Here is a 113,847-nt window from a genome sequence, read left to right as displayed (position 1 = left end):
AACATTTGTAAGGCGGAGATCTAGATTAACCAGCACTGTAAAGTGAAACATTGCAGCGACGCTCTTCGACTGCGGCGACAATGTAGTGTAGTGAGGCGGTATCTGCTGAAGAGAAGATACAGTATTTTCTCGTGTCTTATCATAATAATAGGTTACTTTCTACAATGAACACTTTGATTCCTTCAGAATCCTCTCAAAATTAGGTCGACGTGTAGGGGTTACATTTCGACAGGTTTTCATGTTTTTCATTAACTGACTACGTCATTAACATTTTCTCAACTTTGACAAAAAAGCAACATCCACAAGAGGGCGATGTCGACTCAATTATGGGCTAATAAATCTTCTACTGATCAGTTGAATAGAGTTAGCCTATAGGCCTATATTTGGCACCCCAAGTTTTCTGTAGAATTTTCATTGTTGGACATAAAAAACTGTAAAAACACCAGGAAATCAACTCCAAGGGATTTTAATTTAGGAAATCTCGGCGGCAGGTAGCCTAGTGGTTAAGAGTGCTGGACCAGTAACCACTGGTTCGAATCCCTGAGCCGATTAGGTGAAAAATCAGTGTGCCCTTGAGCAAGGCACTTAACCCTAATTGTTCATGTAAGTTGCTCTGGATAAAATGTCTGCTGAGTGACTAAAATGTAGATTTCACTCATAATAGAGAGACACGTGATCATATGCAAATGTGGGAAAGGTCAATTTGCAGTCTACAAATTATTTGAAATTATGTTCTGGCCCCCGACCATCCGCTCAAGAAGAAATCGTTGATGATCCTAGTTGATGATCCCTGCTATAGGCTCTTATCCTTGTGGATAGAACATGTTATCCTCGTTTGTTAAGTGAAACGACACCGCTGGTCTTGCTCACATTGCCCTACCCTATGCTTTGACCTCTTTCTCCCCTCTCTCTCCAGATGAAATCTTGCGACTTGTGACGGCCGGCCGCCCAACAACCTGCCCGCTTGACCCTATCCCCTCCTCTCTTCTCCAGACCATTTCCGGAGACCTTCTCCCTTACCTCACCTCGCTCATCAACTCATCCTTGACCGCTGGCTACATCCCTTCTGTCTTCAAGAGAGCGAGAGTTGCACCCCTTCTCAAAAAACCTACACTCCGATGTCAACAACTACAGACCAGTATCCCTTCTTTCTTTTCTCTCAAACTCTTGAGCGTACTGGAATACCTGGGATAGGATAAAGTAATCCTTCTAACCCCCCCCCCCCCCCCCCCCCCGATGTCCTATTGTAAAGTGGTTGTTCCACTGGATATCATAAGGTGAATGTACCAATTTGTAAGTCGCTCTGGATAAGAGCGTCTGCTAAATGACGTAAATGTAAATCAAATACATTTTTATTTGTCACATGCTCCAAATACAACAGGTGTAGTAAACCTTACCATGAAATGCTTACTTACAAGCCCTTAAGCCCTTAACCAACAATGCTGTTTTAAGAAAATAGAATTAAGAAAATATTTACTAAATAAACAAAAGTACTAACTAAAGTAACACAATAAAATAACAATAATGAGGCTATATACAGGGGGTACCGATACCGAGTCAATGTGCGGGGGTACAGCTTAGTTGAGGTAATTTGTACATGTAGATAGGGGTAAAGTTACTATCCATAGATAATCAAACAGCTGGAGGCAGGGCTTTCTCCTATAGAGCTCCATTTTTATGGAATGGTCTGCCTATCCATGTGAGAGACGCAGACTCTCTCTCGACCTTTAAGGCTTTATTGAAGACTCATCTCTTCAGTAGTTCCTATGATTGAGTGTAGTCTGGCCCAGGGGTGTGAAGGTGAACGGAAAGGCACTGGAGCAACTAACCACCCTTGCTGTCTCTGCCTGGCCGGCTCCCCTCGCTCCACCGGGATTCTTTGCCTCTAACCCTATTACAGGGGCTGAGTCACTGGCTTACTGGTGCTCTTCCATCCCGTCCCTAGGAGGGGTGCGTCGGTTGAGTCAATGACGTGATCTTTCTGTCCGGGTTTGGCGCCCCCTCGGGTGCGTGCCGTGGGGGAGATCTTTGTGGGCTATACTTGTCTCAGGGTAGTAAGTTGGTGGTTGAAGATATCCATCTGGTGGTGTGGGGGTTGTGCTTTGGCAAAGTGGGTGGGGTTATATCCTGCCTGGTTGACCCTGTCTGGGGGTCAACTTTTTTAGAAATAAAAGCTGAAATAAATCATTCTCTCTACTATTATTCTGACATTTCACATTCTTAAAATAAAGTGGTGATCCTAACTGACCTAAAACAGGGAATTTTTACTTGGATTAAATGTCAGGAATTGTGAAAAACTGAGTTTAAATGTATTTGGCTAAGGTGTTTGTAAACTTCCGACTTCAACTGTATTTAATCATCAGCCCCAATGGTGCATTACTTCATTCCACAATGAAGTAATGCAACCTGCACCCAATTTTTTTAAAGTTAACTGAATTTTGAGGGGAAACGGTCTCAGGATCAACAGGTTACAAATGACAGTGAGAGATAAAAAATAAACATTCACACCACATGGCATGTATGCAGCCTGATACTGTAGATGACTTATGACCTATAGTAATATTTTTATCCTGTCAACTGTTCATCAATTTCTTAATCAGTGCTATTGAGAGCAGAGACATACACACTCTGTGATTCATAGGCAAAATTGCCATGGGGGATGGGGGGACATGTCCACCCTAATATTCAGAACATTCACACCCCTTGACCTTTTCCACATTTTGTTTTGTTACAGCCTGAATTTAAAATGTATTAAATTGAGATTTTGTGTCACTGGCCTACACACAATACCCCATCATGTAAAGTGAAAATATGTTTTTTGCAATTTTTACATATTATTAATTAAAAACGAAAAGCTGAAATGTCTTGAGTCAATAAGTAGTCAATGCCTTTGTTATGGCAAGCCTAAATACGTTCAGGAGTAAATCTTTGCTTAACAAGTCACATAATGAGTTGCATGGACTCACCGTGTGTGCAATAACATTGTTTAACATGATTTTATAATGACTACCTCATCTCTGTGCCCACACAACAGTTATCTGTAAGGTCCCATAGCTGAGCAGTGAATTTCAAACACAGATTCCACCACAAAGACCAGGGAGGTTTTCCAATGCCTCGCAAAGAAAAAATGGGCACCTATTGGTAGATGGGTGAAAATAAAAAAGCAGACATTGAATATCCCTTTGAGCATGGTGAAGTTCAAATCAAATCAAATATAATTTGTCAAATGCGCCGAATACAACAGGTGTAGCCCTTACAGTGAAACACTTATTTACAAGCCCTTAACCAACAATGCTTTAAGAAGTTAAGAAGAAAAAAGTGTTAAGTAAAAAATAGAAAATAAAAGTAACAAATAATTAAACATCTGCAGTAAAATAACAATAGCGAGGCTATATACATGGGGTACCGGTACAGCGTCAATGTGCGGGGGCACCTGTTAGTCAAGGTAGTTGAGGTAATATGTACAGTGCGCCTCTACGGTCCGGTGTTTCCCGTTACACGCACTAGCCTTGAGGTGCGTGTCTCCGGGCTGGCACGTCCAGTACCAGCTCCACGCACAAGGCTTCGAGTGCGTCAGTCCAGCCCCGCCAGTCAAGAGTCGCCAGAGCTGTCCGTCAGTCAAGAGTCGCCAGAGCTGTCCGTCAGTCAAGAGTCGCCAGAGCTGTCCGTCAGTCAAGAGTCGCCAGAGCTGCCCGTCAGTCAAGAGTCGCCAGAGCTGCCCGTCAGTCAAGAGTCGCCAGAGCTGCCCGTCAGTCAAGAGTCGCCAGAGCTGCCCGTCAGTCAAGAGTCGCCAGAGCTGCCCGTCAGTCAGGAGTCGCCAGAGCTGCCCGTCAGTCAGGAGTCGCCAGAGCTGCCCGTCAGTCAGGAGTCGCCAGAGCTGCCCGTCAGTCAGGAGTCGCCAGAGCTGCCCGTCAGTCAAGAGTCGCCAGAGCTGCCCGTCAGTCAGGAGTCGCCAGAGCTGCCCGTCAGTCAGGAGTCGCCAGAGCTGCCCGTCAGTCAGGAGTCGCCAGAGCTGCCCGTCAGTCAGGAGTCGCCAGAGCTGCCCGTCAGTCAGGAGCTGCCAGAGCCGCCCACTAGTCAGGAGCTGCCAGAGCCCGTCAGTCAGGAGTCGCCAGAGCTGCCCGTCAGTCAGGAGTCGCCAGAGCTGCCCGTCAGTCAGGAGTCGCCAGAGCTGCCCGTCAGTCAGGAGTCGCCAGAGCTGCCCGTCAGTCAGGAGCTGCCAGAGCCGCCCACTAGTCAGGAGCTGCCAGAGCCGGCCAGTCTGCCCGGAGATGACAGAGCCGGTCCGACTGCCCGGAGATGCCAGAGTGGTCCGACTGCCCGGAGATGCCAGAGTCGTCCGACTGCCCGGAGATGCCAGAGTCGTCCGACTGCCCGGAGCTGCCAGAGGGGCCCGACTTCCCGGAGCTGCCAGAGGGGCCCGACTGCCCGGAGCTGCCAGAGGGGCCCGACTGCCCGGAGCTGCCAGAGGGGCCGACTGCCCGGAGCTGCCAGAGGGGCCGACTGCCCGGAGCTGCCAGAGGGGCCGACTGCCCGGAGCTGCCAGAGGGGCCGACTGCCCGGAGCTGCCAGAGGGGCCGACTGCCCGGAGCTGCCAGAGGGGCCGACTGCCCGGAGCTGCCAGAGGGGCCCGCCGGCCCGGAGCTGCCAGAGTGGCCCGCCGGCCCGGATCAGCCAGAGTGGCCCGCCGGCCCGGATCAGCCAGAGTGGCCCGCCGGCCCGGATCAGCCAGAGTGGCCCGCCGGCCAGGATCAGCCAGAGTGGCCCGCCGGCCAGGATCAGCCAGAGTGGCCCGCCAGCTGGCCACAGTCAGAGACACCTGCCAGCCGGTCACGGCAAGAGTCGCCCGCCAGTCGGGCAAAGTCAGGTGCGCCTACTAGTCTTCCGGAGCAGCCAGGGGCGCTACCGAAGTGGGCAACGACGAGGGTGGAGTCCCGCACCTGAACCGCCTCCAACATAGCTGGGTTGGGGGGGGGGGGGGGTGTAGCACAGTGCCGTCATTGACGGCAGCCACCCTCCCTTCCCTCCCTGTAGTTAGGGGGATTTTTTCGGTTTGTTTTGGGTGTTCTGTGTTTTCTTTTGAAGGTGCATTCGGGGTCTGCACCTTTAGGGGGGGGGGTAATGTCACGTCCTGACCAGCAGGTGGAGTAGGTGTATAAGTTTTGGTCAGGGCGTGGCAGAAGGAGTTGTGTTTTGTATGTTCTGTCTAGGTTGGGTTGTTCTATGTATAGTTAATTGGGGTGGACTTCCAATTGAAGGCAGGTGTGTGGTGTTGCCTTTGATTGGGAGTCCTATATTAGTTGGGTGTGTTTGTCTGTGTGTTTGTGGGGAATTGTTTGTGAGCACTGCGTTTATTGAGCCTGCTACACTGTCTAGTCGTGAGTACTGTTTATTGTTTTGTTTTTGTTCTGTGGATGCTTTACGTATTTTCATTAAAAGAATGAGTATCTACATTCCCGCTGCATGTTGGTCCTCACTTCAACACCACGACGAAATCCGTGACAACTGCAAAAAATGTGGCAAAGAAATGAACTTCATGTCCTGAATCCAAAGCCGTACGTTTGGGGAAAATCCAACACAACACATCGCTGAGTACCACTCTTCATATTTTCAAGCGTGGTGGTGGCTGCATCATGTTATGGGTATGCTTGTCATCTGCAAGGACACGGGAGTTTTTTTGATAAAAAGAAACAGAATAGAGCTAAGCACAGAAAAAGTCCTAGAGGAAAACCAGATTCAGTCTGCTTTCCAACAGACACTGGGAGACAAATTACCTTTCAGCAGGACAATAACCTAAAACACAAGGGCAAATATACACTGGAGTTGCTTACCAAGACGACATTGAACGTTCCTGATGAGTGGCCTAGTTACAGTTTTGATTTAAATCGGCTTGAAAATCTTAGAAATAAAAATATTAATGTGCAAATATTGTACAATCCAGGTGTGCAAAGCTCTTAGAGACTTACCCAGAAAATACTTACCCTTCACCTTGGTGTTGTCACGACTTCCGCCGAAGTCGGTCCCTCTCCTTGTTCGGCCGGTGTTCGGCGGTCGACGTCACCGACCTTCTAGCCATCACTGATCCATTTTTCATTTTCCATTGGTTTTGTCTTGTCTTCCTTCACACCTGGTTCCAATCCCATCAATTACATGTTGGGTATTTAAACCTCTGTTTCCCCTCATGTCCTTGTTGGAGATTGTTTATTGTATGTCTGTACTGGTGTGCATCAGGTTATGTTACCCATTGATTTTTATTATTATGTTTTCCGGTGTTTTTTTGTTGTAATAAACTGTGCCGTTGGAAACACAGTTATTTCTCTCCTACGTCTGACTTCTCTGCCGCCAGTTAAACGCCCTTACAGAATCTCCGACCGTACTATGGAGTCAGCAGAAAACAGTACCCCGCCCATAGGAGTGGAGGAGCGTGTCCAGGAGCATGCAGCAATACTACACCATCATGTCACCACCATGAACCGCGCTGTCCAGACAATGGACCGCTGGGAGAGACAGGGAGTTCTTCCAGCGCCTCCACCAGCAAAGCCGGGGTCTCCTCTGAGCGCCCCTTTCCCGCCTGAACCCAGTGGGATTCATCTCTCCTTGCTCCAGGAGTACGACGGGAGGGCTGCGAACTGCCAGGGGTTCCTGTTACAATTAGACCTCTACCTGTCCACCGTCCACCCAGCTCCATCGGGTCGTGAGAGGGTGTCCGCCCTTGTCTCGTGCCTCACCGGGAAAGCCCTGAAGTGGGCCAACGCCGTGTGGAGAGAGGAAGATGCGGTGTTGGACCAGTTTGAGGAGTTCACCCGCCATTTCCGGGCAGTCTTCGACCACCCGCCTGAGGGTAGAGCGGTGGGTGAACGCCTCTACCATCTGAGGCAGGAGACGAGGAGCGTCCATGAGTTCGCCCTGGAGTTTAGGACTCTGGCTGCCGGCGCGGGATGGAACAACAGGGCCCTGATCGACCATTACCGCTGCAGTCTGCGCGAGGACGTCCGTCGGGAGCTGGCCTGCAGATACACCACCCTCACGTTCAACCAGCTGGTGGACCTGTCCATCCAACCTGCTGGCTACTCGCGGACGTCCAGATCAGGGTGTGGTGGTTCCATCCTCCCGCACCCCCTCTCCAATACTCATGGAGCTGGGAGGGGCGGTGCGCAGGGAGACCAGAGGGGGTTCCCGCTCGTGCACCATCTGTGGCTGCAGAGGTCACACTGCCGGTCGGTGCCGGGTTGGTTCCTCTGGGAATCGAGGCAGCAGGCAGGGCGCTCTGGCATCACCTCAGGTGAGCCGGCACCATTCTCACCCAGGGCCCTCTGTTGCACATATGTTTGTGTCTGTCACTTTTCCTGAGTTTTCCCCGCATTCCCAGCATAAGGCGCTCGTAGATTCAGGCGCGGCTGGGAATTTCATTGATAGAGCGTTAGCTCATAGTTTAGGGACCCCCATTGTTCCCGTGGATGTGCCCTTCCCTGTTCACGCCTTAGATAGTCGACCATTAGGGTCAGGGTTAATTAGGGAGGTCACCGTGCCTTTGGACATGGTGACGCAGGGGGGTCATATGGAGAGAATTAGTCTCTTCCTCATTGACTCTCCTGCGTTTCCCGTGGTGCTGGACCTACCCTGGTTAGCTTGTCATAACCCCACTGTTTCTTTGCCACAGAGGGCTCTCACGGGGTGGTCGCGAGAGTGCTCAGGTAGGTGTTTAGGGGTTTCCGTTGGTGCTACAACGGTGGAGAGTCCAGACCAGGTCTCCACCGTGCGCATTCCCCCTGAATATGCCGATTTGGCTCTAGCCTTCTCCAAAAAGAAGGTGACTCAATTACCACCTCATCGACGGGGCGATTGTGCGATAGACCTCCTGGTAGACGCTGCACTTCCCAGGAGTCACGTGTATCCCCTCTCACAGACGGAGATGGAGGCTATGGAAACATATGTCTCCGAATCCCTGCGTCAGAGGTACATTCGTTCCTCCACTTCACCCGCCTCCTCGAGTTTCTTTTTTGTGAAGAAGAAGGAGGGGGGTCTGCGCCCCATGTATTGACTATCGGGGTCTGAATCATCACTGTGAGGTATAGTTACCCGCTACCGCTCATAGCCACAGCGATAGTCAATGGACGGGGCGCGCTTCTTCACTAAACTAGATCTCAGGAGCGCTTACAATCTGGTGCGTATCCGAGAGGGAGATGAGTTGAAGACGGTTTTCAGTACCACCTCTGGGCACTATGAGTACCTCGTCATGCCGTACGGGTTGATGAATGCGCCATCAGTCTTCCAAGCCTTTGTAGACGAGATTTTCAGGGACCTGCACGGGCATGGTGTAGTGGTGTATATTGATGACATTTTGATATACTCCGCTACACGCGCTGAGTATGTGTCCCTGGTGCGCAGAGTGCTTGGTCGCCTGTTGGAGCATGACCTGTAAGTCAAGGCTGAGAAATGCCTGTTCTTCCAACAATCCGTCTCCTTCCTAGGGTATCGCATTTCCACTTCAGGGGTGGAGATGGAGAGTGACCGCATTGCAGCCGTGCGTAATTGGCCGACTCCCATCACGGTAAAGGAGGTGCAGCGGTTCTTAGGGTTTGCCAACTACTACCGGAGGTTTATCCAAGGTTTTGGTCAGGTGGCGGCTCCCATTACCTCACTGCTGAAGGGGGGCCCGGTGCGCTTGCAGTGGTCAGCTGAGGCAGACCAGGGCTTTTAGTCACCTGAGGGCTCTGTTTATCTCGGCTCCCATGTTGGCCCATCCGGATCCCTCTTTGGCGTTCATAGTGGAGGTGGACGCGTCTGAGGCTGGGATAGGAGCGGTGCTCTCTCAGCGCTCGGGTACGCCACCGAAGCTCCGCCCCTGTGCCTTCTTCTCGAAGAAGCTCAGCCCGGCGGAGTGAAACTATGATGTGGGGGGCCGGGAGCTGTTGGCTGTCGTCAAGGTCTTGAAGGCGTGGAGACATTGGCTTGAGGGGGCTAAACACCCTTTTCTCATCTGGACTGACCACCGCAATCTGGAGTACATCTGGGCGGCGAGGAGACTGAACCCTCGCCAGGCAAGGTGGGCCATGTTTTTCACCGTTTTGTATTTACCCTTTCCTACAGACCAGGCTCTCAGAACGTTAAGGCAGACGCATTGTCCCGGCTGTATGACACAGAGGAGCGGCCCATGGATCCCACTTCCATACTCCCAGCCTCTTGCCTGGTGGCACAGGTGGTGTGGGACCTGGACGCGGACATTGAGCAGGCGTTGCATACAGAGCCCGCTCCCCTTCAGTGTCCAGCTGGGCATCTGTACGTACCGTCTGCTGTCCGTGATTGGCTAATCTATTGGGCCCATACGTCACCCTCCTCTGGTCATCCTGGTATCGGTCAGATGGTGCGCTGTCTTAGTGGAAAGTACTGGTGGCCCACTTTAGCTAAGGACGTGAGGGTTTATGTTACCTCCTGCTCGGTGTGCGCCCAGTGCAAAGCTTCCTAGACACCTGCCCAAAGGTAAGTTACAACCCTTACCCGTTCCACAACGGCCATGGTCGCACCTGTTGGTGGATTTCCTGACTGATCTTCCTCCTTCACAGGGTAACACCACGATCCTGGTCGTTGTGGATCGTTTTTCTAAGTCCTGTCGTCTCCTCCCTTTGCCCGGTCTCCCTACGGCCCTACAGACTGCGGAGGCTCTATTTACACACGTCTTCCGGCACTACGGGGTGCCTGAGGATATAGTGTCTGATCAGGGTCCCCAGTTCATGTCGAGGTCCTGGAGGCCGTTCATGGAACGTCTGGGGTCTCGGTCAGCCTTACCTCAGGTTTTCACCCCGAGAGTAACGGGCAGGTGCAGAGAGTTAACCAGGATGTGGGTAGGTTTCTGAGGTCTTATTGCCAGGACCGGCCGGGGGAGTGGGCAGCGTTCGTGCCCTGGGCAGAGATGGCCCAGAACTCGCTCCGCCACTCCTCCACTAACCTTTCTCCCTTCCAGTGTCTATTGGAGTATCAGCCGGTTCTGGCTCCTTGGCATCAGAGTCAGACCGAGGCTCCTGCGGTGGACGACTGGTTCCGGCGCGCGGAGGAGACCTGGGACGCCGCCCATGTCCATCTTTAGCGTGCCGTACTGCGCCAGAAAGTTGGCGCAGACCGTCGCCGCAGTGAGGCCTCGGTGTTTGCACTGGGGGACCGGGTCTGGCTCTCGACCCGAAACCTGCCCCTCCGCCTGCCCTGCCAGAAGCTGGGCCCGCGGTTTGTGGGGCCATTCAAAGTCCTGAGGAGAGTGAACGAGGTATGTTACAGGTTACAGCTTCCCCCCGATTACCACATTATCTCTCCTCAGGCCGGTGGTGGCTGGCCCGCTCCAGGAGTCTGAGGTGCGGGAAGTTCCTCCGCCCCCTCTGGACATCGAGGGGGCCCCGGCGTACTCCGTTCGTTCCATACTGGATTTGAGACGTCGGGCGAGGGGCCTTCAGATTTGGACTGGGAGGGGTATGGTCCGGAGGAGAGATGCTGGGTTCCGGTGGAGGACGTGTTGGATCCTTCTATGCTGCGAGATTTCCACCGTCTCCATCCGGATCATCCTGCGCCTCGCCCTCCGGGTCGTCCCCGAGGTCGGTGCCGTCAGTGGGAGGATACTGCCACGACTTCCGCCGAAGTCGGTCCCTCTCCTTGTTCGGGCGGTGTTCAGCGGGCGACGTCACCGACCTTCTAGCCATCACTGATCCATTTTTCATTTTCCATTGGTTTTGTCTTGTCTTCCTTCACACCTGGTTCCAATCCCATCAATTACATGTTGTGTATTTAACCCTCTGTTTCCCCTCATGTCCTTGTCGGATATTGTTTATTGTAAGTGTTTGTGTACGTCTGTACTGGTGTGCATCGGGTTATGTTACCCATTGATTTTTCCAGTGGTTGTTTTTGTAATAAACTGCACCGTTGGAAAAACTGTTATTTCTCTCCAGCGTCTGACTTCTCTGCCGCCAGTTAAACACCCCTTACAGGTGTCCACATTACCAACAAACTATCATGGTCCAAACACATCAAGACAGTTGTGAAGAGGGCACGACAATGCCTATTTCCCCTCAGGAGACTGAAAATATTTGCCATTGGTCCTCAGATCTTCAAACGTTCTACAGCTGCACTATCGAGAGCATCCTGCCTGGTGCTTGTAAGTAAGCATTTCACAGTAAGGCGCATGTGACAAATTTGATTTGAAAGACTCACAGCTGTAATCGCTGCCAAAGGTGATTCTAACATGTATTGACACATGTAAATGAGATTTCTGTATTTCATTTTCAATACATTTGCAAAAATGTCTACATTTTCACTTTGTCATTATGGGGTATTGTGTGTAGATTGCTAAAATGTTTTTATATTTAATCTATTTTAAATTCAGGCTGTATAACAACAAAATGTTGAATAAGTGAAGGGGTATGAATACTTACTTAAGGCACTGTAGAAATATATATATGTATATTTAGTTTGGGGTCCCCATGGAGGTTGGGGTGTCACGCCCTGATCTCTTTCACCTGTCCTTGTGATTGTCTCCACCCCCTCCAGGTGTCGCTCATTTTCCCCGGTGTATTTATCCCTGTGTTTCCTGTCTCTCTGTGCCAGTTCGTCTTGTATGTTCAAGCCAACCAGCATGTTTTTACTGTGTTCCTGTTTTTTATATTCTCTTTTTGTTTGTCATCCCGGATTTGACCCTTGTCTGTTTCTGGACTCTGTACCCGCCTGCCTGACCATTCTGCCTGCCTTGACCTCGAGCCTGCCTACCAGTCTGTACCTCCTGGACCTTTTGCCTGTCCACGACCATTCTCTTGCCATTTTCGACCATTCTCTTGGATTATAATAAATATCAAAGACTCAAACCATCTGCCTCCCGTGTCCACATCTGGGTCTCGCCTTGTGCCCTTATACGGGAGCCCCCAGATAGTATATGAACATGTCATAAGCAATGTCAAAATGCAGGAAATTAGCTTCAATGGTTGACATTGGGCACGAAAAACAGTCCAACACCTCCTCTTTCTCAATTTTCAAATAGAAATGGGGTGTGCCTTTGGTGATTCATTGATGTGTCATTCCGGTCATGGTGTAGCTAGTTTGTTAGCTAAGCTAGCCAATTGTAGCTAGCCAGTAACTCCTCCAGTATGTGTTGACGCATATCATATTCATCCATTTGTTTTGTTTTAAGCATTAAAGGACTTGGTATGATCGTGCATTGATCAGTTATAGAGTTTAAGCCGTTATCTTTGCGTTTTTGCGCAAAGTCAACCTTTAAAGTAACTGTGCAGTGTTTCCAGATATCTAAGAAATATTGCCTATAATTAATTACGATACATATGAAATAGTTTTCCTTCCAAATGTGTTTATTAAGCATGTTAAAAAGCAGCTTTTCTGTGTTGGAAGGGTGTGGGTGGACCCCAACAACAGAATGGTGTGGCCTTATACCAGTCATTAAAACTATTAATGTGAGTAGACCACTGATTAGCTAGCTCATCCTCCTCAGGAGGATTACATCATCCTCTATTAGGAAATAGCAAGGATTTTTGTTTAGGATGGATCAACAACATTATTTGTGTATAAGTTAGCAGAATATTAACTTTTAAAAGTGAGATTTTCACTGGACAGTTACTTTAAAACTCTCAGCCTCATGTCGAAATGTGAAGGGTAGCAGGAAAATGAATTTAAAACTGTAACATTTTCTCTCATCCTCATGGAAAAATTTGAAAATAGTATGAGATGAGCTATAAAACAGAAACAAAAAAATCTGTGACCCATGGCAAAATGTGTAGAAAATAGAAATGCATGTAATTAGCTTTAAAACAGCGACATTTCCTCTGACTCATGACAAAATGTGTGGAATAGCATTACAAAACTGCATTTTTTCTCTCTGCCCTAAGGCAAAATGTCTTGAAATGCAGGAAGTTCACTGTTTTCCCCAAAATAAATCTGTTTTGAGGGTGGCCTTCCACTTATTCTTCCACTTATACTGTTTTCAAAATACCCATTCAGATACTCCTCAAAATACCCATCCATATACCCCTCAAAATACTCCTCAAGAGAGGCATAATAAGTAATGTCAAACTGAGTAGAATTGCAGGAAATACATTATTAAACATTTTAAAAATTCAGGTGGAGGACTCCTAAACCACAAAGTCGCATTGTGATTTATCAGCTCTTGTTCTAAATTTTGCACACACCGTCATCCTGGATACTTATAGGGCAGCCGGGTGTGGGGAAGCAGGGGGGCGTCATGCTGGCCACACACACACATACTTACAGTTAAACAGACACACAATCACACACATTTGGGTGGAGGAGTCTAGAATGAGTCGACCGCACACGCACACACAAACACACACTGGTAATGACCAGCGGTACCACAAGTTGTGTCTCCATAGCTCTGTGATAATTAAGGTAATCAGTGCTGCCTATCTAGTCTCTGCCCCTGTTGACAGACTCCCGGGCGGGCCTAGCAGGGCCACATTCAGCCCCGTCAGTTGAGATCTATCAGCACGGCTCTACGTTAGGTTATTTGTAGTGGCCCCGAAATAGAAATAATTAAGACATGGACGGGAAAAGAGGAAAAGTGAAAACGTGTCAGACCACGCATACACTCCATGCAAGGCCCTTACACCCCCTCCTCCATCTCCCTCTGTCCTTCCCTCCCTCATTCACTGTCTTCCCTTTGTTTCATACTCCTCTGTGTGTATGGACAGAGTGTGTGGGTGGTTGGAGGTCGCAATCCAATGCTGAAATTAGGCGAGACGAGGTAGTCAGGTTTTCCAGTTGGCCACACACACAGCATAGACATCCATCTGATCTGATGCTATCACTCACTGTGCCTGTCTGTCTGTCCGTCTGTCTTCTCAAAGTACTGACCAGGTGATGGCTTATGTGTAAGTCTAAGATGGAGAACTCTACAAGTGATTGATAGAGCTCAATGATTCATGTCCCTCAGAACACTATTATCATATAGTAAGTATCCTATAGTAAAGATAACACAGGAAAACCCAATAGCCTACAATTGTTCAGAGTACTGTATTATGTCAAGATGAAGATGTCCTTTCTAATGTCTTCCCTCTGTGAAATATAAGATATGTAGATAAGGTTGTCTTTTTTATATAAAGAAAACATGACATCTTTACCAATCTTATCTCGATAAGCACAAACAGATGAAAGCCAGTCTGAACCAGTTGGAACTAGTGTAAACAATGAACTGTAGCATCCCATCCCCAATGATGGCCTAATCATTACCTCATCTTTCTTCCTTAGTCCAGAGGAAGGTGGAGGGTGAGGGGTGATGGTGGTGGAGTGGTGTGTGTGCGTGTGTGTGTATGAGTGTGTACATACGCGTGCATGTTGGTGCGTGTATGTGCAATTATCAAAAGTCCTGAACCGCCTAAAAGCTTTGACCCCAAGTTCAGCCATGCCGAGGCCGGGCATGAGATATATGAGATATAATTGTCACGTCTGAAGTCCCATAGTCTCCCACACACCCCCCTTCATCCTACTCCAATATAAACCCACCCCAACCGCATGCCTACAAATACCCTTAACACCAGCAGTCTGCAGAGAAGTCAGAAGCCAACAACCCAGAGGAACTAATTCATTTGCACCAACTATCGTCACAGAACAGATAAGTCTTAAGGTGAGTACATCTTTGGTTGCACTCTTTCGTTGACACTGTGGAAAATCTTTACATGCGTTTTTTTCACGAGAACGTTTTTGTGTGGTATCAGAATTTGAGCTACTTCAGTATATTTTGATTGCGTTATTTATTTCGCATCTCATCAAGTCAACAAAAGAACGACGCTCATCATCTAATGAACTGATGAATGTCTAAAATAGAATATTTTCTGTCTACCATACAGATGCTTTACTCAAGGTGTGTGTTTGCTGTCCTGGGACTTTACCTGATGTTTGGAGACTTGTCTGCCTTCCTGCTGCCTGATAGGCTGAGACAGAAACGGGTAAGAAAATTACACATGCTCAGTGGATTTTCTTAAACAGTTTAAACATGGATAGTGGCAGAAAATATCCTTCATCTTGGAAATACCTTGATGCCATTCTTGTATTGCTTTCATAGATAGTTGCCCTTTGTGTGGGACTGGTGTATCTACTTCAATGAAAATAAGTTTTCAAATAAATAGATTGGTCATTTTATACGAACTGCATTGTCATATGCTGCTTGTCTGAAACTAACCTCCCCCTCCATGTCCACAGGACGTCAATTGGCTGGACCAAGATTTCTTCCCACACCTGTCTGAGCTCTCTGACCTCGCCAACCTTTCGCCACCCGAAGACGCCGGGGAGATGACCCGGGATTGGGAAGAACGTCGTTTCCAGTCTGCCTCCTTCCTCGCCCCTCTGGAACGCATATCCACCCCCGTGGAACACATCCCCACCCCCGTGGAACGCATCTCTGCCCATCATCACAACCACCACCGTCGCAAACCCAAGGACAAGAGGTGAGAGAATGGGGCAGTGGGCGATGATGTAACAACGTTGAGACAAGGAGTAGCCGCTGATGTAATAGTGTAACGTTGTAGTAACATTGTTGCGCTATATTACAGTGCTGTGTACTTGCATCACCTCAGGTACCAAACAAACAAGTCCAGTCTCAGTTATTTAAGATCTTTCTCTTCCCGTCACTCCAGGAGGAAGGCAACAGTTCCTCTGGATTCTATTGGAAGTGGCCTTATGTCCAACCAGCGTAGCAGAAAGGTGAGAACACAGAACAAGGAGGGATAGACTGACCATCTGTTTATTGGGATGTTTGTCCAGAATGTGAACCAGCTAATGTGTATCTGTTTGTCTTGCAGGATGAACCAGAAGGCTGAATGGAGGAGCAACAAACAGCTTCCAACCCCTTCAGTCTCATCCAATGCTCGCTTTACTGTCTTACATTCAATCCAAATAGTTGGTTGTTTTGTAACGATGCACTCCCACAAATATGTTATAACTATTTATTTCTATTTAAGACGCTGTACTTGTGTACTAACCTGCTTAGATGTTTGGGTCTCATCCCCCTCTAGTGGTTCTGTAAGTATGTACAATGACAAACACATCAAGTGTGCCTAACTTCAATAAAATGCATTCCTTACAATATATTAATCTACTTTACATATATTGGAAAGATAAGATACAACACAGGTGCTCCCCCAAAAAAAGAAACATTTTTATTTTTCAAGCTACAGTTAAAGAAAAACAATATCAGATGCCGAAAATATAGCATTTGCTTGGCTCTTTTCCCCTCTCTTTTCACTTTCACATATGTACAGTCATCGAAGAACAGGGTATATACAGAGAATCGAAGGGAAAGGTGGTGGCGAGAGTACATTTGCTTTTTGGGGACTAAACATGACTCTCCCACCAACAAAAACAGGTAAAACCTACCAACATAAAATAAACTGCCACGAGTCCACGACTCCGATATCAACTGATTTTTCTGTACACTACAAACAGTCAACTTTGTTTTTCGAATGAGAAGATCATGAGGGGAAGGGATTTGTATGCTATTCTGATTAGGGAGCAATGTCAACCAGCATTTTCTGAAAAGTTAACCAAAAAACAATAACATGGGAAAAAAAAAAAAAACGTTTTACAACCATTCATGCAAAAAAGATGTTAGAGCCACTTCGACAAGGTAAAGCGACAATTCTCCAACTTTTCCCACCGCGACAGTTCACAACAATGACATTCCCAAACCAGAAGTATCTTGATGAAAAACAATATACACACAAAATGTAAATAAAAACAAAACAAGCATTGTAGATTGAATTTGAAGGCTGTAGCCATGTCAAACCGTAACCAAAAGGGCAGTCATAGGACACCACTGTCATGCTGAGGGAACTCAAAGTAATCAAGCTGTGCTGTAGCAGATGTCTGTTGACAAAAAACAGAAAGGGTGAATAAAGTAACAAATACTTCTGGATATGGGCTGCATCAAAAAAACTCTATGGCACAGCCCTCAGTTTATGAGTTACAGGCTCTTAGTTGCTGAAACTATGAAACTAAAGAAATGAACTTTCCAATGAAAAATAACACCTCAAAGGGGTGTTTGGTTTGGGCTCGCCTTTTAAAACGTGCACTCTTGTAGCACCAACTGACTTTGCATATGTCAATGGGATAGATTCAACATTTCAGATTTGATCTGGTATTTGTTAGAATCTGAAAACATCCAATGAGAGACATCTCATAGGGGCTTAACACTCTGATAAGCAGGTACTGAGTGTTACATTAGACAAAGAAATTCATAAACAATCGCAAATCGAAAGCTTACATGAGAAAAAAGTAGCTACAAAAGGAATCAAATAAAACGAGAGCTGCCCTTCTAACACTAAAAAGAGAAACTTAAGGACAAAAATAAACAGGAGTATCCGTTTTCTTTTCAGAGAAAGAAGGGGGTTGTGCCTGTGTCATGGTGTAGCAGTCGCATTGCATTGATTACCGGTTGCAGAGGGTCTCACAATAGTTCATGTACCATTATAAAATACTAGCTTTTTTTCCTTGAACGTTGACAGACAGAAAAGTTGTCCATCAATGTCCTAAATAAATAATTCTCTATAACTTGTCATGCACCTTATGCTATGACCTTAACATGAAAACCAGGAGATGGATATCTGTTTTGGAGTCTAACATTTCAATGAAAAAAAATCTCAATTTAGTAAGAATACTGAGCAAGAAAAGCGTATCTATTTGTATGTTACAGATAATAAAGAGATCTCCCCCCCAATGTCTTCCTGTTTTAGCCCAATTTTCACAGAGGCAGAACGTGACAAAAAACCTACATGAATAAGTGAGGATAGTGATTGTCAAAAAAGAACACCTAAAAAACTAACGATACAGTTGCTGTCCAGGTGAGGGTTAACAATCAGCTGCAGGCATCGCAGAAAAGAACTTGGATGTTGTAGTGGAACACAGAAAATAGGGTAGATTGAAAAGGGATATAGGAGGGATATAGTCCCTCCCACCCCCTCTCTCTTTAGGGATCTTTCTTTTGCCCCGACCGTCGAGTGTCCCTGCACTTGTGGCAGTAAAAGATGTCAGGGACGTTGGACTTCTTGATCTTGGCGCACGACAGATGGACCCACACGCCGCACTGGTTGCACTCGATCATGGGTCGCCCCGCAAACGGCTTGCCACAGTAACAGGTGATTAAGTCCCAAGAGTCGTCACCTGTGTGAGGAAGGAGGGAGAGGGAAAAGAGGTAAGAGGGGGCATATCATAGCGGGACAAATAGCGTTGGGTTCAGTGGGCACCTAACGGGGGCAAACGTTTTCAAAGAGCAGAGGCGCTTCATCAACTGTTTTGTTTGTTGAGGTTTTATTTTATGGGCCCTTAATTACTTAGAAACTACATGAAAACAGAGTAATTACATCGTTATTATCCATTAAATATTTATTGGTTACATGGTGACTCAAGTTCCAGAAAGTACCAATTGTTACAAAGTAGTTTCTCATTAAATACAAAGTTTCCCCTGACGTGATTTCTTATTCTACATGTCAGAGAGGCATGCTTGTCCTACATAACATATTTTTATCTGAAGCACACAAAACATTGTGTCCTGCTCAACACACCCCAGGTATGAGCCTCTGGTTTAGAACTCCGCGCCAGGCAGAGACACGCAGCTTATTACCAGCCAACACTGCAGCCATAGACTGACACTGAAGTGATGCATCTTGAGTGAGATTACTGCACTCACGTTTACAACTTGAAAGATATTTGCGCTTCCTTGTCCACGGCGTGGTCAGTATGAAATCACTTACCCGACTCCACCATGATGTCCTCATCAGCGATCCAGGTCTCGCCTTCGCTCGAGCTCATTTCTGCCTCCCGGTTGGACTCCTCCACTTGAATCTTAGCCAGCCCCTGCATTCCTGATGAGGAGACCCCGTGCCCTGTCAGGTCATCTCGGACCAGGCGCTCCCCAGGATGGGCATGGCCCGTCTCTGAGTCTGTCTCACTTTGGGTGGCCGAGCTCTTAAGCTTTTTGAGGGCTTTGGCCTGCTTGGGGTTTTTGCTGCGCTTGATACGGGCCCTCTTCTCCCCGCCGCTACTCCCGCTTTCGCCGCCAATGGCAGAACCCATCGACAACTTTTTTAGCTTTTTGTCCTTCTTGCGCTCTGCCTTGCTGCCTGCCTGGCTGTCGTACAGGGAGTCTTTCAGGCGCATCTTGTCCAGCAGGGAGCTGTCGGAGTGCATGCGGCGCATACTCTTGCCCTTGTTGGCGCGGGCCTTGCGGACAAACGTGTGGATGGTGTGCAGGTCGTTGCCGCCGTCTCCCCAGCTGGCCCCCAAGGAGCTGCCGCCGCCTCCTTCACCACCACCCCCGCTTTCCCCTGACGCCCCTGAGCTGTGCGGAGAGCTGGAGGACGCTGGCGACCATGGACCTTCCTACACAGCCACAGGTGTAGCAGAAGAACAATAAAGAAAACAGTACAGGACAAACAATACTTCATGCATAGGGTCATAAATGTTATTTAAAATGTGGTAAGTTCTCAAACCCTATTAAAGACACACAAACACACACCATCAATAATGGGGTAACTTGGTGACCTGGTGTGCCTAGTTATCCTACCTCTTTAGGATTGGGGATATAGCCTGCATATGCCAAGACAAAGTTGCAGAACTTGTTAAAGTCTTCTACGGTCCTCTTTCTCCTCTCTGGAGGCTAAAGAGATAAAAACAATGGCATTCACACAAATTAACCAAGCTAATAAGTCATGCATACAACACCAAAAAAATTGTGAACAGGATCAGAAGGGGGGATTAAAGTAAACGTCACATCAGAAGTCTATTTACCAGAGTATCCGTTTTGCACTTCAATAACGAATCTGTGTGGAAGAAAATAATATTACTATACTATAATCTGTTCAGATTTGTAAACAAAGTCATTACGTAAAAAAACAAAAGCTTCATTATCTCCACTAATCCATCGGCAGTTAAGTATTGTTAGCTGCTAGCTTGCAGTTGGTCTGTTTTTGTTCGGCCTTGGGATGTATCTATTCTAGAGAATATAGCGATAACTAGCTAACATTAGCAATGAAACAACTGAACCAGGCAATGGTTCAAAACGCAAAGTATGCAACCTAACGTAGCTGGGGGCATTTATTTTCTAAAAGTAGCAAACTAGCTAAATTGATGTCTAGCCTCGTGCTGCAACGTCAGTCAGCAAGGATAACGTATTGCCTTTTTAGCTAGCTAGCGTTTAGTTGTCTAAAAATGAGTGAATACCTGCGCTGCTCAAAAACTAGCCAGCTACCGCCAACAACATTGTCGTGATAGTTTCTACTAACGGGTGACGCAAAGTGAAGACCGTTTAAGTTATCCATGGTCGGCTATGTTGGCTAACAGTAGTTAGTTAACAAACGTGAAACATGCATTGTGAGCCTACATTAGCTCACGGCTGCGATGGCGTGGGGAGCCTCCCGAATTTTGAACATGGCTAGGTAGCTAACAGCATCTGGCTAACTAGTTACAGTAGCTTGTTAACCAACGAGCACTGTTTGTTAGCTAACTAATGTTAGCTATTCAAGACATGTTAACGTTAGCTTGCTGGCAAAGCAACAGACATTATGGCTCCATTTGGTTAGCACAAACTTCTAGTTAGCTAGCCAGCGGTTATAACATACCATTAGCTACCAATGACATGGTTAGTTAGCAAACATGAGCTAACTAGGTACAGTAGCCTATATATAGTTATCGTTACTGCATAAAAAATATAACTATGTGTATAGAACTATGCAAGCTAATTGACGTTCTCGACTGTTAGTAGAGATGTAACACACTTCGCTAACTAGTAAACTGCCAGGTAATGTTAACGTTGGATAGCGTTAGTTTGCTAGCCAACTAGCATGGCGATTGAACAACCAACAGTTGCTTCACTGAAGGAGGATTTCTAACAAAACCGAGAATGTCTGCCAACTAGCAATGAACTCAATATACATTTACTATGTGAACTGACACTTTTAAACGTACCTTGGTGTTCAGACATTATTTCAAGCATTGTCGCCTCAGCAACAAGGCCCGTGATGGTAGCTACCAGGTAGCTAATAGCGTCTGTGCTTTTCTCCTGACTTGACTACTGACTGTGCGGGAGAAGCCCTAGCCAAGAACGGAGTAGTCAACACCACTCTTCGAAGACAAGCGAATTTATTTGAGTTTTTTGGCTTGTGTTCTGGATAGTTTAGCCGACAAGGTACCGGGCTAACCAACAGAAAATGCAACAATAATTCCGATTAGCCCGTTTAACAAGATAACTAGCTAGCTAGCTAATTGCTAATTTCTTCGTCACAGCAGCTATTGCATACATAATCCTGGCAATCAAACTACTTTAGTAAACTAACGAGCTAAGTCACCGGAGAAAAACTGCAGCAGGTGCATCCATTGTATAGGACAAAAGCATTCAGGTAACATATTTTTTAGATGAAGTTGACGTTGTTCCATAACACGAGCAACAATCGACAAGAGTTTAACAAAATATACGTCTACTCCGTGTAGCCCCTTGCGCGCCTCCTCGAGCCATCAGCGATGTCAACTGATTGCAGAAGCCCCTTGTGGTTGCCACAACGCAGTGACAGCTCTGCGCTTTGCTGGGTAGTGTAGTTTAATGTGTGTGTATTCTTCTTAATGAGAACGGACGATAAATCTTTAAAACTACACTACCCATGTGCCATTGCACCTACCTGAGGTTTATTTGTATCTAACTCAGTGGTCTGTTAGGCAAACATGTAAAAATGGTTTATTGCACCAAACACAACCACCACACTATCCAATTTCAGAAAGACCACCGTGTCGTTTAACTCAGATTGTAATGCCTGTTCTCCGAGCATTATCTGCAAGAAAATGTGGTCAAATAGAATTCTAAACTTTTGACAGTTAACAATGACCCTTACTGAATCAATTTCAATGTCAGAAAACATGCGCAAAGAAAAACAAATTGTCTGCATCTACCATAAGAACCTTCATTAGGCCCCTGCAGTGACCATCCGAGGGGTATATATAAAGTAGTATCAACGAGTTAACTTAGATACGTATTTTTGGTTGTTGAGTCAGTTAGATTATGCGCATTTCAAGGTTATCTTTCAGGCAGGCTTGTATAAATCATGTAAGAATCTAGTTTAATTTACTACATTAATGATGTCATGACCAAAATATAGACACGAACGGCATCATGCTCAGGCGCAAGCGCAAAAGGTGATACAAACCGGATGCTTATGGAGCATTGAGTTTGCCCTGGCACGAGCTGCGTGATTCGTAAATGGAATACAATCGTACAACTTCATTATTCTCCTAAACGCAAACTTCGGTGTTCCATCTATGTCCAGCTGACAAACGCTTGTCATGAGAATTGTCGTCAGATTTGTAGGGCAGCATCAATATTTGAAGGCGGATGAAGAGGAATCACACGTAATAACCGACACTCTTGCTACAACGTTAGCTAACTATCTGGGCAGCTAGGAAGCTGTTTAGCCTATAACGTTAATATGTTGTTGGAAGTTTTGCAAGGAACAGAAGCGGGAGGATTCATTTTGATACAAGGTAAATATACTTGCTGGTGGTAAACTCGTCATTGTTTTCAGAACCACAGACATTAGCTAATTAACTTGATTTTCTTCTCTTTTTTTGCCTTTGCGTTACTTTGATAGATTCTGTGAATTACTGTGGTCGACACCTCCTGAAAAGCTGCATCAATACAGCACTTAAACGGTAAATAACTTACCCATGACATGAACATTTTCGCAGTTATCTAGTTAGTATTCATATAGTTTGTTGTGCGCTAATGTCATACCAATATATTGTGTTCAGGGAAGAAGTGGTCCATGTATTGGGGTTTGAAGTTAGTCAAGAGGAACTCAATGATGGACTGGACAGAACATCTGCACAGAGGTGACTATAAACAAATAAGAAACTCCCTTTTAGATGGGAGTCAAAACTACTAGCAGATTTCTTGAGATCAAGCGTTAACTTGCTCATGTTTTCCCCGATTTTGAATATAGGCTGCACTTTCACAATGCCTACTCTGACCCTCTCGGCTGGACCGGTAACTCACCGTTTACGGTCCACCAGTTTACCCTAGAGGACATCGGCACGCTTCTCAAACAAACACCTCAGGCCAAAGCAGTGACACTTGTCATTGACTCTCTGTCATGGATTTTGAGGCATCACGACCCTGCTGCTATCTGCCAGAAACTTCAGGCTCTCAAAAAAGGTTTGTCATGGTATTTATAAACACTGTCTTTCTGACTTGACCAGCTCCATTTTATTTCAACGCTGCAGAAAGAGGATAGCTAAGTTTCTCCAATTGCATCAATATTGATGCCATGTTGTACATTGAAGTCAGTGAAATTGTTAGGCTCCAGTTCAGGCTCCAGTTCAGGCTCCACTTTATTCACTCGTCTTTAGGTGGAGTTGTGAGAGCAGTAATTGGTCTGCTGCACTCAGACCTGCATCAGCGAGGCACTGTTGGAAGCATATGCCACTTGGCTACCTCAGTCATCACTGTGGCCCCAGGGACCAGAGGACTAGGAGCTGTCGCCAAAATAACAAGACGCACCAAGTCGGGCAAGCTCATGCAAGATGTAAGAACAGTGGAGCATGGAGTGCTGCTGGTTTGAATTGAAGAATTTAACTGTCTTAGCCATTTTCTGCTGATTGAAGTGTTGTGTGTCTGTTAACAGGAGGAGATCTTCAGCATCAATGAGGACCTGACAGTTACAATACAGAGCAAACGCAGTCATCCTGGAAGCACACCGATGAATACAGACGAATCTGAGGTAGCACACCTGTATTGATTCCTGACATGCACAATGTGAGAATGATAAGGAAAAAGCCAATGGTATTGTATGATTCTCTTGTTTTCCCCAGGTGGATCCAACAGCCCACCTGACCTTTAACCTGCGCCTGTCTGATACACAGAGAGAGGCCAAAGAAAAACTGCCGCTTCCCTTCGTCTTCAGTAAAGAGAAGTGAGATTTTGTTTTCTGCCATGCCTTTTCTACCCATGCTGTCTTGCTACTGTCTGAGGTGTTTATCGAACTCTCCCTATTTGTCTTCTTCCAGGAAGTCAGCACTTCTGCACCCGGGCACCGGTTCAGGACGGATCCTATATGAGCCTGATGCCAATGATGATTATGACCAGGAGGATCCTGATGATGACCTTGATGTCTAGAGGACAGGCTACTAGCCATGTAGAGCACAGTGTCCTGCTCCTTGCAGTTAATGCCACTTTTGGACATTTACATGCCAGAAACCACAATAATAGCCTGGGTTCCTGCCTGAGATATTTATTTTACTTTCCCAGAGGAGATTTAAATAAAAGTTTAAAAAAATAACAGGCTTACCGAATGGCAGTTTTTGCATTGGAGGAAGTTTATTAGGGTGGAGTCTGTAAGTATAGGAGATATATTGCTTGTTACAACAATCAATTCAGGAAGACTGAATGACGCTGAGATCAGATGCCTACAGCCTACGACAGGTCTCTGTTTAAATAAAGGCTACTGTTTGCAGTTTGTCTGTATATTTTCTAACAATTTAGTTATTCTTTTGTAATGAAAATTCCTATTCTATCACATTTGTAATGCCTGAAATTGACACCTTTTTGTATAGAATGCTTGCAGTTTCTACTGCAAACCACTGGTGTGTGAGCTTGAGTCTGTGGCCCTATTGTTCGGTTCTACGCATGTCTAGTCAGACCCAACACATTAGCCACATGAAATCACATAGACTTATGAATAATAATAATAAAATTGTTCTTATAGTTTGTTGCTAATTGTAGGCCTTTAAAGGAGCAACTGAGTTCTTGTGATGGCCCTCAAGGACGCAATTGTATACCAACTTAATAATGGTCAATAAAAGCTTGGCACTGGTCTACTCTCTTAAAACAATCAACATCACTGGCATGGAATAGTCAGCAATGAATATACATGAATACAACTTAAATAGCTTGGCTTGACTTCTACGTCATCATCAGTGATGATAATATAAAACAACACAATGCTTATTGGGGTGGCAGGTAGCCTAGTGGTTAGAGCGTTGGGCCAGTAACAGAAAGGTTGTTGGATTGAGTCCCCGAGCTGCCAAAGTGAACATTTATCGTTCTGCCCCTGAACAAGGCAGTTAACCCAGTAGGGTGTCATTGTAAATAAGAATTTGTTCTTAACTGACTTGCCTAGTTAAATAAAGGTAAATTAAAAATCATTATCTGTGTATTTCACCATGTTTATTCAGGGTAATAATTGCAGGTGAATAGTGGGGAACTGCCACTGAGGATAAGGCAGGAAAAACTTGCATTAGTTTACTGGGTGAGGTTGAAAGGGAGTTCAGAAGGACATCCAGCAGTCACTGCAACTGAGGAATGCTGGGAGCAAGGAATGGGTAAGCAGAGGGTGTACAGGTGGACAATTGCCCAGAAGGTGGTAGAATATGGACTCGGGGAGAGAGAGATAGTGTGATAATTGCATTGGGAAGCGTTCCTCTGTGGCTGCTTCCAAAACCAATTGTAGATGTGGTTATGAATGGGGTGAGGATGTGAGACGGTGTGTGGAGAGATATATAGATAATCGGTATAATACATTTTTAAGGATATTTATTGCTTCAAATGATCCAGTCAGTGGTAGGGTGGGGGGCAGGGGTGTATATCCCAGATTTCAATGTTAGTGTATGTAAGCGGTTAACTGATTATGTGTCGGTGTATGCGGCCGAGTTTATGGCCATGATTATAGGTTTGAGATGGGTGGAGGAGGTGAAACCACGGAAGACAGGCAGGTTGGATATGGGAGACTTGTTTGCTTAGCATTTGATTTTGATTTGTTAGTGGAGATGATGTTGCTGTTAATGGGACTGGAGAGGATGGGAGTGGTGGTAAGCTTTTGCTGGGTTCCCGCCCATGTGGGTGTGGAGGGTAATGAGATGACCGATTAAAAAAAAGATGTATTTCACCTTTATTTAACCAGGTAGGCAAGTTGAGAACAAGTTCTCATTTACAATTGCGACCTGGCCAAGATAAAGCAAAGCAGGTCGAAAGTATACAACAACACAGAGTTACAAATGGAGTAAAACAAACATACAGTCAATAATACAGTAGAAAAATAAGTCTATATACAATGTGAGCAAATGAGGTGAGATAAGGGAGGTAAAGGCAAAAAGGCCATGGTGGCAAAGTAAATACAATATAGCAAGTAAAGCACTGGAATGGTAGATTTGTAGTAGAAGAAAGTGCAAAGTAGAAATATAAATAATGGGGTGCAAAGGAGCAAAATAAATAAGTAAATAAATACAGTAGGGGAAGAAGTAGTTGTTTGGGCTAAATTATAGATGGGCTATGTACAGGTGCAGTGATCTGTGAGCTGCTCTGACAGCTGGTGCTTAAAGCTAGTGAGGGAGATAAGTGTTTCCAGTTTCAGAGATTTTTGTAGTTCGTTCCAGTCATTGGCAGCAGAGAACTGGAAGGAGAGACGGCCAAAGGAGGAATTGGCTTTGGGGGTGACCAGAGAGATATACCTGCTGGAGCGCGTGCTACAGGTGGGTGCTGCTATGGTGACCAGTGAGCGGAGATAAGGGGGGATTGTTTTTTTTTCACCACTGATGTGGTGGCTAAGAATGCTGCGAGGAGAGGGGGTAGATATTCAGAACCCACTGGGCCGCAGAGAAGTCCTTAATCCAGGCAAAAGGGCTTGATCTATGGCTAAGGGAGTGGGATATTAGTAGTAAGGGGAGGCAATTTTTTTCACATATACTGGTCAGTAAAGGAAGAAGTGGAGAGTATAGGATACAGGAAGTTGTGTAGAGTAGACTACGGTTTGGGCACACAGGTTTGAATGCCACGTTGTTGATAATAGGGAGACATGAAACCGATCTGTGATGACTGTTTAGTGGAGGAAACGGTGGCACATGTGTCGATATTTTGTGAACTGTATGATGTAGATAGGGAGAGATTGTGTGAAAGGGTTAGAGAGGCTGGACGGGGTTGGGGTTTGCATGGTGTAGTGGGGGGAATAAAGGGGAGGGAAGGGGTGTCTAAGGTTCTATTTCACTTTCCTAAGTGGAACAGGACTAATGAAGAGAATTTAATGTAGGTAGGCCGCAACACGCCGCATACTCCAGTACAGTAGGTGGCGGTGTTTGCACCTTAAAAGTTGTGATCCACCAACCCAACCCAATACTTTTTTTGTTTTTTTGTTATTGCATTATACAAACATTATACAAAACAACAGAGATATCACACATAACCAAAACAAATTTTTAGAGACACAAATAAAGTATATTACCCTATAGACAAGTTACATTTTGACAAATACTGTACACACTTCTTTGATAATTTGGTATTTATATATTTTAGGGATGTTATATAATAGTGTAAATCAATTAGAAAAATATTGGAACTTTTTTTTTTATCCCATGAACTTTTTTTATGAATGACATTTTTTCCCAATAAAATCAAGAAATTCAAAATCCAATCAAATTGTATTGATCACATACCAATATTTAGCAGATGTCATTGCAGGTGTAGCGAAATGCTTGTGTTCCTAGCTCCAACAGTGCAGTAGTATCTAACAATTCACAGCAATACACACAAATCTAAAAGTAAAATAATGTATTTAAGAAAGAAAGAAAGAAATATTAGATTGAGCAATGTTGGGGTGGCATTGACTAAAATCCAGTAAAATAGAATACAGTATATACAGTTGAAGTCAGAAGTTTACATACACTTATGTTGGAGTCATTTAAAACTCGTTTTTCAATCACTCCACAAATTTATTGTTAACAAACTATAGTTTTGGCAAGTCGGTTAGGACATCTACTTTGTGCATGACACAAGTAATTTTTCCAACAATTGTTTACAGACGGATTATTTCACTTATAATTCACTGTATCACAATTCCAGTGGGTCAGAAGTTTACATACACTAAGCTGACAGTGACTTTAAACAGCTTGGAAAATTCCAGAAAATGATGTCATGGCTTTAGAAGCTTCTGATAGGCTAATTGACATAATTTGAGTCAATTGGAGGTGTACCTGTGGATGTATTTCAAGGCCTACTTTCAAACTCCGTGCCTCTTTGCTTGACATCAGGGGAAAATCAAAAAATTGTAGACCTCCACACGTCTAGTTCATCCTTGGGAGCAATTTCCAAATGCCTGAAAGTACCACGTTCATCTGTACAAACAATAGTACGCAAGTATAAACACCATGGACCACACAGCTGTCATACCGCTCAGGAAGGAGATGCGTTCTGTCTCCTAGAGATGAACGTACTTTGGTGCGAAAAGTGCAAATCAATCCCAGAACAACAGCAATGGACCTTGTGAAGATGCTGGAGGAAACAGGTACAAAAGTATCTATTTCCACAGTAAAACGAGTCCTATATCGACATAACCTGAAAGGCTGCTCAGCAAGGAAGAAGCCACTGCTCCAAAACCACCATAAAAAAGCCAGACTATGGTTTAGAACTGCACATGAGGACAAAGATTGTACTTTTTGGAGAAATGTCCTCTGGTCTGATGAAACAAAAATAGAACTGTTTAGCTATAATGACCATTGTTATGTTTGGAGGAAAAAGGGGGAGGCTTGCAAGCCCAAGAACACCATCCCAACCGTGAAGCACGGGAGTGGCAGCATCATGTTGTGGAGGTGCTTTGTTGCAGGAGGGACTGGTGCACTTCACAAAATAGACAGCATCATGAAGAAGGAAAATGATGTGGATATATTGAAGTAATATCTCAAGACATCAGTCAGGAAGTTAAACCTTGGTCGCAAATGGGTCTTCCAAATGGACAATGACCCCAAGCATACTTCCAAAATTGTAACAAAATGGCTTAAGGACAACAAAATCAAGGTATTGGAGAGGCCATCACAAAGCCCTGACCTCAATCCCATAGAAAACTTGTGGGCAGAACTGAAAAAGCGTGTGCGAGCAAGGAGGCCTACAAACCTGACTCAGTTACACCAGCTCTGTCAGGAGGAATAGGCCAAAATTCACCTGACTTATTGTGGGAAGCTTGTGGAAGGCTACCCAAAATGTTTGACCCGAGTTAAACAATTTAAAGGCAATGCTACCAAATACTAATTGAGTGTATGTAAACTTCTGACCCCCTGGGAATGTGATGAAAGACATAAAAGCTGAAATAAATAATTCTCTCTACCATGATTCTGACATTTCACATTCTTAAAATCAATCAAATGTATTTATAAAGCCCTTCTTACATCAGCTGATGTCACAAAGTGCTGTACAGAAACCCAGCCTAAAACTCCAAACAGCAAGCAATGCAGGTGTAGAAGCACGGTGGCCAGGAAAAACTCCCTAGAACGGCCAGAACCTAGGAAGAAACCTAGGGAGGAACCAGGCTATGAGGGGTGGCCAGTCCTCTTCTGGCTGTGCCGGGTGGAGATTATAACAGAACAAGGCCAAGATGTTCAAATGTTCATAGATGACCAGCAGGGTCAAATAATAATAATCACAGTGGTTGTCGAGGGTGCAACAGGTCAGCACCTCAGGAGTAAATGTCAGTTGGCTTTTCTTAGCTCATCTCTACCGCTCCTGCTGTCTCTAGAGAGTTGACAACAGCAGGTCTGGGACAGGTAGCACGTCCGGTGAACAGGTCAGGGTTCCATAGCCGCAGGCAGAACAGTTGAAACTGGAGCGGCAGCACGGCCAGGTGGACTGGGGACAGCAAGGAGTCATCAGGCCAGGTAGTCCTGAGGCACGGTCCTAGGGCTCAGGTCCTCCTCCTCCTCCTCCTCCTCCTCCTCCTCCTCCTCCTCCTCCGAAAGAAAGAAAGAAAGAAAGAAAGGAAGGAAGAAAGAAAGAAAGAAAGAAAGAAAGAAAGAGAGAAAGAAATACAGAAAAAGAGAGAGAGAGAATTAGAGAGAGAATACTTAAATTCACACAGGACACCGGATAAGACAGGAGAAATACTCCAGATATAACAGACTGACCCTAGCCCCCCCCCCCAACACATAAACTACTGGAGGCTTAGACAGGAGGGGTCGGGAGACACGGTGGCCCTATCCGACGATACTCCCGGACAGGGCCAAACAGGCAGGATATAACCCCACCCACTTTGCCAAAGCACAGCCCCCACACCACTAGAGGGATTTCTTCAACCACCAACTTACCATCCTGAGACAAGGCCGTGTATAGCCCACAAAGATCTCCACCACGGCACAACCCAAGGAGGGGGTGATCCTAACTGACCTAAAACAGGGGATTAAATGTCAGGAATTGTGAAAAACTGAGTTTAAATGTATTTGGCTAAGGTGTATGTAAACTTCTGACTTCAATTGTATATACAGTGAGGGAAAAAAGTATTTCATCCCCTGCTGATTTTGTACATTTGCCCACTGACAAAGAAATGATCAGTCTATAATTTTAATTGTAGGTTTATTTGAACAGTGAGAGACAGAATAACAACAACAAAAATCCAGAAAAACGCATGTCAAAAAATGTTATAAAATGATTTGCATTTTAATGAGGGAAATAAGTATTTGACCCCCTCTCAATCAGAAAGATTTCTGGCTCCCAGGTGTCTTTTATACATGTAACGAGCTGAGATTAGGAGCACACTCTTAAAGGGAGTGCTCCTAATCTCAGTTTGTTACCTGTATAAAAGACACCTGTCCACAGAAGCAATCAATCAATCAGATTCCAAACTCTCCACCATGGCCAAGACCAAAGAGCTCTCCAAGGATGTCAGGGACAAGATTGTAGACCTACACAAGGCTGGAATGGGCTACAAGACCATCGCCAAGCAGCTTGGTGAGAAGGTGACAACATTTGGTGCGATTATTCGCAAATGGAAGAAACACAAAATAACTGTCAATCTCCCTCGGCCTGGGGCTCCATGCAAGATCTCACCTCGTGGAGTTGCAATGATCATGAGAACGGTGAGGAATCAGCCCAGAACTACACGGAGGATCTTGTCAATGATCTCAAGGCAGCTGGGACCATAGTCACCAAGAAAACAATTGGTAACACACTATGCCATGAAGGACTGAAATCCCGCAGCGCCCGCAAGGTCCCCTGCTCAAGAAAGCACATATACATGCCCGTCTGAAGTTTGCCAATGAACATCTGAATGATTCAGAGGACAACTGGGCGAAAGTGTTGTGGTCAGATGAGACCAAAATGGAGCTCTTTGGCATCAACTCAACTCGCCGTGTTTGGAGGAGGAGGAATGCTGCCTATGACCCCAAGAACACCATCCCCACCATCAAACATGGAGGTGGAAATATTATGCTTTGGGGGTGTTTTTCTGCTAAGGGGACAGGACAACTTCACCGCATCAAAGGTACGATGGACGGGCCATGTGCCGTCAAATCTTGGGTGAGAACCTCCTTCCCTCAGCCAGGGCATTGAAAATGGGTTGTGGATGGGTATTCCAGCATGACAATGACCCAAAACACACGGCCAAGGCAACAAAGGAGTGGCTCAAGAAGAAGCACATTAAGGTCCTGGAGTGGCCTAGCCAGTCTCCAGACCTTAATCCCATAGAAAATCTGTGGAGGGAGCTGAAGGTTCGAGTTGCCAAACGTCAGCCTCGAAACCTTAATGATTTGGAGAAGATCTGCAAAGAGGAGTGGGACAAAATCCCTCCTGAGATGTGTGCAAACCTGGTGGCCAACTGCAAGAAACGTCTGACCTCTGTGATTGCCAACAAGGGTTTTGCCACCAAGTACTAAGTCATGTTTTGCAGAGGAGTCTACTTATTTCCCTCATTAAAATCATTTCATAACATTTTTGACATGCGTTTTTCTGGATTTTTTTGTTGTTATTCTGTCTCTGACTGTTCAAATAAACCTACCATAAAAATTATAGACTGATCATTTCTTTGTCAGTGGGCAAACGTACAAAATCAGCAGGGGATCAAATACTTTTTTCCCTCACTGTACAGTACCAGTCAAACGTTTGGACACACCTAATCATTCAAGGGTTTTTCTTTATTTGCACTATTTTCTACATTGTAGAATAATAGTGAAGACATCAAAATTATGAAATAACACATATGGAATCATGTAGTAACCAAAAAAGTGTTAAACAAATCAAAATATAGTTTAGATTTTAGATTCTTCATAGTAGCCACCCTTTGCCTTGATGACAGCTTTGCACACTCTTGGCATTCTCACAACCAGCTTCGCCTGCAATGCTTTTCCAACAGCCTTGAAGGAGTTCTCACATATGCTGAGCACTTGTTGGCTGCTTTTCCTTCACTCTGCGGTCCAACTCATCCCAAACCATCTCAATTGGGTTGAGGTCGGGTAATTGTGTAGGCCAGATCATCTGATGCAGCACCATCACTCTCCTTCTTGGTCAAATAGCCCTTACACAGCCTGTAAGGGCTCTATATTTCCATACTTGTACAAAACATTTCACTATGCAAACAATCACAATATAAATGCTCTAGAATCAAATTTTCCAATTCACAAAAGCTACATTAATTACATATTTAGAAATAAGACTATTACAAGGATAACATCTGTGAAGGATCATGTAAGAGACTTCTCTGATTAGTCCACCCACACTGCCATTTCATATCAAATGAAGATGCCCACTGAAAATTTGCAGCAGCGGTAAACTTGCTGTTAATAATTTCTCTGACTAAATCGTTGTTACATTTCTTATTTAATATATTGATGGCATTAATTTATACACTATCACTGTAACTTAGTGCATGTAATGAAAAGCTTGATCGATCTTTCAGTAAAGTAAGGATTCCATTGGGAATAGCTTTCATTCAAATGTCATATTCCTTACACAACATAACAAAGTTAGATTTGGCTAATAATTCATTGTAAGTATAAAGATTACCATTGTAATTTATAAGCTGATTAACCACGAAGACGTTATTGGCAAACCAATTGTGAAAAAAAGGTTTTATTTCTATATTTAATATCACTGTTATTGTAAATAAAATATTTGTGTGGAGAGAAGTTGTGCTTGTATAACAAGGACCAGCACATTATAGGTTGTTTATGAAATTTGGCTAACTTAACAGGAAGTTTACCCACAGCATTAGGGCAGTGGAGTAAAAAATGAAGCCCCACAATACTCTGGAAAATAAAATGTGGTATTATATTCAAAAGACTAAGGTTTTTGAGATACCTTTTAACCCAGTTCCCTTTTGTAGTCTGGTTAAACAGCATAAAATCTAAAACATTAAGACCACCATCACACATGTTGTTGGTAATGACATCCTTCCTGATCTTGTCTGGCTTATTTTTCCCAATTTTATTGAATAATAATTGGTCGAGAGTGGTACACAGATTTACGAATCTCTAAAGATGTAAAAATATAAGAAGCTCGAGATAAACCCTCTGACTTTGACAGGAGAACTCTAACCTGAAGAGAAAAATCTCTTGCCAACTATGATCATTTGTATATATATATATATATATATACAAAGCAGATTTCACATTTTGCAATATTCAATACCAAATGTTACACTTGAGATTATTGCTCTACTGTATGTATAGCTACTGGAACCTGATTTTAATTTCTTAAAACGGACTGCTCGTTCACTTTTTGTTTGTCTGCTTTCCACGGGGACGTGCTGCGCGCAGCCGTCAGTTTCAAATCGGTTTGAGAATACTTTTCTCCACGCGGAAGTGACGGCAAGGCGGCTCGCAGTTCGATTCCGGATTTGCTGTAGACTGCAAGCGGTCTTCATGCTGACGTTTGTTTGTTTTCAATCATTATTTTTCGTCAGATACCACGGAACAAATACGCGCACGAATTACTGCTTTGAAATTGCAATGGCCGGAAGTTTTTAGTTATTTTTGTCAAGGGTTCAATCAAGGTGGTGGTCAGCCTACCGAGCTAGCTAGCTACTAGCTTGTCAGCGAGACGAGCTGCGTGGTATATTCTGACCGTAGCTAGCCAGATTGGCATCGGATAGCAGTCATCGTGCTAGAGTAACTAGCTACTTCTGTTTTAGCTATTGTTTTTGTAACAATTATTCTGCTACACAATGCCAATTCATTCCATTCGATGAGAGTTGTGCAGCAAGCGTGCAGAGGCTCTCACACGTTTGCTTGGTCTAGTTTGGTTGATTTGGACGCATTTGGTTCGTTTTGGAGAGGTTGTAGCGAAAGTATTCCGATTCGACTCTTCGAAGCCTAGGCCGAACCAAATTGGTCAACTTTGTTGAGAGGGCTGGCTTGTAGTCCCTTCAATCTCCTGTTCCTGTGTGGGTCCCCGTGTGGTCGCCGACATGCTGAAGACCAGACAGTGTCTACTTGGCATCCGCACTTTCCTAGGTGTAACGTCCAGAATATGGGGCTTCTTCTTGTACATTCTCAGGAAGCACCTACGCACGGTAAGCATTACCACAGATAGAACAAGGGTTAGTTATGAAACATCTTTGACATTTATTGAGAAGTAGTTAAACCAACTCACTCCTCGATTCTCACGTTTTTTTTGCTATGTCTGGAGAGTGGGTCCACTGATTTATACACTGAACAAAAATAAACCCAGCATGTAACAATTTCAAAGATTTTACTGAGTTACAGTTCATGTGAGGAAATCAGTCAATTTAAATAAATGCATTAGGCCATAATCTATGGATTTCACGGCTGGGAATACATATGAGTCTGTTGGTCACAGATGCCTTTTAAAAAAGGTAGGGGAGTGGATCAGAAAACCAGTCAGTATCTGGTGTGACCACCATTTGCCTCATGCATCATGACATCTCCTTTGCATAGAGTTCATCAGGCTGTTGATTGTGGAATGTTGTCCCACTCCTCTTCAATGGTTGTGCGAAGTTTCTGGATATTGGCCGGTGCTGGAACACTGTCATACACCTAGATCCAGAGCATCCCAAATATGCTCTATGAGTGACATGTTGGTGAGTATGCAGGCTATGGAAGAACTGGGACATTTTCAACTTCCAGGAATTATGTACATATCCTTGCAGCATGGGGCTGGGTGTTATCATGCTGAAACATGAGGTGATGGCAAAGGATGAATGGCATGACAATGGGCCTCAGAATCTGGTCACGGTATCTCTGTGCATTGAAATTGCAATGAATTGATAAAATGCAGTTCGTTGTACATAGCTGATGCCTGCCCATAACATAACCCCACTGCCACCATGGGGCACTCTGTTCACAACGTTGATGGCAGCAAATCGCTCGCCCACACAGCACCACACACACTGTCTGCCATCTGACCGGTACAGTTGAAACTGGGATTAGTCCGTGAAGTGCTCACTTCTCCAGCGTGCTAGTGGCCATCCAAGGTGAGCATTTGCCCACTGAAGTCGATTACAAGCCCAAACTGCAGTCAGATCAAGACCCTGGTGAGGATGACGAGCACACAGATGAGCTTCCCTGAGATGGTTTCTGACAGTTTGTGCAAATATTCTTAGGCTTTACAAACCCACAGTTTCATCAGCTGTTCGGGTGGTTGCTCTCAGATGATCCCGCAGGTGAAGAAGCCATATATGGAGGTCCTGGGTTGGCGTGGTTACACATTGTCTGCGGTTATGAGGCCAAATTCTCTAAAACAATGTTGGAGGCTGCTTATGGTAAGAAATAAACCATATATTCTCTGGCAACTGCTCTGGTGGACATTCCTGCAGTCAGCATGCCAATTGCACGCTCCCTTAAAACTTGAGACATCTGTGGCATTGTGTTGTGTGACAAAACTGCACATTTTAGTGGCCTTTTATTGTCCTCAGCACAAGGTGCACCTGTGTAATGCTCATGCTGTTTAATCAGCTTCTTGATATGCCATACCTGTCAGGTGGATGGATTGTCTTGGCAAAGGAGAAATGTACACTAACAGGGATATAAACAAATTTGTGCACAACATTTTAGAGAAATAAGCTTTTTGTGCATATGAAACATTTCTGGGATATTTTATTTCAGCTCATGAAACATGGGACCAACACATTACATGTTGCGTTTTATATTTATATCATGCGTCATTGGATGTGTGAGTCTGAGACAGACACGCAACTCGCATATTCAAATGTCTTGGTTACAGCTGTCATAACCCTGTCACAAACCCTGTCACAAACCCAAAACACAATCAACCTAAAATCAGAACCAATCATCTCACCAAGAGCACAAGCTTTATCAGAGCCATAGTCAGAATAGAATTAGGTGGAAATGTGCTTCAGGTGGGACTGTAGGAACCATTGATATTAACACAGACAGAACCTATGCTATGGACCCACACTAACCCTTCTGATTCTGACATTTGTTAATTGAATGCCGCTGCTCATATGTTTCTGGGTTAACTTCTGTAGCCCACTACTGTAGTGTGATGTGAGTGTTAGGATGACAAAGGATCTTGTTGGACAGAAGTCTTTGATATATGGACTTGACCCAGAAGACTCTGGTCACCTACTGGTTCACTGATGCTCCTAATATAAACTTGACATTTTGAGGTGTTCAAGGCTCCACCTGTCCACCAAGTAATGCACAGTCGGGTCTGGTGACGCATATTGTTTGTTTATTATATACTGTCTCTAGGCTGTAAACTCAATGTATCAAATTATTTCGTTTCTGACTTAGTTTTGCAGCGGGGGGGGGTTAAGTCTAAGTATGGTGTAATATTACTTCCAGTTTATTTTGCTTCTGGGTTAACAGAGGGTAGTCCACATTAGGGCCAAAGGGTGAGGGATTACTTAGCCACAAAGACTACCCTGCTACTGTTCACTCTCTCACTCACACGGTTTAGTGAAGCTCCAGTGTTAACAGCTTGTACTGTATTACCTAACAGTGATACATTGTCACTGACCAGAGAGCCTCGGGGCCTAGTCAGTGGGATGCAGACGCAGTGTTTGGATAGAGATGCATCATAGAGTAGCACATCATTCTACATGGCGGGAAATCATTTATTCCACAATGTAGCAACCTGTTACTCCCCTGAACCAGCAGTTTAATGTTCATTCTCTGGAGTATGATATTACAGGTGCGACGGTGGTTTGCCCACTCCCAATGACCAAGGTGACGACGGGCCTAGGTGTCTGGCTGAAGCAGGTTGCACATTCATACAAGAGAGCGCCTGGTATGCTGTAGCCATATAGGCCTAGACCAGGGCTCTCCGACCCTGTTCCTGGAGAGCTACCCTTCCGTAGGTTTTTGCCCCAGATTTAACTAATCTGATTAATCTTATCAACTAGCTAATTACTAGAATCGGGTGCAAACGGGTTATTGTCGTACGGTACATTTGATGTAGTCTGAACAAACCATGTGCCGCATTACAACAAAATGATTCGCGCTACACATCAGCTACTTTTGTTGGTTTACTACTGGGACCGCACGGCAAAGCAACGCCCAAGTTGAAAAAATCCAACACACTCACGCAGTGCCACACACCACAACCTAGTTCGGCAGATGACTCGCAGCGGTGCGGATTGCCTCCCAATGAAATTGATGGACTTCTGTCAGAACTCATACAGTTCGACGCAACCGGTGTGCACAATGCGTTAGTGAACCTGCAGGACGGTAGCTCCCCAGGAACAAGGTTGCAGAGCCCTGGCCTAGACTATGTATAGACACACATTCCCAAAAATGACTTTTTGTTTCATGCACCCATCACTATTGGATTATGGAGCATAAACACACATGCTCCTTAATCTGTGTGCTAGACACATCATGAGCCAGTTGCATCATAATCTTCAAGACCGACAACAATACGACATAAATGCATGGTCTTCAGAATGGAGGGCTGGAGAGTGTTTCCTGGGTTAAGGGGGTAGCATACAGACAACACCCCAGGGGGTACAGAAAGTGGGGCTTTGGGTTCCCCCCATGGCTTCCACCGGCTGCTCATGAACAGGCTATCCCTAGGCCTGGTCAGCCGTGCCAAGCTCCACAGGGCATGAAACTGGCCTGGCAGCGCGGCGCTGTCTAATGGTTTCGGACAAAACACGGTTTTCTTCGGCCCCAGTCAGTCACCCTGCAGGTCTCCCTTTTCCACTTGGTCCCCTATTCCAGTGACAGCCGCGGACAGCTGGGGGAGCTAAATATAGCCCTTCTGGAAAACAGGGGCCTGGGGCCACTGAGTCCGAAAACTGTCAAAGAAGCAAGGAGGGAACGAACCAAGAATGAATGAATGGAGTGAAGAAATGGGTGTGAATAATCTGATATTGCTCCCTCTCGTCAAATCCTTTCCAACAGGTGTCTCATCTGCACTGACGGGTGTAAGCAAATTCCCAGTAGGCATCCACAATACTACATAGTGCTGACAAGTAAATGAAGCAGGTGTAACCACAACTTTTGAAATGCACACAAGGATAGCAGCATAGGTAGCAGACAATGGAATGACGAGGGCTTTTACTGTAAAGTGGGGTTTGATGCATTACATCGTCTTGTAATAGTTATCCATAGCTTGGATTGTTTTGTGTGACATTTTTAGTCCTGTAACACGGCTAAGACCACAGTAACCAAACGTTGTCTAATGTTCTCTTTTCAATTCTTGAATTTTATGCTCACAGATGGACTCTGTCGTTGGCTGAGTTGACTGTTTCATCTCATTCAGTCTGTCTTTCTTTCAGGTTATCCAGTACCAGACAGTGCGGTATGACACTTTACCCCTGTCCCCCATCTCCAGAAACAGACTCAGTGAGTATACAGTCCACTTGTCTAAATTTAGACAAGTCATTGTTCAGTAATGCCTGTAAACCGATCTGCAAAGAAAGAGCTGTAACTTTTTCAGTTTTTGTAAAAAAATAAATAAAATAAAAACCAAGCAAAGTGAGAAAATAGTATCACAAATACAGAACACACATATAGACAACAAAAAAAAGCAACAGGTACAATCTGTACGAGGAAGCTAGTACAGCAAAGTGATGGACATCTAATTGTATACATCTTCAAATGACAACCTACTGTATGTGCATGAAACACAGGTGCTCGCTGGGCACTAGGAGTTCCAAATACTACTGTTTAAGAGCTTGTCTCAAAGGAAAACAGGGGACCGTGCTTTCACAAATGTGGATTCGTGGTCCTGTAAATCCATTGTTAATGTCAGTTCTTCTTAGGCTGAGGAGTATGAACGCACCCAAGTCTTTTCAAATGGCTTTTCCATAGGACAGCCCTGCTCTGCTGTCTTATCCAGTGGTGTAGTGGTGCCTGGAGAAGTGGGTATACTCAAATTGTTCTGGAAAAAAAGCCATTGACAAGCTCTGTTTTCCCATAGTTTATACAACTGGATGTTCTAAGTTCACAACAATGCTTAACTCACATCCGGAGACCATTTTTTTAGGTCTGGGGAAAAACATTTAAAATATACTTTTGGGAGGGTGTAGTTTCCCTTTCATTTAATTGCTCACCTAGCAAGAGACCGTTTTGCTAGCGGTGTTTCTGTACAATGTAGCTAGCCCTACAATTTAGGCTACAGGTGACGGCAGAGTTTGCAAAACAAATGCCCTCCCGATTGATACAAAGACCTACTTTGCAGTCAACATTTAATTGGGAAGGTTTTTTGGGAAAACCTTTTGAATTAAAATGTTAACTGCCATGATGACCGAATTACGCATCGCAAAGATTCAAGCAAGATTTAGGACCAAACTTTTTCAATAACTGGTTTGCATACCCATTGTTGCCTAAATTAGCATTTACTGTAAGATATCATAAATTGAAACGTCTTTCCCAGACTTCCGGCTACCGATATCGTTCAATTCTGTGAGCTGCTCAATGAGAACCAGTTGAGAGCTGCATGCTTTTTCTGCCTGATATTCTGCTGAAACCAGATGTGTGCTGCAGGCATGTGGATATATTTCACGTGCTTTGTGATTGTGTAGGATACTTTGTGCATGATTTCTCTTTTGCGCTATATAATTGATACGGCGTATATACTTGCACTATACTATTGTGATACACATCAGTGGGGATTAAGTTGTGTGTGTGTATATGCAATGCCCACTGGAATTTTTTTTTATATATATGGCATATAAGTATACCTGCGTATAGCCTCCCAATACACCACTGAACTTATCACATATATCGGATACCTTCTGTTGAAGCGTGTGTTCGCAAAACAAATATGTGAGCGCATTGGCGCAAACAAACCATTTTGTCACTTGTGTAAGATGGTAAAATCATCGCTATTACTGTTGTTATTTTATGGTCTTATAGATTAGACCTAGCAAGGTGTGTGTGTGTGTGTATTAAGTAAGCCAGAGCGACCCATAGTGCACAAGCCTCTCCTGTTTCTGTAGCGCCAGGCAGCTTGATGTACAGTACGCCCCCTGGACAGGACACTAGTCTGTCACAGGGACTTGCCCCCCCCCCATCTTCTTTATGCTGAGTGCCAAGCAGAGCGGCATCGGGTCCCATATTTCTTGTCTTTAGTATGACTCGACCGGGGAGCGAACCCCCAATCTCGGGGAGGACAATCTAACCACAAGGCTACTAAGTTGGTGAAGTATGTATTATTGAACAAGTAATAAGTAGGTGTGTGTTTGGCATTCAGATGCAGTAAAGAGGAAGATTCTGGTACTGGATCTAGATGAGACGCTGATCCACTCTCACCACGACGGGGTCCTCAGACCCACAGTGAGACCCGGCACACCACCAGACTTCATCCTCAAGGTAAACCCATGCGTGTAGAGGGGGGGGGGGGGGGGGGTAGCCAAACCTGGACCCTCTGGTCCAGAGGCAAGCATGCTGCGCGTACACACATCTGACCCAAGATGATATTACTCCTAGTCTGTCTCTCTCTCTTGCAGGTAGTCATTGACAAGCACCCTGTCAGATTCTTTGTACATAAAAGGCCGCACGTCGACTTCTTTTTAGAAGTGGTGAGTAAAAGTTAGCCGTTTTTGTCCTTCATCAACTATGAGTTCTATTTTGTACGTCAGTAGCTAGGTTTCCATCCAATTGGCAACTGATTTTCATGTGAATACTCTAAAATCCACATAAAGTAAATATGCACGTTTTCCCACCAGTGGTGTTTCCACCAAATTTACTTGTAGATGATAACAAACAAAAAAAAATTGGTACCTGATAACTTAATGTTCAATGTGTTTACATCACATTTTCAACTCTAGTGATAGTTTTGTCACAAACTGTTGCGTTAAATAGCAAATGTGCCTACTCTGGTGTTGACATATGGCTCTAGCCAACAGCTGGCAGATACAGTGCGGGTAGACTAGTTTACATTATGAAATGATTATGGCTAAATCAGTCATGCATCGATCACCATGTCACCAGAATCAGACCCTAGATATATATTGAAAAGGAGCATCAAGATTACCATGCACTTTCAACACCCTGTAAAGTTCATAATTTATTTAATCTGTAGCCTAATAAACTGCATGGTTTCCAGAGTCGTAGTGGGAGGATATGATCGTTTTATAGTAATAATTATTTGTGTGTTCCTTACTGGAAATGTCTCAACAAACAGCACAGCATCACCAATAGGTGCATAAATGTGGCTACGACAACACATGTGGATACAGTTCGTAATTCAGTTTGTAAATTCTCGGGGGGAGGGGCATCGAGCAGTTGATTTATACTGGTGGGAATGAATTCTTTCTGGGCTCTGTTGGTTTTGTAAAGATGGACTCCGTGTCGGTGGCCTGATGGTAGGAGCTGGTACTCCTGGTTGAGTGGGTGTGTCAGGTTGGTGGCAATTCGCGGTCTTGCCCTCACCACTCCAAGAACAGCGCTTCCATGTTCTTGAGATTCGTTTAATTTACCGCTTTATTACTATTTTGTGTATTGGGTTTTTATTTGCTATGGATAGCTGATTGTACCAGGCTTTGAAACCGAGAGTGATGTCTGAACAAAGGATGTGTAGAATATGGTTGTTATTCTTTTGACCTAATTTATTTAGGGTGCGTTTGTAAATTCACCTTGGCTATCTACTCCGATTTCAGAACACTCTCATTTGAATATGCCAGAGCGCAGAATAACTGATGAATTTACGAACACGTAATATGAATATGACCGATGTCAGTGAACGTCGGCAAAAAACCCCATCATTTTGTTGTCATCGGCACAGTTAGTCGCCAATGCTCTAGATAACATGAAAACAGCCTAACCAGCTCTGCTAGGGCGAGTAAAATGATCAGTGAGGGGTTCTATTAATTGTCTGGAAGTAGCTAGCTAAATTTAGCCAGTTAGCTTGGGTGCTTGACTGCCGTTGTGAGGTCAGAACGCTCGGATCAACCCTACTCCTCGGCCAGAGCGTCCAGTATGCACTCTGAATGGTCCGAGAGCGAAACGCTCTGAATTTACGAACGGCCTGAGCGCACTCTGGCACTCCAAAGTACATTTACAAACACCCTTAATCTCCTCATGAAATAGTCATTTTCCATTTTTGTATATCTGTGTTTGCAGTCCAGGAGAGTTTTGAGTCGATTATAGTTCAGATATTTGTATTGCTCAACTGACACCATTTGTTCTGAGTCAATGTGGATGGGCCCGGAGTCATCTTTTATAGTTCTGAAGTCATTTCCTTGGGGGTGTTTTCACATTAATAACGTTTTCCATTCTTCACCATTGGGTGAAGTGTGCTATTTCTGTCCTGTAGTCATCCTCGAACCACTTAATTAGACCAACGATTGCTGTATCTTCTGCATACTTTACTGTTGCACATTCTGATGTTATTTCGATACAATCATTGGTGTAGAGCAGGTGTGGGGAACTTGGGTGTTGGGGGGCCACTTTGCTGTGTGTGTGTGTGGGGGGGGGGGGGGGGGGGGGGGGGGGGGCACAGTGGCTCGTGGGTCTGAGAATTGAACAAAAAAACCATTGTCTGCGTCCCTACACCATCGCTGGTGTAGAGGGTGAACAGAACCGGTGCCCTGGGGTACCCATATATTGGTGGTTAGTGAGTCCGATGTATTCGCATTGAAGCTCACTGTAATGACCCAACTGGTGAGAATACCGGATCCAATTGATTAGAGGCGCAGGTTTGTTTTCTTCTTCTCACCAGTATATCAAGATGTAATAAGTCGAAGGCAGATGAAAAATCGACAGTTCTGGCATTTATCTAGGTGCATGTAGATTTTATAGAGAAGGAAGAGCAGTGTATCTTTCTCTGTGGCCTGGTTTACATGCAAACTGGAATAGGTCCAGTAGGCTCTCCGTGTGCCAGAGAAGGTATCCCAGGACAATGCTCTCCAAGCATTTGATTATCACCGAGGTCAAGGAGATGAGACGATAGTCATTCAGGGATTTGGGATTATTCACTTTAGGAATGTGCACAATAGTTGCAGTTTTCCAGGAAAAAGGATTCTGTATATGTCACTGTTGCCATTTACACTCCCTGATAATTCGCCTGCTTAGACCATCAAAGCCTGTTTTCCGAGGTTTGAGTTTAGAGAAGACATGGAGGACATTTTCAGCGACGATTATGGGACTGTCATTCGGGAGGGGTAAGTCATTTACAGGAAGCCTGTCCGTTGTTTAAAATCTAGCAAAAAGGTGTTTAAGTTCATTGGCTAGGTTGTTGCCAGTAAGTGGCACTGCTGTCATTTGTTTAAGATATTTCCATGCCTCCCTTGCTTTGTTATTTTCAAGTGTGTTTTCCATTTTGAGTTTGTAATCCAATTGATTTTTTTATCTGTTTTAATGTCTCTCTGTATGGATTTCATCAGTTGTCCTTCGCACACATTACTTTTCACTTTTGGTCAAGTAACTGTTTTAGTTACTTAGTTATCCAGGGTTTTGCTTTCTGGAAAAACGTTTAGTGGTCTTTACTGGAATTATAGTTAATTCAAACCATGTAGCTATGTAGTCAGTAATAGTTCAGTCCCTTAATGTTTGTTCGTGTGTCAGAATTTCTTCCAAATGGTAGTCAAAGCAGCCTTTCAACATGCCCATATTTTTTTGGGACCAATCCTTCACATACCTTTTATACAAGGTTCCTCAGATTACATGTTCTGTTTGTAGCTAGGTGAGAGCAAGAGGAATTGCGATCCGAGTCCCCAAGTGGTGTTGTATGCTTTTATAGCCATGCTTTGTACTTCTATAACAGAGATCTAGTGTTTTTCGATTGCAAGTGTGGCAGGTTACATATTGTTAATAATTTGGGAGGATTTTCTTTAAGGTACAGCCGTTTTAAAATCACTGCAGATTAGTTGTTTGGGTGCCTCTGGTACTACGTTCTCCAATCTCCTGATGAGATCATGGATTATGTCAGCAGCCTTGTCGTAGTTGGCTTTGGTGTGTGTGTATATACATTTGAGTATTACGGTGTTTCCAGCGCCATTTCTCATATAATTAATTTTACCAACACAAAGATCCCACCATGTAGAATGAACAAATGAGCTGTCGGGCATTTAAAAATTGTACCAAGACTTCCTGTTTCCATCACAGCTGTTGTGATTAAAAAAATAATAATAATAAAAAAGTTATACGATATGACTTTACTCGCATAACTGTGGATGGAAACGTGGTTATTCTCAACGATATTTACCTCTGTTCTGGTTGACCAGTTCTTTGACTGTAAATGATGGCGTGAGCCTTACATGTATCCCTGGATGTATGTCATCCCTGTCTCCAGGTCAGCCAGTGGTATGAGCTGGTAGTGTTCACGGCCAGTATGGAGATATACGGCTCGGCAGTGGCAGACAAGCTAGACAACAACAGGAACATCCTGAAACGCAGATACTACAGACAGGTATCACTCTCCCCTTTTCATATGAACACAATTGATTTATGTCCATCCATAGTGACCTAATGTACTCTCTATGGAGACTGATCGATTCTATCATGTATTTGCGATCTGCTTACATCCTGTATGCATTTTCCCTGTCTGCAGCATTGTACGTTGGATCTAGGTAGCTATATTAAAGACCTTTCAGTAGTACACGATGACCTGTCTAGTATCGTCATCCTGGACAACTCGCCTGGAGCTTACCGGAGCCATCCAGGTGAGACACACACACAAACGCACTCATATGGTGGTCATGTATGGCTCAGTTGGTAGAGCATGGCGCTTGCAACGCCAGGATGGTGGGTTTGATTGTCATGTATGGGCGCATGACCTAAGTCTCTTTGGATAAAAAGAGCCTGCTAAATGGCATATACTGTATTCTATGCATATGTATGCTACCGTTCAAAAGTTTGGGGTCACTTAAAAATGTCCTTTTGAAAGAAAAGCCCTTTTTTTTTGTCCATTAATATAACATCAAATTGATCATAAATTCAGTGTAGACATTATTAATGTTGTAAATGGCTATTGTAGCTGGAAAAAGCAGATTTTTAATGGACTATCTACATAGGCGTACAGAGGCCCATTATCAGCAACCATCACTCCTGTGTTCCAATGGCACGTTGTGTTAGCTAATCCAGGTTTATCATTTTAAAAGGCTAATTGATCATTAAAAAAACTTTTGCAATTATGATAGCACAGCTGAAAACCGTTGTGTTGAGTATCTGGAGCATCAGCATTTGTGGGTTTGATTACAGGCTCAAAATGGCCAGAAACAAAGAACTTTCTTCTGAAGCTCGTCAGTCTATTCTTGTTCTGAGAAATAAAGGCTATTCCATGCGAGAAATTGCCAAGAAACTCAAGATCTCGTACAACGCCGTGTACCACTCCCTTCACAGAATAGCTGTCTCTAACCAGAATAGAAAGGAGTGGGAGACTTCGGTGCACAACTGAGCAAGAGGACAAGTACATTCGTGTCTAGTTTGAGAAAGAGATGCCTCGGAAGTCCTCAACTGGCAGCTTCATTAAATAGTACCCTCAAAACACCAGTCTCAACGTGAAGAGGCGACTCCGGGATGTTGGCCTTCATTCAGAGTTGCAAAGAAAAAGCCATCAGACTGGCCAATAAAAATAAAATATTAAGATGGGCAAAAGAGCACAGACACTGGACAGAGGAAGATTGGAAAAAAGTGTTATGGACAGACGAATCTAAGTTTGAGGTGTTCGGATCACAAAGAAGAACAATTGTGAGACGCAGAAAAAATTAGAAGGTACTGGAGGAGTGCTTGACGCCATCTCTCAAGCATGGTGGAGGCAATGTGATGGTCTGGGGGTGCTTTGGTGGTGGTAAAGTGGGAGATTTGAACAGGGTATCTTGAAGAAGGAAGGCTATCACTCCATTTTGCAACGCCATACCCTGTGGACGGTGCTTAATTGCAGCCAATTTCCTCCTACAACAGGACAGTGACCCAAAGCACAGCTCCAAACTATGCAATATTATTTAGGGAAGAAGCAGTCAGCTGGTATTCTGTCTAGAGGTCGACCGATTAAATCGGAATGGCCGATTTTTCTTCTTTTTATTAGGGCCGATTTCAAGTTTTCATAACAATTGGAAATCGGTATTTTTGGATGCTGATTTGGCCGATTTTGTATTTTATTTATTTTTTAGACCTTTTATTTAACTAGGCAAGTCAGTTAAGAACACATTCTTATTTTCAATGACGGCCTAGGAACGGTGGGTTAACTGCCTTGTTCAGGGACAGAACGACAGATTTTTACCTTGTCAGCTCGGGGATTCAATCTTGCAACCTTACGGTTAACTAGTGCAATGCTCTAACCACCTGCTTTACATTGCACTCCATGAGGAGTGACTACCTGTTACGCGAATGCAGTAAGAAGCCAAGGTAAGTTGCTAGCTAGCATTAAACTTATCTTATAAAAAACAATCAATCAATCATAATCACTCGTTAACTACACATGGTGGTTGATATTACTAGTTTATCTAGCCTATCCTGCGTTGCATATAATCGCTTAGGTACATGTTGCTCCAACCATAAACATCAATGCCTTTCTTAAAATCAATACACAAGTATATATTTTTAAACCTGCATATTTAGTTAATATTGCCTGCTAACATGAATTTCTTTTAACTAGGGAAAATGAGTCACTTCTCTTGCAAACAGAGTCAGGGTATATGCAGCAGTTTGGGCCGCCTGGCTCGTTGCGAACTAATTTGCCAGAATTTTACGTAATTGTGACATAACATTGAAGGTTGTGCAATGTAACAGGAATATTTAGACTTAGGGATGCCACCCGTTAGATAAAATACGGAACTGTTCCGTATTTCACTGAAAAAATAAACGTTTTGTTTGAGATGATAGTTTCCGGATTCGACCATATTAATGACCAAAGGCTCGTATTTCTGTGTGTTATGTTATAATTAAGTCTATGATTTAATAGAGCAGTCTGAGCGATGGTAGGCACCAGCACGCTCGTAAGCATTCATTCAAACAGCACTTTCGTGCGTTTTGCCAGCAGCTCATTGCGCTGTTTATGACTTCAAGCCTGTCAACTCCCAAGAATAGGCTGGTGTAACCGATGTGAAATGGCTAGCTAGTTAGCTGGGTGCGCGCTAATAGCATTTCAAACGTCACTCGCTCTGAGACTTGGAGTAGTTGTTCCCCTTGCTCTGCATGGGTAATGCTGCTTCGAGGGTGGCTGTTGTCGATGTGTTCCTGGTTCGAGCCCAGGTAGGAGCGAGGAGAGGACGGAAGCTATACTGTTACACTGGCAATACTAAAGTGCCTATAAGAACATCCAAAAGTCAAAGGTATATGAAATACAAATCGTATAGAGAGAAATAGTCCTATAATAACTACAACCTAAAACTTCTTACCTGGGAATATTGAAGACTCATGTTAAAAGGAACCACCAGCTTTCATATGTTCTGAGCAAGGAACTTAAACGTTAGCTTTCTTACATGGCACATATTGCACTTTTACTTTCCTTTCCAACACTTTGTTTTTGCATTATTTAAACGAAATTGAACGTTTCATTATTTATTTGAGGCTAAATAGATTTTATTGATGTATTCTATTAAGTTAAAATAAGTGTTAATTCAGTATTTGTCATTATTACAAATAAACAAATAAAATCGGCCGACTAATCGGTATCGGCCCTTTGGGCCTCCAATAATCGGTATTGGCGTTGAAAAAGAAAAAAAAACATAATCGGTCGACCTCTAATTCTGTCTATAATGGAGTGGCCAGCACAGTCACCGGATCTCAACCCTATTGAGCTGTTGTGGGAGCAGCTTGACTCTATGGTATGTAAGAAGTGCCCATCAAGCCAATCCAACTTGGAGGTTCTTCAGGAGGCATGGGGTGAAATCTCTTCAGATTTACCTCAAGAAATTGACAACTAGAATGCCAAAGGTCTGCAAGGCTGTAATTGCTGCAAATGGAGGATTCTTTGACGAAAGCAATTATTATTTCAATAAAAATAATTTAGAACCTTGTCAACATATTGACTATTTTCTATTCATTTTGTAACTCATTTCATGTATGTTTTCATGGAAAACAAGGAAATTTCAAGTGACTCAACTTTTGAACGGTAGTGCATTTTGTATATCATTCTAGGTCATATCCTTGTTGGTGAGCTTAGATAATTGTTTTAAACTAAAAAGGTTGTGAAATCAGTTGCTTTCAGCTTGCTGGGTGTGGGTGGAAGGTTGCCAAGCAGCTCTTGCACGTTTTACGCAAACAAATCACGCACACCAATTCAAATGTTTCCTATAGAAAGCGTGATTAGCCTTGTGACAGGCTTGTGAGAATCAGGGTAAGTTGGCATCTACGAAGGGACAACACCCCGCACCTTAGTAATACAAGGAATGTTTTGTTGATTTTCTAACTGCAGATAATTTTGTCCTACTCACCTGATTTTTACCTACCAAATATTGTTTCATAACTCTCCTACTTTTGTCACTCGGTACTCTCCTTTGTTTCCGAATCTCTGTATTTGCCTTTCAGACAATGCAATACCTATCAAGTCCTGGTTCAGTGACCCTAGTGACACAGCACTCCTTAACCTGCTGCCTATGCTAGATGCACTTAGGTGAGTATTTCAGGTATTCAGACTGATGGATGAGCAGCCTGCGCTATAGCAGTTTTTTTCCATTTACCTGGTAGCATGAGAAATGTATTACCCTGACAACTGTCTTCTCTCTTAGGTTCACCGCTGACGTCCGGTCCGTCCTCAGTCGAAACCTACACCAGCACCGGCTCTGGTGATTGGCTTATTCTGCAGGGAGGGTTTGGCTGATTGGCCCTCTTTTTAAACCCCTTCCCGGCACGCAGTGGACCTCTCCCCTCACCCCTTTAAGAAGGGGACAGAGGAGAGGAGGGTCACAGCATAACATGAAACAAGGGATGAACAGAGCGAGATCTGGAAGGCCAGGAAACGACTGGGGGGAAGCCAGCTTTTCTTTTTCTTGTTTTCACTTCTTTATTTGTATGTTTTATTTTTTATTTTTAAACAAAATGGAGTCTCAGCCTTACAGTACCTGATATTGACTCTATGTACGCATGGGGCTGCTTTTGTGTACGTTGAGTTGGGCGACTGCTCACATTTGTACGTCTTGCTAAACTTTTGACGTTACAAAAAGAGAAGGAACAGCAAGGCAACGAACGAGACAAGTTTCCATCTTTTGCTTCTTACCCTGGACTCTGCACAACAAAAACAGCAGGCAATGGCCTGTCATTTTACACTCTACTTGGTACTGGACTTTACTTCACTTAAGACGGCCAAGAGCAACCAGACAGGAGAAAATGGAGGATGATTAGTTTTGAATGGGGGTTTTGGGGGAATATAGGCCCTATCAATCAAGGTAATTCGTGTGCCAGGTGTTACCGATGATTGAGTTAAGACTGATAATTTTACACAATTAAGACTTTCTACATACTTAACAGACATCTCTGGATGAATTATAAAGCGACCGACATGATCATGTCTATCTTGAAAGTGTTCCCCCAAAAATGCTTGTAGGATACATCAAGATGGAAGGATGGACTAAAGAAGTTATGAAAGAAAAGAATGGTTCAAAAAAAGACTTATTTGGATGGTGGAACCTCACTCTTTAAATTTCTCATCTTTCAGTTACTGTGATGTGTATAGTATGACCTGGGCATCTCCATTATTGAAAATCTTATGCCTGATACCATTTCAATTTGAGATTTGCACTTCATTTCTGGATTTTTCATTTTTCTGCTGCTGTTTTGTATTTGAAGCAGAATGAGCAGCCACCTGAAAATGTTTTACCTGCTCCCTTGACCGTCACCTCTGTCTTTTCAATGCCATTTGAACAATTTCAATCTTGTCAAGGCTCCAGTCATGACGGCTTCTTTTTGGTTCAGTCCCCAGGTCTGTGTTACTAATAAAAACACTTGTCAGTATCGACCACTTACCTGGCTCTCCTTTTAAAATTCACTCTCCCTGGAAAACTTTTGTTTGCTTGTATCTTGACAACAGTATGCCTTTTGTGTGAATATACAGAACTACCTGCACTGGAAAGAGGAACACATGTTATAAATTACTCATATTGCAGTTTTATTCAAGATCAGTAATAGTGAAATTCTGCTCAATAAGTTCCACAAATATTACAAGTCTTCTAACACTTGACTGCTCTCATGTGGTAAGATGATTAACTGCATCGCTTGCTCTCGTTCCCCTTAGTCGTGGCCTCCGCTTGACTTGAGGGCAACCACACTGCTGGTTTCTATGCTTTCCTTCTAGTCAGGGACTGACCTAAGAAACCAGTGAGTGAACTCTAGCTGATCCATGACATTAGCTAATCAACTGCTAGCAGAAAAGAGAACCAGCAGTGCCGTGGCACCCAGGGCCTGTAATTTGTAGAGTAGGCCGTATTAAGTACCAATGACTATAAAAACAAGTACAAGATATAAGAAATGGCTCAAATTGGAGTATGAAACTGGTATACCCCCCCCTGGATATACCTTGCTTTTCAATCTTATGATCAGTCTACTTGTACGGATATTGTGACCATTACCATTTTATAGCAGCAGCTACATCAGCTGACATGACTCGAGCATATGATCACTTCCACTCTTGTGTAACTGCCCACGCAAACTGCTACATGACACCCACCTTGAAGCTTAAGTGTGAATAGACACTATGGGAACATTGCGAGGAATTATTACAGCCACACTAACTTCTTTCCAGCTCTGTCAAAATTAATAATTGATTTCAGACATTAATTTGGCGGTCTTGAATTCGCTTGCTGCCAATGACTGTTCGCCACGGAACCTGCAGTGGATGGGTCATATGACTAGGGCAACTGCCTCATCACAGCCGGTGAGACAAAATAAAGTAGTACTGTTGAAAAACTGCTAATTTTTTTAAGAATCGTTACATTTCTATTAATTGATGAATACGACTAAATATCAACCCAACCACAAACAGTGTGGTTCTTTGCGGTCAACGTTCATGCTTCCACAATCCATTTTAGCCGTGCGGCGTACAGACCTCCCTTTCGCGTCGTATGTTATGGTATCCCTCCGCCGCAGTCGCACTAGGAAAGAACCCGAACAAAACAGTAGCCCAACTAGCTAGCGTTGTCGACGAATTACTATTTGAGGAATCCCAGTCGGTAATCGCAGATATACCTACCGACAGCCTGTCATTCGTTTGACAATGAAGTTTCAATACAAAGAGGAGCACCCATTTGAGAAGAGACGGTCTGAGGGCGAGAAAATAAGGAAGAAGTATCCGGATAGGGTGCCCGTAAGTAGATGCCTTCTTTGCTAGCCTACTAGCAACAGTACCCTGGCTGGTTTGGCTTCTCAATATGGGTTACTTTGTAGAAAAAAGTGTTGATGTTAGTGAGCCCAGTTACGACATAACTAACGTTCTATAATATCCCCAAGCCATGTCATGTTTGGTTAGGCGCATGTTCACAACGACGCCAAAGAACTAGCTAACTAACGTTGGCTAGTTAGGCAACAACAAACTGCTTCTAAAATGGGCCTAGCAAGCCACCCTACTTGACGGTCAAGTTGACGCAGTTTTGTTGAAAGATTTAAGTCATAATTTCTACATTGAATGGGAATTTTACACTGAATGGGAATTTGTTTTACTAGCTATAGCAAGCTGTCAAATTGTTATTTCTATTGAGAATGATACAGATGTGATTGCATTACACACAGCTAACTATAACAATTTAATTGTAGTTATGTTTGTTTAAAGGTCCAATGCAGCCTTTTTTTTTCTAACCCTATCAAATAATTTCTGGGTAACAATTGAGTACCTAATGTGACTGTTTTCAATTAAAATGGTCAAATAACTTCTTAGCAAAGAACAATTTTGCTAGGACTGTCTGGTAGGGGAATGTGTATCTGTTATCAACAATAATAGTGACGTGTGATTGCGGCCTGCAATTAGGGGCGTTCCAGCATGTGGACATTTCTGTATCTTCAGTTAGCGTCACATTCCAACTCAGGCATCATCCGTACTACGACGGTGGATATTGCTGGTGGTTATGGCTTGTAAACGCTTCGATCACACCGACAGCGTCATTGTGAAAAATAGTATGCAGCTGCATCTGGATATGTATGCAACAAAAAAAAACATTCATCTTCTGCCACCATTTCTGTCAAGCCAGTTTGACGCATACGTTCGATAAATCCCACTGCAACACTGCAAGGTAAACAGCAGAGTTTTATTGGAAATTTAATGTAATTCTGGTGTACCAAAATGCAATAACTCTGTCGGTATGATCAAAGCATAACGCTTGGAACAGACCGACAGCATCATTAACCTCCCTGGGCAAGCGTCCCACCTAGTCAACAGCCAGTGGAATCGCGTGGCACGAAATACAAATACCTCATAAATGCTATAACTTCAATTTCTCAAACATATGACTATTTTACACCATTTTAAAGACAAGACTCTCGTTAATCTAACCACACTGTCCGATTTTAAAAAGGCTTTACAGCGAAAGCAAAACATTAGATTATGTCAGGAGAGTACCCTGCCAAAAATAATCACACAGCCATTTTCAAAGCGTGCATATGTCACAAAAACCAAAACCACAGCTAAATGCAGCACTGACCTTTGATGATCTTCATCAGATGACACTCCTAGGACATTATGTTATACAATACATGCATGTTTTGTTCAATCAAGTTCATATTTATATCAAAAAACAGCTTTTTACATTAGCATGTGATGTTCAGAACTAGCATACCCACCGAAAACTTCCGGTGAATTTACTTAATTACTGACGATTAACGTTCACAAAATACATAACAATTATTTTAAGAATTATAGATACAGAACTCCTTTATGCAATGTCACGTTACAGCAGAGATGCTGTATTTTTGATAGAGATGCCACAGAAGGAGAACAAATTGTCAGACAGGGCACTTCCTGTATGGAATCTTCTCAGGTTTTGGCCTGCCATATGAGTTCTGTTATACTCACAGACACCATTCAAACAGTTTTAGAAACTTTAGGGTGTTTTCTATCCAAATCTACTAATTGTATGCATATTCTCGTTTCTGGGCAAGAGTAGTAAACAGTTTAAATCGGGTACGTTTTTTATCCGGCCGTGCAAATACTGCCCCCTAGCCCCAACAGGTTAAGCAAAATAGTATGCGCCGTCATCTGGATATGTATGCAACCGAAGTTAAACATTCATGTTCTGTTACCATTTCTGTCAAGCTGTCTACGCATACAGTTTGAGGTGTACTTTCGATAAATGCAACTGCCTCCTCAACGTAATGCTGCAAGGCAAACGCAGAGTTTCTTTGGAAATTAATGTAATTCTGGTGTACCAAAATGCAATGACCCTGTCTGTGTGTTTGAAGTGTAACACCTGCCGTCGTGAACAGAACTGTGGGAAAACGGTGCCAGATAGGCGGGGGCAAACGACACTGTCTACCGGTGTCCTAGCTGTCATTAGCTAGCTAGGTAGCTAGCTAGTGTTAGGGTTTGACCAACTATTTGTTTGCATAACCTATATAATATAACAAAGAAGCTATGCTATAATATTAAGTTTATACTCTATATGATAAGAGCATACTGCTGTGTGAGAGGAAGGGGCTCATGGGATGGTGAGTCATATGGAAAGAATGCAGATGCTGTAAATCAGGGATGTGGAAGAGCTTGTTAAAAGATAACGGCAGGATATGGGTGAAATGTATATGCAGAGGGGTGTCGGGGTTTTAGAGAACTGTGCATTGTGCAGTCACAAGATAAATAGACTGCCAAAGATAATAACTACGCCCGGCAACAGGAGGCGTCTCGAGGTTGGGACCAACCGGCACGCCAACGATAGGATGAGTAAGTTTAAACCACGCTCATCCTCCCTCTGACAGTTCCCACTCAATGCTGGCCTATCTCTGTCAGAGTATTTAATGAAAAGCAAAGGATGTGTAACTCAGTTCTCTGTCTGCCCTGCGTGGTGACAGTGAGCCCGTATATACGAACATCATATTTACCATAAATGTGTTTGCATTAATTAAAGTACAAAGAAATCAGAAGTTACTCTGTGTTAACTGTTTTATTCCAATACCAGATTGAATTGACGCGATCCAACACTAGCAAGCTACCTATCCTGCCTGCTGTGTACTGGAGTCCTACCTAGCTAGAATCCAGTGTCTTTGCCTGCCAAACACCTGCCCTCACTGTCGTTAACAGAACTGAGGGAAAACCGTTCTCGGCAGGCAAGGGTAAAGTACACTGTCTACCACTGCTAGCTAGCTACAGGTGTTGTTGCCCAGCCTCTTCTGTGGGGTTCAGGGCATAAAATTCATACCTGCCAAATTTGGCGGGTGATCAATTTGCAGGGCTCTACAGTGTGAGCATTACATTCGTGAATAAAAAGTCAAGTATGAGTACGTTAGTCTGGCACTGTTTTCAAAGTATTTCTGTTTTGTTTCATAGCTGCTAATTGCTCAAATAAATACAAATCCTATATCCCACCTTGCACGGGAGCTGTGTTCGATGACTGAAGTGCTGATTCATTTTTGGAGACGCTGCGAACAGGCATAAAAGTTGATCTAATTTACAAAGTGAGACTTTGTCCTTGTTTTTCTTGGCAATATACATTGTTTTGTTCACAAGCTCTGTTTTTCCATAGGTAGTCTGCTGCTTCAACTGATAGTGAATTGACGCCCTGTCACACAGATGTGTGACAGGGCTCAAGTGGCCCCGTTACCACGGTAACCTCTCCCGCCCTTAAAGGGGCAGCTGAACATTTTCTATATTTTGATTAAAAGACTCGGGTCACTTTTTTTTTTTTTTTTTGCAGTATATTACATTACTTCTTCCTAATACATGTATTGTATTACAAACATTACAAAGTATGCTTGTTTTTTTGTGTGTAATTATGGCAACAACAAAAAAAATTGGCTAGTAAAAAATCTGAGTGGCTGGTAGATATTTTATTATCTACCTGCCACAGTGGCTGGTGGACCAAAACAGACACATTTCAGGTGGTCTTTTAAAACAGCTCTTACACAAAAAGGACATGATCATTATTTTCACAATTTCAGTATTATTCCAACCTCATAGTGTGGAAATGTACATAAAACAGGAAAATCACGTTTTTCACTGCACAGTGCCTTTAAAACAATAACTAGCTACCAAGCTTGGGACTGTTTTCAAAAAGCAAGACCTCATGACTTACAAATAGTAATTTACTTCCAATGCAATACTTTGACAGGTTAATAGATAGCTGTAAGAGTTAAGGTGTGTGTTTAAAGATGTTTTATTTAACTAGGCAAGTCGGTTAAGAACAAATTCGTATTTACAATGTCTGCCGAGGAACAGTGGGTTAACTGCCTTGTTCAGGGGCAGAAGGACAGATTTTTACCTTGTCAGCTCGGGGATTCGATCTAGCAACCTTTCGGTTACTGGCCCAACACTAACCGCTAGGCTACCTGCCGCCCCGATGTGTAATGTTAGCTGCCCCAAATAGTAAGCAGTTCACTTGTTTATTTCACATTTAGCCCCTCTATAGAGGTATTGTTTTCAGTCTACACTGTGTCCCTTTAGTTTTAAAGCCTCACCCTTTTGTAAGAATGTCTTAGGCAGAAATGACAATAGGTTCCTAACCTTCATTTTCAGGGTTTGCTTAAAGCTGTAATAGCCTACTTTTTGGTCGACCTGACCAAATCTACACAGAAATGTGAGTTATAGATCTGTAATTCTCATTGAAAGCAAGTTAAGAAGCAGTAGATATGTTATATGTCCACTGTTTCTATGCTTCCCGTTTAAAGTTTCATATTTGCGTCTTTTGGTTTTGTACACGAGCTGATAATCCTAGCCAGGTCAAAATGTCTATTCCTCATTTGTGATGTAAGGCCTAACTATCCAAATCACAGGAGGTTGGTGGCACCTTAAATTGGGGAGGACAGGCTCGTGGAAATGGCTGGAGCGGATCAATAGAATGTTATCAAACGCATGGTTTCCATGTGTTAATGCCGTTCCATTAGCGCTGTTGCGGCCATTAATATGAGCCGTCCTCCCCTCAGCAGCCTCCACTGATCTCTGGGCTCTCCAAACCTGTGTCTGGAGAGTGACAGTCCTGTGTGTTTTCACTCCAACCCTAATCTAGCACACCTGATTCTAATAATTAACTGTGGTTGGAGTGAACCTAGAGGGGGTAGCTCTCCAGGAACAGGGTTAGAAAGCCCTGGTGTAAACAATCTGCAGAAAGTCTCGGTGTAGGTTTTATGCACTGAATACAGGCCTTCATTCAATCCGCATCGCTGAACTTCATTTTTACAGCATGATTGAAATGTGAAGGCAATGTTCCTGCTTTAGCAGAGACTGCGTTCACGGTAAACACTGCATGTGTCGGCTCAATCTGAAATTACTTTTACATTTCTATCGGGGACTCTGTAACGCTTCAGTTTTGCAGATTGAATAGACCCCGTGGTTGTATTTCAGCCCCCCCCCCCCCCCCCCCAACTAAATCATCCTGTCTTGTGGGTACTTGCTACTAGGGCTGTGTGGAAAACCAACTTGTCCACTAGACATCAGCAAAATAGACATCTGCACTGTGCGTGACGCAACCACAGGTTAAGATGGCATAACTGGCCTTTTTGACCACATCTTTTTGTTTATCAAGCTTGACCAGAGGAAGCAGGGACGCGTGCGGTTTCCCTCTGCCCAAAATCTGTCCAATGCGTTCCGATTGGCTTATTTTGGACCTCAGCTTGTCGCCTGCCTTAACACCTTTGGTACAACAACTCCCGTTGTTAGTGCGGCAACATGCATATCTCGTCATTATATGCAGATCTCTGGCTTGACACAGCAGTAGAATCCAAAATGGAGAAGCATTTAATAATCCCATGTCATTGTGCCATAATGGTTTCTGAAAATCACCTCGCACGATGGAGTTTCAGTGGGTCTGACTATTTTATCAGATCCCCTTTCCTTGAAATGTGAAGCAAACAAGCTTGAATAGCGCAATCGTATGTGACCAAGTTAATGTACCAGGGAGTGGAAATGTAAGAGATATGAATGTAACAAAGTATCTTTTTTTTTAAATGTATTTGATCTTTACATTTTTGGACACACAGCGACACAATATTAAGGCCTTTTCTAAAAGCTTTTTTCCCCTTCTAATTGTAGGTAATTGTGGAAAAAGCCCCCAAAGCAAGGATAGGAGATCTGGACAAGAAGAAATACCTCGTGCCCTCTGACCTCACGGGTAGGTAACCAGTTATTATGGTTATGTGCCATCCATGTACCACATCTATATCACTCTCTTCAGAACTTTAATAGTTCAATTCATTTCTCTCTACTACAGTGGGCCAGTTCTACTTCCTCATCCGAAAACGAATCCACCTGCGGGCCGAGGACGCCCTGTTCTTCTTTGTAAACAACGTCATTCCTCCCACCTCAGCCACCATGGGCCTTCTATACCAGGTATGACTCCTCCCCGCTCCCTTCGAACGCTTTTCTGCTGCTTCCCCCCGCACCTGTACCCCCTGTATATAGCCTCGTTATTGTTCTTTTTTAGTTTATTTAGTAAATATTTTCTTAACTCTTCTTGAACTGCACTGTTGGTTAAGTAAGCACTTCACGGTAAGGTCTACACTTGTTGTATTTGGCGCATGTGACAGTTTGATTTGGATTGGGGATGCCTTTCAGGGAAGCCTCCCCCTCCTGTTTTGTCAACTCATACCAACACCTCTTTATTGTTCTCTCTTTCAGGAGCACCATGAAGAGGACTTTTTCCTCTACATTGCCTACAGTGATGAGAGTGTCTATGGAGACAGCCAAACGGAAGTCTAAACCCCTCCCCCCTTCGTCACCCAAGTCTTCTCCCCCAAACCTCCCTTAACTCCATTGAAATGCTATATCCAGCTCAGCAGCCTAGTTCCCCGAGCAAAGACGTCAGATGCACTTTCACTCCCCCTCCTTCCCTCATCCATCCATTTTTACCTCTTTAATACTCTTCGCACAGTCTGAATTTTATTTGCCTCCGGGTCGCCGAGATGGGGATTTCGGTTGAATGGTCCCGTGGCCAGTTTTCATAGTGCTTTAATCATGCTGAAATGGATAGAGGAGAGATGCCATTTTGAAATTAGTGTTAGAATTAGACCATATTACCAGTCATTATAAAGATGCGTGGAAAATAAAATGTAAACTTTGGATGTAGCGTTGATAGGTTAAATTCTGCTCCATTTGGCAATGATAAAATGTAATGTTTTACTAATGTATTAGTGCTGGTAAGATACTCTGACGACGTAGTGTATTTGACGTCTGACTGGAGTAGAATAGAATTCCGACTGAACAATCATCTTCCGCTTGTCTCCGCTTTCAGTGGTTAAAAAAAAATCTATATTTGGATTGATTACTATTATGATTCTTTATTGTACTTGTAATTTTTAGATGGCTTAATTTCTGAGAAGTATTGTAAAGCTCAGTGCAATTTTACTTTAAAAGTTTTGTTCTACTTTAAAAAAGTTAGAACTCGGTATAGCTGTTACTGGCACTCTCCACTCATGATAAAATGTGATGAAAAGCCAACTTTGTTTCCTGTCTTGTTACTATCTTTTTTCCCCTGACTTTTCCTGCATATCTCTACTGTATATGAACATATGGAAACAGTTTCCGCAACCATAGTCTTGAAAGTGGAGAACACACATTTCCCTCTTTATTTAGGCTATTCTCCTGTTCACACCTGAGCATTCAAAATGGAATCCGTTCGATCACTACACCAGACTGCACTCACTGTGGAGACATCCAATCCCATCATCACATAGAGACAGAAATTAGTATTAATCTTGCTATTGACCCAAGATTGAGTAGTGCTGAGGTAGTTTCCTCACCTTCACTGTCAGATTGGTTTAGTTTGGTATCAGTCTAGGTTGAAGATGGGGAAGAAGGTTAAGACAACGGAATTCTTATACCCCATAATGCTTTGCAACAATGGGACCAGCTATGCTAGTTAGCAGCAGCCAATTAATTTGTTTATTATGTAACGCTGCCGCATTGAAATATTACGTTGTCCTAACCTGCATATTTTCGACCTACATTACAGTTCCAGTCAAGTTTGGACACCTACTCATTCAAAGGTTTTTCTTTATTTGTACTATTTTCTACATTGTAGAATAATAGGGAAGACATCAACTATGAAATAACACATGGAATCATGTAGTAACCAAAAAAGTGTGAAACAAATCAAAATATATTTTAGATTCTTCAAAGTAGCCACCCTTTGCCTTGATGACAGCTTTGCACACTCTTGCCATTCTCTCAACCAGGTTCACCTGGAATGCTTTTCCAACAGTCTTGAGGGAGTTCCCACATATGCTGAGCACTTGTTGGCTGCTTTTCTTTCACTCTGGGGTCCAACTATTCCAAACCATCTCCATTGGGTTGAGGTTTGCTGATTGTGTAGGCCAGGTCATCTGATGCAGCACTCCATCACTCTCCTTCTTGGTCAAATAGCCCTTACACAGCCTGGAGGTGTGTTGGGTCATTGTCCTGTTGAAAAACAAATGATAGTCCCACTAAGCTCAAACCAGATGGGATGGCGTATCGCTGCAGAATGTTGTGGTAGCCATGCTGGTTAAGTGTGCCTTGAATTCTAAATAAATCACCTATAGTGTCACCAGCAAAGTACCCCAACATCATTACACCATCTCCCCAATGCTTCACGGTGGGAACCACACATGCAGAGAACATTCGTTCACCTAGTCTGCATTTCACAAAGACAGTAGTTGAAATCAAATTTTGACTCGTCAGACCAAAGGACAGATTTCCACCAGTCTAATGTCCATTGTTTGTGTTTCTCGGCCCAAGCAAGTCTTCTTATTGGTGTCCTATCGTAGTGTTTTCTTTGCAGAAATTTGACCACATGAAGGCCTGATTGATGCAGTCTCTGAACAGTTGATGTTGAGATGTGTCTGTTACTTGAACACTGTGAAGCATTTATTTGGGTTGCAATTTCTGTGGCTGGAAACTAATTGTGACGGAGAAGTCAGTCACTGGCTGCGGGCAGCATTTGGTACACTAACACACACACACACACACACATTCATCACGCCTCCCTGCTCCGTTATCAGCTACGTTAATAATGTGGGTCGAACTTAGCCTCTGCAGCAGAGGTAGTTCTGGGTCTTCCTTTCCTGTGGCAGTCCTCATGAGAGACAGTTTCATCATAGCGCTTGATGGTTTTTGCGACTGCACTTGAAGAAACTTTTAAAGTTATTGAAATTTTCCGGATTGACTGACCTTCATGTCTTACTAATGGACTGTCATTTCTCTTTGCTTATTTGAGCTGTTCTTGCCATAATATGGACTTGGTCTTTTACCAAATAGGGTTATCTTCTGTATACAATCCCTACCTTGTCACAACACAACTGATTGGCTCAAATGCATTAAGAAGGAAAGACATTTCACAAATGAACTGTTAACAAGACACACCTGTTAATTTAAATGCATTCCAGGTGACTACCACATGAAGCTGGTTGAGAGAATGCCAAGAGTGTGCAAAGCTGTCATCAAGGCAAAGGGTGGCTACTTTGAAGAATCACAAATATAAAATATATTTTGATTTGTTTAACACTTTTTTGATTACATTTTCATTTTTTATTTAACCTTTTATTTAACTACGCAAGTTAGTTGAGAACAAGTTCTTATTTACAATGATGGCCTACCGGGGAACAGTGTTCAGGGGCAGAACGACAGACCTCATCAGCTCGGGGATTCGATCCAGCAATCTTTCGGTTACTGGCCCAACACTATAACCAATAGGCTACCTGCCACCCTACATGAATCCATATGTGTTATTTCATTGTAGTTTTGATGTCCTCACTATTTTCTACAATGTAGAAAATAAACTCAGCAAAAAAAGAAACGTGCATTTTTCAGGACCCTGTCTTTCAAAAATAACTTGTAAAAATCCAAATAACTTCACAGATCTTCATTGTAAAGGGTTTAAACACTGTTTCCCATGCTTGTTCAATGAACCATAAACAATTAATGAACATGCACCTGGGGAATGGTCGTTAAGACACTAACAGCTTACAGACGGTAGGCAATTCATGTCACAGTTATGAAAACTTAGGACACTAAAGAGGCCTTTCTACTGACTCTGAAAAACACCAAAAGAAAGATGCCCAGGGTCCCTGCTCATCTGTGTGAATGTGCCTTAGGCATGCTGCAAGGAGGCATGAGGATTACAGATGTGACCAGGGCAATAAATTGCAATGTCTGTACTTTGAGATGGCTAAGACAGCGCTACAGGGAGACAGAACAGACAGCTGATCGTCCTCACAGTGGCAGACCACGTGTAACAACACCTGCACAGGATTGGTACATCCGAACATCACACCTGCAGGACAGGTACAGGATGGCAACAACAACTGCCCGAGTTACACCAGGAACGGACAATCCCTCCATCAGTGCTCAGACTGTCTGCAATAGGCTGAGAGAGGCTGTACTGAGGGCTTGTAGGCCTGTTGTAAGGCAGGTCCTCACCAGACATCACCGGCAACAACGTCGCCTATGGGCACAAACCCACCGTCACTGGACCAGACACAACTGGCAAAAAGTGCTCTTCATTGACGAGTCGCGGTTTTGTCTCACCAGGGGTCATGGTCGGATTTGCGTTTATCGTCGAAGGAATGAGTGTTACACCGAGGCCTGTACTCTGGATCAGGATCGATTTGGAGGTGGAGGGTCCATCATGGTCTGGGGCGGTGGGTCACAGGATCATCGGACTGAGCCTGTCATTGCAGGCAATCTCAACGCTGTGCGTTACAGAGAAGCCATCCTCCTCCCTCATGTGGTACCCTTCCTGACATGACCCTCCAGCATGACAATGCCACCAGCCATACTGCTCGTTCTGTGAGTGATTTCCTGCATGACTGGAATGTCAGTGTTCTGCCATGGCCAGCGAAGAGCCCGGATCTCAATCCCACTGAGCACGTCTGGGACCTGTTGGATCGGAGGGTGAGGGCTAGGTCCATTCTCCCCAGAAATGTCTGGGAACTTGCAGGTGCCTTGGTGGAAGAGGGGGTAACATCTCACAGCAAGAGCTGGTAAATCAGGTGCAGTCCATGAGGAGGAGATGCACTGCAGTACTTAATGCAGCTGGTGGCCACACCAGATACTGACTGTTACTTTTGATTTTGTTCAGGGACACACTATTCCATATCTGTTAGTCACATGTCTGTAGAACTTGTTCAGTTGTTGAATCTTATGTTCATACAAATATTTACACATGTTAAGTTTGCTGAAAATTAACGCAGTTGACAGTGAGAGGACATTTCTTTTTTTGCTGAGTTTAGTAAAAATAAAGAAAAACTCTTGAATGAGTAGGTGTGTCCAAACTTTTGACTGGTACTGTATATTCAAAAGTATTTGGACACCCCATCAAATTAGTGGATTTGGCTATTTCAGCCACACCCGTTTCTGACAGGTGTATAAAATCGAGCACACAGCCATGCAATCTCCATAGACAAACATTGGCAATAGAATGGTCCGTACTGAAGAGCTCAATGACTTTCAATGTGGCACCGTCATAGGATGCCACCTTTCTGTAGCACATAACAATCGTTGTTACAACACTCATTACCGAGTTCCAAACTGCCTCTGGAAGCAGTCAGCACAAGAACTGTTTGTCAGCCTAAGATTACAATGCGCAATGCCAAACGTCGGCTAGAGTGGTGTAAAGCTCGCCGCCATTGGTGCTCCCGAGTGGCGCAGCGGTCTAAGGCATGGCATCTCAGTGCTAGAGGCGTCACTACAGACACCCTGGTTCGAATCCAGGCTGTATCACAGCCTGCCATGATTGGGAGTCCCATAGGGCGGCGCACAATTGTCCCAGCGTCGTCCGGGTTTGGCCGGTGTAGGCCGTCATTGTAAATAAGAATTTGTTCTTAACTGACTTGCCTAGTTAAATAAAGGTTAAATAAAAACATATATATGTTCAATTGGACTCTGGAGCAGTGGAAACGCGTTCTCTGGAGTGATAAATCACGCATCACCATCTGGCAGTCTGACAGACAAATCTGGGTTTGGTGGATGATAGGAAAATGCTATCTGTCCCAATGCATAATGCCAACTGTAAGGGAATAATGGTCTGGGGCTGTTTTTCATGGTTCGGACTAGGCCCCTTAGTTCCAGTAAAGGGAAATCTTAATGCTACAGCATACAATGACATTATAGACGATTCTGTGCTTCCAACTTTGTGGCAACAGTTTGGGGATGGCCCTTTGCTCTTTCAGCATGACAATGCACCTGTGCAAAAAGCGAGGTCCATACAGAAATGGTTTGTCTAGATCAGTGTGGAAGAACTTGCCTGTGAGGAATGAACTGTGGCTGGGGAGCCCCTTGAAGGAAAGGAAATGATGCATTATGAAAGGAAATAGTACTATGAACAACCTGTATATACATTATTAAAATAAATTACTTTAAAGGGTTATCCACCATTAGAGTCTAAATCCTCTATACCAGGGATCATCAACTCGATTCAGCCGTGGGATAATATTTTTACTTGAGTGGATGGTAAGGAAGCCAGAACATAATTATAAATAATTTGTTGACTGCAAATTTACCCAAACAGATATATTTGACTTAAACATAATTTCAAACCTTGCATACAATCACATATATCTCTATTATGCATCGGAATACATTGGAACAGATATCCAAAATAAAAATCACCTGGAGCTGATTTGCTGGGGGCCCAAATAAAATATACTGTAGGCTTACTTGATGACTGTCAGTTGTGTAATCTGTCTGCATATGAAACATACAAGCGCCATTTCTTTTCACAGTCTTTACATTATAGGTGTCATACGTGCACACCGCTCCATCTTATCAGTGTGCTGTTGAACCATGTTCTGTGTGCCTGCCCTAGATACTCAAAGCAGTGTGAGGTTTTTTCTGTGCAGTGGGAGGGACTGGGAGATATTAAAGCCCTGATGAAGAGTATAGGTTTTGATGAAGATAAAATAACGAAATAAAAGTTCCCAAATTTGCAATCAAGTTCATGTGTTTTCTGCAAACAACGTTTTTTGTGGTATCTGTACTTTGCTTTAGTATTTATATTTTTTGACAACTTTTATATTTAAAACCAAATACTTTGACTTTTACTCAAGTAGTATTTTACTGGCTGACTTTCACTTTTACTTGAGTCATTTCTTTACTTTACTCTCAAGATCCTCTGAGAAGTACTGAATAGAAACCCCAACTCCCAGGGCTCCACAGACGTCAAAACAGGAAGCGTCCTTTCACACCGGAAGTCTATCAGTTCGAAAAAAAACTAATTTATGAAAGCGAAATTCATAATATAGAACCAAAGTTACAGTTTTCCATAGCATAACAAATGTTCCCCTTTATAATCCACACCAAAAAACACACACCAAGCGGAGACAAAAGTTTTCATCTTGGAAAACTCGCAAAGCAACGAAAGTAAGTTCTCTGTTTACAACTTCGCACCTGCTGGCCCTTCATCGATCTAACATTAACAATGTAACGTTAGCTAGCTGCTAGCATAGCCAGATCAGATGCAATGCAACGTTAGCTAGGTGGGGGTGAATGCATGCAATTTATTATTTCTATTAACAACATAGTAAATATTAAAAAAACACGTGTCAGTTCCTAGCAATTATTGTCACCGTTTGCTGTTGCTGCCTGTAACTGTATTTACTAACCATATTTTCTCAATTGATTCTGCTGCATGCAGCTGGCCCCTCCACTTCCTGTCACCATGCCTGCTCTGCAGGACAGACCGAAGCTGTCCAACGCCATGGCCAGAGCCCTCCACAAACACATTATGAGAGAAAGAGACCGCAAAAGACAGGGTGAGATATCACAAGGCTGGCTTGGGTTGACAACTGCATTTCTTCCCAACCATAACCAAAAAGCCAGATTTTTTTCCCACAATTATGTTGTTGTAATTGGTGTCTCTTTTCTTCCAAATCTTAGAGGAGGAAGAGGTGGACAAGATGATGGAGCAGAAGATGAAAGAGGAAGAAGAGCGAAAGAGAACAAAAGAGATAGAGGAGAGGATGTCACTGGAAGAGACGAAAGAACAGGTCAGAGAAAGTCATTACAAAAAGATGGGACATAACGAACTTCAGAGGATGGGCTTTCTCACCTTAACCCTCTGATACATTCCCTTTTCCTCCTCACAGGTGATGAAGATGGGGGAGAAGCTGCAGGGACTGCAGGAGGAGAAGCATCAGCTCTTCCTCCAGCTGAAGAAGGTCCTGCACGAGGAGGAGAAGAGGCGCAGGAAGGAGCAGAGGTGAGAGGAAGGGAGCCTCTGACTCCTCAGGTGCATCTCAATAGTCAAGCTTCCTTAATGTTAGTGTAGCTTGATAAAATAAGGTCAGTAAGCCACATTATATTATTGAAATGCAACCGTCCCAGTTTGGAGTAGGAATGAGATTGTAATAAGGCCATATATAAAGGATTTGCAGATTGTTAGAAATCTCCTGTCAGATATCTCACCTGTTTTTACCTCTCCTGCAGTGACATCACAACACTGACGTCAGCCAGCTACCAGTCCAGTCTAACCATGCACACAGGACAGCATCTCCTCAACATCCAAGGTAAGCTATACACGTGTTCATGACTGTCATCTCCTAAGTAATTACATTAAATGAACATCAAAATAACGTGGTCATTTTCCGGACGCATTTATCACAAGCTGTTTACTTTGAACACATGAATTCAATATATGTGGCACTGGCCCACAATTAGTCTATCCACAAATGACTTCTGAGGTTCCCACCGGTCACTACACCATACTCCCTCATCACTTTTTTTGTTCTCTCTAACCTCTATCAGGCAGTCCAGTCAGTCACAACAGGCCCGGGGCTCTCATGTCGGAGCGCAGTAAGCAGTTGTTTCCAACACCTGTCATCCCGGTGAGTCGCAACTGGGTGGCACTCTGCATGTGTAATGTCTCATCTAACCACTAGATGTCGCTATTGTAATGGCCATCTTTTTATCAAGCAAACTTCAATTATAGTTGATGTCAGAAGTTTACATACACTTAGGTTGGAGTCATTAAAACTCGTTTTTCAACCACTTCACAAATTTCTTGTTAACAAACTATAGTTTTGTTAAGTCGGTTAGGACATCTACTTTGTGCAGGATACAAGTAATTTTTCCAACAATTGTTTACAGACAGATTATTTAACTTATAATTGTGTGGGGGTGCTTTGCTGCAGGAGGGACTGGTGCACTTCACAAAATAGATGGCATCATGAGGATGGAAAATGATGTGGATATATTGAAGCAACATCTCAAGACATCAGTCAGGAAGTTAAAGCAGGGTTGCAAATGGGTCTTCCAAATGGACATTGACCCCAAGCATACTTCCAAAGTTGTGGCAAAATGGCTTAAGGACAACAAAGTCAAGGTATTGGAGTGGCCACCACAAAGCCCTGACCTCAATCCTATAGAACATTTGTGGGCAGAACTGAAAAGGCATGTGCGAGCAAGGAGGCCTACAAACCCGACTTAGTTCCACCAGCTCTGTCAGGAGGAATGGGCCAAAATTCACCCAACTTATTGTGGGAAGCTTGTGGAAGGCTACCCGAAACGTTTGACTCAAGTTAAACAATTTAAAGGCAATGCTACCAAATACTAATTGAGTGGATGTAAACTTCTGACCCACTGGGAATGTGATGAAAGAAATAAAAGATGAAATAAATCATTCTCTCTACTATTATTCTGACATTTCACATTCTTAATTTAAAGTGGTGATCCTCACTGACCGAAGACAGGGAATTTTTACTAGGATTAAATGTCAGGAATTGTGAAAAACTGAGTTTAAATGTATTTGGCTAAGGTGTATGTAAACTTCTGACTTCAATTGTATATCTTGGCATCAATAGTGTCAATAAAGTGAGTTCCAGGCAACAGCATTCGGACCAAGCTGGAATCAAATCCTTAACTCTAGTTACAAACACCACCCACTGAAACATGGTAAATGTCAGTGATGTCAACAACAGACACATAACCCATGCTCTGTGTGACTGCTTATAGAGTGACCGTTTCACTCTCCTCGCTCCACAGGGCCGCCACTACCAGAGCCAGCCTGGATTCAGTGCGGGCCCGGCGGAGCACGGCCAGTTCGGTGGCAGTCAGTCGGTCCACGAGAGCTACGGCGTGGCCCAGACGCAGCACCCCTCCAGCTACGCCCCCGGCCCCTCTGTACCTGTCAGCTTCGCCACTAGCTCCCAGATCAGAGGTAGCATGTGTGTGCAAGCTGAATATGAATGCCTCCGACAGGAAATGCCATTGTGGACTATGTAGTAATTAAAATTGCTAATCACGAGAGCATCCTGACAGTATTAGTTTCCACAGTCTGACTCTTGCTGTCTGTCTCCGGTCCAGGTGCGTCTGCGTTCCAGGCCATGCAGTACCTTCCTCATCAACAGCCTGGCTACGCTGTTCACAGTCACTTCACCTCCCAGCAGGGATTCATCCCTGGTGCTGGAATACCCCTTCAGAAGCAGTTGGAACATGCCAACCAACAGTCTGGCTTCACTGACGGGGTAAGACCATTGGTCAGACAGATGGGGAGGAAGATGCTCTTTCAAGACGTGCACATTATAAGGTTAAGTTTTCTATTCAACCACTAAACCTAGTTGTGAATCTGTTTTAATTAAAGTGCATATTGCACAAATTCAAGTCTGAGTTGTCCTTGATACTCCTTGATACAGTTGAAGTCGGAAGTTTACATACTTAGGTTGGAGTCATTAACTTGTTTTTCCACCACGCCACAAATTTCTTGTTAACAAACTATAGTTTTGGCAAGTCAGTTAGGACATCTACTTTGTGCATGACACAAGTAATTTTTCCAACAATTGTTTACAGACAGATTATTTAACTTATAATTCACTGTATCACAATTCCAGTGGGTCAGAAGTTTTCATACACTAAGTTGACAGTGCCTTTAAACAGCTTGGAAAATTCCAGAAAATTATGTCATGGATTTAGAAGCTTCTGATAGGCTAATTGACATCATTTGAGTAAATTGGAGGTGTACCTGTGGATGTATTTTAAGGCCTACCTTCAAACTTAGTGCCTCTTTGTTTGACATTATGGGAAAACCAAAAGAAATCAGCCAAGACCCCAGAAAAAGAATTGTAGACCTCCACATGTCTGGTTCATCCTTGGGAGCAATTTCCAAACGCCTGAAGGTACCACGTTCATCTGTACAAACAATAGTACGCAAGTATAAACACCATGGGATCACGCAGCCGTCATTCCGCTCAGGAAGGAGACGCGTTCTGTCTCCTAGAGATGAACGTACTTTGGTGCGAAAAGTACAAATCAATCCCAGAACAACAGCAAAGGACCTTGTGAATATGCTGGTGGAAGCAGGTACAAAAGTATCTATATCCACAGTAAAACGAGTCCTATATCGACATAACCTGAAAGGCCGCACAGCAAGGAAGAAGCCACTGCTCCAAAATCGCCATAAAAAAGCCAGACTATGGTTTTCAACTGCACATGGGGACAAAGATCGTACTTTTTGGAGAAATGTCTGGTCTGATGAAACAAAAATATAACTGTTTGGCCATAATGACCATCATTATGTTTGGAGGAAAAAGGGGGAGGCTTGCAAGCCGAAGAACACCATCCCAACCGTGAAGCACGGGGGTGGCAGCATCATGTTGTGGGGGTGCTTTGCTGCAGGAGGGACTGGTGCACTTCACAAAATAGATGGCATCATGAGGATGGAAAATTACGTGGATATATTGAAGCAACATCTCAAGGCATCAGTCAGGAAGTTAAAACTTGGTCGCAAATGGGTCTTCCAAATGGACAATGACCCCCAAGCATACTTCCAAAGTTGTGGCAAAATGGCTTAAGGACAACAAAGTCAAGGTTTTGGAATGGCCATCACAAAGCCCTGACCACAAAGCCCTGACCTCAATCCTATAGAAAATGTGTGGGCAGAACTGAAAAAGTGTGTGCGAGCAAGGAGGCCTACAAACCTGACTCATTTACACCAGCTCTGTCAGGAGGAATGGGCCAAAATTCACCCAACTTATTGTGGGAAGCTTGTGGAAGGCTACCCAAAACGTTTGACCCAAGTTAAACAATTTAAAGGCAATGCTACCAAATACTAATTGAGTGTATGTAAACATCTGACCCACTGGAAATGTGATGAAATAAATAAAAGCTGAAATAAATAATTCTTTCAACTATTATTCTGACATTTCACATTCTTAAAATAAAGTTGTGATCCTAACTGACCTAAGACAGGGAATTTTTACTAGGATTAAATGTCAGGAATTGTGAAAAACTGAGTTTAGATGTATTTGGCTAAGGTGTATGTAAACTTTCGACTTCAACTGTACCTCTTGTCCTTTCCTTGTGTTTCTCTAAACTCCTGTTGTTTTAGGGTGCTATGAGACCCATGCACCCCCAAGCCCTCCATGCATCTGTTGCTGGCCTGCTGCCCACCCCCTCCTTGGCTGTCCAGATCCCCACTCCAAAGGTACCTCTCAGCCACCCCTCCCCACCTCTCACTGTTACTGCCCACTGTTGACCCACCACCCCATCAGAAATATCGGTGCATCTGAAAGTGTTTGTTTTTTTTAAAGTGGATTGCTTTGCTCATTGTTGTAGTATAGATTGAAAAGTGATTGTATTTTTGTTTTGTACAATTTGTCCAAGCTCTCATAGCTAAAGTCAGAGTAAAACCAGTGTGAATCTTGAATATGAATTAATCTTTATAGTGAACGCATACATTTTTTTTAATATATCACCTGAAATTCTATTTCAATTATGACTTGGTCATTTGAAATATGGATGGTTTGTCTTAAAGTTCTTAACTATTGCTTAGTAACATTTAATTGACGTTTCGTCCACCAGGCACCTTTCCAGAGCTCTCCCCAAACGGCTCCCCGCCATGCCTTCCTCCCTCATGCCCAGAGTTCACAGAGGTTCTATCACCACAGCAAGTAACCACGGTTACCTGCCTAAACTATCTCCCCTGGGAGTTCTTATCGTTCAGATTTCATTGGCTCACTCAAGATTCGTGAAGACTGGAATTATGGCATAGTCAACTTGGATTATGATGGTTGATTGTAAAGCCCAAACCCACAGGCTTGACTTTAATATTTATTGTATAGTTCATTTTATTACTGCTGTATTACTTTAGTTTTAGTGGCCTAAATGTTCTAGGAAACTTCTCTCCAGAAACTGTATAGTGTTTTACTTTCTCCTTTTTTTATTGTGTGTTTGGATGTATTACCTCAAACTGTCCTCAAAACAAATAAAAAAAAATATCACAATTTGACAATTTGTCTTTAATTTTGTTTGGGGCGTGAGAGGTCCCGCACAGTTTGGACTTCTTTGTGAATACAATAAAGCAAAAAACATGCCATAACTTTCTCATGAGTTTGTACAAAGTAATAATGGGTCAAATACTTGGTGCCTCTCCCTATAGGTGACCCAGTGTGTCTACTAGCTAGCTACCTGCTCTGTTGGCAGTCTCTAAGGGTCTTTGCCTAGGTGTCGAGGGAAATGGAAGATAAGGGGCTGATTGTGGTTCCTAAGTTCTTTGCTGAAAGGTCCTGTACGTGGTCTCAATCAGATACTTGTGAAAGACTGAAATTAAACACTGGAATTGGCATGCGAGTTTCCTTTCTCCCAAATGCTACTCTGAAAGGTCTGATCCTGGCATCTTATAACAGACAAGTTTAGGTGATATACGATACACACAATATTGAATAGGACATATGGGGCTCATTCAGAAGGGCGGATCACTCTGAAAATCATATAGTAATGTATAGACCTGACAAGTCTCCATTGTTACATTGAAAATGGTGCCAGTTCTATATTTCTATTGCAACATTACGAGCACAGCGCTCCCGCTGAATGAGCTCCTAAACAGAACAGCATCACTCATCATAAATCTAGAGTTGAAGAAGCCCTTGATCAATCAGGAGAGAATTTACAAAAAAGACATTTGAGACATTTCCACCAGCCCTCCCCTGACTGTAGGTGCAGTAGCTACCTACGCCCGTACAGGCGGCATGTTTCTGAGAGCACTTCTTTCTCCATTTCCTCTCTCTCCGTTAGTCTGTACTGGTGCTGACTTGTATTGTGTGTGTGTGTGTGTGTGTGTGTGTGTGTGTGTGTGTGTGTGTGTGTGTGTGTGTGTGTGTGTGTGTGTGTACTGGTGCTGACTTGTATGCTGTGTGTACTGACTTGTATGCTGTGTGTTTGTGTACTGGTGCTGACTTGTATGCTGTGTGTGTGTGTACTGGTGCTGACTTGTATGCTGTGTGTGTACTGACTTGTATGCTGTGTGTGTGTGTACTGGTGCTGACGTGTGTGTGTGTGTGAGTACTGGTGCTGACGTGTGTGTGTGGTGTGTGTGTGTGTGTACTGGTGCTGACTTGTGTGTGTGTGTGTGTGTGTGTGTGTACTGGTGCTGACTTGTATGCTGTGTGTGTGTGTGTACTGGTGCTGACTTGTATGCTGTGTGTGTGTGTGTGTGTGTGTGTGTGTGTGTGTATATATATATATAGAGAGAATGTTTTGACTGTTTGCAATTTCCAATTATTTATTGAAATAAGTTTCCAATTTCACCCAGAGAAGGGTGAGAAAGTACAGAGGGAGAGAGTTGACGAAAAAGAAAAAAAGAAAGAAGAAGAGAGAATAGCATTGACATGGCCGTATTCCCTCCTTTTTCAGATCCAGTGCATCTTGTTAACCCCTGAAAGAGAGTGGGGAGGACAAGGAAAGTACAGGGGTAGGATAGGTAGAAAACGAGAAAAAGGGGAAAAGAGCAAGAAGAAGTGAATGAGGAAGAAAGAAAAAAAGCGGACAGTGTAATTGAGTGTGCAGCAATACAAAACAGTTCACAAGTTCTTTGAGGTACAGTACACACTCCAAACACAAAGATCCGTTCACACATCAAAATACAGTAACCAACAGCACATTCAACAACCTTGACCTCACATTTCATATCCAGTGGTATTCAAAGTTGGGGTCGCGGCAGAACTTCAGTGGGGTCGGTACTCTTCATTTTTCAAATTAAAGGGAGACTTCAGGATTTTGGCAATGAGGCCCTTTATCTACTTCCCTAGAGTCAGATGAACTTGTGGATACCATTTTTATGTCGATGCACATTATGTAGGAAGTTAGAGGTAGTTTAGCGAGCTAATGATAACTAGTATCAGCACAATTACTGGAAGTCTATGGGTATCTGAGTCTATGGGTACCTGCTAGCATGCTAGCAGATACCCATACACTTCGTCATTGCGCTAACGCTAGTTAGCAATTGCACGCATAGACATAAAACTGGTAAACACAGGTTCATCTGACTCTGGGAAAGTAGATAACAGGCCTCATTGCCAAAATCCCGAAGTATCCCTTTAAGAGTACTGATTATTGCATGGGACAATATACAAACCTTTTGAGAAAGATCATTAGAAAAATACAATTTTATGGACTAAATGTATTTATTGGTTTCTTTTCATTTTGATTAGAGACGAATGCAATGAATTTAAGGTTATTTGTTTATGTAAAACAATTTAACTGATTTTAAGGCTGTGTCAGTAGATTTGGGCCGGGGTTGCGAGAAATTCTTGGGGAAAAAAATTGTGTCACCACTGAAAAAGTTAGAAAACCACTGAAATACACCATTACACTCACACAAATACACCAAGCATGGGAAGCTATATAAAAACAACTCTTTATACAAGATATATGTATATATATATATATATATATATATATATATATATATATACACACATATACACACATTGTGCTTGTACATAAATACCGTAAATGAATAATAACAAGTAAGTAGTAAGTGCATAAGGGGTAGAAAAGTCCATTGCTGTAACATATTGCTTCACAAGTACCCTTCAGAGATTGAATTAACATGTAAGACATCCTCAGTATACAGTCCAGTTATTTCCCCATGTTTTTCAAAACAGACATATGCTGTAGTCAGCATAAAGACTACACAGCCTAGTAAATTAATTAATAAAGTAGCCTGTGTGGCAGCCAAAGCGTTTCAGGATGTTGTTAGGCAAAGTAAAGAGTGTACCTAGCCTTGGCTGATAAATAAACATACAAATAAATTGCATGGCATGACACACACATTCCACACATGTCCAGCCACTTTTGTCACAGGCAGTGTGTGTACGACTGAGGTGAGGGGTGACAGGTAGGTCGGTTGGGATACAGAAAGCGTCTGTGTTTACCTGTAGTGTCTTATTTAGCCATGGCCTTGATGGCAACTGCAGCCTCCTCATTCATTGCAGACAGAACAGTGATCTGGGAAACAAACAAAAATGATTTTAAAATGATTATTATTATAAGAAGAACAACAACTTTGCAGGTGTAGTGGAAGTAAACTAGGTGTGGCCATCTTAGGCTGTGACATCATCCCCTTCCCTGAGACTTGAAGTAACTGTAACCCCCCAAACCATAACACTTTAACTTTTACAGCTGGTTGACTTGGGAATGCAGAGAGCTGCTGGGAGTATGGTACAGTCTTACTGATGAATTCCATGTATCTCTAGTGCTGCCAATACTCATTGTTAACTGTGAAGTGAGGGCATTTGTTTGCTCTGCTAAGCCAGTGTGTGCTCTGATATTTTGAACAGTTTGTGACAGGGACATTCAATTCCCAGAAGTATACGGGTTCAATGTGACAATAGCAGCTGTAATGGGTTATCAATAAAACATCACGATAAATTGCAGAGCGTTTGATTTGTTTTCCGGGGGGCTTGGAAACCCGCAGCTTCTCTAAAACCATTGACAACTGAGTGCCGGTTTCAAGGGATTATTATAGAAATATTAACTATTTGGTTGTAATGTCATCACGTCTTGAAGAGCATTGTCAGAACTACAAATGTCAGATTATTCCATGCAAAACAATTGTGCACATTTAGCTCTATCATCAGAATTATAAACCTACAGAAAGTAGGCATAACTGCATGCTTTCCATGATCAGTAAACATCCATTGATCATGTAATTTCAGATACATGAGGGTAGAGCCTCAACATATCTCTCAAAATTGGCCACCATTAAATGGATATTTGAGTGATATAAGTGAACTTTACCTGACAAGTACGAGTGGTTTAGGTTCATTTCCCATCCTTTTTGGGGTCTGCCTGTCAAGCAGCAGAAGGGTGCATTTGCCAATGTCACGTTACTGATGGCTGATAATATTTACTTTGCAAGCTACTAGTATAAACTTTTTACAGTTGGCTACACATAGTGGTTGGTTAGTAGAAATAATGTACTTTTTTCTCCAACCAACACAGGCCTACTTGGCAAAGTTAGCAAACATTATCCCCTTTTCAACATTGTTTTTAAATAGTGTTTAATCACGATTGCTGCTGACAGACAGACTACATTGATTGATGGGCCACGTCAAATTGGCTAGCTAGCTAATAACATACAGTTGAAGTCGGAAGTTTACATAGCCAAATACATTTCAACTCAGTTTTTCACAATTCCTGACATTTAATCCTAGTAAAAATTCCGTCTTCGGTCAATTAGGATCAACACTTTATTTTAAGAATGTGAAATGTCAGAATAATAGTAGAGAGAATGATTTATTTCAGCTTTTATTTCTTTCATCACAATCCCAGTGGGTCAGAAGTTTACATACACTCAGTTAGAATTTGGTAGCATTGCCTTTACATTTTTTAACTTGGGTCAAACATTTTGGGTAGCATTCCACAAGCTTCCCACAATAAGTTGGGTGAATTTTGGCCCATTCGTCCTGACAGAGCTGGTGTAACTGAGTCAGGTTCGCAGGCCTCCTTGCTCACACACACTTTTTCGGTTCTGCCCACACATTTTCTATAGGATTGAGGTCAGGGCTTTGTGATGGCCACTCCAATACCTTGACTTTGTTGTCCTTAAGCAATTTTGCCACAACTTTGGAAGTATGCTTGCAGTCGTTGTCCATTTGCGTCCAAGCTTCAACTTCCTCACTAATGTCTTGAGATGTTGCTTTAATATATGCACATCATTTTCCTCCCTCATGATGCCATCTATTTTGTGAAGTGCACCAGTCCCTCCTGCAGCAAAGCACCCCCACAACATGATGCTGGCACCCTCGTGCTTCACGGTTGGGATGGTGTTCTTCGGCTTGCAAGCCTGTGGATATAGATACTTTTGTTCCTGTTTCCTCCAGCATCTTCGTTGTTCTGGGATTGATTTGCACTTTTCGCACCGAAGTACGTTCATCTCTAGGAGACAGAACGTGTCTCCTTCCTGAGCGGAATGACGACTGCTTGGTCCCATGGTGTTTATACTTGCGTACTATTGTTTGTACAGATGAACGTGGTACCTTCAGGTGTTTGGAAATTGCTCCCAAGGATGAACCAGACTTGTGGAGGTCTACAATTTTTTTCTGAGGTTTTGGCTGATTTCTTTGGATTTTCCCATGATGTCAAGCAAAGGGGCATTGAGTTTGAAGGTAGGCCTTGAAATACATCCACAGGTACACCTCCAATTGACTCAAATTATGTCAATTAGCCTATCAATTTTCCAAGCTGTTTAAAGGTACAGTAAACTTAGTGTATGTAAACTTCTGACCCACTGGAATTGTGAGTGAGTTTAAGTTAAATAATCTGTCTGTAACCAGTTGTTGTAAAAATTACTTGTGTCATGCACAAAGTAGATGTCCTAACCGACTTGCCAAAACTATAGTTTGTTAACAAGAAATTTGTGGAGTGGTTGAAAAACAAGTTTTAATGACTCCAACCTAAGTGTATGTAAACTTCCGACTTCAACTATATCAAGTCAATATGGCTCGTTAACAAGCAAACTTTCAGGGGATAAACTAGATGGCTATATCCAAATATTGTTTGATTTGCTTGCCATCTATAGTGGTGATGACAGTAGTCCGACTGACAACTTTACCAGGATGAAGACAAGCTCTTTCCCGAAAGGAATTCTTTACCAGGATGAACCATCCTTTACCAGGATGAAGACAAGCTCTTTCCCGAAAGGAATTCTTTACCAGGATGAAGCATCCTTTACCAGGATGAAGCAAGCTAAATGACACATGTTGTTTGCTTTAGCTAGCTAGCTAGCTACATGCCAAATGGATCTGGTTACCCTCACATATCTGAAAAAAAGATGCTGAATTGATCTTTACTGATTGCTGTATAACTCTGATGATAGAGCTAAATGTGAAATAATCGGAAATGTGTAGTTCTGACTATGCTCTTCAAGAGGTGATGATGAGCTGGAGGTCTCCTTGCCCCCCAGCAGACAAATCAAATTCTATTGTGACGTTTTATTGATAACGACCTTTAAGTAAGTAATTTCCACCAAACACACACCGAGTACATGGATCAGAAGAAGAGAGGAAAACATGAATCAGAATGTCTATCTACACACCTGATTAGAGCTATGCAACACTCTTACAAAACCATAACGCTAAAAAGGGACATATGTCGTCCGGGTTTGGCCGGTTTAGGCCGTCATTGTAAATTAGAATTTGTTCTTAACTGACTTGCCTCGTTATTAACAAAAGGTTCAATAAAAAAAAACAATGTAATTTTCTCTCCAGGGAGAATCATAGAAGAACAAGAAAAACCAAGAACAAGAAGAGAGGAAACGGGAACACCACTGACCAGGATCTCCTCTCCAGCGTCGTACTTGGTTTCGATCTCTTTGCCCATGTCTCCCTCTGGCATCTTCAGGTCCTCTCTCACCTCACCACTGTCCTGGAGCAGAGACAGGTAACCATCCGTGATCCCAATCAACTGCAGGGGGAAGTGAGGAGGGAGGGAAAGGATAAGAAGAGATGAGAATAAGGTTGTGTTATGATGACAGAAAAGATAAGAGACAATGTATGAAATAGGCTCTTTGTTTTAGTTTCTGCACCTTTTGTGAATGCCAATGCACTGCCAGTCTACCAATTTCAGCTCTTTTGTGCCCTCCAATCAACCGACTGTCACCCCAACCCACAGTGCCAAAGTCTCCCAGCCCAAAAAGAATGAAAATGAGCACAGGAGAAAGAACAGCTACCTACTTGAGGTTCCCTATCCAGCTCTAAGGACCATGAAAAAGTTTGGAACATGTGCTGGTGTTGATCAAAAGGCATTCCATTCTAGTGTTTTACTAAATAACGACCTTCCTCTACATCAGCACAAATGCTACGACGCGTTCCTCTACCCTGATGGACTTTCCCTCACCTTCCCACTGGATTGGTACAGGAAAAATGCTGATGTCTCCACTTAGCCTGTTAATAGACTAGAGGGAGTTTCCACGATACTGTTGACACCTAATCAATCCCCTCAGATCTTCCAGTGTGCGTCAACAAGGGCAGGTCTACACCTGTTATATTCGCCGCATGTGAGAAATGAAATTGGATTTGATTTGAGGCAGGGGCGTGAGTCAGGGAATTAGAAATAGGGAATCAGAATATCAAGGGACATCTATTATTTGATTAGATTTTTACCAGTGAAGTGGCCATTCAGTTAGAGAGTGAGTTTTGGGTAACTGGCCATCTCACTCAAACTGGCAATACCTCTTTCTCTCTACTTCTCCCTCTCTCCCTCCGTCCTTTCTGTCCTCCTCACTACTTTGGCCCTTCACCTGGTAGTCCAGTCTCTTGATGTTGGGGACGTCCATGTTGTGGGTGGAGGGACAGATATCCTCATACTTCTTGCCGTTGAAGATGTCAATACCAACCATGTGGACCTGCCCATAAAGAAAACAAAACACAAAACTGTTTATGGAGCTGGCAGACACACAGCACATAGACACACAGCACATAGACAAACAGCACAGACAAACAGCACATAGACAAACAGCACATAGACAAACAGCACATAGACACACAGCACATAGACAAGACATATAGTGTGAACTTCAGGATAACGCTGCAAATGTGAGAAAGTCTTCTTCTTTTGACTGGAGGAACGCCTTACCGAATTCAAGATAACAGCCACTCTTTCTCATTACTCTGATCAATGTAATTATGTCTGCATGGAGCACATCTTTATAATCACTATTAGCCAGAGCTAGAAAAATGGTTACAGTCAGGCACCACTGACCTTAGCGTGGCCGTGTTTTCCGGTCTTGGAGGTGGACATCTCCACGATCTTGCAGGGTCGTCCCTTCAGCACCACGAAGCCGTTCTTGCGCAGGGCCGAGCACTGCTGGGGGAAGGTGGCGGATGCCCCGGCATCCCCTGTCTGGAAGTCGACGTCTGCGTCTGCCATACCTGCTCCCGAACCCATGATGTCACAGCGGGGAGAGGGAAGGGGGGATATGGAGAGAGGTTAACGAGGACTAAGAACTGGTTAATGACACTGCTGGTAATGACATCACTGGTAATGGCATCACTCAAATACTGAGGAGTCCTGGGGTAGAAGTCATGGGGAGGGGGATGGGAGTTCAGGGGTTGGGGGAGGAGTCCTGGGGTTGGGGGCAGAGGAGTCCTGCCATAGGGGGAGGAGTCCTGTGGGAGGGCAGTTCAGGGCAGAGACCAATGACTCCAAGTGGCCTACATGCCTCTAACTCCATTCTAATACATATTGGTTATGGCTTATGCTTTGGAAATGAGCTATTTGTTGATAAGTCTACAATAGATGTTTACAAGGCATTGCTAAAGAATAAATGTATACAAAGGGAGTGTACTCCTGCAAGCTTCCTATTATTAACAATAAACACATTCGTAAGCAAAATAAAAATGATTACCTACAGTGTAATGAAGTGTGCAGTAGGCCTATACTGTCTCCCAATTTTCAATAATAATTTTACACCTGTCCAAATGACCAGCGAAGTAATTACATATTTTACTTAATAACTTTAAGAAATGCAACATTATTAATTTAATACACAATTCATGAAGAGCTGGTTCAGTGCCATAAGGAAAGAGAAAAAGAGCAGACTGAGCTAAATAAAGCAACAGAGATATGGCACATTGACCAGTCAGCCAAACATATATAACAGTTTACTCAATCATTTATAGGCCTTACCTTTGTTCTTTTTGTGCCACTGACACAAAAATAGGAAGATTTTCAAATAATTCAATATGGAAACAAGCAGGTGTATTATTTGCTGAGTGTGTGTAAGTGATTATGTGGCGGCGGAAGTGTGCACGCGATTCAACGAAAGGCCCAGTGCGCGGGTGTGTCTTGCTTTTCGGTTAGAATTTCAAGAATATTACAACGGTCAACTTGCTATTAGAATAATGGCAAAGATAAAGGTGGAAAGTAATGTCCATTCAAGATAATGCTCTACAAAAGTATGGCCGGCCCCATATTGCCACATTCCAAGTAATCTACTATGATTTAATTCGGTCTGCAGCCATAGCCTGGTAAACGACACTGATTATACTGGTAGCATCTTATCGACGGCGCTTGACACACACAAGGACACTTTGAGATTAAGAGACTCACGTAAACACACTTATTAATAATAAGGATATGTTAATTTAACATATTAATGACAGAAAAACTGTCGCTGCCACCTTTTTATAGCACGCGTGTCTTGCTCCCGCAGCGTTGGAGCCGAGTGCGGCCTAGTGCGCACAAAACGTTAACCGGCTGTCAGTGACGGCGTCGCTGCATGCAGGAACACTGCTCAGTGGCCGAGGCCCACTATAACATTGTTGCATTAGCGCGTGGTCATTTCAGTGTGTTACATTGTTACATTAAGCACATAAGGAGATATCTTAATCTTGATACATTGAATAGGCGACGTTGATAACTGGAATGTTGGCTACTAGAGTATAATTATTAAGCTTATGCGCATGATAAGGCTACGGCGCGCATACCTGCAGGTTGAGTTTCGGTCCAAGTTATTTGGGTCAATTTCTATGCGTAAAATCGTACCACCAGTTATTTGGATTAAATACATGTAGTGGGCTGATACGTAGCGAAAACTTTATTAGCGAGCAAGGGCCAATTTAACAGCATATTGCTTATCAAACTGGAAACAACGATTGGCTGGAGGGTTATCCAACAATACAATGTTTTTTTATTACTAGGCTATCATCACACAATGCTCACAAGTGACCAGCTATGTTGCATGAAAATAACGTGACAGCTATGAGCAGCCATGTGCATTTGCAATGTTATTCTCACGCAAGATCACGCCCTTTATATTCATGTTATGATAAGTAGGCTAACTTACCCGGTGTACTAAGGTTTCCACACTTTGGTTACTCTGTGCGCTTTACACAAATGTCAAACCGTCCCCCTTTTAATTTTTTCCTTTTCTCTCTCTCTCCGTCGGTAGCTAACGGTTGTCTGGCTGGTGTCTACCGCCGCGGTGTCTCTGCTTGTCGTTCCTTTACTCCTAAATCAGCTCTCACTTTATTCTTCTCTCATTCCAGTCGCTTTCACTAGCCTCCGCACGGTCGAAATCGTTCTCGTCGGGGGGCGCACGCTTAGGTCAGCCGCCAGCCTAAAAAGAGTGTGAACCTTAAAGTCTAGCACTCTCCACCTTTCGCTCACTCCCTCACCCAGCCTTTCCAAATACCCATAAAATGAACCTCGGCAGTATGGTGCTCAGTGCGCAGGCGTGGTCACCCTCAAGCCTCTCAAATTCTAGACCAGGGGAGGGGGGCGAAATAACGGGAATATCGAGAGACTTGGAATGGAACCTCTTGTCCAAATGAGCTCAGAACCAGAAGAAAATTACATACATTTACATCAACTGCATCAAATAATAGTATTTTATTAGGATCCCCATTAGCTACTGTTAAAGCAGCAGCTATTGTTCCTGGGGTCCACACAAAACATGAAACAGGACAATACATTACATTAATAGACAACAGCTCGACGACAGCATAATACATGCTTTCATACACGTGCGCCTTAACATTTCATGCATCATACTCATATTCATCCTCAATGTTAACAGCTATACTGCAGCCATTCATTGGTACATGCTCAACTGCTACAACGGATTTCTCTAAACAGGTGTTGTGCCGAAAATCTCCCTCCTGACAGAATCCCCCCCCCCCCCCCCCCCCCCCCGCGTGAACGCGCACACACTCAATTCTTCATTGCTGTGACTTGCTTGCTAGTTGAGATTTCTGCTCTTCACTCCGTTGTCAGTTTAGCTTACGTTTCACTGATCTTAGTAGCAGAAAGCATGTTTTATTTGTGTCCTTCAAGACAGCTGTTAATGATCACGTTAGGCTGCATTTCATTTTATTTTTATGGCGGTTTGATCTGCAGTTTTAGGTTTGGCTATTTGTGTATTAGTCTATAAATAAATCTCTTTGCCAAAATGTGTCATCTCTCCCATGTCTTATTCGACTAGTGATGTTTTATGTGTCGCGTTTACGTTCAATTGCATATGCATAGTAGCATTATGCATAGTATTGACGTCACGTGAAGTATTTGACTCTAGTGACACAATTAAGGAAATTAGAAGGGGGGATTTCAGGAGGCAAGAAAATGGTCTTGCAGAAATCCCCCCCTTCTAATTTCCTTAATTGTGTCACTGGAGTCAAGTTCTTCATGTGGCTCACATCAGGGTCAAATACTTTCTATAGAACAAACTTCACGTCAGGATAGGCTACGGAAATGAACAATTAATGTATGTGTGTTATATTAAACATAGAGGAGGGAGTAAAATGTAGTCAAGCAATAAACATTTCAGAACAACTACCAGTCGAATAAGAGATGGGAGAGATGACGAATTTTGGCCAAAATATTTATTTATAGACTAATACACTTGAAACAAATAGCCAAACCGAAAACTGCAGATCAAACCGCCATAAAAATAAAATGAAATGCAGCCTAACGTGATCATTAACAGCTGTCTTGAAGGACACAAATAAAAAATGCTTTCTGCTACAAAGATCAGTGAAATGTAAGCTAAACTGACAACGGAGTGAAGAGCAGAAATCTCAACTAGAAAGCAAGTCGCAGCAATGAAGAATTTAGTGTGTGCGCGTTCACGCGAATGGGGGGAGAATTCTGGCAAGGGGGAGATTTTCGGCACAACACCGGCACTGATATCCTTATCTCACAGCTCCAGTGTTCTGTAAACACCAGGAAGTCACACACGATACAATAACACAAACGTTCCCTGTCCTTGGTCCTTTTACCTTCAGCAGTCTGACGCCAATATTATCAACCGATATGAACGTTGAGTCTAACATTCGAGTCTATGAGCCCCAGTTTAACACAAACAAACACTGGCAGAATCATGTGTTTACCATCCGTGTCCTTCCGTTTGACGTCAATACTATGCATAATGCTACTATGCATATACAATTGAACGTAAACGCAACACATAAATCAATAACGCACACTTAGATACTGACCGAAGCCTCAATAGAGAATGAACCCTTACCCTTCACCATTTTTGACTTTCAAGGCAATATTATACTATAGTAAAATGTTCAACCTTTTTTGTAAGTAGGTTCTGGTTTTAAGGGGTTCTGGTTTTAATGCTGAATATATGTCGCTGATGTAGCCCAGGCCTAATAACAGCGTCTTATTATTGGTAAAAGTCTTTGCACTTTGTGAGAGGCTACCTATGGTGGTATTGCCCCCAATGGTGGCATTGACATGGTGGCAGTCACAGTCAGTGTCCAGTGGATGGCCCCAAAGAACTTGGCAGTTCGCCGCTGGGTTAAATTTATCCCAGTGAAACACGAATCCCATGTCCTACAGTACCAGTCAAAAGTTTTAGAACACCTACTCATTAAAAGGTTTTTCTTTATTTTGACTATTTTCTACATTGTATAATAATAGTGAAGACATCAAAACGATGAAATAACACATATGGAATCATGTAGTAACCCAAAAAGTGTTAATCAAATCTAAATATATTCTATATTTGAGATTCTTCAAAGTAGCCACCCTTTGCTTTGATGACAGCTTTGCACACTCTTGGCATTCTCTCAACCAGCTTCATGAGGTAGTCACCTGGAATGCATTTCAATTAACAGGTGTGCCTTGTTAAAAGTACATTTGTGGAGTTTCTTTCGTTCTTAATGCGTTTGAGCCAATCAGTTGTGTTGTGACAAGGTAGGGGTGGTATACAGAAGATAGCCCTATTTGGTAAAAGACCAAGTCCAAATTATGGCAAGAACAGCTCAAATAAGCAAAGAGAAACGACAGTCCATCATTACTTTAAAACATGATGGTCAGTCAATTCAGAAGATGTCAAGAACTTTGAAAGTTTCTTCAACTACAGTCACAAAAAACATCAGGCACTATGATAAAACTAGCTCTCATGAGGACCACCACAGGAAAGGAAGACCCAGAGTTACCTCTGCTGCAGAGGATCAGTTCATTAGTTACCAGCCTCATAAATTGCAGCCCAAATAAATGCTTCACAGAGTTCAAGTATCAGACACATCTCAACATCAACTGTTCAGAGGAGACTGCATGAATCAGGCCTTCATGGTCGAATTGCTGCAAGAAACCACTAATAAAGGACACCAATAAGAAGAAGTGACTTGCTTGGGCCAAGAAACACGAGCAATAGACATAAGACCGGTTGAAATCTGTCCAAATGTGTGATTTTTGGTTCCAACCGCCGTGTCTTTGTGAGACACAGAGTAGGTGAACGGATGATCTCAGCATGTGTGGTTCCCACCATGAAGCATGGAGGAGGAGGTGTGATGGTGCTTTGCTGGTGACACTGTCAGTGATTTATTTTAATTCAAGGCACACTTAACCAGCATGGCTACCACAGCATTCTGCAGCGATACGCCATCCCATCTGGTTTGAGCTTAGTGGGACTATCATTTGTTTTTCAACAGGACAATGATCCAACACACCTCCAGGCTATGTAAGGGCTATTTGACCAAGAAGGAGAGTGATGGAGTGCTGCATCAGATGACCTGGCCTCTACAATCACCAAACCTCAACCCAATTGAGATGGTTTGGAATAGTTGGACCCCAGAGTGAAGGAAAAGCAGCCAACAAGTGCTCAGCATATGTGGGAACTCCCTCAAGACTGTTGGAAAAGCATTCCAGGTGAAGCTGGTTGAGAGAATGCCAATAGTGTGCAAAGCTGTCATCAAGGCAAAGGGTGGCTACTTTGAAGAATCTAAAATCTAAAATATATTTTGATTTGTTTCACACTTTTTGGGTTACTACATGATTCCATATGTGTTATTTCATAGTTTTGATGTCTTCACTATTATTATACAATGTAGAAAATAGTACAAATAAAGAAAAACCTTTGAATGAGTAGGTGTGTACAAACTTTTGACTGGCACTGTATGTATGGAAGGCCAAAGGGCCAGGTGGAGGCTCTGAGGTAAAAAGGAGGAGTGGGTAGGATTGGGACTGGTGGATGAGTCAGGGCATGGGCCTGAGAAAAGATGAGGGGCCGGGGCCTTTTGAGCACCATGTCTGCCTGGGGTGTTTGTGCTGACTGATTTGGCACGGGACCAACTGTGTTTAATTTATATCTGACGGCAGCACGAGCTGTAATATCCAAAACAGAGAGACAAGTGCACACCAGGTTGTGTAGTAGCCTAGGGCCTGTAGCAACAGACTGGACAAGTAGGGCTATTTGGTCTACATTATTGATTGACCAAGTAAACTAAGCCTAAGTATGCCTTAGGCTAGAGCCTATTTTGTGCGTTATTGTTGTATTATTATTATTATTTTTAAATATATATAATGCGCTCATTGCTCATGCTATAGGAGAAGGGAACACCAAGAAGATCTAGACTTTATCATATATGATATATAGGCCATCTGAATTCCACTTTGCGTCTTAAACACACATTGTTTCCTATGCTAATGTTTCCTATGCTATGTGCTTTCAAAATAATTTGTACATCCTATATATTGGCCATGCCCGCTCATTCACAGTCCTGAGAGGTTGCATGCAGAACAACACCTCATTCAGTCAATCACCGGTCTACCTACCTGCTTTCACCGTCAAACTTGTCATTATTCGCAGCCTTGGCCCTTCCAATTGCCTTCCTTGCTGAGCCAATGAGACTGCTGGATTGGCTATTAGGATACCAATGAGGGCGTGGTTAACATCGGGAATCCCGGGAGGTGGTCTGGATAAAAAGTTTGCGGTGGTGATCTGAGCAAAGTTAATAAGACAAGAGGGGGACATTATTGGGAATCTGTATCCGTGCGAGTATGACCGACACAGAAGCGCAGAGCGCCCCATCGTCGGCACCAGTGGAAGAACCGCCACAGCCGGAGAGAAAAATTATAGGTAGGGAAAGTATAATTACTAGTGGAGAAGAGACCTTCCTTGACAAAAGTTTGAATAATTCGTTAGTGTTGTGTGTGTGGATGTGTCAAGGCAGCAACATTGGCCAGGTGTTTCAAATCAATGCGTAAAAGATGTCAGCTGGCTACAAATTGGGTAGGTAGAAAGTGCGTAGCCTATATTGTCTTGTCAGTTTGTAGGTCTTGGGTGATGTTAATCAATTGGGGTAGCCCACATTGCACACCCATATCAAATTGTGCTGAACCTAAGCAGTTTCTGGAGTGTATCGTTTCTCAAGTTCCACGTCCATCTTTTACGCCCTGACTTGGGCTTCAAACAATTGGATTACATGTCTGCTCTATTATAGGACTATGACATTAATGTTGCTACATATTATTCAAGAAGCGCGTACGACGTACGATTTTTCAAATTACCCCTATATGTGCCAACCTATTTATACGCACTCGGTTTTTATAAATTAATTGAAACAAATGTAGTTATCGACGTGGTTGAATGTAGGCTAATGCTGTCAAAATAATAATCTAACTTCACTTTATCAGATGTCACGTTTTCCAAGACGGAGGGAATTCATCCACAGGTGTAGGTCATTGATTGAAGTCTGATTTTTCCCATCTGACAGTCCTTCGGCCCAAAATAATCACTTATCCATACTTATTTGCCACGTTCTGACTTTCATAAAATGTTTTCTGCATTGCGCAGTGGTGCAAATTCTTTGGCTGAAGTTGCAATTCAACATTCCAATAGCGGTGGCAGTTACCTTTTTTGTTTTTAGTTGCAACTACTAGGCGTATTCATGTATTGCACTAACTACGATGTCGAAAAATGAACTGTTTTCACAGGAAACACTAGTCCCACTTGCCCTAGTCGGTAGGTTCTAGTCAAGTATTGTTAATGATTGACGCGAATGCCACATCCTGCAGCCTAGCTTGAAGTACTTTGGTTGATAAAATAAGTTGCGATAAGGGAGAACATTTTAGACACGTTAATATAATACTTTCCCGTTAAGTCTTCAGATGCTATTAATTTTTGCCAAATTGACTTAAAGGTTTGACTTGAACTTGATATTTGTGAATAGTATTTAACTAAGTCTGAGGAACTTTCTTTTACTGACAACTGTGTTCTATGGTTGTTTTACTTTTCGTTTATTGATGTGTACACTAGTTGTGTATGCAGGGCTCACCTGTAAAATACATTTGTCCCAGCATGAATCCCAAATAAAATACATGTGAAAAAAATACAACTTTGTTTTTGCAGCCACTGCAGTCCAAGGCACCGTGAAATGGTTCAACGTGCGCAATGGCTATGGCTTTATCAACAGGTAACCTGTTATGCGCTAGACGGTGCCCCTGAATCATTTATTTTGTTTAATGTGGCTGTCTGATGTGCAATTAAACTGTACACTGAAGGGCATTACATTTGACACAATGGGCATTACTTTTGTCACAATGCATGCACTTTGTAGTACAGCGATCTGACACTAACATGGATATGGTTTGTCATGGATGGGATAACTGATGTTATTTTTCCCCTCAGAAATGACACCAAAGAAGATGTTTTTGTTCATCAGGTAAGCCCAGCAAGATTAAGTCCATGTCAGGAAGAGCACCTGCTGCTTATTACCACTGGGTCACATTCATTCATGCGCACTGTTTTACAATTGAAAAGGAGGGTTTCCTATTGGACCAGTTCAGGTAGTCCCTTACTGTTTCAGTCTGCTTTCTTCTGTTCGGTGCCTAGTGAATACAACCCTGTATCACATCACCCAATCCATCTGCTGTTTAGACTGCCATCAAGAACAACAACCCCAGGAAGTTCCTTCGCAGTGTTGGAGATGGGGAGGTGGTGGAGTTCGACGTGGTCGAGGCCACCAAGGTAGGTAAACCTGTAAGGATGGGCTTTCATTTTATATCACCCTTAATTAACAAGCCTTAAAGGATAGGTATCACAAATCAAATTGTGAAAAACCTTTTCATGCCTCTGACTTAGTTGTAAGCCAAGTTCAGTTTTATGTCGTAAGGTGTGCAGCTTTCTACATTCGGAGAAATGTCAAATGACTGGGTAATAATGATTGTGGGAACTATGCTTCAATGTCACTAAAACTGTTTGAATTGCACATTGAGAATTCAATAACATTTTCATTGTCTTAAATATCTCTCCAACAAGCTCTTTCCCTCTCTCAGGGCTCTGAGGCAGCCAGCGTAACCGGGCCTGGCGGCGTTCCTGTGAAAGGCAGCCGCTATGCGCCCAACAAACGTCGCTTCCGCCGCCGCGTCTCCCCTCGCAGCCCTCGGCCTGATGATAAGGGTGACGGCACCTCTGTCCCCACCTCGGAAGGCGAAGGGGAGAATGGCAGAGGGGAGAACGGTGGTGAACGACCCGCACCGCGACGACGCAGGCCCCGCCGACCCAGACGGGAAGGACAAGAGGTGAGGGGGTAGATGGATGGGGAAGGTGCATCCTAACAGATTAAAGTTCCTTTCCCTCCATGTTGACTTATTTGAAGAGAAACAGATGGATAAAGTAATATGGTGAATGGAACTTACTACCAGCAATTTACTTCCACTTTAATTTACTATGAATATTGCTTCCTTCTGTCCAGTTTGTAAATGTCTGCAAATGGAGGGATGGGGTTGAGGAAGGTTGGACGTCATCCTGTGAATATCTGTTGTGTAATCAGTTCTCTCCTTTAGTGTCGTGTTGTCTGGTCTCTCCCCAGGGCGAGTCAGGGGAACAGGAGGGAGCAGTGGAAGGCGACCAGCAGAGGCCGCCACCGCGCAGGTTCAGGCCCCAGTACCGCAGGTGAGACTTGCGACATGGCACTTTTTTGCTGGCAGAGCTATTTGGGATAGGAGGTTAAAATGTCAATGGCTCTTTTTGAGCCCATAGGCCTATTTGACTTTGTCCCACGCCACTTAACCTTCTCAGGCCTTTCCGTCCTCGCCCACCCCCTGGAGAGGGTAAGCAGGATGGCAGCGCCCGCACCGAGAGGCAGGAAGGCCAGGCAGCGCACGGACAGGAGGTGGAGGCCCAGGAGGCCAAGCAGACAAATGGGAAGCAGACCAATGAAGACAGCCAGAAACCCCGCCGACAGTTCAGCCGCCGCAGGCAGAGGAACTCTGAGTCGAACACTGTCTCTAAAGTGAGCCGCTCAGTGCTGCCTATGTAATGTTGCGACGGAAATGTTTCCTCTGTACAATATGTTACCTGACAAAGTTTCCACTCTGTTCATATCTTAGGATGGGACAGAGAAGCCAGCCTTGGGGCCTAGCACCCCCCTTCAGACCTCCAAGCCAGCTGATGTCAAGGCCTCCCCCAAGTCCTCCCCTAAAGGCTCCCCTAAGATGTCCCCCAAGTCCTCCCCCAAAACCATCCACAAATCACCAGAGGTAGGAGGCACCCCAAAGTCTTCAGTACTTTTATTTTTACTGTTTCTTCTGGTCATAACTTGGATGCTGAAGTCTTACTGTAGGTACTCATTTATGTAGTTTTGTCATTTTAATAGTTTTTTTGGATAGTTATGGCGAACTAAGTCTAAAAAAAATCTTCCTTTCCAGGCACCTGCCACGACAGTTCCCGTGGTCGCAGAATGACGCCTCTGAGCGGATGGTGTCACGTCACCCCAGGCAAACGGTGGAACCCCACACTAAACTGATGCAACCTTTCAGGGATTGGGTGGAGGAGGGTTTAGGGTTACGCCTATTGCACTACTACAAAACGGCATTGTTGGCCATCTCGTAGCTGATGTCACGAGTATGTGACCATTTAGTTCCTCAAGTAATGAGTTAATTTTCTACATATGGGTTTTTAGAGGAATTACAAATCTTTTGACGGGATGGGAAGCACCAGGCGTGGATTATGCTTTTCCTGTTTGCTTTATAATTTTGGGACATTCTGGCCTTCAATGAAAGCCCACCTATATTGCAGGTGTAATTTGGTTGCCAATTGAAGGCTCAAATCCTGTGGGACCCACGGCTTGTTTTAAGTTGTGGCATTATTTTGTGTTCAGTTTATCTTGTTTTAATGTCGGTCTCTCCCCTCTTGGCATTCTGTCGGTCTCTCTCTGTAGGTCCTAGGGACTGTTAGACCCAGTCCCCCATCTAACAGTACATACCCACCTGATTTGTGTCAGTAGTGGGGGTTGTGTGTTTACAATTGAGAAAATACTCATTTTTTTAGAAATTGAGAGGGGAAAAAGTGTAAACCTGCTTGGATGCCCAGTTAAACCACAACCTCCAGCAAGTTTTCTTTAATTGACTGAGAAAGGGCAGAGCGGATACAGCCTCTATTTAAGTTTGATAACATGAAAGCAAAGCAGGTTTGAGTAGTGATGCGGTCTGGGACCTGACACACCCCCCCCAGATTCTAAAACATGCTGCTGCCCACACCCTCTCATAATCAAGGCCTGAGGCTGGTTTAAAGAAATACTGTAATTCTTTTTTTTTTGTGGTGTTTTGAAGGGGATTGTGCGATGTCAGTTTATCAGAATGTCTATAAAAATCATGTTTGCAAAGACTACAATGCAGTTCTTTGTATGCCCACATTACTCAGTGCAATGTAAATGTCTTGGATCACATTTAGAGGGATAAAACCAAAGTTGAAGTTATTTAATTTCTTCAACTCGAGCTCCAGTAGCATCAAGAACAGGAGCCTGTTACATATTTCATCTAAACTATAACATGACTTAAGTTGCAGTATATTTGATATGCTTTATGACACTTCTGGGGATGGTAATATGAAATTACTCTGAAATGTTGGCTCAACATGTCTGTCAAATGGGGACAATTGTCACGTGAACCACAACACGGCATACCTTGTTTTTTTTTTGTTTTTTTCGTACTTTACATAAACCACAGGTCCTACTTGATACAAATCTTCATGAAGATGGTCACTCAAAATGGTACAGAATACAGAAACCAGCACATGCGTAGTTATTTAGGGACAGATGGCTGCTACGGTATCAGGCCTGTTGCCATATCAACTATATAGGACTACTTTTGGAAACCAGTAGAATAAATACTAGTAGTGCTCATTGGGGCCCTGTCCCATTCAGAAACTGAAGATCTACTAAATACAGGATTTCCTCTCCGTGAAGTCTCTGTAGGCTGTGCAATGAGTCGCATGTTAAAGCGGTCCACTATTTTGTGTAAGCAAGTTTAGGGACACGAAGTGGGTTGCTAGCGGTGGAGTGGTTAGCCTGCTTTGAGACTTGTTAACTTGATCAGAAATAAAATCTGTCAGTCAATGCCACACGCCATAGCTTTGTAAAAAGGTACATGTTTTTTGTCTTATTTCAACCAGGTTCTCTCTCTCTGAAAACATCTGTATTTGTAGATAAAGTGCAGGAATACAAGTTTCTCCAAGTCTCTTTCCCTCTATTGAACATCTGTGCAGTCTCTCAGAATCAAATCACCCCCATCTGTACATGTACACCGGGGGTGGGGTAAATGCCTCAAGGTTCAGAAACATTCTAGTTCCTGATCACCCATTATGGGTTGCTCTGGTAATAAATCTCCCACCCCACTGACCCTTCACCCTTTCTGGCGTCTGTTCAGTTGGTGCAATGTTTTGTAATATTGTGTAACCTTTTCCTTGACTCAAATCCTGCAACCCCTGATTCTGCCAATATTTTTCACTCTAGTCTAATTTCCCAGTGGCAGCTATTGCATCAACTATGGCCCCCATTCCAAACAGATTACACCTCCCTATCCCTCGACCCACACGCCATCCCTCTTCCCTACTTGATATGCCTAGATGCAACTCGATAAATGGTGAAAGGATGTTACCATTTTTCTCTTCCCCTGCCCACCACCCCACAGTCTGTCTGGCCTCCTCTGCCTGCCTTCCCCAGTTGCCCAATGGGATCCCCTCAGTTGAGGCTCCCCTCCTCCCCCAGGTAATCCATCTCTGTGCTGCGTTTGCCCAGCTCCATGTCCAGGTCCATATCTATCATGGCGGGTGAGTGTTTGCTGAAGGTGTTGGAGATCTGGTCGAACGTCTTCCCCCGTGTTTCCGGCACCCGGAAGAAGGTGAAGATGAGGAAGAATAGCAGGAGCGCGGCGAAGATGAGGAAGACATATGGCCCACAAAGCTCCTGTGGAGCGGGAGAGGAGGGAATATGTTCACTGATGTATCTTAAGACATTCATTCAACATTTCAACTCAATCAGACACCATCCACTTCACTGATCAATATCCATTATATTACCATCCCAAAATTCCCCCAAAACACCATAGTGACCACTGTACTTACAGCAACATATTGGAAGCCAAAGCCGATAATGAAGTTGGCTGTCCAATTGGCGAATCCGGCCACGGCCATAGCAGCAGGCCTGGGGCCTTGGGAGAAGAGCTCAGCCACAAAGAACCAGGGGATGGGGCCGGGGCCCACCTCGAAGAAGGCCACGAATCCAAAGATGGCCAGCATGCTGATGTAACTCATCCAGGGAACACTGTCCTGCCAAGGGAAAGGAGACGGTTTTGCCAGAGGTACATGGTTGGTGAGTGGAGGACTGATCATAAATGACTGGAATGGTATCAAACACAAGGAAATCATGTGTTTGTGTCGATACCATTCCATTCCAGCCATTACTATGAGCCCGTCCTCCCCAATTAAGGTGGTACATGCATAGAAATAGTCATTATGGCCTCATTGACTTGAATAGGGTGCCCCTTCTATACTGAACAAAAATATAAATGCAACATGCAACAAATTCAAAGATTTGACTGAGTTACAGTTCATAAAAGGAAAAAAAAAAGCTAGGCGCATGGATCAGAAAACCAGTCAGTATCTGGTATGACCACTGTTTACCACATGCAGTGCGACATCTCCGTCGCATAGAGTTGATCAGCTGTTGATTGTGGCCTGTGGAATGTTGTCCCACTCCTCTTCAATTGCTGTGTGAAGTTCCTGGATATTGTTGGGAACTGGAACATGCTGTCGTACACGTCGATCCAGAGCATTCCAAACATGCTCAATGGGTGACGTCTGGTGAGTATGCAGGCCATGGAAGAACAGGGCCATTTTCAGCTTCCAGGAATTGTGTACAGATCTTTGCAACATGGGGCCGTGCATTATCATGCTGAAACATGAGGTGATGGCGGCGGATGAATGGCATTACAATGGGCCTCAGGATCTCGTCGCATTCAAATTTCCATCGATAAAATGCAATTGTGTTTGTCTGTAGCTTATGTCTGCCCATACCATAACCCCATCGCCACCATTGGGCACTCTGTTCACAGCGTTGACATCAGCAAATCGCTCGCCCACACAACGCCATACACGTGGTCTGAGGTTGTGAGGCCGGGTTGAACGCACTGCCAAATTCTCTAAAATGACGTTGGAGGAGGCTTAAGGTAGAGAAATTAACATTAAATTCCCTGGCAAGAGCTCTGGTGGCCATTCCTGCAGTCAGCATGCCAATTGCACGCTCCTTCAAAGCATGAGACACCTGTGGCATTGTGTTGAGACAAAACTGCACATTTTAGAGTAAAGTTTTGTTGTCCCCAGCACAAGGACCAACACTTTACATGTTGCATTTATATTTTTGTTCAGTGTAGTAATTTTATGTTTATGGATACATTATTCCAGTCCACCAAAGTTGCCATTATGATATGTTAATGTCTTATTGAGCTTGTTGGTATTCGTCTGGGACTGACCAATAGGGCGAGAGCCATTGTCATGACAATGGCGCAGCCGCACATTCCAGACAGGCCCAGCATGTGTAGTGTCCGGCGACCCGTCCTCTCAACCAGGAAGAGCTGTTGATTGGATGAGAACAAGGTGACAAACAGGTCATTAACAACAGGTCCGGGTCATGCTTGCTCATTTCTAATTGAGGCAAAACTTTGCAGATGATTCTGACTGAATTTTCCAACTGGCGTTTGCCTAAGGAATTCTCCAATCTAAAAGACTGTATTTTATGTAGGAGCTTTCTACAGGATGCAAACACAAAAGTGATGGCTTAACTAGAGAAGTTTGCATTTTAAAATCAAAGATCAACCCTCAACCCAATCAATAACATTAAAAAAACAAATCATGACCTGGCAACCCAACTCTGGCCTATTTGGAGGGGAAAGTCTAGGTTGGGTCGACTCACTACGTTATCTTCTTTGTTCAGTGATAAAGGTGAAGAGTTAAACAGTAATGGAGGTGCCTGGTTACAGGACCTTGCTAGCGTACCGAGACCACGGTGAAGGCACAGTTGACCACACCGGCTCCTATAGTGGCGTAGACAGGGCTCTGGACCCCTGCCTTCTGGAAGATACTGGTGGAGTAGTAGAAGATCTGGACAGGAGAGAAATAGAAGATGGTTGGTCAAGGAACGTGGTCGCTGTCTGAGTAATACTGACTAAATATGTGCCGAAAGGCAATATGGTTTGTGTAACGGTGGAATTGTCCATTCTAACACTGATTCAAATTGTGAAAATGGCCAAAGAGGATTGCCTGTGGAAGAGTTTGAACACACACACACACGCACACACACACACACACACACACACACACTTTCCCTTTGTTTTGCTTTATTTTGACAAACACAGCTTATCTGGAGACTCAACACAGCAAGGTTACAGCAACACAGACAGACACACCCTGACACAAACTCAACCAGGTGTATAACACACATTGGGACATTTATTAATGAACCATTCTACCATGTCTCAGAATAGAATAGTATAGACCAGAACATAACACATAGAATATTGTAGAATAGAACTATGTCCTCTGACGGGAACTGCTTTGCACAGTCTTGTTTAGTTAAAATAAAACAAAACAGTAAACACATACACAATCCATGTCTCAACCCTTAAAAATTATTCTTTAACCTGTCTCCTCCCCTTTATCTACACTGATTGAAGTGAATTTAACAGGTGACATCAATAAAGCATCATAGCTTTCAACTGGAATCACCTGGTCAGTCTATGTCATGGAAAGAGTAGGTGTTCCTAATGTTTTGTATAGTCAGTTGAATGCTATGATCCTTTTTGATGTTACCTGTTGAATCCATTTCAATCAGTGTAGATGAAGGTGAAGAGATATGTCAAAGAAGGATTTTTAAGTCTTGAGACAACTGAGACATGGATTGTGTATGTGTGCCATTCAGAGGGTGAATGAGCAAGACCAAATATTTAAGTGCCTTTGAACGGAGTATGGTAGTATGTGCCAGGCGCACCGGTTTGAATATGTCAAGAACTGCAATGCTGCTGGGTTTTTCATGCTCAACACGTTTCCATGTGTATCAAGAATGGTCCACCACCCAAAGGACATCCAGCCAACTTGACACAACCATGGGAAGCATTGGAGCCAACATTTGCCAGCATCCCTGTGGAATGCTTTCGACACACTTACATTTTAGTAATTTAGCAGACACTCTTATCCAGAGCGACTTACAGTAGTGAGTGCATACATTTCATACATTTTTTTTGTACTGGCCCCCGTGGGAATCAAACCCACAACCCTGGTGTTGCACACACCATGCTGGCATTGCAAACACCATGCTCTACCAACTGAGCCACAGGGAAGACACCTGGTAGAGTCCATGCCCTGACGAATTGAGGCTGTTCTGAGGGAAAAAGGGGGTGCAACTCAATATTAGGAAGGTGGTACTAATATTTGGTATACTCAGTGTATTTGTTTTTATTAATAACATAACATATTGATAACATTTTTGGAGAAGAATCTGTCAACCCTATCTAGCTATGAAACGACCTCCACTCATCACTGTCAAACGCTCCCTGAAACACTTCAGCGAGCAGGCCTTTCTAATCGACCTGGCCCGGGAATCCAGGAAGGATATTGACCTCATCCCTTCAGTAGAGGATGCCTGGTTATTTTTTTTAAATGCCTTCCTCACCATCTTAAATAAGCATGCCCCATTCAAGACATTTAGAACCAGGAACAGATATAGCCCTGAGTTCTCTCCAGACCTGACTGCCCTTAACCAATACAAAAACATCCTGTGGTGTTCCGCATTAGCATCAAACAGCCCCCGTGATATGCAACTTTTCAGGGAAGTTAGAAACCAATATACACAGGCAGTTAGAAAAGCAAAGGCTAGCTTTTTCAAGCAGAAATGTACTTCCTGCAACACAAATTCAAAAAAGTTCTGGGACACTGTAAAGTCCTTGGAGAATAATAGCACCTCCTCCCAGCTGCCCACTGCACTGAGGATAGGAAACTCTGTCACCACCGATAAATCCACTATAATTGAGAATTTCAATAAGCATGTTTCTACGGCTGGCCTTGCTTTCCACCTGGCTACCCCTACCCCGGTCAACAGCACTAAACCCCCCACAGCAACTCGCCCAAGCCTTCCCCATTTCTCCTTCTCCCAAATCCAGTCAGCTGATGTTCTGAAAAAGCAAAAAAATCTGGACCCCTACAAATCAGCCGGGCTAGACAATCTGGACCCTTTCTTTCTAAAATTATCTGCCGAAATTGTTGCAACCCCTATTACTAACCTGTTCAACCTCTCTTTCGTGTCGTTTGAGATTCCCAAAGATTGGAAAGCAGCTATGGTCATCCCCCTCTTCAAAGGAGGGGACACTCTTGACCGAAACTGCTACAGACCTATATCTATCCTACCCTGCCTTTATAAAGTCTTCGAAAGCCAAGTCAACAAACAGATTACCGACCAATTTGAATCCCACCGCACCTTCTCCGCTATGCAGTCTGGTTTCAGAGCTGGTCATGGGTGCACCTCAGCCATGCTCAAGGTCCTAAACGATATCTTAACCGCCATCGATAAGAAACAATACTGTGCAGCTGTATTCATTGACCTGGCCAAGGCGTTCGACTCTGTCAATCACCACATCCTCATCGGCAGACTCAATAGCCTTGGTTTCTCAAATGACTGCCTCGCCTGGTTCACCAACTACTTCTCTGATAGAGTTCAGTGTGTCAAATTGGAGGGCCTGTTGTCCGGGCCTCTGGCAGTCTCTATGGGGGTGCTACAGGGTTCAATTCTTGGGCCAACTCTTTTCTCTGTATACATCAGTGATGTCGCTCTTGCTGCTGGTGAGTCTCTGATCCACCTCTACGCAGACGACACCATTCTGTATACTTCTGGCCCTTCTTTGGACACTGTGTTAACTACCCTCCAGACGAGCTTCAATGCCATACAACTCTCCTTCCGTGGCCTCCAACTGCTCTTAAATACAAGTAAAACTAAATGCATGCTCTTCAACCGATCGCTGCCTGCACCTGCCCCCCCGTCCAGCATCACTACTCTGGACGGTTCTGACTTAGAATATGTGGACAACTACAATACCTAGGTGTCTGGTTAGATTGTAAACTCTCCTTCCAGACTCACATCAAACATCTCCAATCCAAAGTTAAATCTAGAATTGGCTTCCTATTTCGCAACAAAGCATCCTTCACTCATGCTGCCAAACATACCCTCGTAAAACTGACTATCCTACCAATCAATCCTCGACTTCGGCGATGTCATTTACAAAATAGCCTCCAATACCCTACTCAATAAATTGGATGCAGTCTATCACGGTGCCATCCGTTTTGTCACCAAAGCCCCATTTACTACCCACCACTGCGACCTGTACGCTCTCGTTGACTGGCCCTCGCTTCATACTCGTCGCCAAACACACTGGCTCCAAGTCATCTACAAGACCCTGCTAGGTAAAGTTCCCCCTTATCTCAGCTCGCTGGTCACCATAGCAGCACCCACCTGTAGCACGCACTCCAGCAGGTATATCTCTCTGGTCACCCCCAAAGCCAATTCCTCCTTTGGCCGCCTCTCCTTCCAGTTCTCTGCTGCCAATGACTGGAACGAACTACAAAAATCTCTGAAACTGGAAACACTTATCTCCCTCACTAGCTTTAAGCACCAGCTGTCAGAGCAGCTCACAGATTACTGCACCTGTACATAGCCCATCTATAATTTAGCCCAAACAACTACCTCTTCCCCTACTGTATTTATTTATTTATTTATTTATTTTGCTCCTTTGCACCCCATTATTTCTATTTCTACTTTGCACTTTCTTCCACTGCAAATCTACCATTCCAGTGTTTTACTTGCTATATTGTATTTACTTCGCCACCATAGCCTTTTTTGCCTTTACCTCCCTTATCTCACCTCATTTGCTCACTTTGTATATAGACTTCTTTTTCTACTATATTATTGACTGTAGGTTTGTTTTACTCCATGTGTAACTCTGTGTTGTTGTATGTGTCAAACTGCTTTGCTTTATATTAGCCAGGTCGCAATTGTAAATGAGAACTTGTTCTCAACTTGCCTACATGGTTAAATAAATGTAAAATAAAATAAAAAATAAATGATAAGATATGAACTAAGTATGAAGTAACGGTGCATTACAGCCCATGTTTAACTAATGTGAACTCATTGGTATGTTGTGGAGGCTTGTGGAGCCAGTCAGCTTTCTGTGTTGAAGGTAAACAGATGTAAACAGTAGGAAGGCCTGGTCAGTCTCTCCCAGAACCCCTAGCTGTCAGTCACCATGGCAACAGGTGCCTGTGAGATGATGGGAACTATATGGAACTCAGCGTTCAATCACCCAATCACACGATAAAGTCCTGGACACGGCTACAAAGATCCTTAGACACACACACACTCTTCCCCACTCTCCTCCCTCCTCTAGTACTCACAGCGTTGACCCCGGACAGCTGTTGTGAGAGCTGCAGTAGGATGGCGATGATGATGGGCTGCCGGTACATGGGGGAGCGGAAGAGCTCTGCGATGGACACCTTCCTCTCCATGTCCATCCTCCTCTTCTCCTCCTTCATCTCCGCCAGCATATCCCCCACTTCCTGTCTCCCCGTCAGCCTCCTCAAGCCTAGGGATGAGTGGGAATGAGAATCAGGCTGAGAATAAAACTTCAGATGGGTTTCAGAGTGTGTGTGTGGTGGGGGAGGCTGACTTGCTCTGGGGTTGCCCAGACTCCCTAGCCCCCCTGTTATTCAAACCCTGCCCCTGTTCTGCTTGTGGTCCTCTCCGTTCATCCAGAAAGAAAAAGAGACAAAGAAAGGAGACAAGCAAAAGAGGCCATTAGAGAGTCCTGGTACATGGTCGTGACTGGATCCTCACCGCTCTTGGCGTGGTGCTCCTGGGAACGGATGATGTAGAGGAAGCGGGGGCTCTCGGGGCAAAAGGGCAGCAGCACCATCTGCAGGACAGTGGGCAGAACGGTCACACCCACCAGCACTGGCCACAACTCCTCACTGCCCAGCAAAGACTCCAGACCCAGGACCTAAGGAAAAGGTAGGAAGAGGGAGGGAGGGAAGGAAGGAAGGAAGGAAGGAAGGAAGGAAGGAAGGAAGGAAGGAAGGAAGGAAAGAAAGAAAGAAAGAGAGAGAGAGAGAGAGAGAGAGAGAGAGAGAGAGAGAGAGAGAGAGAGAGAGAGAGAGGAGAGAGAGAGAGAGAGAGAGAGAGAGAGAGAGAGAGAGAGAGAGAGAGAGAGAGAGAGAGAGAGAGAGAGAGAGAGAGAGAGAGAGAGAGAGAGAGAGAGAGAGAGATTGACTACTTTAATACTTGTTCAGATAGATGTGTTGTGGAGAACAAACACCATTCTCTGGCCTGTAGAGAAAAATACATTGTGTGGTCTGAGAGCTGTACCTGTGCTATGAGAATCCCTGTGACAATAGCCAGCTGGTGGAGCGTGCCCAATGCCCCTCGCAGACTGGTAGGGGCTATCTCACCCACATACATGGGCACCAGCCCCGATGCCAATCCTGGGAGAAAGAGAATGAAGCTCCGATTCAGAAACTGGTACACCAAGGTGTGTAGAAAACCGAGCAGCGATAGTGGTTCCTATGAACTATTTCACTGGTCAGTACTGTTCATCTACAACCATAGAAAACAATATAGTCTGTCTACAACTACACCACTGAAAAGCCATTCAAACAGCATTAAACCACATCAAAACACATTTCTGAGATAGTCAATCTGCAGGATGAGTGCTGACCACAGTATGCACCGATGACGAATCGTCCCAGAATCATCATCTCGAAGGACCGGCTGATCTTGGCCATGCCCATCAAACCTCCTCCGATGAAGGCAAACAAGTTGTTAATGAGCATGGCTTTCCTCCTGTCAGAATAAAGAGAAATATATTAGTTATCATTGGTATACTAGAAGTAAATATTATGTACATTTCAAGTTATTAGTTGTTGGTTTGCAGATATATAATTGATATTTGTGAGTAGTGTGTGTTCTGCCAGTTAGACAGTACAAGAATAGGTCTTCGACAATTCCACCATTTAGCCTCTTAATGGCAGATCACAAAACAGAGATAATGCCTCTGCTGCTTATCCATGTTACAAAGTGTCATAGGAGAAAGTGTCACAGGCAGGGTTGGGGAGTACAAGTAAGGGATTACAAAAAAACGGTAACTGTACATTACAAGCAAAAATATTGTAATCAGATTACAGATTCTTTTGAAAAACTAGATGATTACCTCAAGGATTACTTTTAGATTCAGAAAGGATGTTTGATACTTTTCTCAATGACATTCAAATCAGAATTTAAAAAAGGTGCGAGTTTAAGTTTGTTCCACCTGAGCGAGTCTGACCACAAGTCAGAGACCACTATGATGACACACCAAATATGTTTGATGAATCGCGGAAAAAGAGCAGGAATAGGCTTTTGTAGGCTACAGTCCAAGCTATGTTTTCCAATGGTGTGACTGCTGTCGGCATCCAAAGACTTTCCAACTTAAATAAACGCTTGGAGGTAAGGATGACAGCAGTGGTTTAGTCTACGGCGATACGGATACCACTCATTATTGATATCTACATAGCGCATTGATGTGAATCACACTGCTGCTCTCATTTAGCTATTTGCGATTCATGGATTGTGGTTGTTGTGGATGGCTGTTCGCAAATCTAAATGTATAGTTGATGGTTGAATTCAAGAAGTTTAAGCTGCCTATCAATCTTTGTTTTTGAAACCAGTGGACAGCCAGAAAAATGTGTTCTTGCAACAGCTGCAGTGCGGATCCCAGCCTATGGAATAAAAGTCTGGCTTCTATTACTCAGTCTAATTCATGCTGATAAAGAAAATGGACACATGCACAAACCTGCACACTTTTGATAGACTTAAAGGGGCAATCTGTAATTTTGCCCACCATGAGAAACTCAAGTCTAGGGGGAAAGACCGACTCAGGCTTTCTTACTCCCACTCTACTCCATTGGGATCCTCTTTCAATCACAGAGGGCTCTGGGTCTGTGTCCAGATAACATCCTTGCTTGGGTTACAATAGGAAACTGAGTCGAGCCACTGCCTCGTAACACTTTCTCCCACTGACTGACACTATCCATAGGGAACCATGTTGGATCTGACCGACACAGTCACTCCCACTGTTTTTCCTATATATTTCTCTCTGCATTATTGGGAAGGGCCCATAAGTAAGCATTTCATTGTTAGTCTACAAAGCATGTGACAAGTTTGATTTGCTAACACTATCCATAGGGAACCACATTGGATCTAACTGACTGACACTATCTATGGGGAACCATGTTGGATCTAACTGACTGACACTATCTATGGGGAACCATGTTGGATCTAACTGACTGACACTATCTATATGGAACCATCTTGGTTTAACTAGGCAAGTCAGTTAATAACAAATTTGTATTTACAATGACGGCCTACACCGGCCAAACCCAGATGACACTGGGCCAATTGTGCGCTGCCCTATGGGGACTCCCAATCACAGCCAGTTACGATACAGCCTGGATTTGAACCAGGGTGTCTGTAACAATGCCTCAAGCACTGAGATGCAGTGCCTTAGACCGCTGCGCCACTCATGAGTGCTGACAACTAGGCATTACGTGGGTGTATCAGTGTGTAGGTCTATGTGTGTACATACTAGCCCTAAGTCTGTGAGAAAGTGAATACATCTCTCTATGTACCTACATCTATGCAAAATAAAAAAATAAATGTGCTATGAAGTTTACAAGTGTGTGTGTGCTTGTACTTGTGTGTATATGTGCATTATGTGTGTGTGTGTGTGTGTGTGTGTGTGTGTGTGTGTGTGTGTGTGTGTGTCCGCTCTCACATGCATACATGTGTGTATCATCTCTCCTACCTCCCCAGCCACTCTGAGATGACGCCCACACAGAAGGAGGAGATCATGCCGCCGATAGAGAAGATGGCTACGGACAGGGACCACAGGGTCGTGAGGGTACTGCTGGGGATGGGCTCTCCATACCGATGCACCCATGTAGCGTTGTAGTCCGCTTCAATGATCTGGACAGGCAGGAGAAGAGATATGAGACATTTAATAGAGCTAATATTTTTCCTTAGGAAGACTATAGCCTAGTCCCAGGTCTGTTTGTGTTGTCCCAGCACGACAGTGACCATAGGAGTTGGTAAGACACAAACTGATCTGGGAACAAGTTAGGAAGACAACAATGTTAAGATAACATTTCTTTAGTTGGTTAAGTTGGTTGGAGCGTTGTGCTTCCTTACAACACCAGAGTTGTTGGTTTGATTCCTGCATTCGGGGCTCCCGAGTGGCACAGCGGTCTAAGGCACTGCATGTCAATGCAAGAGGTGTCACTACAGTCCCTGGATCAAATCCACGCTGAATCACTGATACTGAATTGCGTTTGGTTGTCAGCACAACCAAATATCAACATTTGAAGGAGATGTATGTTCTGCTTGGATAGTTCCATCTGTACCACTGACTTAGTCTGGCTTTAATTCTAGTTTGTATACAAATTAATCATTGATATGTTGGATTCAGGTATCCATCTCAACTATATCAAATCAAACTGTAAATAAAGTTTGATCCTATTCTTTTTTGTGATATCCAATTGGTAGTTACAGTCTTGTCCCATCGCTGCAACTCCCATACGGACTTGGGAGAGGCGAAGGTTGAGAGCCATGCGTCCTTCAAAACATGACCCTGCCAAGCTTCATGACACACTGCTCACTTAACCCTGAAGCCAGCTGCACCAATGTGTCAGAGGAAACTCTGTATAACCGAGTCAGCCTGCATGCGCCTAGCCCACCACAAGGAGTCACGATGAGACAAGGACATCCCTGCCGGCCAAACCCTCCCCTAACCCAGATGATGCTGGGCCAATTGCACACCGCCTCACAGTCACGGCTGGCTGCAACACAGCCTGGGATTGAACCCGGGTCTGTAGTGATGCCCCTAGCACTGCAATGCAGTGCCTTAGACCGCTGCACTACTCAGGAGGCCCTTAGTCCTATTCCTGAGATGGATACCTGAATCCAACATATGAATTATTCATTTGTAGACAAACTGGAATTAAAGCCAGACTAAGTCAGTGGTACAGATGGAACTATCCAAGCAGAAGATACAGCTCCTTCAAATGTTAATATTTGGTTGTGTTGACAACCAAACACAATTTAATGTAACTAAATATCATAACATTTGAAATCAACCAAAGCTTGAAACCCTAGGCCTATTTAGGTTTTAAGCTGCTGCTTTTATGATAATGGTTATAACGTTGAAGATCTGATGTTGTTTTAAAGGTACAAATTCAACATATTGTATACAAGGTTAAAAATATGTAGACATTTTGTTACTATGGTTACTATGATGACATATCCCGTGGTTAAAATTTTACCCTCAAAACAAGTTGATAACTTTTTTACAAATCCAATGTATTTTCTACATAGATTCCACATCACGATACGTTGACAAATTACATTGAAACAATGTTAATTCAACCATTTTGTGCCTAGTGGGATGGCATGGGCCACATATACTGAATCTAGGTAGTAAGTCTTCCCTGTGGCTCAGTTGGTAGAGCATGGTGTTTGCAACGCCAGCATGGTGTGTGCAACGCCAGGGTTGTGGGTTCGATTCCCACGGGGGTCCAGTACAACAACAAAAAATGCATGAAATGAAATGTATGCATTCACTACTGTAAGTCACTCTGGATAAGAGCGTCTGCTAAATGACAAAAAATGTAAGTGTGTGCGAGGCCTAACAAAGTGTTACTTATTTCTTGAGATAAATACTTTGGTAATGGAACAGAGAGAGATATGCTTTGTGTGAATACTAGGACAAACTGTTCTGTGCAGACCAGCTATAACCACAACCCAAAACTCTGTGCCTCTTGGCTGCCAACATGACTAACTTCCTACTCATTAATCCCTTACCTAGGCAGGTAGCCTAGTGGTTAAGAGTGCTGGGCCAGTAACCCCAAAAAATATCTTGGTGTGCCCTTGAACAAGGCACTTAACCCTAATTGCTCCTGTAAGTCATGCTGGATAAGAGAGTCTGCTAAGTGACTAAACTGTAATTTAACACAAATAGATGTCAGTTCAGTCTAAAGGTTGTTTTGGGCCTGGTAAATAGATGGCACAGGGGTAAAAGTTTTGACACTGTGAGTTAAGAGGGTCAAGGGACCGGGACTCATGACCAGAGGAGCCACGTCGGTTGTAAGGCCCCTCTCGTAACACAACTCACTGACTCCAAGTAAGTTCCTCTGTCTGACTCACTCACTGGCTGTATCTAAATACAGGTACTAACAGTTGAATGATACTGCTGTCTACCCACAATGCAATATATGCAGCATGAAACGATGCTACATTTGATATAAAGTGCTCTCTCCATGACATAGACTGACCAGGTGAACCCAGGTGAAAGCTATGATCCCTTATTGATGTCATTTGTTAAATCCACTTCAATCAGTGTAGATGAAGGGATGGAAACAGGTTAAAGAAGTATTTTTAAGCCTTGAGACAATTGAGACATGGATTGTGTATGTGTGCCATTCAGAGGGTGAATGGGCAAGACTAAAGATTTTGGGGTATGGTAGTAGGTGCCAGGCGCACCGGTTTGTGTCAAGAACTGCAAGGCTGCTGGGTTTTTCACGCTCAACAGTTTCACATGTGTATCAAGAATGGTCGACGACACAAAGGAATTCCAGCCAACTTGACACAACTGTGGGAAGCATTGGAGTCAACATGGGCCAGCATCCCTGTGGAACGCTTTCAACACCTTGTAGAGTCCATGCCCTGACGAATTGAGGCTGTTCTGAGGGCAAAAGGGGGTGCAACTCAATATTAGGTAGGTGTTCTTAATGTTTGGTACATTCAGTGTATTTAATGTATGGTAGCTGACATATGTTCCAATATATTCTCTATATTAGTAATTAGCAGATATATGTTCTGACATATGCCATTTCCACATCAAAACCCCATGACCCAACCCCGACTAACACATTTTACGAGAAGGGGTCTTGAGGATAGTGATCTAAGGGCATGTCTAGATAGCGGCGAGAGCATCTAACTATATCTATATGGTTCAGGAGGCTGTACTGGACATCCCACTCCGAACACGACACCATCTGCCCTTGACTCTGTCTCGGCGTGAACCCTCTGCGAACCTTGTGAGTGTCGCCCCCCCCCCCCCCCCAAAAGCCCAAAATAGCCCCTTTTTCCCATGGCACCAGAATCACTGCCTTAAACCCCTCTGCCTCCGATTGCACCCCTCAGCTGTGAAGGATACCTGAGATGGGGGGGGGGGGGGGGGGGGGGGGGGGGGTAGAGGGTGTAAATAGATGTGTGAATTGTGAAGGCTTGCAGATGGGTGAGGAGGGGGCAGATGGGTGAGGAGGGGATGAGGGGTGAGGAGAGGATGAGAGGTGAGGAGGGAATGAGGGGTGAGGAGGGGATGAGGGGTGAGGAGGGGGATGAGGGGTGAGGAATGATGAGGGGTGAGGATTGGAAGGAGGGGTGAGGGGGGATAAGGGGATGAGGGGGAGGAGAGCTGAGGAGGGGTGAGGATGGGGGTATTTTTGGCAACGCTGTGTGTTTCGTCATGCAGCATGTGGTGCACACACCCCCTGGTGTTGACATTACTCAGATGTTCCCCTGGACACCCCTCTCTCTTGCATCCAATCTATTTCTTCCCCGCTCTCTCTTTATCCATCTCCTATTCTCTAAAAGTACATCCTCACTCTCTCTATTCCCCCTTTCCCTCTTTCTCTATTCCGCATTTCTCTCTCTCTATTCCCCCTTTCTCTCTCTCTCTCTAATCCTCCTTTCTCTCTCTCTCTCTCTATTCCCCCTTTCTCTCTCTCTCTCTCTCTCTCTCTCTCTCTCTCTCTCTCTCTTTTTGCCCCTTTCTCTCTCTCTCTCTATTCCCCTTTCTCTCTCTTCTAAATCCCTCAATGTCTTTTATCTTCCATCTCCCCTCAACTATTGACATGTCGAGTCATCGACCAAGTTTCAATACGTAATTGTTAGTGCTAACATAAGGATGTTGCTTTTAAAACATATAGGGCTGGTTTTCCAGTCACAGATTAGGCTTAGTCGTGGACTAAAAATAGCTTTCAATGGAGAACTCCATTGAAAGCTGTTTTTTAGTCCAGGACTAGTCTTAATCTGTGTCCAGGAAACCGTCCCATAGACTGTACTGAACTGTGAAAGGGAGAAGTCATCTGTGGTGTACAAATACACTCTATATACAAAGGTATGTGGACGCCCCTTCAAATGAGTGGATTCGGCATTTCAGCCACACACGTTGCTGACAGCTGTATACAATCTCCATAGACAAACATTGTCAGTAGAATGTGACACCATCATAGGATGCCACCTTTCCAGCAAGTCAGTTTGTCACATTTCTGCCCTGCTAGAGGTGCCCCCGTCAACTGTAAGTGCTGTTATCGTGAAGTGGAAACGTCTAGGAGCAACAATGGCTCAGCCGCGAAGTGGTAGGCCACACAAGCTCACAGAACGTGACCGCCGAGTGCTGAAAGGCGTAGCGCGTAAAGTTGTCTGTCCTCGGTTGCAACACTCACTACCATGTTCCAAACGGCCTCTGGAAGCAACGTCAGCACAAGAACTGTTCGTCAGGAGCTTCATGAAATGGGTTTCCATGGCCGAGCAGCCGCACACAAGCCTAAGATCACCATGCACAATGCCAAGCGTCGGCTGGAGTGGTGTAAAGCTCGCCGCCATTAGACTCTGGAGCAGTGGAAACGAGTTCTCTGGAGGGATGAATCACGCTTCACCCTCTGGCAGTCCAACGGACGAGTCTGGGTTTGGCGAATGCCAGGATAACGCTACCTGCCCGAATGCATAGTGCCAACTGTAAAGTTTGGTGGAGGAAGAATAATGGTCTTGGGCTGTTTTTCATGGTTTGGGTTAGGCCCCTTTGTTCCAGTGAAGGGAAATATTAATGCTACAGCATACAATAACATTCAAGACGATTCTGTGTTTCCAACTTTGTGGCAACAGTATTGGGAAAACCCTTTCCTGTTTCAGCATGACAATGCCCCAGTGCACAAAGTGAGGTCCATACAGAAATGGTTTGTCGAGATCGGTGTGGAAGAACTTGACTGGCCTGCACAGAGCCCTGACCTCAACCCCATCGAACATCTTTGGAATTAAATGGAACGCCGACTGCGAGCCAGGCCTAATCGCCCAACATCAGTGCCCAACCTCACTAATGCTCTTGTGGCTGAAGCAAGTCCCCGTGTTCCAACATCTAGTGGAAAGCCTTCTCAGAAGAGTGTAGGCTGTTATAGCAGCAAAGGGGGGACCAACTCCATATTAATGCCCATGATTTTGGAATGAGACATTCGACGAGCAGGTGTCCACATACTTTTGGTCATGTAGTGTACCTGGTCCTTAGAGAAAACAACAACAATAATCGGTTTTAGAAAAGGTCATGCTAGAGGTATTAATTCCCAGGTCAGTTCTTAAACAGCAACTCTCTTTGATGACTCACTCATAGAGCACAGAGAGCTGTTTTCAGTCGCTGCCCTTTATCAGTTGAAACGGTGAGACTTAGCTTAGCTGGGTGGAATCAAGGGGACATCTGTGTAAATGCCAACTCACTACCTGTCTCAGGTAGTTTTGCAGCCACACTCACCTATCAGTGTGTGAAATGAAATGTGAGACAACACATTGAAGAGTTCTTGGTTAACAGTTATTCAGATTCTGAACCACCTCACCTGGTTTTGAAGTGTGTTACACTGAAGTATGCAACCGGCTGAGAACCATGGTTCTGGCACTAGCATCTATGTTTGCAGACCCATGTTTCATGATAACACTTTTGGTGCAAACATGGCATCTATAGGAAATTCTAATTTGCAGAACTCTGTATCAATAGCTCTGGTTGATGAGTGCAAGTCGATCTTACCTTCTGAGGAGCGTTGATGACACCTATGTTGTACCCAAACTGAAAGGAACCCAATACAGCGGTGAACACTGAGAGAGCAAGGGTTCCAGTCACCGTCTGTAGAGCACACACAAGAACACAACACCTCACTGTTACCATGATGCAATTGTGTGGTTGTTCATAAAGACATTGTGTGAAGGATGTGGAGAAGATGGACCATCTAGAAAGGTATGGTTTGTTGCACAGACAATGTCATGTCCATACACAGACAATGTCCTGTCCATACACAGACAATGTCCTGTCCATACACAGACAATGTCCTGTCCATACACAGACAATGTCCTGTCCATACACAGACAATGTCATGTCCATACACAGACAATGTCATGTCCATACACAGACAATGTCCTGTCCATACACAGACAATGTCCTGTCCATACACAGACAATGTCATGTCCATACACAGACAATGTCCTGTCCATACACAGACAATGTCATGTCCATACACAGACAATGTCATGTCCATACACAGACAATGTCATGTCCATACACAGACAATGTCATGTCCATACACAGACAATGTCCTGTCCATACACAGACAATGTCCTGTCCATACACAGACAATGTCCTGTCCATACACAGACAATGTCCTGTCCATACACAGACAATGATGAAACAGCTGTTGTAAGATGACCATGGTCTCGACTGTTAACAAGCTTCTATATTTTGGGAACTCTCCTGTCTTAGTAAAGGCCAAGACTACACACCATCAGACACACACACACACACACACACACACACACACACACACACACACACACACACACACACACACACACACACACACACACACACACACACACACACACACACACACACACACACACACACACACACACACACACACACACACACACACACACAAACAGACCCCACCTCCCTCCAGACACACCTCTCTAATATCCACTATATATAACTGTAGTACTAAATGAGAAAGGATCTTTGTAGCCGTGTCCAGGACTTTCCTGTGTATCGTGTGATTGGGTGATTGAACGCTGAGTTCTATATAGTTCCCATCATCTCACAGGCACCTGTTGCCACTGTGACTGACAGCTAGGGGTTCGGGGAGAAACTGACCAGGCCTTCCTACTGTTTACATCTGTTTACCTTCAACACAGAAAGCTGACTGGCTCCACAAGCCTCCACAACATACCACTGAGTTCACATTAGTTAAACACGGGCTGTAATGCACCGTTACTTAGTTCACATCCTATCATAGCTAGATAGGGTTTACAGTTTCTTCTCCAAAAATGTTAGCAATATGTTATGTTATTAATAAAACATATACATGGAGTGTTTACTGTTTTATTTTAACTAAACAAGACTGTGCAAAGCAGTTCCCGTCAGAGGACATAGTTCTATTCTACAATATTCTATGCGTTATGTTCTGGTCTATACTATTCTATTCTGAGACATGGTAGAATGGTTCATTAATAAATGTCCCAATGTGTGTTATACACCTGGTTGAGTTTGTGTCAGGGTGTGTCTGTCTGTGTTGCTGTAACCTTGCTGTGTTGAGTCTCCAGATAAGCTGTGTTTGTCAAAATAAAGCAAAACAAAGGGAAAGTGTGTGTGTGTGTGTGTGTGTGTGTGTGTGTGTGTGTGTGTGTGTGTGTGTGTGTGTCCCACATCGTACAACATTTCAAGTCTAAAGGCAAGAGTCACGCTCTATTTCACTTCACAGAACGTGCTTCACAACATTTCAACTGTAGCCTGCATATGTAGAACATATTGGGAAAGACGGAAACAAATGGGACAGAGTTGAGGTCAAGGCAAGATAATATTGTTTCTCACTGTCTCAGATTCTGTCATCAGCAACCAATTTAAACGTACCGGCATCTGGATACAACAGTTTGGTGATGTGTTTTTTTGCTATTGTGCCATCAATCATGACAAGAAAGAATACCTCAAGGATGCTGAAATCCTAGTAAGTCTAAGAAGAATGATTTTGAATTAAGGTGTCAGTTGTGGTAAGGAACAAGGTACAGGTTGTACTGGGTGATCTACCAACCAACCCATATTCATCTCAGCCCTGATCAGTAAGCACGCTGGTCTCTCTGCTGATCAAGGTCACTATATAGGACCAATAAAACTAAGGGCTCTCATGTCCAAAATAAAGGTTGACGTTATGTTTTGTCAATCTTCCAGAAAATAGAACATGATGTTTTGTTTGATGTATGAATAGCAATTGTTATAATTATTCTAATAACACAAAATGTCAAATTTCATTTCACTCTCAAAATAAACACTATGTCTTTTTTCTTATCTTGTTATATTTGACGGGCACTAACAAACACAGCAGTTGCTCTGTCCTTATTTTGGTCAACCATGTTGTTGTGAACCACGTCATCGATCACAAGATTCTGCAGTGGTATTAGTGACCGTTTGCTTGGATGGAGTCATCATTGTATGCACAGGCGTCAATTCAACTTCATTTCATTGAACTTTGATTCAATCAGTGTGTGACCAGCGGGATTCAATGCCACTGGCGGACCAGTTATTTTGTCAGGTGACAAAAAAATCGATCATGCACTCAGAGGAGGATGAGAATAAACAGATAAAGAGAGATACTTAGACAAATATATACTAGGATAAGAGTGCGTGATCGATTTTTCTTTTTTCTAATGAGAGCCTAAAACTTGGATTATAAAATATAAACAATAAATGCATAATTTGATGAATAGATAATTTGATAATTATGCTTTTACAGTCGTAGAAAAAGGTTTTAAACAACAAAATATACATTTTAAATCACACATTATGCAGAGACATGGGCTAGACTACTGACAATCAGTGTCAATAGCAACCTGTGATTAAATTCTACTTCATCCATCATAGGCTACTCAGTGTTAGTGCGCATGAAAACATTTCATTGCAATTTACTTATTGCAAATCAACTATTTTCTTATAAAAGCGAGTGTTGTTTAGATTACCTCCCCTCCGAGTTGCTGAAACCCAGCCGGCATGTCTTTGACAGCGCGAGACTCAGATTACAGTCGGTGACAGTTGTGTCCCGCTCCCCCGCGCGCTATCCCAACTGGACACCACGTGAAAAAAAAGCCAATTGGAATAAGGACAATAAACCTGGTACTTGTATTAAAAGTCGAAAGGAAAAGTAAAACTCAAGACAAAAACTGGAACCAAAATGAAAACCGACGAGGTGGCGATAGTTCTAAATGTTTAACTCAACGTGTCCTCTCTTTGAAGTTTGTGGAGCGTCTGGGTCCAGTTTGAATAGAATGACATCAGTACAGTGGCGCACAACTCTCTTGGTATTTTCAAACGACGGAGAGAAGGTGCGGAGGGGACGAGGGGCGACGGGAGGGCGTTTTAGCCGCCCCCTACTCTTGAAGGCCTGTCACAGAGGTCGTCTTTTGGGGTGAAACGGAAGCAGAAAGCCATGTCTTGACCTTATACACCATTGGCTGAAGTCAAGAGGAGCGCTTCATCAGCATACAGAATAACCACCATCACACTGTAACTTCTATGGGGTCTGCACTGTGGGTCTGTCAGATTACATGAGTGGCCTAGATACAGTATATTAGACATATAGAAGCTGAACAGCATGTGCAAAGGAGATAGTCTTGATGGATCATGCCATTGTTAAATTCAGTTAAAAAGCATTATGGTTATAATTGGGTGAAGAGACACGTTCATCTTATTGATTAGATTGAGACCTGCAGTGGCTGAAAAATGTACATCTATAGAAAGGATTACATTAATGATATGCATAGATATGTAGCCCATTCCTCTGCAGGGGATGGTGTGCAAAGGCTGGATGCCTGGACCTTGGGAGAAAGCCAATGTCCACCACCACCAATCTGGACCTATGACTCAACACTTCTTCTGGACAGCCAGATGGGCTTGTCTGCACTGCCCTGGCAGTCATTCTGTCTTTCCGCTATTTTAGAACACATGCCAAAAGGGTGACGCTCCCCACCAGTACACCACAGCTAACTCACCCCATCCACCACAAACACTTCCCTATTTCACGCAAAAATATGAATCCTTCCCAAGGCAACCAGTGGGCCCTAAATTTGGAATGTACCACTTGGGTCGGCGAAGTAGGGGTGGCTGGGGAAATTGGGGACAGCTAGCAGGTGTGAATTGGGAGGTGTGTCTTGGTAGGGGTTATGAGGGGCAAGGCAGGACCTGCCAAAAATGCAATGGAAAAATGTCTGGACTAGATCTATCAATCCAACTCACCCACACCCTCTGTGAACAAGCTCGCATCTCACCCCACTTTCCCTTCATCACATCTTCCCCTTCCCCCCTCCCCTCTATCATACTCTAATCTAAGGCACAAATTGAGAAAGAGGAGCTGAACCTGACACCATCGTCCAAAGCCAGGGCCCCAGGCCAGTGAGTCATGTGTATGGCCCACACTAAATGAGGAAGAAATTCTATACCAGGAGAACAGTGGCCTAGGACCTCCAGACCACATGACATGCACTCTTAAAAAAAAGGGTTCCAAAGGGGTCACAATAGGAGAACCCTCTGTGGAAAGGGTTCTACATGGAACCCCAAAAGGTTCTACCTGGAACCAAAAGGGTTCTACTTGGAACCCAAAAAGGGTGCTTCAAAGGGTTCTTCTATCGGGACAGCCAAAGAACACCTTTATGTTCTAAATAGCACCTTTTCTTTCTAAGAGTGTGTGGGTCTATGTAGACCTACATACCTGTATCCCGGGACAAACAGACAGATAATACACAGTGTTGCCTGTAAGAACCAACAGAACTGGCCCAATCAAAGATTAAAAAAACAGAACTGGCCCAAACAAAGAAAATGAAAACAGAACAAATATACAATGTTTGGGCAGTCACAGTGCAAATGTCAGTTGTGTTGTCCCAAAACTGGAAGTGACACCAATCAGAGAGTGTTATCTGATGGAAAGTCACACCGCCACACTGACCGACGCACACGGACCATGTGACTGCCCGACCGCCAGTCAAACAGGTGACCTGCTGTGAGTCAGGCGATGTGATTACCGTTCCTCCGTAATGACTCGCTCCCGCACTGTGTGTGTGTGTGATTAGCAAAATGGGGCTGCCAGAGTGCCAGTTCTTAATAATTTTACATTAATGTGATGTGTGTGACAGAAAACAGGTGTTGCATTATTGCATTATAGCCAATTGTGCGTTCAACAAGTCTCAGACTTAGAAAGCAATGGTGTCTATTGGCAAAAAAGGAGCACATGCTATACTAATATGGATGTCGATCTATGCTTAACTTAGATTCTGAATAAAAGACTCTGGTTATAACTAGTGAGACTTGCATAGTCAACTCCTTGAGACCTGCAACCATAAGAGCAAACACACACTCTTAGGGAAAAAAGCGTGCTATCTAGAACCTTACAGGGTTCTTCGGCTGTCCCCATAGGAGAACCCTTTGAAGAACCCTTTTTGGTTCCAGGTACCTCTTTGCAGAGACAGTGGTAGCTCACTAATGGTGAGGAAACTCTAGTGTGAAGAGTAGACTAACCTGATAACCTAAATCAGTTCCTAGCAATGGGATATTTTCAAAGTTCAGCAATCAGCCAGAGTCACAATATTGCAAGGCATTTTATTTTAGCAATGTTTTTACCTGGCAACTACTCTATTTTAAAGTCCCATCAAAGCCTCTCTTTTGCAAATAACACAGATCCCTCAGCAAAAAATGTATTCTCATCAACTAGGACCCACTCCCTGTATCTGTCCTTGTGTAACGGTAGGACTGGTATCAAAAAGTCGATACAGTTGAAGTCGGAAGTTTACATACGCTTAGGTTGGAGTCATTAAAACTCGTTTTTCAACCACTCCACAAATTCTTTGTTAACAAACTATAGTCTTGGCAAGTCGGTTAGGACATCCACTTTGTGCATGACACAAGTAATTTTTCCAACAATTGTTTACAGACAGATTATTTAACTTATAATTCACTGTATCACAATTCCAGTGAGTCAGAAGTGTACATACACTAAGTTGACTGTGCCTTTAAACAGCTTGGAAAATTCCAGAAAATGATGTCATGGCTTTAGAAGCCTCTGTTAGGCTAATTGACATCATTTGAGTCAATTGGAGGTGTACCTGTGGATGTATTTCAAGGCCTACCTTCAAACTCAGTGCCTCTTTGCTTGACATCATGGGAAAATCAAAAGAAATCAGCCAAGACCTCAGAAAAAAAATTGTAGACCTCTACAAGTCTTGTTCATCCTTGGGAGCAATTTCCAAACACCTGAAGGTACCACGTTCATCTGTACAAACAATAGTATGCAAGTATAAACACCATGGGACCACGCAGCCGTCATAGCACTCAGGATGGAGACGCATTCTGTTTCCTAGAGATGAACGTACTTTGGTGCGAAAACTGCAAATCAATCCCAGAACAACAGCAAAGGACCTTGTGAAGATGCTGGAGGAAACAGGTACAAAAGT

At 43.6% G+C, this 113,847-nt stretch overlaps 9 protein-coding genes across 14 annotated transcripts; 6 read left to right on the top strand and 3 right to left on the bottom strand.

Annotated features, from left to right (window-relative positions):
* Nucleotides 1-14,470: 14,470 nt before the first annotated feature.
* On the top strand, nt 14,471-16,083 carry LOC145879999 (uncharacterized). Its single transcript, XM_082977394.1, has 5 exons — nt 14,471-14,623; nt 14,847-14,945; nt 15,199-15,443; nt 15,633-15,699; nt 15,798-16,083. The coding sequence occupies exons 2-5, from the start codon at nt 14,847-14,849 to the stop codon at nt 15,813-15,815; spliced, it is 429 nt and encodes a 142-aa protein (XP_082833520.1). The 5' UTR covers nt 14,471-14,623; the 3' UTR covers nt 15,816-16,083.
* Nucleotides 16,084-16,132: 49 nt separating this feature from the next.
* On the bottom strand, nt 16,133-21,523 carry phf23b (PHD finger protein 23b). Its single transcript, XM_014206759.3, has 5 exons — nt 20,956-21,523; nt 19,780-19,811; nt 19,556-19,648; nt 18,744-19,371; nt 16,133-18,153 (listed from the first exon to the last, which is right to left on the bottom strand). Exons 1-5 carry the CDS (start codon nt 20,981-20,983, stop codon nt 17,960-17,962), a joined length of 975 nt encoding a protein of 324 aa, XP_014062234.1. The 5' UTR covers nt 20,984-21,523; the 3' UTR covers nt 16,133-17,959.
* A 665-nt stretch (nt 21,524-22,188) lies between these two features.
* elp5 (elongator acetyltransferase complex subunit 5) lies at nt 22,189-24,846 on the top strand. Its single transcript, NM_001140528.1, is given in 8 exon segments — nt 22,189-22,518; nt 22,626-22,686; nt 22,786-22,866; nt 22,977-23,188; nt 23,383-23,558; nt 23,658-23,753; nt 23,845-23,945; nt 24,040-24,846. Coding segments are annotated over 8 exon segments (891 nt in total). The 5' UTR covers nt 22,189-22,463; the 3' UTR covers nt 24,149-24,846.
* Nucleotides 24,847-33,624: 8,778 nt separating this feature from the next.
* dulda (Serine/threonine-protein phosphatase dullard-A) lies at nt 33,625-50,040 on the top strand. Its single transcript, NM_001173807.1, is given in 8 exon segments — nt 33,625-34,289; nt 38,481-38,547; nt 40,400-40,518; nt 40,656-40,727; nt 44,441-44,557; nt 44,699-44,810; nt 48,619-48,703; nt 48,819-50,040. Coding segments are annotated over 8 exon segments (738 nt in total). The 5' UTR covers nt 33,625-34,184; the 3' UTR covers nt 48,880-50,040.
* A 689-nt stretch (nt 50,041-50,729) lies between these two features.
* On the top strand, nt 50,730-58,651 carry gbrap (Gamma-aminobutyric acid receptor-associated protein). 2 transcript variants are annotated; one of them, XM_014206637.3, is made up of 4 exons: nt 50,730-50,959; nt 57,248-57,326; nt 57,426-57,544; nt 57,833-58,651. In XM_014206637.3, exons 1-4 carry the CDS (start codon nt 50,921-50,923, stop codon nt 57,911-57,913), a joined length of 318 nt encoding a protein of 105 aa, XP_014062112.1. In that variant the 5' UTR covers nt 50,730-50,920; the 3' UTR covers nt 57,914-58,651.
* A 5,730-nt stretch (nt 58,652-64,381) lies between these two features.
* LOC106608669 (G protein pathway suppressor 2) lies at nt 64,382-70,406 on the top strand. 4 transcript variants are annotated; one of them, XR_006770569.2, is made up of 10 exons: nt 64,382-64,549; nt 64,824-64,941; nt 65,066-65,175; nt 65,275-65,387; nt 65,615-65,694; nt 65,933-66,012; nt 67,139-67,343; nt 67,490-67,712; nt 69,510-69,605; nt 69,983-70,406. XR_006770569.2 is itself a non-coding variant. In XM_014206762.3 (10 exons), the coding sequence occupies exons 2-10, from the start codon at nt 64,848-64,850 to the stop codon at nt 70,073-70,075; spliced, it is 1,002 nt and encodes a 333-aa protein (XP_014062237.3). In that variant the 5' UTR covers nt 64,382-64,549; nt 64,824-64,847; the 3' UTR covers nt 70,076-70,406. The 4 variants fall into 4 exon arrangements, 3 of the variants coding, with proteins under 3 accessions (XP_014062237.3, XP_014062236.3, XP_045577542.2); XM_014206762.3 differs by having other exon boundaries at nt 67,169-67,343; nt 67,490-67,650; XM_014206761.3 differs by having other exon boundaries at nt 67,490-67,650.
* A 1,248-nt stretch (nt 70,407-71,654) lies between these two features.
* Nucleotides 71,655-80,624, bottom strand: LOC106608670 (eukaryotic translation initiation factor 5A-1). The gene is made up of 6 exons (XM_014206764.3): nt 80,250-80,624; nt 78,164-78,333; nt 77,703-77,807; nt 76,736-76,867; nt 73,336-73,408; nt 71,655-71,834 (listed from the first exon to the last, which is right to left on the bottom strand). Exons 2-5 carry the CDS (start codon nt 78,329-78,331, stop codon nt 73,346-73,348), a joined length of 468 nt encoding a protein of 155 aa, XP_014062239.1. The 5' UTR covers nt 78,332-78,333; nt 80,250-80,624; the 3' UTR covers nt 71,655-71,834; nt 73,336-73,345.
* A 4,472-nt stretch (nt 80,625-85,096) lies between these two features.
* LOC106608671 (Y-box-binding protein 2-A) lies at nt 85,097-90,562 on the top strand. 2 transcript variants are annotated; one of them, XM_014206766.3, is made up of 9 exons: nt 85,097-85,274; nt 86,547-86,610; nt 86,826-86,859; nt 87,075-87,176; nt 87,473-87,718; nt 88,009-88,091; nt 88,218-88,431; nt 88,529-88,678; nt 88,847-90,562. In XM_014206766.3, the coding sequence occupies exons 1-9, from the start codon at nt 85,196-85,198 to the stop codon at nt 88,880-88,882; spliced, it is 1,008 nt and encodes a 335-aa protein (XP_014062241.2). In that variant the 5' UTR covers nt 85,097-85,195; the 3' UTR covers nt 88,883-90,562. The 2 variants fall into 2 exon arrangements, with proteins under 2 accessions (XP_014062241.2, XP_014062242.2); XM_014206767.3 differs by having other exon boundaries at nt 85,101-85,274; nt 87,075-87,164.
* On the bottom strand, nt 89,882-110,730 carry LOC100136540 (solute carrier family 2, facilitated glucose transporter member 4). Its single transcript, XM_014206765.3, has 11 exons — nt 110,368-110,730; nt 107,396-107,491; nt 101,351-101,511; nt 99,227-99,351; nt 98,878-98,993; nt 98,350-98,512; nt 97,911-98,098; nt 93,471-93,575; nt 92,948-93,049; nt 91,542-91,745; nt 89,882-91,383 (listed from the first exon to the last, which is right to left on the bottom strand). The coding sequence occupies exons 1-11, from the start codon at nt 110,398-110,400 to the stop codon at nt 91,159-91,161; spliced, it is 1,518 nt and encodes a 505-aa protein (XP_014062240.1). The 5' UTR covers nt 110,401-110,730; the 3' UTR covers nt 89,882-91,158.
* Nucleotides 110,731-113,847: the final 3,117 nt, after the last annotated feature.

This window comes from Salmo salar, chromosome 07 (genome assembly GCF_965601325.2).
Source record: "Salmo salar chromosome 07, fSalSal1, whole genome shotgun sequence".
NCBI lineage: Eukaryota > Metazoa > Chordata > Actinopteri > Salmoniformes > Salmonidae > Salmo > Salmo salar.
This window is presented reverse-complemented; position numbering and strand designations above follow the sequence as displayed.

What these genes read in the sequence shown, in the direction of transcription:
- LOC145879999 (XM_082977394.1), top strand. Translation starts at nt 14,847, where the DNA reads ATGCTTTACTCAAGGTGTGTGTTTGCTGTCCTGGGACTTTACCTGATG. An exon ending in ATAGGCTGAGACAGAAACGG is followed by an intron (nt 14,946 to 15,198) that starts GTAAGAAAATTA and finishes CCATGTCCACAG; the next exon opens with GACGTCAATTGGCTGGACCA. An exon ending in CGCAAACCCAAGGACAAGAG is followed by an intron (nt 15,444 to 15,632) that starts GTGAGAGAATGG and finishes CCGTCACTCCAG; the next exon opens with GAGGAAGGCAACAGTTCCTC.
- phf23b (XM_014206759.3), bottom strand. Translation starts at nt 20,983, where the DNA reads ATGCTTGAAATAATGTCTGAACACCAAG. An exon ending in AGTGCAAAACGGATACTCTG is followed by an intron (nt 19,649 to 19,779) that starts GTAAATAGACTT and finishes TTATCTCTTTAG; the next exon opens with CCTCCAGAGAGGAGAAAGAG. An exon ending in GGACATCATGGTGGAGTCGG is followed by an intron (nt 18,154 to 18,743) that starts GTAAGTGATTTC and finishes TTCCTCACACAG; the next exon opens with GTGACGACTCTTGGGACTTA.
- gbrap (XM_014206637.3), top strand. Translation starts at nt 50,921, where the DNA reads ATGGGTCATATGACTAGGGCAACTGCCTCATCACAGCCG. An exon ending in CAACTGCCTCATCACAGCCG is followed by an intron (nt 50,960 to 57,247) that starts GTGAGACAAAAT and finishes TTCTAATTGTAG; the next exon opens with GTAATTGTGGAAAAAGCCCC. An exon ending in CGTGCCCTCTGACCTCACGG is followed by an intron (nt 57,327 to 57,425) that starts GTAGGTAACCAG and finishes TCTCTACTACAG; the next exon opens with TGGGCCAGTTCTACTTCCTC.
- LOC106608669 (XM_014206761.3), top strand. Translation starts at nt 64,848, where the DNA reads ATGCCTGCTCTGCAGGACAGACCGAAGCTGTCCAACGCCATGGCCAGA. An exon ending in AAGAGACCGCAAAAGACAGG is followed by an intron (nt 64,942 to 65,065) that starts GTGAGATATCAC and finishes TCCAAATCTTAG; the next exon opens with AGGAGGAAGAGGTGGACAAG. An exon ending in TGGAAGAGACGAAAGAACAG is followed by an intron (nt 65,176 to 65,274) that starts GTCAGAGAAAGT and finishes TCCTCCTCACAG; the next exon opens with GTGATGAAGATGGGGGAGAA.
- LOC106608670 (XM_014206764.3), bottom strand. Translation starts at nt 78,331, where the DNA reads ATGGCAGACGCAGACGTCGACTTCCAGACAGGGGATGCCGGGGCATCC. An exon ending in GAAAACACGGCCACGCTAAG is followed by an intron (nt 77,808 to 78,163) that starts GTCAGTGGTGCC and finishes CTTTATGGGCAG; the next exon opens with GTCCACATGGTTGGTATTGA. An exon ending in ACGCTGGAGAGGAGATCCTG is followed by an intron (nt 73,409 to 76,735) that starts GTCAGTGGTGTT and finishes TTTGTTTCCCAG; the next exon opens with ATCACTGTTCTGTCTGCAAT.
- LOC106608671 (XM_014206766.3), top strand. Translation starts at nt 85,196, where the DNA reads ATGACCGACACAGAAGCGCAGAGCGCCCCATCGTCGGCACCAGTGGAA. An exon ending in AAGATGTTTTTGTTCATCAG is followed by an intron (nt 86,860 to 87,074) that starts GTAAGCCCAGCA and finishes TCTGCTGTTTAG; the next exon opens with ACTGCCATCAAGAACAACAA. An exon ending in AGTCGAACACTGTCTCTAAA is followed by an intron (nt 88,432 to 88,528) that starts GTGAGCCGCTCA and finishes TTCATATCTTAG; the next exon opens with GATGGGACAGAGAAGCCAGC.
- LOC100136540 (XM_014206765.3), bottom strand. Translation starts at nt 110,400, where the DNA reads ATGCCGGCTGGGTTTCAGCAACTCGGAGGGGAG. An exon ending in TCATCAACGCTCCTCAGAAG is followed by an intron (nt 101,512 to 107,395) that starts GTAAGATCGACT and finishes CTGCCTGTCCAG; the next exon opens with ATCATTGAAGCGGACTACAA. An exon ending in ATCTCAGAGTGGCTGGGGAG is followed by an intron (nt 99,352 to 101,350) that starts GTAGGAGAGATG and finishes TTATTCTGACAG; the next exon opens with GAGGAAAGCCATGCTCATTA.